Source organism: Caloenas nicobarica, chromosome 10 (assembly GCF_036013445.1).
Source record: "Caloenas nicobarica isolate bCalNic1 chromosome 10, bCalNic1.hap1, whole genome shotgun sequence".
Lineage (NCBI taxonomy): Eukaryota > Metazoa > Chordata > Aves > Columbiformes > Columbidae > Caloenas > Caloenas nicobarica.
The window spans coordinates 2,061,827-2,197,526 of NC_088254.1; the positions used below are offsets into that span (position 1 = coordinate 2,061,827).

The window sequence follows — 135,700 nt, forward strand, 5'->3', positions numbered from 1 at the left end:
CAACACCTCTCGGTGCAAACTCGCCGAAAGTGCCGCTGTTGCTGTTCTCCCAGTCCTCTCGCTTTCACACCTTTTGCAAAAATCTGAGCGTGCAGTAGTTGTGTTACTGTCGCTGAGTCGATTTAACAAAAAAAAGGCTAAAACACAAAGGATTTCTGATTGCAGGGGATGCAAGGATTAGCTCTTAAAGGGCACCTGCAGAAACCCCGGTTCTGAGAGAAAAGGAATGGTCGTTTTGAGATGTGGGGATTAATGTCCCCGTCCTGCTCGCGGCAGGAGGGTGTTGCTGAGTGTCACCGGTCCCTGCGCCGGGGGACGCGCTTCTGTCCCCGTGGGTGCAAACCCCGGCTCGGGTGCTTGCGGGGAGCTGTGCCCTTCCCAGCCTTGCTCTCGCACGATGCCATGTGGAATAATTGACCAGGAAGCGCTTAAAAACTGCAGCGAGGTCGGGCGAGGCCTGCAGCAGCCCCGCTGCGGTGGCCGCTCTCTTCTGGGTTTGCAGATGCTTTAAGGACAGAAACGTTTGCCCTAAATCAGGGGCTGTGGCGTGAGATTTGGGAAGTCGTCTCCGTGGCCCGTGTTCTGTTTATTTTCAGCTCAGTGCAGCTGAGAACGTGGTTCTGTGTTACCCGCAGTCGCGAAATGAGGTGTTGGCTCTAATTAGAGCGAGGATAAATCAGCAGCGATCTGCTCGCAGCTCCCGCAGCCCCGTCACCCCCATGTCCCCGTGACACCTTTTGCACCGGGAGGAGCTGGGGACGAGGCTGCACAGGCCAGGAACCAAGAACACGGGGACAGGATGACAAAGGGTTGTCGCTGGCTCTGTCCCCACCAGATTTATTCTGCTTTGCTGAGCAGAAAAGCCCCAGAGCGTGCAGGCTCTGGGTGCTAACGCTGAAGGGTTTGGCGAGCGCTGCTGTGCTCCCGCAAAGCCAGGGGTTTGCTGTTAGAACTTGATGTGTCTTCGTTTTTCATTTCAGTTTTCTCCCTGTTGAAGGTGAAGCTGTCTGGCCGGCTCCAGCAAAGCCTTTGAGACGTAAGGCTTAGTGAAGGTGGAGGTAGGAAAGATGGAGATCTTCGTGTCGCTGCGGGAATGGTATTTGTTTGTAAAGTGTGTGGGTGTTGAACGGTCTGGTTTATAGAGGCAAAAAAAGGAAAAAAATCTGCCAGGGCTAAGATTGCTGCTGCCTCTGTTGTGGTTACAGCCAAACGCAGCAGGTTTTCTGGGAGGCAATTTATTGTTTAATTACTGTTCAGTCACATCTGCAGCGCAGGGCACAGATTCCTCCATGGGCAGGACTGTTCTGCAGAGCGAAGCGACGCCGCGCTGCTCCTGATCCTTGCTGGAATTGTGTTGGGTGACTTTTATTCACATCAAGCTAACGCATAAGCTCAAGCACGCCGGACGGGAGGTGAGCTGTGAGGTGTAACGTGCTGAGAGCTGAAGCTCCTTCAGACCAAGGCAGTCTGTGTGTTTACGCCGCTTGAACGCGCGGTTGTCAGTTAAACAATAATACACATTACACTGCTTCACCCTGATCTATGGCTAGCAGGGGTTGCCAGGGCTTGGGTTTGTAAGATGATCGGTTGCCTGCTTTATTTCATGAGACGGAGTAATCTTACGGTGGTTTTCCTGCTCTTAAAATCAGAATAGTCAACCTTATTTTTTCCGAGGAGAACCTGCAGGATGAAGTCTTGTCCATGCGTGGTTCTAAGACCTCTTGCTGCTGGAGAAATGTGTGAAGGCAACACCAGCTCCTGGAATGGGCGGCGCGCGGTGGCCAAGAGAAGGAGGGGATGCTCGGACAGAGTGTAGAGTCTTGCATCTGGGCAGGAACAACCCCAGGTTCCAGTGTAAGTTGGGGAACGGCCTGTTGGAGAGCAGTGTAGGGGAAAGGGAGCTGGGGGTCCTGGGGACAGCAGGGTGACCATGAGCCAGCACTGGGCCCTTGTGGCCAGGAAGGCCAATGGGACCTGGGGGGGATTAGAAGGGGGTGGTCAGTAGGTCAGAGAGGTTCTCCTGCCCCTCTGCTCTGCCCTGGTGAGGCCGCATCTGGAATATTGTGTCCAGTTCTGGGCCCTCAGGTCCAGAAGGACAGGGAACTGCTGGAGAGAGTCCAGCGCAGCCACGAAGATGCTGAAGGGAGTGGAGCATCTCCCGTGTGAGGAAAGGCTGAGGAGCTGGGGCTCTGGAGCTGGAGAAGAGGAGACTGAGGGGTGACACATTCATGGGGATCAATATGGAAAGGGGGAGTGTCAGGAGGATGGAGCCAGGCTCTTCTGGGTGACAACCAGTGACAGGACAAGGGGCAATGGGTGCAAACTGGAACACAGGAGGTTCCACTAAATCTGAGAAGAAACTTCTTCATGGTGAGGGTGCCAGAGCCTGGCCCAGGCTGCCCAGGGAGGTTGTGGAGTCTCCTTCTCTGCAGACATTCCAACCCGCCTGGACACCTTCCTGTGTAACCTCATCTGGGTGTTCCTGCTCCGGCGGGGGGATTGCACTGGGTGAGCTTTCGAGGTCCCTTCCAACCCCTGACATTCTGGAATTCTGTGACTCGGTAGCTATAGGAATTTCACTGTTCAGAGATGACAAAATTTCTAATAAAGACATAGCCAGTGGTGTTTGAAACAAGTCGTTCCATGAGACACTTCACAAGCAGTGGAAGGAGGCGTATGCTGCTCACACAAGTATTATAGAGCGACTTACCTACAGGGGCTATTAAAAATCACCTGCTCCAGAGGAATATACATCTGAGGTGACCTTTGGCATGTTTGCTTTATATTTAAGAGACTCTTAAGAGATTTTAGTTATCAGGATAATTTCAGGTAACTGAGGAGATGTTTGTACCAGGATTCATGAAAGAAAATAGGTAACTATAAAGAAAAGTAATGAGAGGTTCTCTTGTCTGACAGAAATTTTAGGGAAAAAATGGAGGAGATGAAAAGGCATCCATCAGTAAAGGAAGCAGACATGAATAAAAGTCTTTCCTAATCCATTCGCACTTCCACATTGCGTTTTGAGCTGATTTAATCGCTTCCTGACACTTTTCCCCTCTCCCCGCCTTTGCAATATTGATACATCCAGCCCTTCGTCATCTGCACCCGCTGCTTCAGCTCATTCCCCTCGTGCGAAGGGACACGGTGGCTTTCCTGGTGGGATCTACTGAGCCACCATCGGGTGGATTCCCCGCTGGTTGGGGATCGGTGGCTTTTCTGCTGCTGCGTCTGTAGAAATCCACCAGCTCCTTCCCACACGCGCCAGGTCCTGCTCGTGGGGCAATCCCTACACAATTCTGGCAGGTCCTTTGAATGCTTGAGCTCCCCAAACCTGGGGGGAAATCATGGATCTCCGGAGACAAGAACAGACGAATGAGGGACGGACTAGAAATGCACCCTGTGCGATCCAGGATGGAGCGGACACGCTCCGTCTCTTGTTCTCGCTGCTCAGCTCCTCATCTTTTGAATTTTTTTTGCTCCTTCTGCTTAATAATATAAAAACACTTCCCAGAGCTCTCTCTGCGGAGCATCTTGGTTTCCCCTTTCCTTCCCAGTCTCTCTTCTTGTAGAAACCAACCTCGCAGGGTTTCAGTTTCCAGAGAGACAGAAGTAAAAATAATGTGGAGAAAACGAACTTCAATTTAATTTCTTTGAACCTCAATTCACTCAAAATGGGATGTCAGATTTCTGCCGCGTAATTCTGGTTGGGACGCTTCTGAGTTAGGCCTGGATTTGCCTGCAAGAAAACAAGATTTTGTTCACTAAGTCTTCTTGCAGAGCAGTTATTTGTACTATGGCCAGCGGGTGTGGAGTGAGTGGGAAACCTCAGGGAAAACCACAGCTCATTTACGGCTTAAATGGAAATTGAAAAAGAGTTGCAAACAAGATGTGCGAGATTTCAAATTTCATCTTTTATAAACAGCGGTTGTTGCCTGTGGACGAATGAATGTAACAGAGGGATTTAATCTTTGTAAACAAGAGACAAGAACATCAAAATAGACCTTCGGGCATATGGCAGGACTTTAAATTCGACCTGGCTTTGGTGAGTGGTGAAGAGCCTGCAACAGCTTAACCACTGCTAAGAGTTTTATTGGCACCAGGAGCTCTGCGGAAGAGACAAATAGGGGGATTTGAGGCCTTTGCTCTTTGTTTTTTATTAGAGCCATCGGTTTTGAGCGTGTGTGTGCCTGCCCGGGCGGATATTTGCGGGACCTGGGAGCCCGCGTTGTGTTTCGGGAGCTCCGCAGCTCCCAGTCTCTCCCAGTGCAGACTGGGCAGCGCTGGGAGGTGCGTCAGTCAACGCCAAGATATCAACACAAAATCCAGCAGAGAAGAAACAACACAGGCCTGGCTTTAAATACTACGAACCAGGGTATTTCCAGGTTGGTCTGTGATGTCCGTTCATTTTTAGCTCGGCGTTAGCAGGGCCGGCTCAGCTCTGCGGTTTGTAGATATGTTTATTTTGCGTCGTTACGGAAAGATCCCCTTTCTTCACCTGGTGAAATCTTGCTTCGTCTTTAGGTACCTTTGAAGGATTTGCTAACGGTGCCCGTTTCAGAGCTCTCTTACTACCCATATTAGCCAAGAGTTGCTTTTTGATAGCGACCGAGGTGCCCCGGGTGTGCTGTGCTGCCACCAGCTCCTGGACACCAGCCCCGGCAGAACCTGCAGAAGATCAGGGACCAAGAGAAGAACCCACCTGGCTTTTCCAAAGGTATTTGGGAAGGTCCCTCAGCAAAGGCTCCTAAAGAAAGGGAGATGATAAGAGGAGAAATCATTTGCTAAAAGGTAAGGAACAAAAGGTATGAGGCAACAACCCGTAGCAGAAAACAGCAGGGAGCTGAGCAGGGACCGCATTCGGTATATTCAAAAATGATCAGCAAAAGCCGGCAAATAGTGAAGTTCGCTGCTGATACACAGGGTTGTGCGGGTGAAGGCAAACTGTGGAAAGAGACTGGGCAATAAAAAAGATGGAATTCAAATGCACATAAATATAAAATGGTGCACAGGGGGAAAAAACAATTTAAACTCTATTTATAAAACAACGGGTTCTGAGTTAAGTGTTACCATCTGGAACGTCGGGGTTGTAACAGATTGTGCGATGAAAATGTCAGTTCAGTGGTCAGTACCCGTCAAGAAAATAAATGGCATGTGGGAATTACCAGGGGAAAACAGAGCAAAACAGACAATCGCTGTTTCCTCCCACTGGAGGCATCGGGAGGAACCGGCGGCGCGAGCTGGGGATCACGGGGCTCTGAGGCTGCTGGGGGTGACGAGGGGCTGTTCCTGGCGCCTGTGGGTCTGTGCGGAGGGGGCTGCAGGGGCTCCTGCCCAGCCCCGCAGGATCAGTCCCACCGGGCAAGAGGACGTTTTGTCTTGGTGCAGATGCAGATGTAACCGTCAGCGTTTGCTGAGTCACCTCCGTCCTTCCCTGGCTCCGTTGGGTGGCCCTGGCAGCAAGCTGGTGGCATCACCTGTGGAAGCCGGTGTGGTGGCCTCTGCCAGCAAAACTAATTTCTAAAATAGAATTTTCCCTGCTTTTTTTTATACATAAGCTGGCCCCACCTTGAATCCTCTGTTTGGTTTTGGGCCCCTCATCATCAGAAGGACATTGAGGTGCTGGAGCGAGTTGAGAGAAGGGAACGGAGCTGGGGAAGGGGCTGGAGCACAAGTGTGATGGGAGCGGCTGAGGGAGCTGGGGGTTCAGCTGGAGAACAGGAGCTGAGGGGAGACCTTCTGATCTCTGACCTGCCTGAAAGGAGCTTGGAGCCAGGGGGGGTCGGGCTCTGCTCCCCAGGAACAAGCGCCAGGACCAGAGGAAACGGCCTCAAGTTGCGCCAGGGCAGGTTGAGGTTGGATCTGGGGAACAATTTCTTCCCCAAAGGGCTGTGGAGCATTGGAACAGGCTGCCCAGGGCAGTGGGGGAGTCACCATCCCTGGAGGGGTTGGACAGATGGAGATGAGGTTCTCAGGACATGGGGCAGTGCCAGGGGTGGGTTATGGTTGGACTCGATGATCTTGAGGGTCTCTTCCAACCGAAATTATTCTGTGATTCTATAAGATTCCTTCGGTGGCTGGCAGCAGTTGGGAAAGCGAACCTCTGCTGAGCTGAAGAGAGCAAGCGGTGGAGGAGCACGGCAGGGACAATTCCTGCCCCGAGCGGTGGGGCGTCTGCAGGCTGCAGCCCAGAGCTGCCCCATCAGCTCAGCCTCCTCTGCCCCCGAGCATGGGCTCCTGCGCTGGGCAGGCGGCTGGGCAGGCGCTGGGGACCCAGCTCCGAGCGCCAGAGTTGGAGGAAGAAGCAGAGTCAGAAAATCCATCACAAACCCTGCCAGGCTGGTGACCTGGAGTTCAGGTTGTGCCGCTCCCAGGCGGGTCCCGGGTACCAGTTATTCTTCCCAAATTAGGAACAACATCACGTCTTTTTGCAAAAGATCCAGATGAGAAAATCCGGAGAAAACCTGGTCACTGTTTGTAAGCAAGGCCACTTTTGTTGCAGCCACCTCTCAGGCTGCATTTGTTCAGGCTCAGGGTGACAAAGGAGGTGGCAGCTCTCTTGCCTTCCTGGGAACGGAGGAATTTGGCCACAGCGTGATCAGCCCGCTCCGACTCAATACAACCTTATTTCCAGGTGACATAAAACACCCTCCAGATGGACCCAGCTTGTCAAGCATCAGACTCGCCGAGGGGCTGCTCAGCACCAGTGCAATGTTCATCGGAACACTGGCTTGGCTGTAATTGTGCTGCTGAAAGAGGGCGCGAGCTGTGCCGAGCCTCCCGCGCAGGATCTGTTGGCATCTGGGGCCGGTTTGTACCGAGGCTGCTGCGGAGGATGAGCTCAATTCTCAAACCCTGCCTGGGGTACAGCTCTGCAGTTCCCTTCAGCACCGACGCTGATGAGCTCAGGTCGCTCGCACGAGTTGTTTTTGGTAAAACCCCACTGGCTGCCCTGAGCTGTGCTCCCGCTTCAGCCTCCGCCGAGCCCCCCAGCAGCTCTTCCATCGCTCTTCCCAGGCTGGAAATCAACGGTCAGGGCTCGGAGCTCCCAAACATGCCCCGTCTGGCCTCAGTCCCCAGCGATAACCCCGTGTCCCCTCAGGTTCTGAGCATTTGTTGTGACAGTGCAACAGGGCAGGAACTCCCTGCTCTCCTTTTTCCAGCCTCTCCCACTCGTGCCTTGCCATCCCTCATCAGCACCTCTGGGATCAGAAATACCCATTCCTCCCAAGCCAGGTAACGCCTGCAGCCACCAGCTGAAAAAAAAGATGCGTGTGAGTTCTGTTTTGTATCTAGTTTAAAAGACATCAGCACAGAAGCCTTCACTATGTTTGAAATGCTGGTTCCTGCTGCTCATCCCCTGTCCCTCTCAGTTAATCTCCCAGGAGCTCCTGACAGAGCAGGACTTAACCCCCCGTCACACTTCGGTAGGTGCCGTAATTGCTCAGGGCTCTTTTCTCTGCTCTCTCTGCAACTGGTATCACTTTATCCCTGGCTTCATCCTCCCTAATCCTACAGGTAACCCCTTGCCTCGCTGTTCTCTGCCTCTGGCCGCGGGTGTGCGGGACACGGTGGCTGTAGCAGACCCGGTCCTGCTGGGCGACCGGGCAGAGTTGGGACCCTGACACAGGGAGAGGTTCCCCCCGGCCGGCACTGCAGCTCCCTGAGCGAAACCCTGGAATTTCTGGGGGAAAAGCAGGGAATAAATCACCTGCATGTGCAGTGGAGGAATGCAGCATCCCAGGTACCTGTCACACCCCAGCCGAGGTAACATCTGCAGCCTCCAGCTGAAACAGAGAAAAGCTCTCTGTGGGTTCTGGTTTTGTCCAAGATCAGATCAGGGTGGGATCACGGGCATCATCCCAACCAAACCCTCATGAAACCTGCCCACAAGGCTTGTGGGGACTGACGGGGGACATCAGAGCCCGAGTGGTGGTCACAGCCACCTGGCACCAGCAGGACAGAAGCCCCAGGGCTCCGCTCCCAGCCGCCTTGCTGGACGGGATGGAGCTGCCGCGACATGAGCACGAGGGTCAGGGCCGTGGTGCTGCAGATGCCCCATCCGTGGTGGGATCGTATCCACGCACCCTGCACGGCACGTGGGGAGCACCCAAAAGGGCCACCTCGTGCCCAGTGCTGAAGGAGGCATGTCCAGCGCAAGAGTGCTTTTTGATTTTTTTCCTCCCCGTAATATTAGACCTGTGTTTGCAGTTCAGACTCCAACCTTCTGCTGTTGAGGAGGAAATAACCTCTTCTGGGATAGCAGGACATTCTGGGAAGGGCATCACTAGGGTGTCACGAGGATGGAGCCAGGCTCTTCTCGGTGACAACCAACAGTAAGACAAGGGGTAATGGGTTCAAGCTGGAACACAAGAGGCTCCACTTAAATTTGAGAAGAAACTTCTTCTCAGTGAGGGTGACGGAACACTGGAACAGGCTGCCCAGGGGGGTTGTGGATTCTCCTTCTCTGGAGACATTCAAAACCCGCCTGGACACCTTCCTGTGTAACCTCACCTAGGTGTTCCTGCCCTGGCAGGGGGATTGGACTAGATGATCTTTCGAGGTCCCTTCCAATCCATGACATTCTGTGATTCTGTGATTCTGTAATAAATCTTCCCAGGAGAACTAGGTCATCTCAGGCACTTCCTCCCCCACCAGCCAGCACCTCCTTGCTACGTTATGGAGCTGCAAATTTGGCAGGAGCCATCAGGGCTCTGAGGACACTAATAGGCCTTAACTGGTCTCACCTGGGGCCTCATGGGCCCAGGAACCCATTTAAGCTCAGCCCTGGGCCTTTAGTCTCTCGTTGATCTGTGCTGTAGGAGCGCTGGTGTCCAGCTCTGCAGGGCCTGACTTGGCCTCAGACCTGCCTCGTCAATGTGGACCCGTCTGGATGTGTCTGACCCTGGTGACCCTCGCCAGACCTGCAGCTCACCCCGGGACCTGCCTCATCACCGTGAAGTGCTTGACGATCTGGGCTCTCTCCGAGCTTGGTGACTGTCTCTGAATCTGCTCCGCTCTCAGGTCCTGTGGCTGCTGAGAGCTGCATCGCTGCCCGCCTGGTCCTGGTCAGCCCCAAGCTCTTCAGACCTTCAGCTTCCTGAGAGTGGCCTGTGTATACGACACAAAATGGAGAGAATTTAAAGCCCAGCAGGAGATTTCTGGGCACTCTTGCTCATCTTTATTGTTTCAGACACACAAGTTTCTCCTGCAGTGGTCCAACCCTTGGAGCACCCCTTGTGTAAATGTGGAGCCTGAAAGCCCCTACAGGCTGAAGGAACAGAAGACGACAAGAAGAATCCATTTTTACATGGACTTCACTTGAGCCCTGGGCATAAACAGTTCGTGTCCCAGGCCCCCGCTATCGCTGGACCCAGCTCCATCCGTGCTGTTCCTGGGCACGTAGAACTCCACCCCATCAATGGAAAAGGAGGAACTGGTGGGGAATGGGATAACTGGTGGCGAGTTTGGGTGTAGTGATCAGGAAATGGTCTGCAAAACCCTCAAGGGAGTGGAAAAGGTGAGTGGTGATGCCCAGACTCTGCTCTCCACCCTCTGCAGGGAGCTGGTAAGTGGGATCCCATGGGATCTGCTGCTCTCCATGGGAAAGGAGCTCAGCAGAGCTGGCAGGTCTTCAAGGATGGGATCTTCCAAGTACATCCCAATAATGAGGTACACAGGAGGTGGGTTTGGCTGAACTGGGAATGAAACTCAGGACTCAGCTCCAGTGTGAAAAAGCAGCATGAAGGGTGCGGAAGCATGGAGACACCACGAAGGAGAAGTTTGGAAATGTTACCAGGGCATGTGGGAACGCTAGGAAAGCCAAAACTCAGCTTCAGACGTGAAAGCAATATCTCAACGAAGTTAAGGCTGAAGAAGGAAAGTGTTCACAAAGGCACCACCGCAAATGGTAGCGGACGCAGACAAGTGCCGCCTTTGCCTCATTGTTCACCGGCAAGGTCTCCCAGGCCACACACCTGGAGGCAGGGTTCAAAGAGAATAACAGCAGTGGACGAGGGTCAGGGTGGTTATTACTTGGAGAACTTGACCCATAAAAACCCGTGAGCCCAGAGAGGCCGTGTCCAAGGGTGCCGAGAGCCGGCCATGGGTGCTGGCTGGTGTCCTCACAAGGCCAGTTGTAACACCATGGAGTACATTCCTGGGCCGACGGAGAAGCAGAAGGTAACTGGGGAATGGGCAGCCTGGGCTGAGAAGGGGTAAACCCACCCTGATCACCTCCTGTGGTGGGACCGTGGGATTCGTGGGCGAGGGCAGAGCAGTGATGCCGTCCACCTCTGGGGCAGGTCTGGCACCATCTCCCACCGCTGCCACAGGGACAAGCTGAGGGGCGAGGAGAGAGTCCAGCGAGAGCTACGAAGATGCTGGAGCATCTTTCTGATGAGGAAAGGCTGAGAGAGCTGGGGCTGTTGAGCTGGAGAAGAGGAGCTGAGGGGGATCTGATCAATGGGATCGATATCTCAGGGTGGGTGTCAGAGGATGGAGCAGACTCTGTTCAGCGGTGCCCAATGGCAGCGTGAGGGGCAACGGGCACACACTGAAACACAGGAGGCTCCATCTGAAAACGAGGAGAAACTTCTTTGCTGGCAGGTGCCAGAGCCTGGACCAGGCTGCCCAGAGCCGGTGTGGAGTCTCCTTCTCTGGAGACATTCAAACCCCACCTGTGCGATCTGCTCTGGCGACCCTGCGTGGGCTGGGGGATCTACAGACGTCCTGCAACGCCAGCCAGCGAGAAGCTCCGAGGGTTGTGGTTAAAGCCTCACCCCCGCGCCCCGGGCTGCGGGCAGCATGCGGGGCTCGCCTCCCTGCCGGGGGGCCGAGGGGTCGGTCCGGGCTGCGGCGCCTCGGGAGGGCGGTTCCCCAGCGCTGCCGGGGGCGGTTCCGCCGCGGCCCCGCCCGCCCGCGCTCTATAAAGCGGCGGCGGCGGCGGCGGGCGCGCCGGGTCCCGGGCGGCGATGGCGGCGCTGCGCTGCCTGCTGCTGCTGCTGTGCGGGGCCGCGCTGGGACCCGCCGTGCACCTGGATTTCGCCGAGCACCGCAGCCAGGCGGCCAAGATCAAGGTCAACCCCCGCGGCAACCTGTGGGCCACAGGTACCGCGGGGCGGGGAGGGCACGGGCGCGTGTGCGACCCTGTGCCCCGCACCCCGTGGGAATGCGGGGATGCTCCTGCTGCCCTCAGCACCGCGCGGGGAGCCGCAGAAGAGCAGGGCAGGGATGGGGCAACCTCGTCCCACATCCCTTGGCGATGGGTCCAGCTAGCTCTTTAACCCGCCCGCCGGAGAGGGAAGTTTCCCGGAGTCCCGCGTAGAACGAGGACCTGGGATTTCTGGGTTTCTCCTCGCTTCGCCGCGCTCACTGATTTAGGCGGTCACGTTTGCTCGGTGCTTCTCGTTCGCTTGTGTCGGGTGAGGACACTGCTGAGCCGCAGCCGCTGGCGCAGACGCTCCGTGTGTTTTATTGCAGGTCACTTCATGGGGAAGAAGAGCGTCCAGGGCTCCCCGCGCCTGGAGCCGCCCGAGGAGCCCGCGGTGCCCGTGGCCTTCGGTCCCTCTCTCCGAGCCTTGCTGGAGGACATGGTGGAACTGCTTACCCGGGAGCTCCTCAAAATCCTCTTGCAGGAAAGACTTTTGGATGAGAACCAAGGGAAATATGACCTTGCTGACCAGGTGAATATCGACTAAGCTGGAGGGAGATGCTCGGAGCAGGGAGGTGGTGGTTGTGTTAAGCTACAACAGCCAGCTTTGCTGGAGATACCCCTCTAGCAGCCGTGCTGGTGCTGCTATTTCCCCCCCTTCTCCTGCTGTTAACCCTCCTTACACCAACAATTAAGGGGCTGAGAAGAAGGTTTGTGTCTAGCTGGGCGGTGGCTCTACTAGTCCCAAATGCTGGGGAAGAGTGTGAGGACGAGCAAGGGATGCTGTGATGGAGCTGTGGCAGTGATCTCCAGCCCAGGGCTTGTTAATCAGCATCTGGGTCTTCCTCAGCCAGACGCAGAAGGGGATGGCTGGGAACCGTGGCTGCCGTGAGGAAATGTCCCCTTTTCCAGCCACCGCAGGGCCAGGGAGATCCTTTTTAACCTTCTCTTTCTGTAGAGGGAGGCCAAGAGGGACACAGCTCCGTCTACAAAGAGGTCTTGGGCTTCTGTTGCCCCCGACCTGTGTCTGTGTCGCTGTGGTTGGGATCCCTCGGTACTTTGTTCGCTTGCCTGGCAGAGGGCGAGGTCTCGGGGGGCAGGGGGAGCTCCGGTGGTCCCGCTTGTGCTTCAGCAGACCCTCAGCCTCCTCCCTGTGGCTTTTTGTGTCCGAGTCACCTGGCTCCAAGCGGCAAACCTGCCCCTGGGAGCAAGGCCCACGTGTGGATCCTCACGCAGGACGTGGCGATGGAACTGCTCGGTCCGTGGGGCTCCCTCAGTCGCCTCATGGCGCGATTCCCAGGTGTTTTGCCCTTTCGAGTCTCTGCAGGAGGTAACAAAGAGCCTAAAAGGGATGAAATCTGCTTAGGTGGGTCCTGCTTGTGCTGTCACACTGAGCTGCTGGGCTTGCGGAGCTACCAGGGACCCCGCACGCAGGTAAAGCTGCTCCTGCTGTCCAGGTCCAGCAGCACTGGCTCCTGTCTCTGGCTTTTTTTGGGAAGGCGCAGATGCAGCAGAGTTGCAGGTATGTGAACCTGCGTGGCACTGGTTGTTCAGGCACCGTCTTGACTCTGTTTCGGCAGACTAAGGTAAACTGAGGCGTTCCTAGAAAGCTGGTCCTGTCGGGACAGAGGGGTTTCCACTGTGAAGATACAGCTGGGCACGGCTGAGCCCACCCTGCTCCCCTCAAAGTGCTGTGAGCGCTGCTGCGACTTTGGCTCCTGGGGTGCAGCTGAAAGGGGGGACAGGGCTGTGAAGGTCCTGGACCCTTTGGCATCCTCCCCTGGGAGCTTTTGAGGGAGAGGTTATTTGCTGCCTTAACCCCTGAGGCGATGGGAGAGCCGGTGGATGTGCTGCCCTGCCTCGTCCGCAAAGACGTGAGCTGGGTCGAAGTGATCCTCGTGTAGTGAAGTTGCACGGTTGCCGCTCGCCCCGTGTTGGCTCTGCTGGGAGCTGGGGTGTCCTGCACACACGTCCCGTCGCAGCTGAGCTGCCTGACGTGCGTCTGGCCGCTCGTGTCCTCCCGAAGCCTCTCACCTCCCCGTGGCCGGTGTCCCGCTGTGCCAGCTGTCCCCTCGGGGGCACTGGGGACCTTGCTGGGTGACAGGGCTGGTCCTGCCCTTCAGGCACCTCCGAGTACCTCGCTAAACTCAACTCCTGCTCTTTTCTCCGCTATCCTTCCCCCCGAGCTGCCGGTTGATACTACAGCACGGCTCCTCCCCGGTGCCTTTGAGCGCTGTCTGCGTTAGACTCTTCTGTGGGACCTTAAGTTTTTTTCTTCCTTTTGCGGGTGACACGGTGCCGATGTTCATCCCTGCGCCCTGTGTTCCCCCTCGCTGTGACTGTTGTTGGACACCTGGGCTCAGCTCCCAGCCCCTGCTTAGCTGATCTCTGCCGTGTTCAGCACCTGCCTAATAAGCTGTTCAATAGCTCTGCTCCATCAAACTCTCAGTCCACCCCTTGCTAAGAATCCATCGCTTCCATTTCAACTCGGTTTAGAAAAGCAAACAAGCTTTTTCCTTCCTTGGGGACCCCCGGTCAGCAAGTCAGGAGTTAACGCGCTCTCTAAGTGTTGCTCTGCTCCTCCGGCACACATGTGGCAAGATAAGTATCGAGGGAATTTGACTTGTGTTGAAAAACCTGGTGGGCTTTTTGTTTTTGGAGGGTGTTGCTGATCATTCACAAACGGGTTCTTCCTTTCTGCGGGTAAGCACTAAATAAATCCCAGGGCTTGTTCTTTTTGCTCGTTCTCCCTTCCTGTGGCTGCGTCCTGCCAGCTGCTGTCGGGTTTTGCCTCGATGTTTCCCAGCCTTTCGCACAGCCCGTGTGCTGCTCCGCGCCTGTGCCGTCGTGCGGAGCAGAAGGGGTTTGCGAACAGGGATTTCTGTGTTGGATTTTTAACCGCACGGAGCAGGCAGGGCTGGGGCTCACGGTGCTGCTGTGTGTGACCAGGGTTTGATTGGCAGAGGAGGATCGTCCCCGTCCCTTGTCATCTTGAGTCCGTGGCAGTATTTCTGCTGGAGACAGATGGGGTGATGCTGGGTTAGCGGTGACTCGCTGCCCTGCATTGCTCTGGCACCTCTGGCCAGTACATAATCCCACAAAATCCCTCTATTAACCCTTCCCTGCTGTGTTTTGTATCTTTTTCTTTTCTTATTTTTTTTTTTTCCTTCTCACATAACCGCTGAATCGGACCCCGAGGCTGCTCTTGCTCCTGAATCCCAACCCAGTGTGTTGGTGAGGTTTGGCTCTGCTGTCTGCCAGCTGTGGTCCAGCTGTTGGAGCAGCGAGTGGGAGAAAAGATCCAGGCTCCTGGTTCTTTCCCTCCTCGGTGCTGCCCCCTGGCCTCTGTTGTCCCAAACCACCCCTGAAAGTGCCATTGTGGTCCAGCTTTTGTCTGCTCTCCTGCCCCGTGGCACCCAGGCACGGATGTCGGCTGCGTACGGGACCCAGCGTCTCACCCTTGTACCTTTTCTTGTAGGAGACAGGGCTTTTAGCAAAGGTGCTGGAGAAGTATTTTTCAAACTGATGGAGCCCAGCGGTGGAGGATGAGCTCCGCAGGCTCGGCAAACGGAGGAGAGCATCGTCTTTGTGGGTTACTGTAGCAACGTCACTCTTATTTATTATTTATTTAATCTTGTCAATAGTGATTGCTTGTATGGAAAGCAGAGCCTCCCTCTATATTTCCTGTATGTTTTCTGCTTTCTCAGTGTCTGACGTGCCCCTGTGAATAAAGGCGGCTCTGCGCACACCAGCTCAGAGTTTTCTGTGGGCGTGAGCAGGCGGAACCCCAGGGCTGGTGCGGGAAGAGGGGAATGGGGGCAGCTTTGGGGGGAGGAAGCTCCTGGTTCTCCATAGGAGCTGGGAGGGGGTTGGATTCAGTCCCTGCTCACTGAGGGAGACCTGAACTGCTGCATGCTGAAATTACAAGCTTGGATGAGCTGATTACACCACTCACTACCAGAGCATCTTTATAACCCTCTTTGCTGGGGGCATCACTAGCAAACCCTCCTGAAAACAAAAAGCATCTTGCTCGGGGCGTTGCTGGGGGTTTGGGTTCAAACAAGGCTGCCCAAAATGGGTGATGCAGCACAGTCCTGTGAACAGGCTCTGGTTCTGCCCTTTCTCAAAGTGCTGCTCACAGATACACCCTGTGTCCCCCAGCCACCCCAGGCATGTCCCCAGGCAGAGCTAAACCTGGCAGCAGATCCCAGGGTGATGCCGTAAATGAAGCCATAAGCTTTTCCTCCACTTCTGACGCTAAATTCAACCTGAACCTTTGAGCTCCTGCAGGGAGGAGAGCCCTTCTAAAGGGTGATGGGAACCCAGGGCCACGTCACACGAAGCCAAGGCACAATCCAGCATCTGAACATGCTGGCGACCAGTAGAGAGGAGAAAGCCACGGTAGGAGATCTTCCCACCTTGCTCCCTATTGCTCCAAGAGTGGCTTGAAGCCCAGGTGGTATTTATCACAGAATGACAGAATCATTTTGGTTGGAAATGATCCTTAAGATCATTGAGTCCAACCATAACCTGATTCTGGCACTAAACCTTGTCCCTGAGAACCTCATCTCCGCGTCTGTTCAACCCTCCAGGGATGGTGACTCCACCACTGCCCTGGGCAGCCTGTTCCAAAGCCCGACAGCCCTTTCCGGGAACAAATTATCCCAAGATCCAACCTCGACTTCCCCTGGCGCAACTTGAGGCTGTTTCCTCTCATCCTAAATATATGTTTATGAACCTATTGCTCCTGCAGGAACTTACCGATGAGCGAGGGAAAGGCAGCATCGGCCCTAAACCCTTTCCTGGGGAGCTGGGGGAGAGCAGGGCTGCTCTGCACCCCAGGGCAGATGTGGGATGTGCAGATACAGATGTCCCGGTCCATTCGCATCGTGGCACAGCGCTGCCTCCTGCCCAGCCCCAGGCCTGAAGATGCTTCTCAGGAGATGACATTGTGCTGCAAAGCCACTGCCAGTGTCACAGGGTGTCCCAAGCCAGGTGAGAGCTGGAGGCACCAGTGCAGGGGACAGCTGGGGACATCACAGGGTTGTGCTTAGGGCTGGCTGGCAGCTCTGGAAGGGGAAAAAGAGACTCAGATGCTACAGAAATGTTGTGTGATAGGGTCAACACTCCTGTGGCCTTAACCTTGGGGTGCAGACCCTGTTGTGGGCACAACCAGCGCTCACACTGCTCGTTTGCAACAAAACGAGCCTTATTTGCAGAGTTGCCCGTCTGCCCCGTTGCTCACCTGTCCCCCTGTTGTCCCCTGTTGTCCCCTGTGCCACTCCGGGGTTTGCTGACAGCACCTGCCCGGGTGTTGCCGGCTGTGCTGCGCTAACAGAGACCCGGTGTCCCCCGTGCAGCAAACACAAACCCCACACGTTGGCCCCCAAAACCCGCAGATCTTAGACCAATAAGTGAGAATTTGTTTTCCACCTACAGCCTGGGCTGTGGAGCCTTCAGAGCCGGTAGTTTTTCACCTATTCAAAGGTTGGTTTTGGTGGGTAAACCCCAAATATCCTACAGCTAGTTTGCCCCAAATATTGCCTTCAGAACCTGGTGCTCCCCATTGAAAGTCCCACCGCCCTTTGTCCTTCAGGAGAGTGGGACCAAGCTGGGAGGGAGTTTTCCAGGAGGTACGTGATGATGGCTCAGGTCATGCCAAACTTCCCCTGCCTCGCTGGAGCAGTTTCACAGCCGTGATCCCTGGGGACAGTGTCACCTTGCTGCCAACTGGAGCCTTCCCAAGTTCTCCAACCTGTGCACCATAGAATCATTTTGGTTGGAAGAGACCCTCAAGATCATCAAGTCCAACCACAACCTAACTCTAGCGCTAAACCATGTCCGTAAGAGCCTCATCTATATGTCTTTTAAACTCCTCCAGGGATGGTGACTCCATAGCTCCTACCCACCAGCTTCTCTCCAGAGCTGTCCCACTGTCCTTCTGTGGTCACTCATGCCCAGGGATGCAGGAAATTTTTCTCCAACCTGTGTTTTTTCACCCGGGTTTTCTGCTGTGTGCTGGGACGTGGGTGACCCCCAGCTTGCCTTTCATTAGCTGTAGCAAAGCCTTGGCTTAAAACTAATTATAAGCAAGGAAAATAATGACAGAGCGTATCGTGTTTGACACTGGAGCAGACCAGATGCCTCTCATCCGGCAGTGGGATGGACTGGCAGCCCGATGGGATTCCTGACCTGATGTCACGTCATGGGACCACCAGCTCACGTCGTGCACAGGCAAGTTCCTGGGAGGGCGAGCAGGTTCCTGAACATCCCAGCAGAAACCTGCCACGAGACACTCGGGTGAGATCCTTCTTCTCACACCCACCCAGCAAGAACCTGTCCAAATGTCTGTCTGTCCGTCCTCCATCTTCCCCCATCGCTGTCTTATGGGTTGAGATAAAGATGTGGAGGTCAGTTGGTAATTACTGTCACCGGCAAAACAGACTCAGCTTGGGGAATTTAATTTACTGTCAGTAGAATATAAATATTTGACTACTGATTCAGGTTTTGCAAACAAACTAAAACCCCCGAGCATTTTCAACCTTGGGGAAAGCACCTCCCCTGCCCTTTGCCAGGCTTCCAGCACCTCTTCTCCTCCTTGTTACCACCGCAGGTGACATTCGGTCCCCTTGGTGAAGCAGCCGCTTCATTCTCCTCCTCTGAACTGCTCTGTAGGCTTCTGGAGCAATGGTGACCCCCTGAGCCGCATATTTTTGAGAGGCAACATGTCCAGCACCTGCCTTAGACACCATCCTAGAAGCGTAGGATAACTCAGGCTAGAGAAGACATCTACAGAGGACTCCATCAGGGCGATGGAGCCCAGGGAGGGGGGGTCTAACACAATTTCCCTTCCATTTTCTATTAGCTATGATGCATTTTTAACCACCATGTGGTGCTTGAGAACCAGCCAAGGACTATAAGAAGGATAAGGTATTAATGTATTAATAGGTTCTTTGGGTTTGCGGTGTATAAAATATAGTGAGTGGGCTAAACGTGACATAGCACAGGGAAATTGCTTTGCACTGGTAACAGCTCCTGGAGCTGCAGAGTGGAAGGTGCCATAGATCAGCTGCTACCAAGTCCACCTGCCAACCTTGGGACTCGTATGGTGCTGAGACTGTACCAGGAGCTGTGGTGCTGCATAATTGATGGATTTTATAAATTGATGGCTTTTATAAAATGCATGTAGATTTATAAAACCTACATGCAGTTTATAAAATGCGACACTGAGGCGTTTTCCCAGTGTGGGAAGTCAATCAAAGCTGTAATTCAGGCACGTCCCCTTCCTGGAGCAGTGGGCAGAGGTGGGCACAGGAAGGATCTAGAAAGAGTGAACGTAGGATGCTCCTTTCTTCCGATTTCCATCTCCTGGTGTGTCCATGGTCTTGGCATCCCGCATGCTCTGGTTGGAGGGCTTGTGGGAATTCAGATCTGGGCCTTGGGCCAAGGTTGACTCTGTTCCTCTTGCCTGAAAACATCCAGGTGGCCAAATCCTTTCTTCCCAGCTTCCTCACCTGCCATGTCCCCTTTCTCTGGAAGGATGCGAGACACATGCCCAGAAAGGTTTTGGGGAACCAGCTCTGCTGGGAGGTCTGTGAGACTATGGTGGGAGGAGCAGGACTACCAGATTCATACAAATGCTGGTGGGAGGACCTCCGAAGGTCTCTAGTTCAGCCTTTGACAGCAGGACTGTCAACAACCGCAAGACACTACCCCAAGGTGATGGGTGGTGGAACAGGACCACTGGGTGGGAAGAGCCACAAAAATGGTAGAGAACATGCACGGGAGACCTGCCCAACCTCAGGTCTTCTTCAGGTATCTTCCACCACAATGTTTGTCCTCCTGTTCCAACATCTGCAAGCTCAGCCCCAGCAGGAGGTGGTCCAAGTCCTCTGAGCTCCAGAGGCCAAAGCCACATGGAGGGACTCTGCTCAATCAGAGGTCCTTGGAGAGCTCTGGGACAGTGACAGGGTCTTGCAGGATCAAAACCAGTTGGCAGATGGTTCCACAAGCCCTACAAAAATCTGTGCTAGTTGAAGCCGGATTGCAGTATTTATTGCGCATAAGGCAATCCCATCTCTGCTTGCAGACTGCATTGACTCTACAGATTATTATTACTTTTTTTAATATTAAGCAAGCGGCTGATTTTAATTTGTCTTACGCTATTTCTGCCCACACACTGCGGAACAGTCTTTGGATCTTTCCACAGCTTTTCCAACAGACGCAGGATTTCTTATTACACCATGTGCTATTGGCGCTTTTGCCTGGCTGGAGGAAACAGGTATTTGAATAATCCTCTGCCCACGGCCGGGGCACGGGGTGCATAGCGTGTGTGTGCTCAGGCACAGACCTGCTCCGGACCGAGGTGGGGTAGCGTTGCTTTGTACATTAATCTCAAGGCTGGCGGGGAGACACCGGATGCAGGAGTTCTGTGGAAAAAAAACATGTTATCACTTTAATTACACCTCTAACAACAGGGATTACAAAATAAAGCTTCTCTCTATGGTACGGCCTGGGACAAAAGTGCTAATTACCACCGAGTGCATCATTAACAAGCCCCAGCAGATCCTGGAAAAGTTCAACTTGCTGATAGTTGTGTCAAACTGGCCGGAGTGGTTGTTATCTGTGGGGACAGGGTTCCCCGAGCTGGGATGGTGAAACCCCAGATGAGATGTGTCCCAAAGGCCGATGTCCTTCCTGACGCTCATACCAGGGCAGCAGAGATGTGCTGGATGATGGCTCCACAGGGATGAAGCGAGAGAGGAGATCTGGCACCCACCATGCTCTTGAGTGGAGCAGCAACATCTCTTTGTGATGATGGGGTCAAACGTGGGGTCTCTGGGTGGGATGGACATATTCAGGAGGTGACGGGGCAGCTGCGTTTCTGTCCCCTGGGTCTCTGAGAGCATGTGGAAACCTGCAACAGCACCTGGCAGGAGATCCTGGCTGCAGGTAACTAGATCCCCTCCTGCATGATGATGATGGCTCTTGGAAGGAGCAGAGGGTTGGACACCAAACACAATTTCTGGCCTCAAAATATGGTTGAAGCCCCTCCATCAGAGGATGGGTGGCTCCTGCTGAGCTCTTCTTCCATCTCCTGGGAGCCCTCCCAGTTGGCCCAGAGCTGTCTCCATTGTGAGATACAAACACCAGCTCGCTGGGCAGCATGGTAGACAGTGACGCCTTCTCTAAGTGTTTCAGTAACTTCCACGCAAACCTGGAAAAATCGATCCTTCTTGCAAATATTTCTAGAGCCAAACTGTGGCGAAGGCACTGTGAACCTCCCTGCTCAGCCAGGTGGACACTGGCCAGAGGAGGTCCCTCCATCCTTCTTTCTGTCCCTACTTCAGGCTGCTCCACCATGTGTCATTCAGCTGCTGCAAAGAATCCCGGGCAAGGAGCCACGTCCAAGCGTCAGGATAATAGAATCACAGGATGGTTTGGGTTGACGGGATCTTCACAGCTCATCCAGTCCAACCCTTGCCATGAGCAGGGACATCTTCACCCAGATCAGGTCGCTCAGAGCCCCGTCCAGGGATGGGACATTGCACGGGCTCCAGCGCGCACATGGGTGAAGCAGAAGCTGCCCCGTTAAACAGGGCTGCCCAAGCGGGAGCAGTGCCCTGAGCATGAGCCTGTGAGCTCCTGGTGAGCGAGAACAAGTCCCCAGACCAGTTCAATGAACTACACACCTTTACTACCTACAGAAATACCCAGAAAATTAAAAAACAGAGGGGAAAAAAAAATCTCAAAATCCAGTTATCATCATGGCCCCAGGCTTTCTGTAGGACATCTTTGTGCATGCAAAGCGCTGGATGAGATAAATCCAGCAGTTTTCCCATACTTGGCAGCCCACAAGCCCATCAGCCCCCCAGGAGCATCCTCCCGCCACCATCACACCCCGTTTCCATCACGGCTGGGGACAGACAAGGGAACCAGAGCAGCCCTGTGAGCTGCCCTGATGTCTCTGCACACAAACGCTGTGTTTCTGGGCACCTCCTTTAGAGAAGGAGCGAAACTGCCTCCCCCCAGCTTTCATTTTTGGCCACAGGGCATCTGTCCAGGGAGTGCAACCAGTGAGGGTCTAACCCCAGACCACTCATCTCAGTACCACCTCACACAGCTGCTTCTTCCCCACCTCAATTAATCCAATTAATGCCAATTACCAGGCACCTCCCCAGTTATCCCTCTCCCACACTGAAGGGAGAGGTATTTCCACATTTCCAAACGTTCCAAAGCCCCACGTGTGCCCTCACCCCGAGGATCTGTGCCATTTGCTGTGAAGTCCACATCTCCCTGTGCTTTGCAGATCCTGCCAGAGCTGGAGCTGACGCCACATCCCAGCACTGTCAGACACCTCTGAGCACAGCTCTGCGCACACATTTCCCAGCCACGTCACCCTTGCCACCCCATATTTAATTTAATTTCATTTAATCCCTCCCTTAGGAAGGGATTTAGTGTTCAGACTGCGTTGCACCAGGCTGGGACTTGAGGGGAAATAGCAAAGTCTTTGCCCAGAAATGCCTTTTTTTCCTGCTGGGCATGAATTAAAACTTGGTTTTACCTCCCTCTGCCCAGGGAGGGAGGCAGAGCTGCTCAAGGCACCCAGCCAGGCGATCACCCAGGATGCAGCAAGAAGTACCCAGGGAATGGCAGTAACTGTGCCAGCTTTGGAGGGAAGCCCCAAAACGTGGGTCAGGAGGGTGTTTCTGCCACACCAGGACCTCTCTGCATCCATGCAATCTGCTTCAACCAACCAAAATGCCCAAGAACGAGAGCAAACCCCAAAAGCTTGAATTTCTGTGATCTCCAGATTGTGGCCAGGTTAGTAACCTGAGCATCTTCTGAATAACAGGGCTGGGGGCCTCTCTAGACCTGTGCATCTCCTCTGGTCCCTGTCACCAGCCACTGTGTCACCTTGCTCAGTGACCCACAGGCCGGCTGGGACCTTCCCAGGGAACCTGCCCCAGGGATGGAGTCAGGAGCAGGGTCAGTGGGATGGTGCAGCCACAACCCGTGCTAGATGACCTTGGCTGGGATGCTGCACCGGGTGGTGCTGGTCGGGGCTCCTGAGGAGCCCCAGCGTCTCCATCCCATAAGGAACAGATGGACTTTTCACTGCTTTGCAGGAAAAGTCAAGGAGAAGGTGGCAAAGCCCCCCGGGATCACTCACCCTGCGATGCTGCACAGCACCGTGCTGGCTGTAGCTCCCTTACCCACCCTGGGGCTCAGCGGGGATGACGGCAGGGACCGACCTGCCATGGGGACCGTCCTGCCGTGGGCACGGCTGCACCATCCAGCCGCCTCTGGAGGCGGGAACCGTGGAAAATGCTGGGGGAAGCACAACCGTGACACGCCGGGCTGGCTCCTCGCCCGCAGCCTGTGCAGGCAGCGTGAACAGGCAGCATCCCGGAGCTCTGCGCGCATCCAGCCCTCGGGACCGGCCAGGCAGAGGTAGGCTCGTCCGGGGAAAGGGACACGGGTGTTTCTGCTGGGACAGTCCCCACTCGCAGGGATGCTGAGCAGCCCTTTCCCCTTTCTGAGCAGGGAGGTGCCTTGCCCAAAACTGCGGCAGCTTCCCCAGCAGCATCCCTGCACCGCGTTCCTCCAGTGGCTCCTGGGACAGAGGGTGGCGACTGGCAGCAGTGACGGGCAGTTCTGTCCCCTCTGGGTTACCCCTGTTTCTGTGGACAGTGAGAAGTGAGTTTTCTCCGTCCAGGCTCAGCGAGGAGCAGCCGGGCTGGGCGCAGCCGTGTTTGCGCAGTGATTCACCGGGTGCCCTGAGCACAACACCTGCAAGCCCTGAGCGGGGAGGGTGGGAGCACGGGCAGGAGACTGGGGTCAAGGACAGGCAGAGGAGGGGGGCAAGAGGCCCGGAGGTGTGTGCACATCTTGCTGTCCTATCTTGGGGACAAGGTGAGCATTGCACCAGGTGTCCCGGTGTCTCCAAACGTGCTTTGCTCTGGGCTGTGCCCTGGGGAGATGGAGGGCTCGGGTGGGAGACGCCTGGGCGTACACCCAGATGCAGGTCTGTGATGTCCATGGGCACTGGGATGCTCACACAACCACGCCTGGGACAAGGGACACGCTGGCAAGTGGGCAGGAGGTGGCTCTGTGCAGAAGCCTGGGTGGGATGGAAGTGTGGAGGTGATGTTCTCCATGGTGTCTCTCTGGGTACTGATTTCCAGCCCTCCCAGGCAGCAGGATGACGCTGTGGAACGGCTCCTTCCCCTTCTACCCCGGCGCCAACGCCTGCTTCCCCTTCGACCCCACCTGGGCCATCATTGTCTCCATCTTCCTCTCCATCTTGGCCACTTTCGTCATCATCTTGCCAGGGATCCGGGGCAGGGGGGTAAGTGGAGGGACAAGGGAGCTCAGGCTTCTGGTCCCTGCCCTATGCATCCCACATCTCCTCCTTCCCAGCCTCAAAAAGAGACTTGGGGAGCAAATGTGCCCACAGGGTTATGGCCAGGGCTCTGAGACATCTAGCAAGCCATGGGGATGAGCTCCAGCCCAACCCACCATGCACCCCCATGCTGGAGACACCAAACTCCCCCATCCCAAATTTAGGAGGTGCCCAGATCTGAGCGTGGCTGGATTTCACTGTGAGCAAGCCCCGGTGATTTCACAGGAGTGAAAAAACAGGGTGAGGCTCAAAGACTTCGCTCCACCTTCCCCGAAACTCCACTAAAAGACAAGGTGTGCGCTGTGCGTGCCCCAGCACCTGTCCCACGCTGAGCTCTGCAGCAGGGCTGGCCGAGAGCCGTTCCCCTCCAGGGGACACCCTGCCAACTCCTGGTCGCTGCTCCTGTCTCCAGCTGTGGCCAGCTGGCAGCACATCCAAACACATGAGGTTTGGCTGAGTGTGGAAATCCCAGCTCAGAACTGCTAAAGAGAGCGTCTCCATCCTCCTTCCCAGAGACAGGACCTTATGGTTTTCCCAAGCGGGCTGGTTGCCCCTTCTTGCTCTGCTGGCATCTCCCTGCTGCCTCCCCATCCCATGGCAGGGATGCTCCAGCCACATGTCCCCACCGTGCCACCCCTGTTTGCCCCTTCTTGCTCTGCTGGCATCTCCCCGCTGCCTCCCCCACCCCATGGCAGGGATGCTCCAGCCACATGTCCCCACTGTGCCACCCATGTTTGCCCCTTCTTGCTCTGCTGGCATCTCCTTGCTGCCTCCCCCACCCCATGGCAGGGATGCTCCAGCCACATGTCCCCGCCGTGCCACCCACCTGTAGAACCCATGTCCCAGGGAGGGACAGGCCTGTTTCTCACCAGCTGGTGATATGCTTGGTGCCGAGGTCCTCAGGGCAAACCCTGAGACCTGCTCCCCTCCTCTGCTTGCCCCTCACAGCGACTCTTCTGGTTCCTGCGGGTGGTGATGGGTCTCTTCGTGGGAGCAGTGGTCCTCAGTGAGTACCAGGGTCCTGGGGGGAAGCTCAAGGATGCCCAAGACATGGGAGACAGAGGAGCAAAGCAAGGGAGGGTGGATGAAGCAGCCAAGAGCCAAGTCCAGAATAAGTTTATGGGGAAGACCGACGCCTGTCTGTGCCTTGGACCTGGCTCCAGCAAGCGGTGGGAGATGCAAGCGGTCATCTGTCTCCTCTCCAAAGGCTGGTGGTTGTATGCACAGACACCTCCTGGGCAGTCAGCAAAAGCCCACCGCCAGCTGCCAGGGTGCTCAGACAAACTGGCAGAGGCTCAGATGAGGAGCAGTGCCTGGATGGTGCCCTCACAAAATCTCCATTGCCTCTAGGGCTGGGGACTGTGCTGACTCTGGGGAGAAACCAACCCAAGTGGGGCTCTCAGAGCCATGGATTGGGATTGGCCTTGGCCTTGGGGAGGATCATACAAGGCTTCTGCTCCTTGGGGCTCACAACCCAGGCCTTGCCGTTGGGATGGGGTGGATGACACTCAGGCCATGGTGACTATCATGGCAGGTGCTTCCAGCACTAGATGTCTCGCCGCCAGGCCATGACTAACCTTTGAAGTCTTCACAGGTGTACAGTTCAGCAGGGACTGGGAGACAGGCTGGGTGATGGCAAACACCTCCTACAAGTCCTTCAGCCGGGCCCTGGTGAAGGTGGACATTGGGCTGCACATCGGCCTGGCGGGGGTGAACGTCACGCTGGTGGGTGAGTGCACATCACAACAGGATGGGACTGGGTGCAATTTTGGCAGCCGTGCACCTGGATACTTGGGCTGTTGGCCCTTGAGCCCCCACACCAGGGCATCCTGGCGCTGCCTCTAAGGCTGAGAAAGTTCCTTAGTCTTCATCATCTGGCAGGAAACCCGGTGAATCAGGTCAACGAGACCATCAACTACAACGAGCACTTTGGCTGGAGCTTCGGTGCAGACTATGACCACAGCTATGGTGAAGGACTGGAGAAAGGGCTGCCCAACTCCATCCTTTATGTGGCGGAGAAGTTCACCACGCAAAGTCCTTGCGGCGTGCACAGGCAGTACCGCATCTCCGGCCACTACGCGTCCCTCACGCTGTGGTGAGTTAGAACAAGAGGTCAGCCCTGTCTCTGCTGTGAGGTGGGAAGAACCAGGGAGAGCAGAAGAAAATTGATGGAGCCACCCTCTTCCCTGTAAGGCCACACCAAAGCTTTGGCTGGTTGCTGGTACCAAGCCTTGTGCAGAACCAGGGATGCTGATGATTCCTGACCATTTCCCCTGAGCCCTCTTCTGTCTCCTCTCCCCTAATGTGCAATATTGCAGGTGGAGAAAAATTATTTTTCAGTTAAAAGAAAGCAGATACAGCTGTGTGGGGGTTTATGGTGCAAGGTCCTCTCCCAAGCAAGATGTGGAGCCCTGACAAGCCCAGTTGTGACGGGGTTCCTCTTGCATGCCCAAGAGGGCATGAGATCCACTGGTGAGGAGCAGGAGGGACCATCATGAGAGTGCTCAGAGGTTGTCTTGAGGTGTAAAGCTGAGGGCCATTGTGTGTGTTGTGATCACGGAGTCCCAGAGCATCCCCATGTGTCCCAGAGGTCATGGAAGAGGCACTGTAGGAAAGAGTCTTGCGATTCCTGCTCTAGACACAGGCTCCAGATCCCTGTCCACATCTCCTTTTTTATTTTCAGGAAAAATAACAAGCCCTGCTCAAACCTTCCTGCTCTTGAGGAGGAATATTTCAAGGCAGGGATGTTGATGCAAACTTATTTTTCGTCATTATTATTGGAATAAGAACAGTCTGCTGTGCTCAGCTCCCCAGTGAGCTGAGCCCAAAGCTGGGCAGGGCTGGCAGCTGGGTTCGCTCCAGGAGCTGAACCAGATGCAGGCATGGCTCCTTGTGCCGTTCTCCAAACAAAGGTCTCCCTTGTTGCCTTTGAACAGGTGGGAACCGCCTGGGTGCAGCCAGGTGTGGAGGACCATAAGAATCAGAGAAAGAGTTGATCTGAAGGGACCTCCAGAGGTTTCTACTCCAGTCCCCCTCCCAGAGCAGGGCTGGCATCAAAGCCATATCGGGGTGCTTGGGGCTTCGTGAAGTTCAACGCTGAATGTCCCCAAGTGTGGAGATTCCTCTCCACCACTGTGAGACCTGTCCCACAGCTCCACCATTCATGAAGTTATGGAATCATTTGGGTTGGAAGGGATGTCCTTATATCAGCCTGTCCAGCCTGCCTGCTCAAGTGAGGTCAGCTAGAACAGGTTGCCCAGGGCCGTATCCCTTCATTGGGATGTGACGAGAACACCCTGAGAAGAGGCTCCAAACCTGATTCTTTCTGCTCAGTTTTGTGGTCCTTTCGCAGGATGGCCTTTTGCACGTGGCTCATTTCCATCCTATTGTTCTCCATGCCTATCCTGCTCTACGGAGGCTACATGCTCCTGCTCACTGCTGTGCTGATGCTCTTCTCACTGCTTTTCTTCTTCACTGCGAGGAACACCCCGAAGTGCCCCATCCAGTTTGGTCTAGCTGCCTTGAAAACAAACTACGGTGGATCTTTTTGGCTGACATTAGCAACAGGTGAGTGCTCAGGTTACTCCTGGGGCTTTTGTTCTCCATCCCTGCAGGGTTGGGCTCTGCTCCCAAGGAACAAATGCCAGGACGAGAGGAAATGGCCTCAAGGGGAGACTGAGGTTGGATCTTGGGAACAATTTCTTCCCCAAAGGGCTGTGTGGCATTGGAACAGGCTGGTGGAGTCACCATCCCTGGAGGGGTTGGACAGACGGAGATGAGGTTCTCAGGGACATCGGGTAGTGCCAGGGGTGGGTTAACAGCTGGAATTATGACCTTGAGGGTCTGTTCCAACCAAAATTCTGTGATTCTATGATCTGCCCCAGTTCATTGACTTCTCTTTTGTTCTGGGCACCCCAAACTGGTGGCAGAGTCCAGATGTGAAGAGGGAAATACCACCTTCCCTTAACCTCCTGCGTGATGCCACGTGCTGTTGGCCTCCAACCCCAGATCTGCGTCTGGATGGGGCTGGGACACATGGGGAGGAGGTGCTGATGTGTCTCCCCATGCTGTGCATCGCAGGGCTGCTATGCCTGCTGCTGGGGCTGGGCGTCCTCATCCTCAACTCCCTGCAGCCGGAGAAGCTGAAGCTGGTCTTTAACCTGGACGAGGGCAAGGGAGAAGAAGAGGAGGTGTGGGACAAGTCCTGCCAGCCAGCCGAGCCCAGCTCCTCTGCACGGGACGTGCTGATGGTCCCCCTGGGCGAGCTCTGTGAGGTGACAGCCACCCGGCTGTAAGGCGCTGGCAAAGCCCAAGGACGCTCCCCCGAATTCACGCTCTGGTCCAATTCCCCCAGGAGCCCAGGTGGGATGTGTCACAGCAAGAGCTGGGTGACAAGTCTTGGAAAGGTGTCTCGAACGTGACAGTTTTCCCCCATTTTTCTTTGCAGTTGTTGTACTCACCAGCAGCTGGAAGAGCTTTTGCCTCATCCCTGGCTGCCCAATTGCAGGCACTGGGCTACTGCCCTTCCCCTTAGTCCATCCCCAACAAACCTCAAGAGTCCTCCTTAAGATGCAGAGAGTAAACCAGAACAAACTGGAGATAAATCAAATAAATGCAGAATAAATATGAACCAAAGGAGAAGTAGAGCCCTCCCAGCTTCAGCTCTACCCGAAAGACCTCTCAGGAGTCCCCTCTGCCCAGGGATGCTTGTCCCATCAGCAGTCAGGAAGAGCAAGCAGAACCGTGGTCACCAGGGTGCCCCGATCCTGAAGAGCAGATTGGCAAGGAGGTCCATGATTGCTGGAGATACCAGACCTTGAAGACATCCTGGATTTCAGACCCAACCTGGCACGGCACAGCCCAGCTTTGTTGCGAGTCTGAGATGCGCTGCGCTGTACATTGGGCTGGAAACATTACTGTCAGGAGCTGGTTGGTTGGCTCCTTCTTTTCACAGTGCTTACGAAGGCTCCAAACCACAGCCACCAGCCTGTGAGCTATCGGTCCTCTCACAGCCCTCTGAAAGGAAGACAGAACGTTTTGGTGGGAGGGAAGCAGAGCAGAAGTGGGGAATGGAGGTGCCACAGTGCCCTGGAGAGCAGCTGTAATCAGTTAGCAAGAGGTGAGCATCGCACCCGGTCTGGGAGGTTTGGCTTCGTCCTGCTCAGCTGTCGAGATACACGTGTCATGGGGCAGGTGACACCAAAGCCCTGCACACCCAAGGTGGGTGCAGCCAACCACCCAATCTAGCAGGTGCCTCGTTCATGCAGGGAGGGAGCACGTTTCAGGTTTTCACCCCTTTAACTCTGTGCAGGTTTTGCAACTTTTTTTTTGTGTGTGTTTTGTGCTCTCTTATCTCCCCCTCTATCTCAATAAAATAAGTTGGACCTGGTCTTTCTCTTGTCTGTCGATAGAGGCGTCCCTCAGGGCTGGCTGGCGGGGGATGCCCTGTCGCTGGGACACGTCGGCTGTAAAGGAGGGAAGAAGGCAAAGGCAGAGACGTTTTGTGGCCCCGTATGGGGCGTTTGACCACGGCTGGTGGGCACAGGGCAATGAAGTCAACATGCAGTAAATAGGGTGTTGGGGCATCCCCAGGCAAACGAGAAGGGGAGATATGGGGGGACTTCAGCTCCTGGAGTGACCCGGGGCCTGTGGAAGGTTTGACAGGAGCAGTTGCCAGCCCAGCAGAGAGGTTTGCAGAGGGACCACCATGGGGAGGGCGTGCTCAGACATGGCATCCCCATCCCACTCCAGATGGAAGAGCCTTCAGTGAGGACCTAGAGGACCCAACAGGCATTTAAAATTAGGTTGGAGCTGAACTCCTTGGGCTTGGGAGACCTCAGCCAGGATGTCCCCAGTGGCATCTACCAGAAGGTGCTTCACCTTACAGCTGGACTAGATCCAAAGTACAACAAACTCCTTGTATTTATTGGATTGAAATTCAGCCCTCATAAACCTCTGCCTTTCGCTGGCGTGTTCCTCTCTGCAGCCAAGTGTGGGGACAGGGGAGGGGGCAGCTCTGCTGCCTGTTTGATGGCATGGTGGCTGCATGTCTTCGTGCAAGGAGTTCCTCCAGGCATGGGGACCACAGTCCTTGAAGACCCCCCTTGCAGAGCTGTGCTCTCCAAGATACTTAGAGTGTTTGCTCCACTGCTGGCATTGTCTCTCTGGTTAGATGTTAGATCCCCTGGACAGCAAGGGGCAGAAGCAGCCTGGCCCCAGAGGTAAAGATTTAATGGCAATTATTTTACATCTTGTTGTCCCACAACGGCTCAGTCCAGCGAGGAAACTGAGCCAGGAGCTGTGGTGGACAGAGGAGGTAGGACCTGCAGCGACACAACCCAGGAGCTGTACAACCACGGTTCTCACAAACCACATGAAGAAGCTGCTATGACAATGTGTAGTGAGGAAAATAATCATCCCTGAGCGATGGCCCTCATGTGTGCATGTCCTTGTGGTGGCAAGGGAAGAAATCCTCCACTTGCAAACCTCCGTGTGGGTGGCCAACCCCTGTGACACAGCCAGCCCCTGGTGTGCTGACCGCCTGCTCTGCAGGAGACACGATGCACAAAGGGGTCCCTGCATCCCCCATCGTGTCATTGGCCCCATGCGAGCCCCGCTGTAGAAATCCCAGACATCTTGTGTTTGCTGGGAACCAAGCAAGACACAGAGATCTGGTGTCTTTGTGCTTCAAATGGATCAGATTTTGTTTATTTGGGTTCATGCCAGAGCTTTTCTTCTGGTGAGGATGCTATGGGGGAAAATCATGTCTAAAAGTAGGAGATGGGGCTGGAGAGGGGCAGATGCATTGGCAGAAAGGATGGGACACCCCGCAGCATCCTGTGCTTTCAGGACATGGGATCTGTCCCACACCAGCCCGATAACTTGTGGCTGATTGTAGCATCTTCCCATGATGCTTCCAGATCTGACATGTCTGGATGCAAGGAGGACTCGAGAAAGGCTCCTCCTTTTCCTGAGGGAGTTTTGTTGGTTTGATCTTATGGCTTTTGTCCCACCACTTGGCTAGTTAAAGTCCTTTTGGTGCTCTCCTACATCCCTGGAGTGTGCTGCTCCCCATGACAAGGGTTTTTCACCTTGACACATGTCAACGAGCCTCATCCTTCCTTGGGAACACCTCTGCCAGGGCAGCTGGGGGTTCACAAGAGCCCCTGCTTAAGAAACCAGCCCCTCAAAATGCCCAAAGCATTTCCAAGGAGCAGGGTTTTAATGAAATTTTATCAAAAATAATAATTCTTGCCCATAACAAATCACATTAGTGCAACACAAATACGATGTGAAAGAACTAAGTAACTTAACAGCAAGGGTCTTTTCTCAGACAGAAAAGAGCCCAAATACTGAAATTATGTCCTTTACAATTAATTGGGCTGAAGCTGTTCGGGTCTCCAGCATTCAGATATGGTGATGGAGACTCCTGAAGGCCGTGGTTTTGGTGCCAGAGTCCATCTTCTGTTTGTAATAATGCAGCTTGATGCGTGCAATTTCTCACCTTGGCTGGGTCTGGCCTCTGGTTTGCGTTTCGTGGTGAGCCCAACCAGCCCAAGTGTGCTCCAGCTGGATGGGGATAACTTCAGTCTTCTGTCTCCTTCCTTTCCTCTGGCATCTTTTCAGCCCACACTAGGCTACAAGTCTTACCTAACGAAGCCCAGGTTTGAAAGCGAAAAAAATCACATCACAACGTTCTCCCCCAGCAAACCGCATCGCAGGTTTGCTCAGTCTGTACTTCTGGAGCAGCTCGTGCAGCATCTAGCCTGGTGGGGTTTGGGTCTGTGCCTGGCTTTCCTAGGTACCTACATGGAAAGGTCTACACTTTATCAAGTGCTTGAGAAAGAAATGAGCAGGTTTAATCACTGGTTTTGGAGTCATGGGTCCTCCTCATGAGAACGTGAGCAGTGAGCTCAGTTTCTGGTGTGGGAACTGGCCATCGGAGAATCGCTGCACCACGTTGTGCCAAGGCACAGGGCAGGAGGGACATTTCTCCTGGAACAGAGATCCCCAGCGGAGGGTCCAGCTCAAGTCACCAGAGCTGGGAGCTGCTCCCTTTGCAGCCTGCCGGCTCTGCAAAGCCTGTCCTTTTCCAGAGGGCACATTCTGGGAGATACAGCCTGCAAAGGTACGTCCCATCATCCCAAGGTGGGCTCGTGCACTCTTCAAAGGCAGTTGAATGGGGAAATGGGTCTCTGGAGACATCAAGAAGGGTTTGTATTCTGCACTTTCAGACCCCCTTCAGGGAAGGAGCAGGAAAAACTTTCTTCTAGATGCTGTTGAGTTTGGAGGGCTGAGAAGGAGACAGTTCTTTTTTTGCAAAATGAGAGTTGACACACACTTGAGTCATCTCCTGGTACTCCTCTGCTTTGTCCTTGTGGAGATCAAAAAAAGTTTTCAGCAAGTCCAAGTTGAAGTAGTGCAGTGCGACAACAGCGATCCCGGCCACAAGACAGAGCAAGCCTGGAAGAAAATGTGCTCTCTGTGAGCATCCCTGTAACCATCAGCACACTGCCAACCCTCTTCTGGTGTCCCCCTGCCAGGGGAAAATGCCTTCTCTTATGGAAGATCATAGAATGGTTTGGGTTGGCAGGGACCTTCCCAGCTCCCCCAGTGCCCCCCCTGCCATGAGCAGGGACATCTGCACCAGCTCAGGTTGCTCAGAGCCCCGTCCAGCCTGGCCTGGGATGTCTCCAGGGATGGTTCATCCACCACCTCTCTGGCCAACCTGGGACAGGCTCTCACCATTCTTAGGGGCAACAATTTCTTCCCCACGTCCAGCCTGAATCTCCCTCCTTTAGTTTAAAACCATCACCCTTTGTCCTATCGCAACGGGCCCTGCTCAAAAGTCTGTCTCCATCTTTCTTACGGGCCCCTTTTAAGTCCAGAAAGGCCGCACTAAGGTTTTCCCGGAGCTTCTCTTCTCCAGCTGAACCCCCCAGCTCTCTCAGCCTGTCCTCCCAGCAGAGCTGTTCCAGCCTCGCATCATTTCTGGGGCTCCTCTGGTCCCTCTCCAGCAGCTCCATGTGTGTCCCGTCCAGTCTCTCACCCCCAACACCCCAAGTCCTTCTCCTTGGGGCTGCTCTCCATCCCTGCATCCCAGCCTGGACTGACACCGGGGGCTGGACTGACACCGGGGGCTGCCCCGACCCAGATGCCCCGACCCTGCACATGGCCCTGTTGAACCTCATGAGGCTTGCAAGGACCCACTTCTCGAGCTCAGTGTAGCTTAGTGTCCTTACCAATCGCTAGCGTGAGCCAGAAAGATCCCCCATAGCCTGTGTGCAGGACTGCGGTCCCAAAGTGGATCGGGCACATCAGGGAGTTCCTCACAGTGGAGAACGAGATCAACGAAAAGATCATGAAGGCCCCTGTGATCAGCAGCATGTAGCCTCCATAGACAAGGACGGGCATGGAGAAGAGCACATTGGAGATGAGCCAAGTGCAAAAGGCCACCCTGGAGATAAGAGAAAACAAATGAATGAGTTGTGCGAGTGCCAGGCACTAGGATGCTCTGTGAGGATTTCCAGGTAGGAGGAGGAATCTGGAGTCCAGGTTGCACTGCATGAGGCCAAGAAGCTCTGTGGGCAGGCTGGAGTGACCCCAGGCTGAGCAAGCAGATGTGCAGCGCTCATAGCGCTGCATCCCAAAGGCAGAAGCCCAGATTTCCTCCTCCCATTGCTCAGCCCACAGACCGTACCAGCCTCGAGCAGGTCACGGCAGGGTATGTGGACTATCTCAGCTCCCTGCCCTTCCACGCGTGGGGCAGTGCAGAGCCCAGAGAGCAGCACACAGCACTGGGATAACTGCAGAAGCAGCTGTAAGTCATTTGCAGCAGCTCTGAACTTGTCCCAGGAGCTGGGTGACAGGGGAAGCTTTCAGCTATCGACCAGGAGCTCTCACTCCATGGTACCACCAGGTCTCTCTCCTGCAACCCTGCTCTCAAATCCAGTGCGATGGTCCTCACCCTCCACAACCCATGGTAGAGAGGAGCATCTCCTGACAGTTGTGAACCAGCTCTCCCTTGGCCCAGATGAGCAGCAACACATCACTGCCCGGCAGAGCCAACCGAAGAGTTGAGGTCAACCCCATAATAACAGCACCACCAGTTTCTCCTCATCTGGTCTCACTCCCAAACATTAAACACCCTCAGAAATGGGGACGGAAGAATTCTACACATGCCCTTGGGCCTCTTGGGGCCACCGAGGGCAGCAGCTCCACGGGGATGGGCCCCTGCCATCACCACCACATCGCAGCACGGATCTGCACCACGTTCCTCTCTCCTGTGCCCAGCCCTGGTGAAGCTGATCAGCAGAGAACCAGGACCATTCCTCTCACCTGCTCACCCCAAGGTGCCTACAGGGCCACTGGTTTGACTGCAGACCTTGCAGAGGCCCCGTCACGCACATGGATTTCCTCCTGGGAAGGGCAGCAGAGCCTTTCCCACGTCTCTGCATCTCCCCTGCCTGGACCAGGAGAGAAAGGCTCACCAGAGAGTGGCCGACGCGTAGTGGCCGGAGATGCGGTACTGCCTGTGCAGGTTGCAGGGGCTTTGCGTGGTGAACTTCTCCGCCACGTAGAGGATGGGGTTGGGCAGCCCTTTCTCCAGTCCTTCACCGTAGCTGTGGTCGTAATCTGCGCTGAAGCTCCAGGCAAAGTGCTCGTTGTAGTCGATGGTCTCATTGACCTGACTCACTGGGTTTCCTGCCAGAGGGAGAAGATTGAGGTCCTGCTGTGTCCCTGTAGCTGGGGTGGGCAGCAGGGTCCCAGGAGCCTCCATGCAGACCAAGGCCCCGCAGAGCACTTGGAGACCTCCTGGGGCCATGGCCACTCTACAGCTGCAGACAAGGACATCAGACTCACCCACGAGCGTGACGTTCACCCCCGCCAAGCCGACATGCAGCCCGATGTCCACGTTGACCAGGGCCCGGCTGAAGGACTTGTAGGAGGTGTTTGCCGTCACCCAACCGGTCTCCCAGTCCCCCGTGAACTGGACAGCTGCCAGGAAGAGTAAAGCTGGGGTTAAAGAGGGGCCGGTCCTGGGCTTTGCTGTGCTCGAGGGGGACGACAGGCGAGCGGCAAGGGCGGTGTTGGCACCACGACGCTGCCAGGGAGGGGAAGGAGGGCAGGAGATCTGACTCAGGCCCAGGACATGCCTCAACCAGCCCCCACGCCCTGGCAGAGCTCGTGTCCGCCCGAGCTCAGCATCTCCTCCCTCCATCCCGGAGCTGGGGAGCTCAGATCCCCAGGGATGAACCCCACGACCTGATTCTGATTCCTCCTTGGACATCCTCTCCAGGACCTCCTTGCAAGCTGCCCAGCACATCAAGTACAGCAGCCCGCGGGGACAGGGCTGGGAAATGAGCCCGTTCCTCAGCCTCGGAAACACGGGTGAGTTTCACTGCCAAATATTAAGCTCCCTAGATCGCACTGTTAGTGAACAGTGAAGATCACTGTCAAACCAGGGTGGCAAATGCCGTCACAGCTCTGCCAGCCACTTCAGCTGGGGGAAGAGGTTGAAACATTTCTAGTATATGCTCTTTTTGGAACAGAACATCTTTTTCTGATATACTTTCACTTTGTGGTGGGCTTAATTTTCTGGCGCTGAGACAAGCTGAAAGTGAATCACGGATGGTCTGGGTTGGCAGGGACCTTCCCAGCTCCCCCAGCGCCCCCCCTGCCATGAGCAGGGACATCTGCACCAGCTCAGGTTGCTCAGAGCCCCGTCCAGCCTGGCCTGGGATGTCTCCAGGGATGGTTCAGCCACCACCTCTCTGGGCAACCCGGGCCAGGCTCTCACCACCCTCAGTGTAAACAATTTCTTCTGAAAGAAAAAGAAGGTGACGATTTAATCCCAGGCTGAACAAGACCTTTTAAACCTGCCTGAAAATAAGGTCAGCTGCTGAATCAACTTGTGAGGGCACTGATCCAGTAGCAGCTCTGCAGGAACGTTTCCCAGCTGCGGGGTTGAGTGTGCCCTGCTGCCGCCAGACAGAAACCCTGACCCTGGCTTTAAAACAATTAATTCCGCCTGGCTGCATCCTTGTAAAGAGAGAGGCACTGGATGGCTCTCCAGGGCTGAGCTGGTGGAGCAAGCCCTGACCTCCGCCCCTCTGCCATCTCCATCCTGACACCACGTTCCTGGGCAGCTCTGATGGCATCTCCCAGTACCTGGATGTCCCCAGGCGGAGGGTGACCACGCTGTGTCAGCTGGCAGAGCCCCACAGCTGGTCACAGCCTCAATATCTACTTCTATCACCTGGGTGAATTGGGGGTTGTGTCATTTAGGTTGTGCTTCACCATCCCTCTCCAGGCAGTCTTGTAACCAAAGTTTCTTTGATTTGGGGTCAGGGCTGGTTGCTCTCCCCATCTGGCATCTTCTGTCCCCTCAGTACATCTTTCGCTTACACGTTCTCTCGCCCTGTCCGAGTTGGAAATCCCACAGCCTGGTTTCTACTACCAGTTCCATTTATTACACAAGATTCTTCCTGGAGAGGGTTGTGAAGCAGTGGAACAGGCTGCCCAGGGCAGTGCTGGAGTCACCATCCCTGGAGGGTTGAACAGACGGAGATGAGGTTCTCAGGGACATGGGGCAGTGCCAGGGGTGGGTTATGGTTGGACTCGATGATCTTGAGGGTCTGTTCCAACCAAAATGATTCCGTGATTCTGTGATTTCCTGGTTTCTGCTAAACCAAATCCTTCATCTCCTTCTGCCTTGCTCCTTCGGAGGTCTCTACCCTCCCTCCCGCCCCACTTGTGCCCTGCCTGTGTTTTATTTTGACCCACAACCTTGGCCATGGGCAGCTCAGGAGAGCTTGCATGGCCCGAGGAACCACCCGTTCAACCTCTGCTGTGCAGTCACAGCCAGCAAAGCTCCTTCTCAACCCAGCAGTGACCACAGGCACCTCCAGATGCCAGGGAGGGGGAAGCCCTTTTGGGAAGCTGTGGGATTGCTTTGCAGAGCAGAGGTTGGGCGGACCATGCAGCCAAACTCGGCCAGGCCACGGCTGTGACCACCAGCTGGTGTTTCCCAACACAGACTCTGCCCCAGGGTTTAATCCTGCCCCCAGGCCCCCCGCTCCGAGGGCTGAGCAGCACTTACTGACAATCACCGCTCCCACGATGAGGCTGAGGAGAACCCGCAGCGTCCAGTACAGCCTCTGCGGGGACAGAGGTGGGACATCAGGTGCGACACCAGCCCCGGCTGTCCTCCCGCCTCACCCCGAACCAGCCAGGACTGTCCCAGCATCCCAAACGTGGGGAGCAGACAAGGGGAGAGGGGTCACGTACCGCCCGTCCGCGGATGCCCGGGGTGATGAGCAGGAAGCTGCAAGCAAACGTGAGGAAGACCACGATGACTATGATGGTGCTGACGTTGAACCCGGAGGGTTTCCTCGGCTGCGGGTAGAAGGGGTAGATGCCATCAAAAAGAGTCATCCTGCACCTCCAGGAGAGGGCCGGTCGCAGTGGTGGTGGTGGCCAGTCCCAGCTCAGCTCCGGAATAACCAGCTGCAGCAGGTCCACCTCAAAACTCCCCGGAGGGACAAGGAAATGTGATGCTGCAAGGAAACAAGCAGGTGAAATACTCCCCAGCAGAGAAACACACCGCCCAAAAGCTCTCGGTGGAGAGGAGGTGCCTGGGGCAGGGCTCCGCCAGCCTGGAGGGTTTGTGGCCGCCCAGGGAACCACCAGCTCCTGTCCTGCCGAAGCTTGAGGAGCAGCCCAAGCCCAGAAACCTGTTGAGCAGCTCCTCCCTAGACAGAGCCGGGTCCTTCCTTCCAGCTGCCACAGCCAGGGCTTTCCGCTTCGTGGAGCACCCTTAGAGGAAGCCCACGAGCCGGCAACCACCGGCAGGTGCAGCCTTCCTCCAAAACGACAAGAAACCACTGAGAACATCCATCTCCCAGCAGCAAAATTACCCCCAGCCAGGGGCCACCGCTTCCAAGCGTAACAAAGCCCACCAGCCCCATCTCCTTGATGAAGCTTTTCCCCCGAAAAAGTACAATCTGGGGAGAAAGGGCTGTTCCCGTGCTTGATCCAGAGGGACTAGAAGCAGCACCCAGAGCTGGGATGTGGGTCCAAGGAGCGCACGAGCATCAGGAGCTCATCTCAAGGCTAGAGGAACCTGACTTACACGAGACAACAAAGTGTGTGATTCCCACAGACGGCTTTGAACTCCTGCCGGCACTTTGGTTCTGGCAATTATAGAGCTTCCCCCGTTCTTGGACTAGAGCTTTTCTACCAAAACTGATTACACGCTTAGTCCTTTTATTTTACTTATTTAATAGCATCTCTGCAAGTAACTACCCCGAGAAGTCTTCTAAAGTCAGGGAATGCTGGAGATAATATGACTCACAACCAAATACAATTTCATTCTGTCCCTGCGTGGAGGAGTTGATTTTCTTCTCATTTTCTGAAAACAGTATTAATCATATTTTTAGGTAAGATCCAACCCAGAGCAATTCAGCCACAAAAAAAAAAAAAAAAGTGGCTCCCAAATCCCTGGAAGTGGGTAGGGATCACAATAAGTATCATAAAACAGTTTACCTGGGCAGCTGAAGTCACTTTTCAATGCATAAAGCAATATTTGGTTTCAGAATAATTTGCTGTCAGTAACCCAGATCGTTCCAGCAAACAGTTTAACAGAGACTGGGTTTTCACAGCTGGCTCACAACTGACCTGGACCTGACCTTATCTTGACTCTGTGCTCTGGACTAACAGAGTTACCACGTGGACTTAAAAGTGTCATTTTAGGCTATTTTGCTGTAACTCTTTTGGGCTGTTTCCCTGGAAAGCCAAGAGCATAGAAGGGCAGCCTTCATGCACCGTTCCTGCTACGATTACCTGGCAAGCAAGGACTGTGATTGATTCCCAGCACTACAAATTCAGAATGAAGTCCAGCCGTGGGGTCTTCCAGCCCAACAGATGTGCCCACAAAGCAGCTGTAAGAGAAGAAATAAATGAAGAGTTTAGCCTAGGACAAGTTAAATCTTGATTGCTTGAATTCCACCAGTTTCATTATATCTTTGTCCACATTTCATATGAGATGCAAAGAGGGAAGGAAAGATTCCAAGTCTGTACTCACTGAAACACAACTCTTCGCAGCTTAAAACAGATATGGAACAACTGAAACCCCAAAACATAACATGCAAAACTATATGAAGGGACATTTGCATTTCCTCTACGCTTAAGAACTTCTGGGAATAGTTTTATAGAGGATTTCCAGGGAAACAATTATTTCTGTTGCTGTCCGCCCAATCTTTCTCACTTGGTTACCCTGCACAGAAGACCAGCTCCTTGGCATTTTTGCAGCTTTGAAGTGGAAAACTGGTGCCTGCGGCTCAGGGCAGGAGAAACTGAAGCTGTTGCACCTTGGAAAGCATCCTCCATGCAGAAGCACGGCCCCAGCCCTGGAGCCTCTGTGCTTTCCTCTGTCAGTGTATGGACAGGGAAAAGCCTAGAGACATCTTCAAGGAAAGATCAGTAACTTGGCATAAATGGACAACTTTGCTATTTAAAGTATTCTGGACTGGCAGGGGAGAAAGGGAAAGGAGGCAGAAAGTTTGCCCAAACCCCAGGAGTTTCTCCCTACAGAAACCCAGTTTTCCTGCCCCACAATGAATCAAGGACCTTTCTAAAGTGCCCAGATAAAACACCCTCACAGCAGGGCCAACAGCAATCCTAGATGGGGTTGCTCGGGGCTGCAGATGGGTATTTTCCATTGAAACAAGGAAAATCTGTCCCCTAGAAACCGAAAGGCCAGAGCTGCAGTTCCGGGATGGGGGGGACTGCATTTACCTGTCCCTTCAAGGGGGTCGAAATGGGATAGCAAAAATTGCCGGGCTAGCTCAGGATGGGGATTCATCCTCCCCTCCCCACCCTCACCTAACCAGGGCCCCTCGAGCAGGGTAGGCAGCGTCCGGGGGCTGCTCCTCGGAGGGCGTGAAGGGCTCGGGCAGGAGCGGGGCGCCCCGCCGAGGGGCAGGGGTGGGCGGTCAGCGGGGCGCGGACGGGGCGGCGCGGGGGGCGGCGGTCCTTTTCCATATACCGACCTGCGGGCGGTGGCGGCAGCGGCGGGGCTCGGGCGGCACCGTCCCGCACCGGCTCTTATAGACGGCGGCGGGCGCGGAGCCCTATGTAAATGCCGGGGCGGGCCAGCCCGCAGCACTGCCCGCCGCACCGCCGCCGAGGTGAGCGCCGGGACTGGGGGCTGCGGACACGGGGCGGGGGGCAGAATTTGGGGGATCGGGTCCACGCGTGTCCCTCTTCCCCCCGCGTGGGGAACTGGGAGCCAGAGCCACGCACCTGCTGCCTGCGGGGGGGATTGTGCTGCTCTCGACTCCTCCTGCTTGGGGGACAAGTTGGGAAGGGGTCATGCATGGTGGGGGTGGAAAAGATGGGGCGTCGCGTTTCTTTCCTGGGTGATGGACAGGGTGGGATAAGACCGTGTGTTCCCCCACCTGCATGGGTGCCGGGCTACTGGGGACAGGACACAGAGTGACATGGGGGTCACGTCCCCATCTGCATGGGGGACCAAGGGGCCAGGGCCACTGTGTCCCCGCCTGACTGGGGGACACACCTGCGTGGGGCACTAGGAGGTTGGGGATACCTGTGTCCCTGCCTGCATGGACTTGGGGTTCTGGGTCATGTGTGGGGACAAATGGGATGGAGTCACCCGTGTCCTCACCTGCAGGGTGCGATGGAGCCACACGCACCCTGCCTGGGAGGGAGCAGGGTGGCAGGACAGAGCGGGTTGGGACTGTGCATGTCCCTGCTGTGTGGGCACAGGACACCGTGGGGACAGGCAGGGACCTTCTGTCCCACCAGTGGAGGCAGACCCTGCTATGCACTCTGGTGGCACTGGGGCATCTGGCCATAGGGGTGTCCCGAGGTGGACACCCCCCATTGGTCCTTGTGTGCGTGTGCACGGGTTTGGGATTTTCTGGAGGGCATCCAAGGCTGGGGAGATGCAGCTTGCTCCCAAACCCAGGAAGGTGACAGTCCCCTGGTATATCTGCTGAGGTCAGGTGGAGCAGGAGATCCTTGCTCTGGGGGAAGCCATGTGTTTGCGCTCTGTGCACCATAGTTTTTGGAGGAGTATGAAACTCCAGGGCACAGGGATCTTCTCTGATGGGAGAAAAAAAGATGAGGGAAGCAGGTGCTTGATTTCATTAGATGCAGAGGAAAGGAGTGACTTCCGAAAGGTGTCACAGGGAGTCTGTGGAACAGCAGAGCCTGAAGGGCTCGTCAGACTTTACAAGCTTCCCGAGACGCTTCACAAGTCTGCGGAGCTAATCCAAGCTTGCAAAGCTTTCCTGTACCATGGGCTTCTGAGGTCGATCTGGTTTTCTTATGTTAAGGAACCCCCTGGGTGGTTTGTGAGATTTGGGAGGCACGTATGAGGGCGGGGGCTCTTTCTGGAGAAGCTTGGCAACTGGTCCTCAACTTCGGGAGAGTACGTTGGGGAGTGCTGAAGCATGGGAAGGACTGTGGGACAGGTGAGTGCCACTGGCACGAGGTCCCCAGCCTAGATCTGCACGTCCCTCTTCTTAAGTGTTTCCTGTAAGGACTGCTGTGACCCAGCCCTGCCTGCAAGGAGGTTCCCAGCAATAGCTGGAGAAGGCTTGATGGTGTCAATGTCTCCTCACGCCTTTACAGACCAAGTTCTGCCAGGGAGAGCTGCTCCCAGGGAAGGGATTTAGTTCTTGAGGTTTGGTTGGGAGAGACAAATGTGACCAGTAACTTGTAGATAGACATAAAGGTAGCGTGGAGGCATGGGAGCGAAGTTCCATGTTGGTGGGAAAGGCCTCAGAAGTCTGTGGTCCAAACTACTGCTTGGAGCAAGACCACCACTGTCACTGTATCACACTGGCCATGATCAAGGTCCAGAGACCCCCCGCACGGTCTTGGATTGACTGGGCAATATGTGGGTTTTCAGTGCTGGGCCACTGGGGAGATGAAAAGTGCCTGAGAACCAGCATGTCATCTCACAGCTTGGGTCAAGAGTGATTCCGGGATCTGAGGACATGGAAGGTTTGCTCAGTGCCAGAAGGACTTTCAGCACACATTTTCTGCTGGAGCCCTTCGAGAAGACCCAAGGGGAAGAGGGAGACCTGCTGCACTGTGCCCGTGGTGATGTGCTTTGAGCTTCGGCTTTGCCTCGTGTTTCCTGAGCAACGTGGATAAACCTTCTGGTGACACCTTCAGGCCTCAGCTCTAGGTGGAGGTTGCAATTCTGTCCTTGGAGGTGAGGCCTGAACCGAAAACGCAGTCAGCGCAGAGGCATTTCAGCAGTGATTTAATGTTAAATCCACGTTATGGAAAGCTGATAGAGAGGTTCGTGTGTATAATATTTTGTGAGGCGTGGAGCGCAGGGGAGCTGTTGTGACGGAGGAGGAACACGGAGATGTCACTTCTTGAGAAACAGCTTGTTGCAAAAGGTCATAGTACAGAAATCTCTGTCGGAAGGGAGTTGACGCGATTTATATGCTGCGCTCACAACCTGGCAACGAGCGTTCAGTTTATGAACACAATTAATGCCACTGCAAATGGCAACATCTAAATCTTGAATCACTTCATTTGCCAAGCGGACGGTGTAGTTAGGGCTTGCATTTGGCAATTTGCGCCACTGGTAGTTATAGGTGAAAAATCCCAACTGCAGTTCCCACTAAATCAAAAGTAAAACCTACAGAGCTGCTGGCAACATGTAAGCCTTTCTGGAACCATTATTTCTTCGAGTTTTGATTGAAACAATGAAAACAAGAAACTAAAAGCATTGCCTTGGCTTGCAACAGGGTGCTGCAGGAAAAGCTGAAAGCTGCACATTGTGCATCTCTTGGCTCTGAAATGATGCTGCTCCTTGGGTACACACCCGCAGCACTGGAACAAGGGACAAAGAGACAGATTTAATGGAAAACCCTCTCTTGGAGTTAAATCCAAGCTTGGCGTTCCTGTGCGTGGAAAGCCAGCGGAAGCATTGTAGCATTTATGACCAAAAAATATACTTTTTGCTGTTCATGTCTGGGAATCCCTCTCCTCAGTCAGGTGTTGGCTGGGGTTTTAGAGGTTTGTGTTCCGCTGATGAAATTTGCTCTGGATCCAGGGCCTTTGTGGAAAGTGAGATGGTAAAATGTCATGAGAAAGGCTGGTCATGAGAGAACGCCATCGAGTTGGATGACAACGGCAGCGGGGTTTTACCGGGCAGAAAAACCACAAGAGGGAGCTGAGATGATGGTCTGAGCATCTTCCCAGCTCCAGCTCCCTCCTTCTCCTCTCCCTTCCCAGGTTCCTTCTTCCAAAGACCCAGCGGCCGCCGCAACCCACAGAGATGATGTTGAGTTTGATGGCGGCTCTGCTGCTGACGTGGACCTTGGGAAGTAAGCATGATTTCAAGGAAGAGGATCCAAGGGGATCCCCTCCGAGGAACTTCCTCAAACTCCTGGGGCATCATATCAGAGATGGGGATGATTCCGTTTGTGATAAGAAAAAAATGGAGCGAAACACTGAACTTGCAGACCCTGCAGGTGGAGACGCACCTACTGCTGTTTAAATATATATATGGCTTGTAACCAGGACCTGGAGCTTCTTGCTAGTATGACAATAAAAGCAATAAAAATTAACGCAAAGGAAGCAAAGTATATATTTATTGACAAAGGCTAATGCTGCTACACAATGCAGAGCAGAGTGTAAGTCCAGTGTCAAGGCCTTTTCTTGACTCACATGAGCATTGTGGGCGTCAGAAGTAAGGAGAGACTTCTTCTGATACAGTGAGAGAGAAGGAGAAAATGGAGATCCTTTGGAGTAGACTGGTGGGGGCCAGAAATTGCTTTGGGGACGTCAGGATCACAAGCATGAATTTGCAATTTTAGACATGGCTTATCCCTCAAAAAGAGTGCATAACTCGTCTAAAGAACTGTTTGTATAGATAGTTTAAGAAGGAATAGGGGAAAATATCACAATATAAATATAATTCTGTAATGGAGATGCTTGTTTCATGCATTTTTTTGCTGCTTACCAAGTGGGTCTGATCTCTTGCAGGAGCCCAGGAGAGCATCTCCTGGGAGATCCAGCGCTACGACGGCTGGTACAACAACCTGCTGCACCACAGCCGCGGCGCGGTGGGTGAGTGCTGGGGATGGGGACGGTGGGACGGGGCGAGCTGGCGCGTTGGCATCTGGCTCGCTTTGTGACTGAGACGGAAAGCCCTTCTGACCTGAGCACAGAGGTGACCAGGCAATGCCACCTCCCGTGGCCCTGAGAGGTGGCTGTTTGCGCTCAAGGGATGTCCCTGGTTGCACAGGTAGGAGGACCCAGCTCTTCCCAGCAGGTGTTTCAGTGACCGTCAGGGATCTCAGAGCTGGGAAAAAGGCATTTTTAGCCAAAAATCAGCATGCAGTTCCAGCAGCATTTAACACAGGGCCAGAGACAGAAGAGTTCCGGGCACACTGGACCTACCGCTTTTGTGCTCCACACAAAGCAGATATTGCGCTGTTGGGCTGATAGGCAACATGTACTGGTATGCACTGGGACGGGCATGTGGGATTTCCCTGTGCCACTGGTGAGCTGCTTTCTCATGCCTACAACCAGCCCATGGGCCCACCTCCAGGAGATGTCCCCGAGCCACCGACCAGGGCAGAGCAGGCAGGATCTTATATAAAATATTAAATATTATGAATCCTCCTGTTTCCTGCAGCCCAGATCAGTTGCCTTCATGGCGACACAAGGTGCAGTGGCAATTAGGCAGCTTCTTCTGAGTCCAGTTGGCTCTCCAACATGACATGCGTGTCATCAGCCCTTTGGTTACACCAAAGCCTGTCAGGGACATCCAGCGTGCCCCTGGCAGATGAATCTCCCTCTTTCAGAGAAGACAGATCAAGCCTTAACGTTTGGAAACAAACCTATGGAAACCAAGCCTGAAACTAAGCCAGCAATGTAGGATTTCCCCCAGCTCTGGGGAGCTCCAGCAAATGGAGCCCACCACAGTGAAGAGCCTTTCAAAATGAACTTGCTCATCAGTGAGAAATGACCTCTCGCCTCCTCGATGCTCAGTTCCAGGACAGGTGGTGGGTACAAAGTCAGGGTGTTTCTCTCTCATCTTCTCCTTTGTCTCTCGGCCTCTCTGGCTGTTCCCTCTCCTAGATGAGGTTCTTGGGGCCATGGGTTAGTGCTAGAGTTAGGTTATGGTTGGACTCGATGGTCTTAAGGGTCTCTTCCAACCAAAACGATTCTATGATTCCTGTTTCCTACGGTGTTGGCAATCACCGTGTTTATGCAGGATTACATAGTCAACATGGGCAGCTTAACATCACTCCAGTTACCCGCTGGACCAAGCCACCCCAGAGCCCCAGGAGGCAACGAGCATGCACATGGACCAGAGAAGGACAACTGGAAGGGGACATGCCCATGGAGGATCCCTCCTCACGTTAAGAGCACTGATCCCAGTCTTGCAAGAAGTTTTGGGTGTTGGTGCCAAAACTTGCGTGGTTTTGGCCACTGTAATTGTCTATGCCGACCTCATGGTCCCTTCTGGGACCCTCGCACATGCCGGTGTACCCCGCTGTTGCTGTGTCTCCCATCTGTTGGGTGCCACCAGCCCCACACCGTGTTGCTTGGGTGCCACAGGTTCCAGGCTGCTGCGTCTGCTGCCGGCCAACTACGCGGACGGTGTCTACCAGGCGCTGCAGGAGCCCCACGTGCCCAACGCTCGCCAGCTCAGCAACGCGGTGGCACGGGGACCCTCCGGGCTGCCCTCCTGCAGGAACACAACTGTGCTGGCCGTCTTCTTTGGTAAGAGCTGGGGCCTGGCACTGGGTAGAAGAAGGTTGGTTTGGGTGGAAAAATGTTGGTTTCTTGCACCCGAAGGCAATGTATCTGAGCGCTCCTCACCCACTGCTCAGAGCAGACCCACACCCAAAAGACAAAGCCTTGGGTATGGCCATACCAAGGTACTGTCCAGCCAAGAGAGTTCGCATGAATTTTCATTGACCTTTGGCAGTTGCCCTAAATGCTGGTATTTGTCATTTGAGAACTTCCTCATTTGTTTTAGTGGTAGAGTTACCTTGTTGCAAAACATCTGACAGATGCGATAAATTGCTGGGCAGAATTCCTGCAAGTTGGAGCAGTTTTTGCTGTTGCTCAGGAGCTCGATGGGGTCTTGGGTCTCCAAACCCAGTTGTGTCTGTCTCTGCGAAATACTCCCAGCTCATTGAGAAAACTGGCTGAGCTTGTCAAGGGGGAGACAATTATCTCCTCGTACAGCTTAAGGTTCATATACATCCCCTGACACCCAAGCCTGGAGAACAGGAGCTGAGGGGAGACCTTCTGATCTCTGAACTGCCTGAAAGGAGCTTGGAGCCAGGGGGGGTCGGGCTCTGCTCCCCAGGAACAAGCGCCAGGACCAGAGGAAACGGCCTCGAGTTGCGCCAGGGGAGGTTGAGGTTGGATCTGGGGAACAATTTGTTCCCCAAAGGGCTGTGGGGCATTGGAACAGGCTGCCCAGGGCAGTGGTGGAGTCACCATCCCTGGAGGGGTTGGACAGACGGAGATGAGGTTCTCAGGGACATGGGGCAGTGCCAGGGATGGGGTAACGGTTGAACTCGGTGATCTTGAGGGTCTCTTCCAACCGTAGATTCTAAGATGGGCCACAGGCAGGACAGACACTAGTGCAGTTCCATTTAGCTTCTCCCTGGAGGCACTTTTTCCCATCACGCTAAAGTGCCAATGGTCCAACAGCAGCCACCAAGCTCAGCGTCAGTAGCAACCCTTGGCCTTGAAGGCCACAGGCAAAGAAGAGCTCAGGGAAATAATGGCTAAATGCAGAGCCTTGATCCTGGTGAAGTGGTGGCCAGCAGAAGGTCCAGCTGCTGGTGGTCTCTGTACATCTGTTGGCCAAGTTTCTCCGTGTGGGTCCCTGAATGACCCTACCCTACTCATGAGGTCTGGCCAGGGGCTCCTAGAGCCCTGCTTGAGTTGACTGGAGCTCAACACTTCTGGGCTCCAGCCCAAAGAGACTTTTTCAAAGTCGTGGAGCAAACCAGCAGTGAAGGCAGGGAAAGAAACCACGCACGGCTCAACTGACCACCACCACGACCCGTTCCAGGTGCTAGTGGCTTTCCTCCCAGCTGCTCACCACACTTGGCTCTCTGGCAGGTTTCCATGTGCTCTCGGACATCCTGGGGACAGAGAAACCCGGCTGCCCTGCTGAGTTCCTGAACATTCACATCCCGCGTGGAGACCTTGTGTTTGACCCCGCGGGCACCGGACATGTGGTCCTGCCCTTCCAGCGCATCCACTGGGCGACGGAGACAGGGCAGAGCCCCAACAGCCCCCGGGAACAGGTAGGACATTGCGTTTCTTTTGCTCTTTGCCTTTTGGCTCAATTCCTCTTCACCCAACACCGGGGTCTGTAGCAGCCAAGAGAGCATTTGCAAATAAAAAAAAGGAGAACACCACCATTTCCTTAAAAATATGTCTTTCAAGTGTGTGAACCAATTTCAAATGAACCCAAAGTACAATCTCCAAGACTCTGGTTCACGCAGAGCAATATTTCTGGTTGCTCAAGGTCGGTGCTTTTCCTGGCCACAGAAAACGTCATTACTCTAGATCTGTGTCACGTATTTTAATGCAAGGTTGAGTGTCTTGCGTGGTTTATGAGGAGCAGAAGAGGAAACAGTAAAGCAGGAGCAATTCACAGCTTTCCTTGGCTGCCAAAGTTTTTATCACTTCAATTAAAATGAGCAAAGGTAAGGCTGTCTGTGGTGGAACAAGTGATAACTGGAGCATTTTGGTAAGTGCAATGAACTTCCATCACTAATTTATACATGTGTGCCGCTCTTGAAGGTCAGTAATAATGACATGCTTTATTTTAATCATCAACTCTTATCTTTAACAACGTATCACAAAACTGAGCCGATACTGTCATAAAGTTGTAAACTTGTAAAGCTTCACTTAATTTCAGTCATTTTAGGAAAAAAGTCCAGATTTTCCCCAGATTTTTCTCTCTGTTTTGCTGTGCTGAGGCTGGATATGTTCCCAAGCCCAGGTGCTTTTCCTTTCCTACCGGAAAGCTTCCTAGTCAAAACCACAGAAGCAAAATTCCCTCCTGAACCTTTCATGTGACAAACCACAATGAGACCAGATTAGCAAGTCGTGGTTTTAGCAGTATTTCAAACCTTGGGAAAACGGAAACTCCAGCATGTTTTCAGACTAAAAAGGATGTTTTCCTGAACACATTTGGCAGGGGAGATATTCAACATGCTGCCCAGACAGGGCTCCCCAGTTGTTTCCAGTTTCCCCAGAGACGGGTGTAGTCCCCTTCCAGCTTGGTCTTGCCTATGTGGGGTTCCATGAGCGTCTTCTTCTGGGTATAGCCGAAATTAACTGGGGGAAAAAAAATCCCAAAATGTACTTTTGAAGAAGCTGTACCTGGTCTTTTCTTGCACCTGGAACTCATTCCTGCAGTTGGTCTTTTCTTGCACCTGGAACTCATTCCTGCAGTTGGAATCATAGAATCATTTTGGTTGGAAGAGACCCTCAAGCTCATCGAGTCCAACCATAAATATAGTTTGCATCTATATATTTGAATATACCTCTTGTTAAAGCGGGATGGGGTGCCTGCCTCACAAGACCAAAAGGGCCAATTTGGGGCTTTTCAGATGTTTTGCACCTTCCTGTAAGACCCCTTTGCCTGCCCTAGACCAACGAGGTGACGGGCTGGCTGGACGGCAGCTCCATCTACGGCCCCTCGCACTCCTGGAGCGATGCCCTGAGGAGCTTCTCGGGGGGACAACTGGCCGCGGGGCCCGGCGGGCGCGTCCCCAGGGAGACGGACGGGAGGGTCCCCATGTGGAAGGCTCTGGACCCCTCCATGGGACTGGGTGGTCCCCAGGGGATCTACGGTAACGGTGGCATCTTCAATGGCTTTTCACGTGACCGCGAGCAGGGGGAGCAGGAGGAGCTGAGCCCAGAGGAGACCCCAGGAAGGGGCGGGGGGTGCGGTGACACGGGGGTCAGGAGTCCCGTGGGAGAGCAGGTGGTTTCCCAGCCTGAGGGGGAGGAAGATGTGTGCCCCAGCAAAGGCTTCCCAGCACAGACACGCTGTGAACTTCAGGTGTCACATCCCCAGGAGGCAGCGAGTCATTTCCCAACCAACACATAGATACCGTCGGGTGCTGCTCCCTCTGATCTCAGGCAATATCTCCTGTGGGGAAAGCGGCTGCTGCTGACAAAAACCTGCTCAGCTTGCTTGGAATCCTCACCTGTCAACCTTTTGTCCCTGCTGGGGTTCTGCTTCTCACTCACTTGGGCTGCTCATCTTCCCAGGGAGGAAGGAAGGGTGAAGGGATGCTGGGCTGCAGCCACAGGGCTTGGGATGCTCCTCCAGTGGTGACATCCCCACTGGTGATCCCGGTGGCTCTTGCAGACCTGGGCAGCGCCTGGGGGAATGAGAACCGCTTCCTGCAGGCCACGAGCATCGCCTGGTTTCGCTACCACAACCACCTGGCCGCGGCGCTGGCTGGCGCCCACCCCACCTGGTCGGACGAGGACCTCTTTCAGCATGCTCGCAAGCGGGTCATCGCCACCTTCCAGGTGAGGGGTGGGACCCTCTGGCTCTGCCAGGGCCCCCAGTAACCCCCCAGCTCTGTCCCTGACCCGATTGCCACGTCCTAGAACATCGTGCTGTACGAGTGGCTGCCGACCTTGCTGGGGAGAGCTGTCCCAGAGTACGAAGGTGAGGGGCACAGCGGAGCTGCGGGGGACAGGGTGGGGGGACCGGGGGAGATGGAGGATGGGGTGGGAGAGGGGGATCGGCCCCTTTCACCCCAGCCTGACTGCTGGACCACGGCTGCTGCCTCGCAGGGTACCAGCAGCACCTGGACCCCAGCATCTCACCGGAGTTCGTGGCAGCCGCGGGGCAGTTCCTGGCCACCATGGTGCCACCGGGCGTTTACAAGAGGTAGGATGGGCCTGGTGGGACTGCGGGAGAGCGGTGCCTGTGCCTCGGATGGGGATACCCGAGCTGGGGATGGTCCTTGTCCCCTCCCGGCCAGCGGCTGTGGGTCCAGCCCCTCTCTGCTGTTCCAGAAACGCCCAGTGCCAGTTTCAGCAAGTGCCCTGCCCCAGCGGCTCGTTCCCAGCGGTTCGGCTCTGCAACAGCTACTGGAGCAGAAAGGTACAGGGAAGGGAGCGCGGGGTCCTGAGGACATGGCAGGCTGGCTGGGGGGGCTTCATTCCTTAATTTATGTTCTGGAGGAGCTCACAGGGGTCTGAGAGGGAAATGGGGTGCAGAGCATGACAGCCAACCAAGGGGGGTGAAATCATCCTCAGACACCGCCTGCAGCTGCACCAGGGTCAGACCTCACGGTTGACCTGATGTGGAGAAAATGAACCTGGAAAAAGCCCCTGGTGTCCCTACGCCCAGGGTCTGCACCCTCATGGGCACCAGTTCAGGAGTGTGGGGCTGCCCCATGTCCTCAGTCCTATGAGCAATCACCTGCTGTTCCCATCTCCTCTCAGAGCACCGGGCAGGCAGATGCTGAGGACGTGGACAACCTCCTGCTGGGGATGAGCTCGCAGATTGCAGAGCGGGAGGACAACATTGTGGTGGAAGATCTCCAAGGTCTGCAGTCCCCTGCACCCTGGCTGGCACGTCGGTGGGGGACTGTCTCTCGTGGGGCTGTGCGGGGGCCAAGGTGGGGAGGCAGGTCCCAACCCACCACCATCAGCACCCAACCACACCCTCAGACCATAGAATCATAGAATAATTTCAGTTGGAAGAGATGCTCTAGGATCATCGAGTCCAACCATAACCCAACTCCGGCACTAACCCATGTCCCTGGGAACCTCGTCTAAACACCTTTTAAACCCCCCCAGGGATGGTGACTCCACCACTGCCCTGGGCAGCCTGTTCCAATGCCCAACAGCCCTTTCTGGGAAGAATTTTTTCCTAATATCCAATCTGAACCTCCCCTGGTGCAACTTGAGGCCATTTTCTCTTGTCCTCTCACTTGCTGCTTTGGAGAAGAGACCAACACCCTCCAGCTCAAAGCTCCTTTCAGGCAGTTGTAGACAGCGAGGTCTCCCCTCAGCCTCCTGTTCTCCAGGCTGAACCCCCAGGTCCCTCAGCCACTCCTCGTAAGACCAGCTTGAGCCTTGTTAATGGAGGTGCGGAGAAGCTACAGGGCATGTTAAGCATGTTACTGGGACCATCTTGGCAAGGCCATGGAGATGTCCTCCGTGTTCAGCATGGCCCATGGCAGAGGGACCAGGCCGGTCCAGCAGCTGTGGTCGCTCTTCCAGCTCTGCCTTGCCATCACAACAGCTTCAAACCATCCGCAGATTACTGGTACGGGCCCCTGAAGTACTCCCGCACTGACTACGTGGCCAGCTGGCTCCAGCGCGGGCGAGACCTGGGCCTGCCCACCTACAACCAAGCCCAGGAACGATTCGGGTTGGAGCCTCTTCAGAACTGGTCGGCCCTTGCCCCATACCTGGATCAACAGGTAACAGGGAACTGGTCTGGCCACAGAAAGTGTGTGGCTCAAAGGATGTTTGGGCTGTCCAGGCAGTTACTGGCTTCTCCAGCGAAGTAGGAGGAGGGACACCAGTGCGCACCCTGCCCTAGCACGTTTTCATGCCTGCGGGGCTGTTGCATTCGGGTAATTGTAATTAAATGGCATGAATAACTATATCCTGCCCCACAGAATCATAAAAATCATAGAACTGTTTTGGTTAGAAGAGATCCTGAGAATCATGGAGGCCAGCCATAACCTAACCTAACTCTGGCACTAAACCATGTCCCTAAGAACCTCGTCTAAACGCCCTTTAAACCCCTCCAGGGATGGCGACGCCAGCACTGCCCTGGGCAGCCTGTTCCAATGCCAAACAGCCCTCTCTGTGAAAAATGTTTTCCTAATATCCAATCTAAACCTCCCTTGGCACAACTTGAGGCCATTTCCTCTGCTCCGGCACTGCTGTGATCTGCGTGCTCTGGGAGTGATGCTGAGTCGCTCAAGTCCAAGCCATGACCTCAGGGCTGTGTGGGGGCTGAGCCTCCTCCCAGCCCATGGACGAGTGATGATGCCTGGGAAAGGCACGCTCCTCACTCCTCCTGCCAAGACTTTGATGCGCTGGCAGAATTCCCTCTCCTCACGCGTGCGCTGTGGGTTTCTGGCCAGGTCCTGGAGACGGTGGCTTTGCTGTACGCCAACGACACGGCCAGGCTGGAGCTGCTCCCCGGGGGCATGCTGGAGGCTGGCAGCTCCCTCTTCAGCGCCATCATCCTGGACCAGTTTGTGCGCCTGCGTGATGGTGACAGATTTTGGTTCGAAAACACCAAGAATGGGTAAATACCTCTTCCCCGTCTGGCCCACAGAGCAGCTGCCCACTGCTTTGCCAGCCCCAGTAAGACATAATAACTGTGGCTGGAGGAAAAAACCATCCTCCAGCTTCCTCAGTTCCTAAACCAGCGTGGGGAGCAAATCCCTCCTGCCACCAGTGACACCCAAGGCCACCGCTTGGCCCCACGTCTCTTCCCCAGGCTGTTCACAGCGGAGGAAGCCGAGAAGATCCGTAACACCACCTTCCGTGATGTCCTGACCGCCGTCACCTCCGCAAACGCCACAGACCTCCAGCCCCACGTGTTTGTCTGGAGCGAGGGTGAGTCCTTTGTGCAACAGCAGGGAGTTGGGGAGGGAAGCAAACCCATCTCGGTGACACAGTCGGTGACTCAGTGACACAGGGGAAGCATCAGGCGGGCAGTTTCTCCAGCCTGACACCTGCTGTGGCCCTAAGCCAGCAAAACATCTGCAAAATGCAAGGGTTGCTTGTCAGCAAGGCAAACAGCGCTGGTGTGGAAGGTGGGCTGAAGTCCAGGTGTGTGCATTGCATGAGTCTTGGAAAGATCTCCGGGCACAAAAATGCACCTGGTGCCCTGGAAGGTCGTGCTGGGGTCGGAACTCAGCCTCTGCCAACCCCACGCTGTGTCACGCTCCGCACTGACGTGTCCTCCAGCTCCTTTGATATAAACACACAGCTCTGCAGGTTAAATTGATGAGTGACCCGAGAAGTGATGAAGTTTGCATGATGATGAGTTAAGCTTTGCACATTAACTGTGTAACATTGCCTGCTTTTGCCTTTAATGGCATCAACCCCTGAATGTTTTGGTTCCCTTGGTGTTGCACCAGGAGAACTCCCTGGGTGTGCAGCACACAGATGAGCAGAGGCTTGGAGCTCAAATTTACCGTGGCCCAAGGTGCTTCTTGCTCAGCCCATCCCATCAGGAGAGATGATGGTGCCGAGTTCCAAGGTTGCTTGAGTCCAGTTCTGTGCTTGGTTTGCTGTGGCAGTCAAAGTTTCAACCCAAAAACTAATGTTGTCCCCTAACATCTGGAGTTTATCTCCAGCCTCCCAGTTTTGCAGAGCTCCCTGGGTCACTCGACAATGAAACCCATCGGCATCTGGATGCCGAGGTTCCTGGGGATGACGAGAGGAGTAGAAGGTCCGTGACACTCACAGCCTGTCTCCCCCATGCAGGGGACCCGTGTCCCCAGCCCCAGCAGCTGACGGCTCAGCACCTGGCCAACTGCACGCCCATGACTGTGCTGGACTACTTCGAAGGCAGCGGCGCAGGCTTCGGGATCATCATCGTTGTCCTCTGCTGTCTGCCTTTAGGTTTGCTGCTCCCTTTCTTTACCCGTCTCCTCTTCCACTGGAGAAAGGGACTGAGTGCCAGTGGATTGAGCACCTCCCAGCAGGAGCTGCTGAGTCTTGGCCACTCTTGAGGTGGCAGGGTCCTTGGGCAGCAGGTGGGAGCAGGGCTTTCATGTGGCAGCCCTGTGTTAAATAAAACCATAGACCGATGGGGAAGAAATAACCCCCTTGGCTGCCCCAGTCATACAGGTGATGCTGCCAAAGCAGGAGGAGCTTTGTGATACCTTATGCTTTCTGGGCTACAAAGACGACGAGGGGTCTGGAGCATCTTTCTTGTGAAGAAAGTTTGAGGGAGCTGGGGCTGTTCAGCCTTGAGAAGGCTGAGAGGGGACCTTATCAATGTGATAAATATCTCCAGGGTGGGTGTCAAGAGGATGGACCAGACTCTTTTCAGTGGTGCCCAACAATAGGATGAGGGGCAACAGGCACAGACTGAAACACAGGAGGGTCCATCTGAACGTGAGGAGAAACTTCTTTGCTGGGAGGTGCCAGAGCCTGGACCAGGCTGCCCAGAGCGGCTGTGGAGTCTCCTTCTCTGGAGACATTCAAACCCACCTGTGTGATCTGCTCTGGCGACCCTGCGTTAGCAGGGCTGGGGTTGGGGGATCTACAGAGGTCCCTTCCGACCTCAACCAGTCTGTGAGTCTGTGATTCTTCTCCCACGTCTCCCCAGTGACTCTGTTTGTTGCCTGGATCGTGGCCGTTCTCCGCAAGCGAGACTTCAAGAAGCTGCAGAAGAAGCAGGGCTCCAGCGTGCGATGGGAGGTGACCGGCGAGGCAATACGGGGTGAGTCGGCTCCGCTGGTCCCACCGTGGTGGCTGGTGACGCTGCTGGAGTCGGGGGACACACTGAGGCAAGGCTGGGCTTGGAGCTTGTGTCCAGACTGGATATGAGGAGAAACTCTTTCCCTATGGGGACAGACAAGCAGTGGAGCAGGTAGCCCAGAGAGGCTGAGAGGTTGTGTGGTCTCCATCCTATCCAAGACCTGACTGGATAAAGCCTTGAGCAGACTGGCCTGATGCTGTAGCTGGTCCTACTTTAGGCAGGAGGCTGGGCAAGACCCTTCCAATCCAAGTCATCTTATGACCCTTTAATTATAACCCTCTCCAGATCACACCTTATCTGAAGGAAACCTATGTAGAACAATTGCACCAGTAGTTCCAGGACAGGGAACGGCAGGAAGATGTGCCAGGGGAGGGTCAGTTGGACATGAGGAAAAGGTTCTTCACCCAGAGGGTGCTGGACACTGAACAGGCTCCCCAGGGAGGTGTCACGGCCCCAACCTGACAGTGTTCAAGAAGAGACTGGACAGACAGACGGTGTTAATTTAGGAGTTGTCATATGCAGGGACAGGAGTTGGACTTGATGATCCTTGTGGGTCCCTTCCAACTCAGGACGTTCTATGATTCTATTATCTCCTTGTCCTGGACAATGGAAAAATCTGACCTGCCTGCTCCATGGTCTGTACTCCTCCACTGACCATGCGCTTGTACTGTCTGGGTGGGAGATCATCCTTTTTCCTTTAACACGTATCTGCTCATGCAATCACTCCCAAGCTGCACATTGGTAAAGGAAGTGCTGGGATGAGTAGGGGGCCAGGTGCACCTTCCAGCTGAGCTGTGTCCTCTCTCCCACCAGCCATGGAGTGGCACGGTCCCAAGACAGACAGCTCTCCCGTCTACATTCAGCTCCAAGCTGACAAAGTCCTCAAAGTGCTGGATGGGAGAGGGTGTGCGCTGAGGAACATCAGCCTGAAAGCCCATCAAAGCGTGGAGGTGATCCTCTCTAGCAACAGAGGGAACAAAGCTCTGCTCCTGAAGAGCCCCAAGGAGTATGACCTGGTGAGTACCGTGATGCCTGGGGTACGATACCTTCCCCTGGACCCTCCACCATCCTCTGCCACTGGTCACATACACCCTGCACCACCCAGTCCTGGGCACTGGGACCAGCGTGGGTCCCCAAAGGGTGGCAGTGGCCTCCTGAGAACCACCGGGTCCAGCTCTGACCATGGGGCAACCACTGTGGTGAAGAGCAGCAGCACACACATCCCGACAGAGCGTCCGCTGCTCACAGCCATTCGGTGGGGTCTCCTGCAGGTGCTGCTCTTCAGCGAGGAGGCAGAGAGGAGCAACTTCATCGGGAAGCTGCGAAGCTACTTGGAGGAGAGTGGCCTCGACCTGCACATGTCTGAGATGAAGGAGCAGAACCTGATGAAACGGGCAGTCACCCAGGAGCAGAGAAAACAAATTCTGGAGACTTTCTTCAGGCACCTGTTTGCTCAGGTATGTAGAGGTGTGGTCAGCTCTGCATGGAGGAAGGTATTTCGGTATTGATTAAGCAACAAACATTGTTGCTGCTGCTCACCGTAAGAGCTGGTAAGCCATGCACAAGGAAGCTTCAGGACCAAGGGACATTTCTCCTTGCAGAAGACAAAAGGCTGTGGTGGTATAAGTGTCTGAAGTTGAAAAGAGACTTTTGGATGATGTAACCGAGGTCTCCGTAATGGTCAGTAGTGTTTAGTGCAAAAGTCACGTTGTGTAGGAGCGACACGGAACTTCCCCGTGGTACCTGCCATGGGGTTTGTGCCAGGGGACGCACAGGGAGGTCTGTGTGATAGGTTGGGCAAGTGGACACCAGCCTTCTGCTCTGCCAGCGCTCATGGGACTTCTTTTGTGGGACACAACCTGCAGGTGCTGGAAATCGATAGGTCCGATGCCGGGGAGCTCAACTTCGAATCTTCACAGAAGGCCAAGGAGTCCCTGACGTGTGAGCTGAGCAGGGCTGAGTTTGCTGAGGCCCTGGGCCTCAAAGCCCACTCCATGTTTGTGGACTCCATGTTCTCCCTGGCCGACAAAGACGGCAACGGCTACATCTCCTTCCGGGAGTTCCTGGACATCTTGGTGGTCTTCATGAAAGGTGAGAGCTGGAACTGGCCTTCATCTCTTGCCCCAAGTCCTGTTTCTAGGCTCTGGCAATGCCACCAGCAGAGTGAAGGACAAGATACATCCAACAGGTCAATCTGTAGACACTTCTACAGACTAAAATCTCCTTCACTTAGGACAGCTTCAAGTTGAATTATGGGGCAGTGACAATGTAATTATGTTTTCTGTAAGACTGTCCATCGGGGAGCCATCTCAGAGCAGTGATTTACTGATCTGTCACCGCCATGGACAAGTCTTCTGAATGGACCATGCATCCTGTCCTTGACAGACAAAACAGCCATATCAGACATCACATCTGATCCCCCCTAAATGACCACTGGGAAAGCAGGTTCATATATAGAAGTGGTGAATGCCAGATTTAATCAGAGGAGCTCTCAGAAAAATCGTCACTGTGCAAAACCCCATTTTGAGTGTGCAAAATAATGCACAAGAAAGCATCGGTATCTACCTGATTTTTCACCTTGCACTTGAGGAGGCCAAGCAGAGGCTGTTCCCACTGTCCACACTGCGCTCAGCCGTGTGATCTCAGTCTTCTCAGAGCTGGGTGAGACTTTGCTGCAGGCCCAGACTCTCAAAGACAATGTTTGAAAGCACTTTTGCCAATGAAAATAGGATCTTGTTCTTACTTTGCCTCTTTCCCTTCCCACCAGGGTCCCCAGAGGAGAAGTCCAAGGTGATGTTCAGGATGTATGACATTGATGAGAACGGGTTCCTCTCCAAGAAGGAGTTCCTGAGGATGCTTAGGTACTTCTCCTCATCTCTCGAGATATTTTCACAATGTCTGTAAACAGAGATGTCTCCAAAAGCAGCTCCAAATTCTGTGCTTAGCTCCCCAGGAGTGCTGTGGGAGAGCCCGTGGGCTCAACATGTGCAACCAAGAGACCATTTCTCCTACGAAATTGGTCTGGGGCTCTGCCCTGGGTTATTTTGCTTCTAAATATCTCAAGGGTGGGTGTCAAGAGGATGGACCAGACTCTCTTCAGTGGTGCCCCATGATAGAACGAGGGGCAACGGGCACAGACTGAAACACAGGAGGTTCCATCTGAACATGAGGAGAAACTTCTTTGCTGGGAGGTGCCAGAGCCTGGACCAGGCTGCCGAGAGCGGGTGTGGAGTCTCCTTCTCTGGAGACATTCAAACCCACCTGTGCGATCTGCTCTAGATGAACCTGCTTTAGCAGAGGGGTTGGACTGGATGATCTCCAGACCCCTCCAACCCCAACCAGTCTGGGATTCTGTGATTCTGTGATGTGAAGGACTCAAGCTGTGGTCCTCTGAAGTTCCCATCTCCCCTCCTTGCTCCAGGTCCTTCATCGAGATCTCCAACAACTGCCTGACAAGAGAGCAGGCAGAGCAGGTGACCGAGTCCATGTTTCGGGCCTCAGGCTTTGAGGACAGGGATGAGCTGACATGGGAGGATTTCCACTACATGCTGCGGGACCACGACAGGGAGCTTCGTCTCACCCATCTCTGCATCAAAGGTCAGGAGCACAGGGTCATCCCGGGCGCTGCGGGGCTGGAGGTGATGGGCAGCACCCAACTCAGAGCTCCCAAATCGTGTCCCATCAATCCCTCCAGCCCGATCGCAGTCATGGGCCATCAGCTGTCGCTCCATGTACAACATGTTTGGGTCCTCTCAGAGCCTCTCCCCACCCCACTCCTGCCCAGTGAGATGCTTAAACATTGTCCACCGCATCCCACAGACTCTAAATAAAACAGCTCTTTGTCCTTTTGGCTCCTGAAAGGTGTCCCCGAGGAGCTCAAGCAAAACCTGCACAACCGTGTCTCCTTCATAAAAAAGAAAGAGTAAGCTCTCCTCTTGCCGCTGCTGCTATATATGGGGAAATGTGGACAATTCTGCCAAAGCCCTTCCTGCAGGTACAGCTTTGGGCTAGATGTAGCTCTGTTCCCAACAGGACCATCTCAGAGGAGAAAGACCCAAACCTGGACAATGTGAGCCACTACGTGGAGCGAGAAGGGCAAGAGCTGAGGAGGAGACCAGGCAGAAAGTGAGTAATGTCCTCTCCTCGCCGGGCACGCTGCTCGGGTTCGGTCCAGCCTGGTTGCTGTTCCTCATATCTCTGTGTCATCTCAGCGGGGATGCTGCTGTAGGGTGATGGGTCTGGGTGATGTGCAGGAAGGAAGCAGGGAAGTGGTTGTTACTCATGGCCAGAACATCCTGATTTGCCTTAATAGCTCCAAGGACCTTTCCCCACCCCCCGATCAGTTCAATATCACTATGAAAATTATCTTTTATAGTTCTTATCTACTGTTTCATTTATGTGTCACTATCTGCACGTTTGTTATTGGCTTTCAAAAGTGTCCAGACTGCAGGATGACCTGAGATCGCCCGCTGACACCGTGCTCTGCAGGTCACCGTTGTCACCAGTCTGCAGAGGTGGCCACCAGGATGAAGACCCAAACCTGGGCAGCGTGGCCTGGGCCATAACTTTGAGATTACACCAGCCCTCCTCTTTTTCCCAGGGCAAACCAGTACCAGCTGCACTTATACACCGAAGCGCAGCGGAAGAAGTACGAGCGGAACAAAATCCAGCAGAAGATCCAGGAGTTCAAGCGCTTCATTGAGAATTATCGGCGCCATATCGTCTGCGTGGTTCTCTTCTCGGCCATCACCGCTGGCGTGTTCGTGGAGAGAGCCTACTGTGAGTGCCCAGCCCTGGCTCCTCAAAGCTGCTGGTTGCGTAGGGCATGCTGGGCTGTGAAAGGTCCCGGCTCAGCTTTGGGCAACAGTGTTGGTCCTCCCTGGAATAACCAAAGGGTTGCTGAGGTTGGAAGGGATCTCTGGAAGGCTGTGGTCCAATGCAAGGCCAATTTCACAGCTCAGTCAGGCTGCCGAAGGCTGTATTTAGAGAAGGTTTGAAGAGCTCTGAGGTTGGAGATCCCACCTGTGCTAGTTTTTGACCATCCTCTCTGTGAAGAGCATTTATTTTACATCAAACCTGAATTTCCTTCAGTGAAACTCATGCTGTTGCCTCTCATCCTTTCACTGTGCATCTCTGAGGAAGAGTTTGGCTCTCTCCTCTCTGGAACACCTATTAAGTTGTTGCAGACAGCGACAGGGTCTTCCCTGAGCCATCTCCTCCAGCCTGAACAAGCCCATTTCCTTCAGCCTTTCCCTTATGTGACATCCTCCAGCTCCCACCCATCCTGGTGGCCTCCACTGGACTTGTTCCCGTTTGACATGTCTCATACTGGGATGCCCAACACTGTACCAAGGTGCAGTTTCACAGAGGAGGACAATCACCTCCCTTGACCTCCAAGGAGACCCTGTCACCAGCAGCTCTGGGGTGTCTGACACGGAGAATCGTGCCCCTGTCCCTACACAGCCCTATCCCTGGTGACCTTTTCTTGGTGGAGCCGCACAGGTGGCTGTCCCCTTGTTGCAGGAAGGGTCATGGCCTTCAACGCCGACCACGTTGACGTCTTCTCCGCTCTCTTTCCCCAGACTACGCCTTCGCGTCCCCCAGTACTGGAATCGCACAGACCACCTTTGTGGGGATCATCATCTCCCGGGGATCAGCCGCCTGCATCTCCTTCATGTACTCCTACATCCTGCTCACCATGTGCCGCAACCTCATCACCGTCCTGCGGGAGACCTTCCTCAACCACTACATCCCCTTCGACGCCGCCGTGGACTTCCACCGCTGGATTGCCATGGCCGCCCTGATCTTCTCAGGTAGGTGGGCTGCTGGGGGATGCATGGCCCGTGAAGCACAGCTGAAGCAGGAGGACCAGCCCATCGTGGCACAGCAGGACCAGGCAGACTCTTGAAGACCCATATGGAGTGCGGAGAGGCACAGATGTTTTGCACCAGAGAGGAGGAGGAATTGCCAGGTCCTTGGCACATAGAACCATAGAATCGTTTTGGTTGGAAAAGACCCTCAAGATCATTGAGTCCAACCACAGCCTAACTCTAGGACTACCCCATGTCCCTGAGAACCTCATCTCCGTCTGCCCAACCCCTCCAGGGATGGTGACTCCACCACTGCCCTGGGCAGCCTGTTCCAATGCCCCACAGCCCTTTGGGGAAGAAATTGTTCTCCAGATCCAACCTCAACCTCCCCTGGCGCAACTTGAGGCCTTTCCTCTGGTCTTGGCGCTTGTTCCTGGGGAGCGGAGCCCGACCCCCTCCACGCACCAGCAGGATCTGCCACATCTCCACTCGCAGCAACAGTGATGCTTTTCTCTCCTGCTTTTCTCTTCCAGTGCTCCACACTGCAGGTCACGTAGTGAACGTCTACATCTTCTCAGTCACACCCCTCAGCGTGTTGTCCTGCCTCTTTTCCAGTGTCTTTACAGACGACGGGTAGGTGACTTTTAAAACACCGTCCAGAGTGTCCTGAGCATGGGTGGGAATGGAAGTGGAAACCCGGAGTTTTCTCTGGCCACTCCATGCTGCAGCCTCTTGTCCTTCTCCAGGTCACAGCTCCCACAGAAGTATTACTGGTGGTTCTTCCAAACTATTCCAGGTGATACCACCTGCCCTGCCTATGTCCAGATGGAGCCCATGTGGGGCTGCCCTGATCTCTGCTGAGACCTCCCAACCTCTTCCCTTGCAGGCATGACCGGAGTGCTGCTGCTGGTCATCCTGGCCGTGATGTACGTGTTCGCCACCCACCACTTCCGACGCGTCAGCTTCCAGGGCTTCTGGATCACCCACCATCTCTACGTGCTGCTCTACGTCCTGGTAAAGCCTTTGGGCTGGGAGGGTGGGGTGGTGGCCGATGCATCGCAAGCCCTTGGGGCAGCCTGGTCACCAAGGGAGGTCCCAAGGGAGCTGGTGGCCGCAGTCCTGGCTGCTGTTGAGCTGCCACCAAGTCAGACGCGGAGCGATGGCTTGTTGGGCTGAGTGTGCTGCTGACGGGTGCTGCTCCCCACCCAGGTCATCATCCACGGCAGCTACGCACTGATCCAGCAGCCCCGCTTCTACGTCTACTTCATCATCCCGGCACTCATCTACAGCGCGGACAAGCTGCTCAGCCTGAGCAGGAAGAAGGTGGAGATCAGCGTGGTGAAAGCCGAGCTCCTGCCCTCAGGTACCGCGTCCTCCGCGTGGGGCCGCAGCGGTAGTGGGAACGCAGCGGCCGGCCCCGCCAGCACTGGGGTGGCAGCAGATCCCAACCCGGGTGGCAAGCGGGTGACTCTGGCACCAGGAAATGTCCCGTTGGCTGTCACGCAGGCTGGCATCTCCAGGAGTTAGCTGTATGTTTCCCCAATGCCTTTGCAGCACCTCTGCATGACAAGAGTCTTCTGTGCCACCCTGTCCCCCCCAAACAGGGAAACTGAGGCACAGAGCTTGGGCCAGCACCCATGGGGATTGGTTAGCTGCCCCAGAAGACCTGGTTGCCCCAGGGCTGTGCCCCGTCACGGCCTCTCCAGCACCCTGAGCCCTGTGCCTGGCTCCATGCCTTGTCCCCAAGCCCGCTCCCACCCACCCTGTGCACAGCTCCATCTTTCCTTGCACCCACTCATCTCCCCAGCTTTTCCTCTCCAACGCTCTGTGTCTCCACCTTAACAACGTTCCCATCCCTGTCCCCCCAGGCGTCACCCACCTGCAGTTCCAGCGGCCACAGGACTTTGAGTACAAGTCGGGGCAGTGGGTGCGCATCGCCTGCGTGGCCCTGGGCACCACCGAGTACCACCCCTTCACCCTGACCTCGGCGCCGCACGAGGACACGCTGAGCCTGCACATCCGAGCCGCGGGGCCCTGGACCACCCGCCTGCGGGAGCTCTACTCCCCGGAGAGCCTGGCGCTCATCGGCAAGATGCCCAAGGTGAGCCCCACGCTGCTCCTCCGGGGACATCTGTTTTGGGTGAACCTGCTTTAGCAGGAGGGTGGGACTGGATGATCTCCAGAGGTCCCTTCCAACCCCAACCAGTCTGTGATTCTGTGATCCAAGCCCAAGAGCAATGGGTTGTGCCCAGCCCGAGGCACTTCTCCAGCCTTGAAAGTGGCCAAGATGTGGGCAAGTGGAGGAGGGAGATGCTCTGCTGACAGCTGTCCTCCTTCCAGCTCTATCTGGATGGGCCCTTTGGTGAGGGCCACCAGGAGTGGAACAAGTTCGAGGTGTCGGTGCTGGTGGGAGGAGGCATCGGAGTGACACCCTTTGCGTCCATCCTCAAGGACTTGGTCTTCAAGTCATCCATCAGCTCCAAGCTGCTGTGTAAGAAGGTAAGAGGAAGCATCTGGAGGACAAGAGCCCTCCCCAGTTGCCTCCTGCTGCTGCAGCTGCGTCAGAGGCAAAATCCCCCATGACGCAGCTGGGAAGGAGCCCCATGGATGTGCCAGCCCCATGCCGAGCCTCATCCCTGTGTGCCGCAGATCTACTTCATCTGGGTGACGCGCACGCAGCGGCAGTTCGAGTGGCTGGCAGACATCATCCGCGAGGTGGAGGAGGCGGACGGGCACGACCTGGTCTCCGTGCACATCTACATCACGCAGCTGGCCGAGAAGTTTGACCTGCGCACCACCATGCTGGTGAGCCTGGCCGCCCGCTGGGGAGGCTGCCACGGCGTGCTGGGCCATGCTGGGCTGTACTGGGCCATGCTGGGCCACCTGACACGCACTGGTCTCTTGCAGTACATCTGCGAGCGGCACTTCCAGAAGGTGCTGAACAAGAGCCTGTTCACGGGGCTGCACTCCATCACCCATTTCGGGCGCCCTCCCTTCGTCCCCTTCTTCGACTCGCTGCAGGAGGTGCACCCCGAGGTCAGTGCCTGGCTGGGGATGGCGGGGACACTCACCCACCAGCCTGGAGGACTGGTCCCAACCTGTCCTCCTGGCCTGGGAGACCTTGGTGGCATCTGCACCAAGGGCAGGTCAGGAGAGGCATGAACTTTGCCTCCAGAGCTGGGATGAGCTGCAAGAGTCAGCGATGCCCTGTACCAGTGAGACCCCAGGGCTGGCAGGGACCCTGGGTGGTCCCATCCTTCCTCCATGGCCCCAGCAGATCCATGGGGAGGTGACAAACCTCCCCAAAAGCCTCCTCAGACCAGGCCAGAGCAATCATCTGTGCCCAAAGCTGCCGGAGGGCACAGGGCCAAGGGGAGCTGGGCTGGGTGGGGAGCTGGTGCTGCGGCATTTGAGCCCTTTGGTCCCTTCTTCCCCAGGTGAAGAAGATCGGGGTGTTCAGCTGCGGCCCGCCCGGGATGACCAAGAGCGTGGAGAAGGCTTGTCGGCAGTTGAACAAGAAGGACCAGACCTACTTTGCGCATCACTATGAGAATTTCTGACCCTGCCCCGTGCTGTTTCACCCCCGGGGCTGGAGTTGTCATTGGAAACGTGTGTTCAACCACAGCGCCTGTGTAACAATTCTCCAGGTCCTGGGCTCCCACCCACCGCCACCCCCGGGAGAAACTCACCCATGGCTGAGAGCTTGGATGCTGAGACCAGCACGGGGTGCACCAGCACAGCGCTGCCATCCCAGCATCGCCCCGCACGGCCTGGTGTGACCCCGAGCCCACAGCATCCTGCTGACCCCACGCACCCCTGCAGCCCCACGCCAGGGTCGGGCTGGCGTGTCCCAGTCCGGAAAAGCCGGTATTTGAGTCAAGCCTGGCTCTGGCACATTAATCCCCTGAGGCAGAGCCTGGGTTACATGCGCAACGGCTCGGTGCTTGCACCCCCCAATTCACAGCACTTTGCCCCAAGACCTGAGGGACGTGCACTTGGGGTGAGGAGCCAGAGAGCTCTCCACCCGCCCTTGTCTTGAAACTCAGCTTTCCTAACGCACTCGCTGGTGCCTGCTCCTTAGCGCTCCAAGCCTTCCCTGGCTTTGCACAGGTCCTCGTTGGCTTCTTTCAGCAGCATCACCCTTTGATCAGGGATCAGGTGCTTGTTTAACCAAGGCCTGGCTTTGCATCCCCGGGCTGCTGCTCTCGCAGGATGTGATTGAGCTTGAATAAAGCTGATTGAAGTTTTAAAACATCTTCTTGCTTCTGGCATTTGTGTTTTGGTGACCTGGAGCATTGCAAGCCTTGTGGCACAGTGCTGGCCTTGCTCCAAGTTGGTTTTACCTGCTCGGGCTGACACGTTCACAACCGTGTTTACTCCGAGCAGCACTTTGCTGCTCCTGGCTACGGGAAGTTCCCCTGGGTTACATCTGAGCACAGACTCGCAGGGTTCTACCTCTGCCAAGATGAACTTCGTCACATCTGCAATAAACACAGACTTTGATTTACAAGCAGTTGGGTCACTTAAGGATTCACGGTCCTGCCAGCATTGAGCTCATCTGCAACTCTCAGCCCAGGGGTCCGCGGGGTCCCCGAAGTCAGAGACCCCTTCAAACCACCCACCCAACACTTGAACGGACACAAACACAGCAGGTAGGCAGCATTTATTGAGGAAAGTTCAGTACCGGCCCAAGAAAGGGACTGATCTCCCGGTGTTAAAATTAACATAACCATAATCAAATATTAGATTTTGTCATCTGCAACCTGCTACTTCACTAGTACCTGGTTCTTGGCTCACAAACTCAGCAGCAAGGCCCGATATCCCCCCAAAGTTACAATTTGTTTGCAGTGGTAAAACCTTTGAGTGATGCTGTCCCTTAACTTCTCACCTGCGCTTCCCCACACGCTAAAAAGCGAGCTGTGCCCCCAGCTGCAGCCCCTCCTTGGGAGCCACACAGGACAGGGCTCTCTGCCTCAGTTTACCCGCGCACACATCCCAGTGAAGCTTTGCAGATCCTTGCTGCCCCGCATGGAGCAGATATGGTCCCAGCTGGCCTCCAGAACGTCTTCTCCAAAAAAGCTCTGGGCTCACAGTCTGCTGTTTGCAAAGAGCACGGAGAGAACGATCTGAACGTGCAGGGCTTTGTTCCACAGGCTGTGCAGTCCCTGAGCATCCCTGAGGGATGGGGCGACTGGAAAGTGGAGGATTCACACTGGGCTCTCCAGAGCTGGGTGGGAAGGCGGAGTGCCAGCATCTCCGTCCTCCCGTCACCCCCACGCCCGGTGACGCCTCCCGCAGCGCGTCCGCACAGACAGACCCTGCGGACACACAGGCGGCTCTGCTCGATGCACGCAGAGAGAACCAGGCTCTTCCAGGTCTGCTGCAGGAGAGCCAACGATGCGAACCATCGTCTAAACAAATAGCAGCATTTTGATTCAAACCCTACTGGTTTGTAGTTACCTGTTAATACCCTAACGATGTATCTACCCCTCAGTGCCATTCACCCTCATTATCGTTTGATTTTCTAGCTCTATTACAAAGCAGCGCCTGCATAAGGTGACGGTGCAAACACGCAACAGCCGGACATCGACCTCCAGCGGCCTCATGCTTGGCATCCCGCGCAGGCGGTGTGGTGGGGACAGGGCCGGGATGGCAGTGGCTCAGGGGCTGTGGTCGGTGGGGTCACACTTCAGCATGACTTTCACCCCCTCGCCCCTCCTGGTGGTCTCGAAGGCCTCCAGAGCCTTTTCCAGGGGGAAGCGGTGGGTTACCAAGGGCTTGACGTTGATCCGCTTGGACGCCAGCAGAGCGATGGCCACCGGCCACCTGCCAGGGGAACGGAGCACGAGGTGAGAGAAGTTGCCAGTTTGGCACCCCAAGGAAAGAGCACAGAGGAGTCTGGCTTTGTTACAGTAATTTCCGCAGCGAGGGAAGCCAAGGGGAGTTTTGCCCACGAGCTTTTAGAGGGGAAACCTCATGCGTCAGGTGTGGGAGGTGGGACAAGCCAACTGCTTTGTGCTGCTGAGCACCAAGAAGGGAGGCACTGCCACACACAGAGATCTGGCGCCGCTTCACCCTCGAGAGGCCAAATGAGTGAAAATCACAGGAAACAACCGAAGCATCGAATGAAAAACAAAACTGCTGTGCTGCTCTTGCCCTGCCCCCTTCTTTGCAGACTGATCGCTGTGGAGTCCAAACTCACCAGCTCGGTGCAGGGAGAAGAAAGGAAAAGCCTCGATCAGCTTCCAGCCTCGGCTTGGGCTGAGACCCACGTGATTTGGTCGCCTCGTCCCTCCATTTGAATGGGCCAAATTAGAGTGATGGGGATACAAAGGGATGCAGCAGCTCACCTAATTCCCAAACCACCTACTTAAAGACATTTGTCATTTTAGAGTAGAATTGAATAAAATTATTTTGGTTGGAAACGACTCTCAAGATCGAGTCCAAACATAACCCACCCCTGGCACTGCCCCGTGTCCCTGAGAACCTCATCTCTGTCTGTCCAACCCCTCCAGGGATGGTGACTCCATCACTTCCTTAAGAAGGAGCTTGACTGCACTCCACAAATCCTTCCTGGAAAACAATCTCTGTGCACTAAGCAGAGATTCCTGCTCTGCAAGGGAGAAACTACAGCTCTGAAGACAGCAGAAACCAGGCTGCAAGGGTGCAACGCTGGGTCCGCCCACGGAAAACAAGACCAAGGAGAGAACAGCTGAGCTTTTCCTGCCTTCAGGCAAGGCCAGCTCTCAGTACGCTAAAATATCTACCTGTGCACGAGCCATGCGGCTCGGTTCTCCACAGAGAGCACACACCTTCACACTGGCTCTGGATATATCCAGAATATATATCCAGAAATGTCTCCTCCAAAACACACCAGCACCTGGCCTGCCCTTTCTACGGGACATGAGTTGAAAGCACAAATACTAATTATATATTTTTAAATCATTTTGGCCTGCTTGCTTACAGCAGAGTAAGGGTTTGTCGGGCCTTTTCCTTTGTTTGCACCAAATGCTGCGTGAAATAGGACAGCAGGACAACCCAACTGGACAGCTTTGCGGTGGCCAAGGCTCTTCCAGGAAAAAAACGCAAGACACATCCATCACGCTGCCTGCACCGCAGCGCTAGGTTCACAGGGTGACAAGGGGTTCAACCAACTGTAAGGAAAAACAGCCTTTTCCGTGTCCTCTCTCCTTGCGGAGAGCAAGAATATCCCAAGGCCAGAGCTGGAGACACATGGGGCCACCCTGCAGGAGACTCACGTGTTGCAGTAGCGGAAGATCCCCCGGATGTCGACCTCCCGCACGGCCGCGTTCACCATGGGCACCGTCACCATCTCAGGCCCCAGCCCCACCAGCACCAAGGTCCCACCGGAACGAGTGGCCTGGAGAACAAACACACAAATATATTCTATTTTGCAAAAAAACCCAGTCATCAGAGCCTATGTAAATGTCTGTAAAAAAATCAAGCCGCACTTTGGGGCTGTAATGGGCTGTGCAGGGCACAGCGGAGAAGGTGCGGAGAGGCAGGATGTTGTCAGGAGCCCCTAAGCCTGAAACATGCAATAAATAAGGCTTAAAAAGCAATTTTTCAAAAGTCTCTGAAGGATTTTGGTATCTAAATCTCATTCTGAAAAATGACTCGCACTCACGAGAACAAAAAGTACTTCCAGATTTCAGTGGGAGAGATTTAAAACTAAGAGCCCGATGCTGCACTGGAATTTCTCTTTTTGCAGCTTGTCCCATTTGTCTCCTGTCCTTTCACTGTGAAATTCTGCGCTACCTTCTCCATGTCCTCCATGACAGCAAAACAACCCCTCCTTAACTGCTTGCATCACCTGCTGGCATTAATTTTCTTAATTATTCTCTTTATTTGGACATAACTTCAATGTAATGGAAACTGCTGCCCTACTTGTTCCAGCTGCCTGATACAGCTGCACAGCCGTGCTTGGGTTTCAGGGTTTTACTGTGGTCTCTGCTAAGTGGTAAAGCACTTGAGCATCAAATCAGACAACTATGTCCATGCTGTCTGCAAAGGCGTTAACTCTTTAATTCCCTCTGTACGTCTGTCAACTGACGAGCACCTTCTCGCCCCCCCCACCAAGCTCAGTGAAACGAAACACTAGGGGAGCGAAATAACTTGCTATTCGCTGCAGAAGGAGGACGGGCATCGCTGCTGCGCCCCGGGGACGAGCGGTACTCACGTAGATGCCAGCCTGGATGCAGGCCTGCACCCCGGTGCACTCCACCGTTATCTCGGGCATGCAGCCCAGCAGAGCTTCCACCTTGGAGGCCACCTCCTGCGGGGTCTCGTTCGTCACCTGGATGGTGAAATCCGCCCCCACCTCCTTGGCTTTTTGCAGGCGAGAGGTGGATAAATCTGGGGAAAAACAAAACAAGGCAAGAGCTGGAGCACTACACGAAGCAGAATAGGTGCAAGAACTTGAGCCTGCAATCTGCTTCCCACCCTTATCTCAACAGAGCCACCTGCTTTGGTGACCAGCTGTCAGCTATCTCAGGAGAGAAGAGAGGATTTGTTACATGGTAGGAGAAGATGGAAAGCTCCGGTCCACTAGTACATTCTCAAAAATTTATCTAGTCCACCCAGACCAAAGTAAGCAGGCCACCATCGAGGAGCCCTGATGGAAGCACATTGATCTGGGGTCTGAACACATGTTCACAGGGCAGCTACAACCAGGAGAGGAAAGAAAGGGTCTACACTCCCTCCCTCAAACTCACGCAAGGCCGGGAGGACACCTGCCTGCTTTTCTGGACAGGCAGAAAAGGACAAGTGATGGGGACAACTCAAAGACTTGGGAGATGTCGAAGCTTGAGGGTGTGATTCAAAGAGCTTAAGCTCACAGACAAAACCCACACCACACAAAGCAATGGCCAGCGGAAGGAACAACCGTCACCGCCAGACCCAAGGGGTGTCTTCTATGAGAACATCGGGTCATACATCTCCCTAGGTTATGGTTGGACTCGATGATCTTAAGGGTCTCTTCCAACTGAAATGATTTTATGATCCAAAGGGCACCACGCAGGGACAAGGTTGCTTTGATTTTATGCCCTGATGCTCAGAAATCACCTGGCTACAGACAACACAAGACCAAGGAGCCTTTCAGACTGGAGACGTCAGGCTCAGAGGATCGTTAGCGCGGCCATTTCGCTTCTAATGGTACCAGATGAGAGCAGATCATGAGCTCTCTGCTCTACAGTGTGTTGGCACTCGAAAAGATGTTCAGATCAAAGGAGGATGTATAATAACAGCCAAGATTTCCTAGAACCAAGACTGAGGGGTGGACAATGTCTCCTAGGCTTGAAGACTTGGAAAATCATGCTTTGCCAAGGCCATACTTGTCTCCAGGATGCACAGCATACTCACCACAAAGAAAATACTGCTCCCACGAGGACACTGTCTTCAGAGAAGTTAAAGGTGGGCGTAGGGGGAAATATTAAGGGAAAAGAGGAGGAGGGCAATGCCGCTGCTCCAACATGAGCCGCTCTGACTCAGCGCGAGGAGGAAGCCAGGCCAGAGGACCTGCCCTGCCCATCGTGCCGAGAATGTGACGTTCCTCACCACCGGGACAGGCGATGGACGTGCCCCCGCCAGCAGCAGGAGCGTTTGGGATGCCGGGTGAGGGGACACCCACCAAGATGAGCACCCAGGAGGTCTGTGGAGGGAGTTTCAAGAAGTGAGAACAAAGAGTCATAAAATGCAGGCGAAGAAGAAAAAGCCAAGGCTGAAAAGTTGAGGGCAGCATCACCCAGGAAGCCTCGAGGTGGGTTCTGGTTCCTGTGGCTGCAGGAGATGTGAGTCACTTCTGTCCCTCCAGAGCTCTGAGCCTCAGGTTGTTTGCAAGGTCTTTGCTGGCAGATTTGCACCCAGAGACCTCCGAAGGCACAAGAGCTGCTACTTCTGGAGCACCTGAAGAACTCAGAAGCACTTGTGCCTGGTGGCTGCTGTCTCCCAAATCTCTGTGTACAGCGAGGAGGCCACAGCGCTCCCAGCCACGGACCCAACTCCCCGCGATGTTCCCTGCTCACAACACCCGTGCGCAGCAGATACCGCTGGATTCAGCCGTCTGTACTATCTGTCCACTCACTAATATATTTTATACTGTCTCTTTGGCAGAAATACATCCAGTGACAAGTGTCTTGGAGCAACAGGAGCGACAGGCTGTCCTGCCAGGCCACAAAAGCTGCTCTCAGGCAGCAGAACTCCACATCTCAACTACAGCTGGCCTCTAGTTTGCTGACCTGCTCAGGAAGGATGTCCTGGGGTTAGAGAGGTGCACAGGACGCGGCAGCAACACGGTCAGACCCCACTGTGATACCACCTTGGTACACCTGGCCTAATGAATGACTTAATGAAGCGGACAGATGTGCACGTTATCAAATGAGAAGGTCACCATGCTGTTTAGAGCTCCAGACATTTGTGAGTCTCAAGAAGGACCAAGTTGTTCGGATGTGAATCCTCACATAGCTCTTGGGAAACTGGTCTGTTATACAATTAAAGGTTGCATCTCACCTCTAGGCAGAAATTTGTTTTCACTTCCTGGCTGCTTGGAGCTAATTAAAGTTTTGGCTGCCAGTTCTTGTATCTCTGCTCCCACGGAAGTTATTAAATCACACTTAAGCTTCTTGTGATGGTTTATAAGCCAAATTAAGAGGCAAATATTCTGGAAGCTCTCACACTTTCTATGTTGATCTTTTTTCACAAAGGAGCTGAACTCTGTCCAGCTATTCATCTTCCCTGACCTTGACTTCCAGGGTTTCTGGAGACACCGGCACCCAAGACTTCACACTGAGACAACGCAAGGGGAATAGTTTCCCTTAAGTAGGAATTACTAAGCGTACCTTTAGTGACAGAGTGAGGCAAGACAGCCCAACACTGCCATACGAATGCCCAAACTGTCCCTCCACTTGCTGGGGATTAAGGATGCTCTTTTGTGTGCCCGTAAGGAGAAAAGCAGCTTTTCAGCAATGTCCACAGCAAGGCAGAAGGACAGGAGAAAGCTGCCCATAAAAATCAACCAGGAGGAGTGGAGGAGGAGCAAAGAAAGCCACAGGCCTTAGGGAAGAGAAGATGAGGACCCATGGAACAAATTGATCTTCTGCCACCCAACTGCAGGCCGTTAAATACAACACACACCCCCCGAAAAGGGAGAACACCAGCCTCCCAGGAATAAAGCACTTCAGGGAGAAGAGCAAAGGTTATCAGAAGCGCTAACAGCTTTTATCACCAAGCTCTGGCACAGACCAGCCTTTGGAAGGGTAGGGCTGAGAAATCAGTGTCTAATTATGGTGCCAGCTGCTCTCTGGAGGTCCCAGAGAAGGGACCCGACCCCTCGGCACAGACGTAACTTTCCTAAACTCCTCGACTCCAGGTATGCCAAAGACAATTGCCGCAGAAGCTGCAGGAGGTGAGTTCTGCCCTGGTCAGGAAAAAGCTCTTCTAGGTATTTCTGTATTTGTGTGCGGCTTGTCAAAACAAACTCAAACGTTTAAAGCCATAAGTGCTGCCCAGACAAAACTCTTCACAGACAAACACATCATAAAAACCCAAAGAATCTGGTAGCAAAGCACAAGAGGGGCCTTTGTGGGCAGACAGTCACCTCGCAGGTGTTGGCTCCTAAAGCCAAGGCAAAAAGCAGTTCCTTGAGAAGGGTAGCAAAATCCCCCGCAGCAACGAGCCAAACTAAACCCTTTCCTTGGCTCGTGTCACATACAAATATTTGACCAGGGCCAGCACCTCCCCGGGTGTCTCTGAGCATCTCTGCCAAACACCTCTCAGGTGGGAGATGCCTACAAGTCAGGATTGTTACCTAGGCCAAGGCATAAAGATCAGAAGGGGTTAATTTCGTGTCGCTGAGCTTGCTGACCCTATAAACCAGGTACCAAGAGCTTCCTACGGTCACCTGGAGCCCTGAACCAGCTGCCTCAGCCCCACCAAGCCCTGCCAGCTCACCCAGCCCTTCCCCACCCACTGATGGGCTCACACCAGCCCCTGCACCAGCTCAGCTCGTGTGTGATTCAAGAGGCAGAGCTGCTCCTCCTGCTATAGCAACCATCATCCCCAAATGACGACGCTTCCCGAAATCCGAGGCCCGGACTGATCACGTTCACCAAGGACACGCCTGCAGGGTGGGGTCAGCGGAGTGAAAAGTGCCCTGGACTCAGCAGCAAGAGGATTTAGGGAGGAGAAGGCAACCACCTGCCCTGGTTCTGACATGAGCTGCTCCTGAAGAATGCTTCCGCAAAGGCAAGAGGGTGCGACCTGAATTTGGTCTCTCAACCTGAAAATGGCAAGAGAGGTCAAAAATACACCTGGCCTGAAGCGTGGGAGGTGGAGTGACAGCCTTCTGAAAGGTCCACATTGGGTCTTCGGCCCAAAAAAGATACAGCAACCTGTGTTTGTTGTCTAGTCATACCTGTAAGCAACCCCCTGGTCACCACTGCTCAGAAGGATCAGAGCGGTGGAAATGCCACTTCCAGGCCCTGCCCAAGCCTCGGGTGGAAATTTCAACCTGGGAACCTCCTCAGGTTACTCCAGCTCTCAGTTCTTCTGGGCAAGGTACACCAAGAAGAGCCTGACCTTTGAGGAGAGGTGGAGGGAGCTGGGCTGGCTTAGGCAGGCAAAGAGAAGGGGAATTGAACCCCTAGCAGGACAGCGGGAAGAAGGGCAGAAGAATTAGAGAGGGACAATGTGGCGAGACACAGGAAAGATTGTGAAAACACATGTCCAGGCCATCACCTTGGACTACCAGAGGAAGGAAAAAAACTGCTCAGAGCAAATCTCTCAAGAACATCTCCAAACAGGGTATAAAATATGCTGTGTTGCCTGGTCTGCGTGCCCAGGTGAAGACCAGAAGCAAATACAATCAAGGTCTATAAGCACTACAGGGAAGATGAAACTTGATCCTTAAGGCTTATGAGCCAAAGGCAAAACACAAAGCTGCGGTTAGAAGAGCTCAAAATGGAAAAAACCAAACCAAACCAAACCAAATCCCAAACAAACAAAGAAAAGAGTCAGTGATCAGAGGCACCAGGAGCAAACAGAGCTTCTGTAACTCGGAGCTTCGTCACACAGACATGTCACCTCTTCCCAAAAGACCTGCTCAGAGTCTGAAAAAGGTCTCTAGGCTTGACCCAAGGGCCACTCCTGAGCCTCTGGTTTATTGTCCTTGAAGCACGGTGGCTACTCCACCCACACAACTTGTCTGCGTCAGGAAGCAGAAGTTATTACCCTGGTCCGCTAACCTCACAGAGAAGCACCAGCTGTGACCTGCACCTTCTCACACATCCCAATTAGTGGCGATTAAAGTCTTGTCCTGGGGAACAAAGTGTTAATTAGGATTCCCTCCAGACAGGCACACTACTATTCCATTCATGAACAGACTTTCCACAGTGCTTGGGCTGCCTTCCCCAGCAGTTACCTTGAAGGAATAACGTGGAACTACTCAAAGTGTTGTACTTTGGGAAACAGGCACACTCTTATAGGTTAAAAGGACTTACCTGTAATTACCACAGCCGCTGCACCCATCATCTTAGCAACAAGCACATTAACGAGGCCAATTGGTCCTGGGTACAAAGGGAGAACATATGGAAGTGCCAGAGAGCAGCAGGCGCGGGCTCTGGTCGTGTGCGGAGCTCAGCGTGTTCCCAGGCTGCATGAGGCTCTGGCTGCGTCTCCAGGTCTCTGGGATCGCAGCAGCACCATGAGCCCAGGGCAGCGAGACCACAGGAGCTGCTGCTGCACGAGAGACTCCGCAAGGAAACCACCACGCACTGCTCTGCCCCCTCAGCATGCCCAGACCCCGCACATTGCGTTTGGGCTGCGCAAAATGCAGCGCTGGAGCGCAGCACCCTGTCCATCGCCCAGGGACTGAAAATGTTCACCATACCAGAGCCAGACACGAAGACTTTGCTTCCCAGAGTGACTCCCGCCCTTTTGCAGGCGTGGATTCCCACCGAAAGCGGCTCGATAAGGGCTCCTTCTTCAAAGGTGACGTTATCTGGAAGCCTGAAAGAACCAGACACAAGCAACAGTCATCGAAGAGGTTTATGGGGAGTGATGAGGAAAGCCATGACATTTGAAACACTGAAAACCCAAACGCGGGTTTAAACCACAGTGGCAAAATACACTCTCATTGTATGGTCTGAGAAATGCAGGGCTGGAAGGTGTTTCAAGTGGTTATATTGGCTCCTTCTCTCTGAAGCAGCAGCCGGGACACCTAAACCATTTACCAGTGAGGTTTGCCCGAGCACCAAACACAAACTTCCCCACCCCATCTCTCCAGTACTTGGTGAGCCAACCCTAAAACTCCTTTGCCACCCTTGGATTAAGCCCCACAGTTGTGTATGTACCACCTGGAAGGCTGCCCTACAGCTGGGACCCACCACTGAGCTCCCAGATCCCTCATCTGGGTTGAATCGTGCAGCTCCATGCTTTTCGAAAACATCTTGCTGGCAATGGTGATGCTACAGAAAGCAAAGGTGTCCCCATCACCCCCTGGATGTCCCCCCTTGATGCACCAAGTGCTTCGACCAGTCGACTGGTCCCATCACAAAGCCTCCCAGCAGTCAGGAAAATGTGTACAGTGGGTCTCTAACACCTTCTGGACACAAACAGCACCGTAACGCAGTGGTGGAAAAAAGCAGAGTGGGGCAAAAGCCATCTGAACTGCTGCCAGAAATAAATCCCAGCGCTCCAGAAAGCCACCAGCATGGGCTCTCAGGCAGTGCCGGGAGCTGTGTCTGCGAGGAAAGTCTTTGTGACAGCCCTGGGAAGCCTGAGGTCAGATCTCAGCCAGGCCAACACAAAATAAGGAAAATGACAGTTGTGGGAAGGCAGCTGTAAGATGTCTGTATGTCCCTTATCTCCAGGAGGCACCGAAGGGCTGACTCCAAACATTTAGTTGCCTGAGAGTTTGGCGTCACACTTGGCATCACATTTGCTCCTACTGGATCTGGGGACTGTCCCATCAACGGGGAGAGCAACGGGCACAATCCCACCTCCATCACTCTGCTCAGAGTGCCCAGCACAGTCTGTCCACCTGCTGAAGGACAGACAACACCTGCCCAGATGTGTGAGAACCCACAGAGCTCAGACATCATCTTTTCTCGGCAAATCTGTGCTGGCAGCGACCTCGTGCCAGCGAATGAGCTCTGCATCAGATGGGCACGGCACTGCGGATTTGAACCCAGGAGCACCAAATTCAGGCCTTGCATTTCACAGCTTAAGAAAAACAATATAGCCCAAGTACTATTTACTGAAATTGAAGAAAAAAGCAGATCTCTCCCTGGAAGAAAACAGCTACAAACCAGCTGCTCCCTCCCAAGCAAAAACTTGTGATGTTATTTTAACAGCACACAGGACATCAGTGACAGCGGGTCTGGACAAGGAGTTTGTCCCATCCAGACCAGCATCTCATCTCGACACCGGCTGCTTGCGGTCCACTTTGAAAGGAGCCTCCTGCTCGAGAACTCTCACGAGGAGAGCACTCAGGTGTCTCCTCCCAGCCCTCTGCAGACACCAAAGATCAACCCTGAGGATGGAAGCACCAGCTCCACACAGACTGAGAAAGAAGCAGCTCCACAGGTACATCAGTCTCAGGAGGCCACGACCTGAGACTATTTTTAACTCCTTGTGTAAATGCATTTATGTGAGTATAACGTTGCAGAGGTTTGTTTAGGTTTCTAGTGTATTTGCCAAAGTACTTAAGCATAGACTTGCTTTTAAGCAAATGCATCAGTCCTGCCACAATTAAGAAGAGATTCCAGTTTGCTGAGCTGGATATGAAAACAGATGCGTAACGCCAGCAGCTTAGCGGGGCCGCTCAGTGCCACACAAAAAAGCAGCATAGCAGGGACGCTGCCTTCTGTTCCTGTTCTGCTCTGAGCAGGATGACTTTGTTGTAAATGACACAGCGAGGTGTCAGCAGTCAGTGAGGTGCTTCCCAAAAAGCCGCAGTAAAGCTTGCTCAGCTCAGAGAATCAAAAACCTCCGGGCACCATCCTAAGAAGGCAAAGATATAAAGAGACGGCAGAAAAGAAATCAAGAGGAGGGAGCAAATAGGAAAAGGAAAATAATCATAGGGTACAGCAGTTGTGACATCCCAGTAAACACAAGAGAAATGTTTATTTACGTCTGGCAGCAGAGGGGATAAACTAGACCTGCCTGACAAGACTCTTTGCAAAGTAGCTGCCATCCAAGCCTTGTACATGTTATTTATGGATCAGAAAGCAATAAAACCCATTGTGTTCAGGTAAAGAGAGCTCCCTGCAACACTCAAAAGGGCCAAGAGGCAATTGTTTCAGCTAATCCCTCCCAGGGAGCCTATATTTCTCCGCAGAGGGGGCACCAACTAACTTGTAGCAGTAGCTGGCATTGTGCTTGTAGTAGCGGCACAAGTTCCCGTCGTCAGGAGGCGTCGCGCAGAAGAAGATCGTTGGAGACAGGTTGTAGCGGCCAGTTTTGCAGAACTCGTCCATTTCTCTCGGGACACCAGGCTCGATGGCCACTCGGTCACCTGCCAGGGCGAAAGCAGATGGTGTTACTCGGGAAGAAGGTGGGCACGCAGGTACGAGTCGCATCAAACTGGGGAAGATGACGTGAAACCCTGGCACGAGAGAAGCACGAGGGACATCTGCTGAGAAAGGTGACGCTGCCACACCAGCCAAGCTCCTGACGCTCCCTTCACAGTGGCCTCATCACCGAGATCTTCACTGTTAATTGAAAAGAGCTGCTGTTTGAGGCACAGACACAGGTGGAAACTCAGTCACACACAAACCTCTCCAGCTGCCTTGTGCTCAGCGAAAACGTGGCCCTCATCTCAGGTGATCAGTTTTTTCCCAAATCTGTAGTAACTGGAACAGTAAATAATTAGCCTTCTTCCCCCAAAATAAGCCCTAGCATGATTTTTCAGGATTTCTGAGGATGCTCAAAATATAAGTCCTACTCCAAATATAAGCCCTAGTTACAGTTCATTATAAAGTCAATTTAAATAGTGTCCAGGCAGCTATACATGTAAAAAAGTAAAATTAATTGGCAATAGAATGCAGCAGGAACAGATAGACCCTTCGCCAAGAAAAGCAGACACCCCCAAAAGAAATGTACAATGGAATTCAGGGCTTGGGGAGTTATGATGATGTTCCAGAAGATAATAACATGACTGTGTTTGGATAAATGTTGATTTTTGTTCATGAATATTGGTAAATGTAGATTGTTGTACATGGAGAAAGGAAATAGAGTCACAAGAAATTGACGACGGAATTCACTGTTTGGAGACTTATGATGATGTTCCAGAATGTGATAACTATATTTGAATAAATGTTGATTTTTTTGTTCAAGAATCATTTTGGTTGGAAGAGACCCTCGAGATCATCGAGTCCAACCATAACCCACGCCTGGCGCTGCCCCATGTCCTGAGAACCTCATCTCCGGCTGTCCAACCCCTCCAGGGATGGTGACCCCAGCACTGCCCTGGGCAGCCTGTTCCAATGCCCGACAGCGCTTTGGGGAAGAAATTGTTCCTAAAAAAATTTCCTATAATGGAGCAGCCCAGACTGTTGGAAGGACACATGCTGCAGGACAAAAATTACTTACTTATTTGCAATCATGAGGCAGGATGGACTAAAGAAATGAATGTACGACCACATCAAACTTGCAAGTACAGAAGGGACACAAGACGGCCCTTTTTATTCAGCAGAGGAAGCCAACAAAGCCAAATCTCTCCACCAACAGACTTTCAGTCATCAGGAGGATGGATTGGAGCAAAAAGCCACCTAGTCCACTGCTCCTCAAGTTCCCAGCTTAGTCATTCGTCACAGAGACGGTGCTACACTTCTCCTCACTCCTTGTTCTCCTCGGAAACTTCGCTTTTTTAATCTCTCTTTGGAAAGGAGGAGAGCAGACCTGCCCGCAGCCGTGCGGTGACGGCCGCTGATCGAGCCTCTGTCCCTGCCCTAACACTGATTTGCATCTTTCACCAGTGTTCCCATGGCTGTGTCAGAGCCGAAGGTCTCACTCCTCAGCAGTGATGCTCAGCCCATCATTTTAGATATGAAGCTGGTTTTGTTTCTTCTGCAGTGAAAACCACTTTATTTGCATTGACTTTCATCTGCATCTTATTGCCCAGGCACCCGTAAGGTCTTTCTGCAATTCTTGCCAGCCCTCCCACATCCTCTCCACCCTGCCTGAGTCGCTAGCATCAGTAAACTTTGCAAAATTCACCGCTCAGCCCATTTTCCAGAACATTCACGAGCACAGTGAACTGCAGAGGTCTCACCGTGGCACTCGGTGCAATCGCTCTATTGACCTCTCTCCACTGCAGGAGGCCATTTGCTTCTTCAAGAACACACACGGTGAAGAAACATTAACAGCAGGTTGTTGGCAAAAGCAACGTACGTGTTTTCTGACCCTTTATCTAGCTTCTTTAAAAGGCACCTCGTAGCAGCAGACATTCTGCTCTGCATTAAAATAAAGTCAGAGCAGCTCAAGATATCGCAGGATCAAGCCTACTGAAGAAATACCATAACCTATAAGGGCCAGCATGGTGACAGCCTTTGAAAAGAGAAGGTCACGCTGTGGAATTCACAGCTCAGAACATCAGATAAATTTACCTAACAAAAAAGCACAGCCTGTTATCAACGCATTCTCATGAACCGACCAGCAGGAAAACAAATAAAAAGACAGTTTTGGTTCCAGGTACCTGGTTTCAGATGAGTCACTCCCGACCCTACTTTGATGACAGTCCCGGAAGCTTCGTGCCCCAGCACCATGGGGTTCTTCACCACAAAATCCCCGATCCGGCCGTGCTGCCAGTAGTGAACGTCGGACCCGCAGATCCCGACGGAGTGCATCCGCAGCAGGACCTCTGCCGCAAAAGGAAAAAACATTTCTTGTAAAAAACCTACCTTCTCAGGAGAGCAACACATGTGCTGTCCCCGTGCCCCAGCGCAAAGGCCAAGGCGGCACTGAAACGTTTGAATTTATTAGCATTAAATAAATGTACCAGAAAGGCACGTGCACGCGTGAGGTTGGGTGGCATATTCATGAGACATCTGCTGAAATACAAAGGATTGACAAACCAGGAAAGTTTAAAATATGGTAAGACCCCCATCAACAAAGCTTATACAATCTCAGAGGGGCGTGACTACCGCTGGAGCAAGAATAAAAGAGCAACTCCATTTAATTTGTTCCTTTTCCTAAGCTGAGATTCAGCCCTGGAGAGTTAGTGAATCAAATTCCTACCCTGTTTTCCCGAAAATAAGACCTACCCCCAAAATCAGCCCTAGCATGCTCGAAATGTAAGCCCTACTCCAGAAAATAAGCCCTAGTTACAGTTCATTTAGAAAGCCAATTGAAATAGCTATACATGTAAAAAAAGTAAAATTAATTGGCAATAGAATACAGCAGGACAGATAGACTCTTTGCCAAGAAAAGCAGACAACTGACACACAGCTGACATTTGTGCATTATGAGCAGGCGACATGGACAAGAGGAAAGCGCTATTGCTGGACATGAGAAATTGGGGCCAATGGTTCTAAAGGAAATAGAGTCACGAGAAATTCATGATGGAATTAAAGGTTTGGAGAGTTATGATGACGTTCCAGAATGTGACATGACTACATTTAAATAAATGTTGATTTTTTTGTTCAAGAATAAATGTAGATTGTTGTTCATGGAAAAATAAGACATCCTCTGAAAATAAGCCCTAACGCATCTTTTGGAGCAAAAATTAATATAAGACTCTGTCTTATTTTGAGGGAAACAGGGTATCAGCCCATACGCCCAGCCTATGAATATTTAGTCCTGCAGTGAGATCATCTGACATGTCCCAAGAGCCATTTAACGTGAAATACATGAACTGATGAGATGGGAAGCGGAAAAAGGCAGATTAAGGGGTGTATCTGCCACTGCTCCAGCTCTTCTTTTCAACTGGAAATGCAGCATTACCTGTTTCAACCATACATTCTTTTTTCGGATTATTTTATACTTTCTCAGGAATACTGTATCTCTTTACAACATCAAGGACCGACATAAGAGAATGAGAAAAGAAAGGGGTTGTTAAAAAAAGCAGACAGAAGCAGTCATCTCCAGACCTACCATTGGGACCCGGTTCTGGGATCGGACGGTTTTCCTATGGACAAAAAGAAAATAAAAAAGCATTCAGTTGTTTGTGCGTGGCCATGGGAATACCTGGTGCGAAGTCAGCCCAGGGTAGCTCAGGTAAATCCTTAATCACGTTCTGTAACCAGGAAGATTCTGAACCACCCGTTTCTATAAAACGTTAATATTGAAGTGTTATGTTATTATTATAAATAATAGGAAATATTTTACTATGTAATAACTCAAGGTATAAATCAATCGTAAACACTACTGTAAATCACATTTAAAGGCACATCCTCTTGCAATTGGCACGACACCTCTTTGTGGGATGAAGGATAAAACCAGAATTATCAAAGTAGTCACTTGGCCGCGAGTCACCCTGCACTGAACTCCCGCAGCTGCCTTGAAAGATAAAGAAATAATTTTGTCGGGTTTTACAACCTCAGGACAGTACAACACCCACCCAGCACCCACCTCTAGGGTCAAGTTCCCACCACAGTTAATTAGTGCTACCAAGGAACTCTTCATAACCATCTGCCGCTCCAATTTTCATGCATCTTAGAGCCCAAAACCAAGCGCAAGACCTTTGAGCGCACCTCCTATTCACACAGTTCCTTTAAAAAAAATTTCTTACACACACATTAACGAGTCCACGGTCGGTTATTTCTCCTCGCCAGAGCATCTTCAGTATCTACTTAGCAAGAAAATTGATCTCTGGATTTGAGAGATGCACGATTGCTTTCAGCCCTCCATGTATTCGCTGCCCCAGGTAAAAGCTGCTACACAATGTGGAACACAAGATTTCCCTCCAGCAGTGAGAGCAGGGTACCCCCTCCTACTTTTGGGGAGCGCTGGTTTGAGTTTTAGCTAATTAAATCCACTCTCAATCCCAGCAGTACTCCTCAACTCACACTTTGGACTTCAGCAATCTAAACAGCACAAAAAGAGAAATTCGGGAAACTCCTTCTCTGTTAGAATACCTGCTGTACAATCAGTGGGCAGAACAGCCCGAGTTGTGTCAGCTGGAGCACAAATCAAAATACAACCCAACCTACTGAATGCTCAGTGCTCAGAACTGCACCTGCATTTTGTCTACACGGGGTGTTTGTTTTGTCCCACCACAGACACGGACCAGAGCATCATTTTTTAAAAGTCGTCGACCTAGATGTAACCTCATATATACAAAATATCCGATGCGCATGCAATATGCTTTTTTGTTTTTAAATAACAGCTACGCTGAAAAACAGACATTTTGGTGGAAAGTGAATCCCCACACTGATTTGCAGAAAACAGGGGGTGACCAGACTGGAAGACCCCAAAGCATTTCAGGATGCGTGTTGTGCTCACTGAGAAACTCAGAGACGGCATCCGGTGGAATGGAAGATGTGAAGGAAACGCAGCAAATGTTTTCTGTGGAAGGAGATATTTAAATGAGAGCATACGGTACACACGAGAAACAATAAATCCTCAAGTGGCAGCAAATGTGAGCCCAGGGCAACCGCCTCAGATCACGAGGAGAGTCAACAACAACGAAGCCAACGCAGTTTCCCGTTAACGTGGGTCAGCTACTGAAGTCACGGTGACTCTCCCCGCGGGCAACACGTCCATAGGAATGGAGAAAGGCATGGGAATTATGGGGAAGATGATCTCACCTATCTTTAGGTATCAATAACTCAAATAACAGGTGCAGAGTTCACTGTTCAAGCTCCTTACGTGCTCAGCAGGGCAATGCAACAAGCGCCATTCACAGTGAAGCTGGGGATGATCGCACCCCGAGAGGCCACCCGTAATACCAGGGGAGCACCGATGGCACCTCCGAAGTCTCCAGCAGTACAAATATCCCAAGGAAAACTTAAACATCTGGGCATAAGTCAGTTTAGAGACCAGCAGCGTAGATGGGATGGAGCCAGAATCCACCCTCACATCTCATACACCTTTGTAAATCACAGGGGTCTGGAAATGTGTTCTTGAACTAGAGGGACCATCTCCATTCTCACCCATTGTGGCGATGCTTTTTATTTCTAGTAGAAGTAAGGCTGCACGTGCTCCTAGTGAAACTGCAGTTATATCAAAGGTGGCTGGAGCCACACGGGAATTACCGCATGAACACCGCTCAGCCTTTGGCATGTGTCGCTTGATCTGTGCAGGAATGGTAAAAAAAAAAAAAAAAAAAAAATCAACAGTTTCCCTGATAATCATCCCCCAAACAAGCCGCTGGAGGTATCCAAAGTCTGCACGTTCCCCAGAGCCCTCCTGCCCGCACTGTTTGCACAGAAAACTGCCCGTCAATGTTTGCCTATGTAAATCATCCTTCTCCCATCCAGCACTTGCCAAACCAGCAAACGCCAGTCTGCAGCAGTGATTCAGCACCCAGGGACATCGGAGCGCTCCCAGTCAGAGAAGCAGAATCGGTTTGAAGCACCGACTGAAAAACCAAGGCCCTCCTCAGCGAGGGCGCTGGGGCACAGGCTGCTCCCTCCCAATCCTTCCTGCTTCTCGCTTGGCCCCTCGTCAGCCCGGCGAAGCAACACGTCACCCTCCGCTCCTGCTTTCTGAGAACGCCTTTTCCAGGGCGCTGTGCACCCAACAGCACCCGCTCCCCGTCCCTCTGCTCCCCGTCCCCTCCTTCCCCTGCGTGACCCAAAGCAGGGCTCGGGTGGCCCTTGGCCACAGGTCAACACTTTGGGCTCCATTTCACCCACGGGTCACCCCCGAGCACGGGCACGGCCGCGGCCCTTCTCCACCCCGCGCTCACTGCCCCGGGGGGACGGACGCGCCCCGCTCGCCCTTCCCCGGGGCTCATCCCCGGAGCGCTCCCGGCCCGCGGTGCGCTCCCCGCCGGCTCCCCCCACCCCGCCCGGGCCGCGCTGCGGGGCCGCCCCCGTTACCACCCGGCCCGGCCGCCCCGGGCCCGCCCCGCAGCCTCCGCCCCGAGCCCAGCCGAGCCGCGGGCCGGCCCGCTCCCCCCGGCCCGTACCAGGCGCAAGTCCCCGGCTCGGTGCACCACCACGGCCAGGTTCTGCCCCGGCGCCGCCATGGCTCGGCTGGGCTCGGCTGGGCTCGGCGCGGCGCCCAGGTCCAAGGGCCGGCGGCGGGGCCTCCCGCGGTGGGGCCGTCCCTCTGCCCCCGGCCGCCCCCGCGCCAGGCCCGGCGCCGCCCCCGCCGCACGGAGCGGGCACGCCCGGCCCCAGACCCCGGCCCCGGGTCCAGGCTCCTACCCCAGCCGCAGGCCGCAGGCACCAGGCCCCCACTCCAGGCCCGAGGCTCTGGCCCCAGACCCGAGGCCTCGGCCCCTGCCCCAGGCTCCTACTCCAGGCCCCAGCCCACACTCCAGGCCCAGGCCCTGCACCCAGGCCCAGGCCCAGGCCCCTGCACCCAGGCCCAGGCCCAGGCCCAGGCCCCTGCACCCAGGCCCAGGCCCAGGCCCCTGCACCCAGACCCAGACCCAGGCCCAGGCCCAGGCCCAGGCCCAGGCCCCTGCACCCAGACCCAGGCCCAGGCCCAGGCCCAGGCCCCTGCACCCAGACCCAGGCCCAGGCCCAGGCCCAGGCCCAGGCCCAGGCCCCTGCACCCAGGCCCAGGCCTGGCTGGGCCTCCCCCCAGGGCACCCAGTGAAAAGGAGCTTCCAAATTAATGTATACTGTGGTTAAGTTATAAAAGACGTACCCATCAATTAACCAATTGACGTGAAATAAATGCTTTCTGACCACCTGCAAAATGAGGGGATATTTTTCAAGGTTTATATCCTTCTGCATGACAAAAGGGAGGCAGAAGATTTAAGTAATACATTGTTTAGAAGCAGAGTGCTTAGTTTATATTTAACTAATAATTAATAGATGTAAGTAAGAAATTAATTATAACATCATCAATTATTTCTTAGTATAGATGTATGTAAAAATTTTCAAAAATTGTAATGCATATGTAAAAATTATGTGAAAATTATGTGAATATAAGCAATGAAAGAGCATCCGGTCTTTGGAACACTTATGGAGAATGATTCCCAGAGCTCCCCAGCGCTGATAAAATAAAGAATGCCGCTTAACAGTATAATTGACTCTGCTGTTAAGTTTATTTCTTTGTTTCTCTGTTTCTGTGCTAAATGGAGTGGCTTGGGTCATCCCGCCGCTGGTGTGAAGCCGGAGTTGATGTGTCACTGTGCACTTTGGCTAAAATTCAAGAAAGCCTATGGGCTTGCCTGGACCCAGCCGCAGCATTGCTGGAATGTGGATATCTCAGCTGGGAGAATGGCTTATCAGGAAAAAAACTTGAGATTAATGAGGATTCTGGGTTTCAGGGATAAGAGGTTTTCTGCCCAGGATCCTTGGCAAATGGAGCTGGCAGAGATCTCAAGAGGTTATCCTCTCCAGTGCTCCCTAAGAGCCGTCCGAAGCCAAAAGCTTTCCGAACTTGACTTCCTTGGAAAAACAGAAAAACTACAGGGTATGTCATGCAAAGTTCCCAGAACCAGCTAAAAATAGCCTGCATTTCTAATATTATTGCTTCCTCTGGCATACATGAATGGGGATATTTGCTTTCCTTGTAAAAATGTTTCACCTGCCAGGCAGCCAAGGGCTGATGCATTTCTTTGCTCCCTGTCAGTGTCATTCCCTGTTTATCTGAGTTGAGCCAGTGTCAAATTAGTCGCCATGAGCCGCCCCCATGGTTACTCTGAGGGCAGGAGTGTGTGTGCGAGGGAAGCCGTGATGAAACGCCTTACTCAGGGTTTACACAGCAGTGCAATGCTGGCCGCAGCCACTGCCTCCTCAGTGGATGAAGCAGGAATGTTTTACCTTTCTGCAAATTACGGAGAGACGGGGAACGGCCATCCTTTCCTGGGCACGCTCATTTTTTCAAAGCACCTCTTTGCACCTCTCCTTTTGGGGGCTTATTTGAAGCTAGCCCCTAAGCTTGACTTGCTGTGCAAACGGTCTGCATTGTCTTGTCTGCATCCCAGCTTAGAAGTTGCTGTGAAACTCCACAGCTCTGCAGCAATGTGCAGCCTGGCCCTTTGGCTCCTGAAATCAGAAGAAATGCTGGAGGCACCTACGTGGGGCTCAGCTGAGAACTTGGGGCTCTTGCTACAGTTCCTTTGGGTCACAGGAATCGTCTTCAGCTCCCACAGCACTAAATCTCACTCTCCTGATGGACTCTCTTCCCCAATATTGCTGATCTTCAGGCAAAGCTCTGCAGTTGCCCAGATATCCTCTGTGTGCATCAAACGTGCCGGGCCAATGGCAGATGTGTTGGGCAAGCCAAAAAAGTGTGTTTCAATTACCACGGGCTTTGTCTTGCTGTGAAAGTGGCTTCTGTGCTGCTTTGATCTGCTTTTGCGTAGCAGAGGATGCACTGAACATCCCAACCCCAGGCCGCTGCTGTGCCCTGACCGAGAACGGTGGCAGATATAAAGTGCTTCGGTTCTGTTCTCTTCTCTCCCAGGAGGACCTGATGGAACTGGTTTTTCTTCCCAAGGCGTGGTTGTGCCTTCAGCCAACACGGCCCTGTCACCAGACAGCCTCTACTCCTGCCCCGCAGCAAGACGGGGAGGAAGGTGGTTCCTTGCCAGCATTTGGGCGGACAAGTGGCTTTTTGTTGGGGCAGAACAGGTTCCTTCAGCTCTCCTGTTCCTCCCTGCCATGACTATCGGTGCTTTGTCGCCATGTCTTCAGTTTTCTCCCCTTCTCTTTCCCGCTTTCCTTCTGGATCAGATTCGCTCCACGGCCATCTGTGTTTTCTCTCCAGCACGCAGACTGGCTCTGCTCTTGCTTCAAGACCACGAGAACCTTCTCCAGCTGCTCTAAGTCCTCAGAGATCCTCATTTAAAACAAGTTTTGAAGCTCTTCCCGTGGTCCATTTCTCTTTGTTTTTCTTCAGGACTGTCTGGCAAGCTCTTTTGCCTGCCAACCAGAGAAATCTCTAAACAAAACATACTTAGGACTTGGCTGCACATTCATTTCTTTTTCAGTTATGCTTACGGGCATCCAGGTTTTGCTGACCACAAGTATCATTCACATTCCTTCAAGCATGCACAGTGGTGCTGTGGTGATCATGCAAGATCAACCATAAGTTGACCTTGCAGAAAAATCCTTATCACCAGAACAGTTTCACTTTGCATTACCTCCACAAAAACATGTTTCCCTTTTTAGTCAGTGATTGTGATCGTTGTTGCCTTGCTGGGTAAGAAGCTGTTGCTTTGTTGACGTGACTATAACTCAGTTCACTTGTAGCAGTCAAACTCGACATGTATTTTCCTTGTTTGCAAGTTATGAAACACCTTTATTTACCCTAAAAAGGATTTCCTGAAGTCCCTCCAAAGCTTCTTGCCCATCCCAGCTTAACAATTCTATTTCTGAGCAACTAGATCAAATGTTTTCTCCCAGATTTATGCAGAAAAATATTAAGGTGCCTGCCTGTTCAGACCCACCAGCACCTGTCACAACGGTTAGAAAAAGAAATCAGTTTTGTCCCCCCAAAATAAAGAGTCTCTGTTGCTGAACATACCAACAGGGCTGGAGCTCGAAATATCTATCAACAATCCATATTTTTAGATATTTACTCATACCCCACCAAAGCAGTTCCTTTGCTGTTTTGAGGGTTTGAGTGACCACCACAGAGATGCCCCTGCTCCTTGTCCTCTGAGCACTTCACAAGATGCTCTGCTGGGAAGACAGACCAAGGAATATATCGGGATCCAACATTTCCAACACCCAGCCAGCTAGGTGAGGGCAGGAGAAGATCCCGTGAGTTTTTGTGGCTGCTGGTTATAAGTTTTTGCAACATCGTGCTGTTGTGGGTCAAGAACTTCAGCCATCCCTACACGTACATGCCACCACTCACACAGCCTTTTCTATGGAATGATTTGGTCAGTCAGATATTTCCTAAACACGTAGTTATGTGAACAGCTCAGATTTATAATTTAATCAGAAGCTATCCTCAGCCACTGACTTCCTTGTCTACACCTGCTTGTACCCTCACATGCTGATAAGACATCACACTTCAGATCATCCCATCAATTAATATTTAACTTAATTTCCCCCAGGAGAGTGCAGCTCAGGGAATAATTTGAAATGCCTTTGTGAGACACTGAGAGATGGGGTGTCAGTTTTTTAAGCGCGTGAAGGCACGCACATTCCCATCTCCCATCCCGGGAGAAGCGGCTGTACCCTCAGTGTCAACCACCCGGGCCTGTCCTGTCCCCAAACCTGAGGCAGGACCACAAGCCCACACGGTGTGTTTATTCTCAGAACTACAGAGTTATACCAACCACCTGTTTTGCAAACGAGCTTTGTCTGCATGGCAGCAGTGGGTCTGGGACGCGCGTTGCTTGGCTGGGACATGTGTCCAACTGTTTCTTTTGTGTGTCCTTCCCTGGAATATCCCGAGCCCACACACACAGCGGTGTGAGCCACCCTTGCAGGCTGTGCAAGGTGCAAACTGTCACGTAGTCACCCAAGACAATTTGGTGGAGTCTTAGGGCTTTTAAGCCAAAGACACATCCTGGAGAAACTTTGCTTCGCTCCATGACTAACTCTCGCTTCACACACCCAGAACACCCCGTGTCAGCCAGCTTTGCTAAACCACCGGGCAGTGGCAGAGCTCTAAACCTTCACGTAAGCATCCAGGAGTTAAAGCACTGGCTCAAGTTCACTAACAGAGGGGACTGAATCCAGGGCTGGTGGGAGCAGAGAGCCCTCGGCTCTGGTCCTGCTCCCCAGAGCTTACCAGGAACAAAACGTTCTCCCAGACGTATACAGTTATAAAACAGATTTAGGAGCAGCAAGACCTTCTTGCTGATGTATTTTGAAGTCTCCTGTACTGCTTCTTTCCTGGCTCTGACATTGCCACCCCACGAGCAGGTCAATCCCAGCCAACCATGTCCATGCAACAGCGTTGTCAAGTGTTGCCCTGCCTGCTCTGATCCCCCTTGGTTTGAAGTACAGTTTTATGGCCACTTTTCACTCAAGACACTACCAAATCTTTGGCAACTCCCTACCCAGCCTTACTACCATTCCTGAGAGCCAGCCACTAGTATCAGTTCCCCAGACTAGTTAGTCTGCCTGCGTGGACTATAACCAGACCTGCTTCTTAGTCCAACCCAGCACAACATGGCACTTGGGCAGCAGGTGTTTAGTTCAGGAGACTTGCGTGGATTAATCATTCATGTTTAATCCAGAACCCTCTGTGTGCCTAAGCCATGCAATATCCTACTGCAATTCCTGCCTGAATTAAAATCTGGTATTCACCCTGCACGGGCGAGCAAAAGACACCAGCAGTCACACTTTAGATGGCCCTCAGAGTCCAATGTCCTCCCATGGCTAATCTGCAATGCATCAAGCAGCAAAATAAAACCCAACTGTCTGACCCTAGGAGCCTTACTCATGGAATTAAGATAAGTGGGAGAAAGAAACGTGGTCACCAGGAGCTATCACCGTATAATCACAGCGAGATTTAGGCTACATGGACCTACTGGGGGTCTCTCATCCATCTCCTGGCCAAAGCAGGGTTAACTTCAAAGCCACGTTGAGGTTGTTCAGGGCCTTGTCCAGACTGGTGGTGATGTTTTCATGGCTGGCGATCCCTTTCCAAGTCTTTGGGCTTGTACCACAGCTGCACCATGAGCAATTTTTTCCTTTCCTGGAATGTCCCTACTGCAATTTGATCTGTTTCCTCTTGTCCTTTAGGCATCTCAGAAAAGGCTGGGTCTGTCTTCTCTTTATCGTCCCTCTGTGTAACTGAAGGCAGCAATTATATTCCCTGGAAACATTCTCATCTCCTGTGGGACAAGTCCAGCTCCTTCAGTATCTCCTCAGATGCCATGTAGTCCAGTCTCAACCATCTTAGTGATGCTCCGCAGGACTTTGCAGTTGACCAAGGCTTCCAACACCCCTCTGGAAGGATATAGACAAAGTCCCGCTTCCACAAACACAGGTGAAATCAAGCAGTCAGTGATGTTACTTCCCCTCCATTACAACATCCCTTTCTCCATGTACCACCCACAAGCTGACTATCTGCATAAACATGATTATTTTGTTTGTGTCTTTGGCTTTCTTTTTTTTCCCTTTTTTTTCCCCTGCTACTTGTCACACACCATGGTACTCGCATTCAGCCCCAGAGACTGTTGGTCCGGTGCAGTCAACAGTCTATGTCTCGGGCTTCTAGTATTTTTATTTTTCCATGAGAAAGGGCCATGACTTTTGATGAAGGAAGGACAGAGAAGCTGCCCGAATGCTTTTCAGAGCTTTTCCCAAGTTCATAGAATCATAGAATCGCCTTGGTTGGAAGACACCCTCAAGATCATCAAGCCCAAGCACAACCTGAATCTAGCACTAAACCATGTCTGCAAGAGCCTCGTCTATATGTCTTTTAAGCCCTCTCTGAAATCATCATTAAGATGGCAGCTTGAGCCCTGATAGATCCATGCAGGAGAGATGAGGCCAGTTTTGGGGGAGCTGTTTCATACCTGGGGGACGGGCTGAAAGAGCAGCAAGTTTCTTGTGAGCGAAGCGGAGAAATGGGATAACAGAGCACAAAACAAGTGGGGCTTGGAGGGAGATATGGATCCACAGAGAGGGGACTCCGGACCATGGTAGGATGGAGACAGCAGCAGACCTTGGACAATGCACGAGGAAGCTACGACGTTCTCAGGCTATGCGGAAGGTCCAGCTACTTCTCAGCGGGGATCAATACTCCAAGCTCTGGTTGACGGGAGATTTTTGCACTTTGTCACTCTCTTGTGCTGGTTTATTCCCCAGGGTGTGTTTCCTGGAAGCGCCTGGGCTTTTTTAGCACCGGGCTGCAGTCATTTGTTTGCTTTGCTTTGCGGCCGTATCTAATCCATTCCCGCGCCATCCACCACTAAATTCAACACCAGCAGTATGAAGGAATACTATAAAAAAAACCCCATACATCTTCACATCTCAAATAACTAAGCACTCTGGAATGAAGCATAAACCACACTTCTTCTGAAGATGAGGAAACACGGGGAAACAAAAACATCAAGTGCAGCAAGGAAGCTGGGTAATAGTTTGTTGCCCTACCCCTCAAGGTTTGTTTGGCAAGTTAATAAAAGTGTGTTGACATTATTTCTTGTTAAACAAGGTGCTCTATTTACAATAAATTCAAGCACTCAGGGCTAGAAATGAATGCTACATATGACGGGGGAATGAGTAACTTCCTCTTCTTGGGGGGTGAAGCTCTGGTTTCTGATGTGATGTGGACCCCATTTCTGAGACGGGAGGGCAAGTATTGGCCCCAGTGGAATCTCAGCCCTTGGATAGCGTCAATAGCCCATATGGGCAAAAAAGGTTGAGACTTTAACAAAAACAATTTAGGGCATCAGGGTAAAGGCCCAGGGGGAAGATGCTGAGAGAAGAAACAAGCTCTGTGCAAATGAGATGGATGGTGGTGGTCCATGCTGTGAACAACCCCAGCAGCAGGGACTTGGGTACATCAGGAGCAGGGACAGACCCCTGAATGTTTCCTGGATCCAGTGGAGACTGGACATCAGCAGGGTAGGATACCACTGACGTAAAAATCTACCCATCAGGAGCCCTGCTTGGAGACTAAAACACAAAGACAGACAGAAGACATGTTGTGAGTCAAGTGACAACCCGGGGAGCCGCAGCATCCAGGTTTTTCCTTCCTCTGGCAGCACCAGACACCTGGAGATCTTGCTCAATGCCACCAAGAAGGTCTTGGACAGCACAGCAGTTCCCTGATCAGTGACCTTGCCAGAAACGTGGACAGCCTGGCAGTGAAGCCTCCCAGGAGGGTTTTCTTCCTTGTTTAATCTCATCCTGAGCACACAGAGGTGTGACACTCTTGTCCTTCTGTGCTCTCCTCAAACGAGGGAAAAGATTAACTAGACATCATCTACGGTAACCATCGGGGTGGATTGTGGCAACGCTAATCTGTGCTCCGAGCCAGAGGGATGTCAGGAGTAAAGAGCAACTCATGACACACATTTTGGCAGAAAGTAACCAGAGATTGCTCTGAAATTAAACAAACATGGACGAACCCTGGTGCCATCTTATGTCTGGCTGATTGCTGTACAAACCCCCAGTTGCCAAAGCACCAGAATGATTCGGAGAAGCCTCTCTTACTGATGAGAACAGCAGGATTTGAGGCTGAATAAACTCCTTTCCAAAGGCTGTGGATCTAACAGTAGATGTTTGTGTGGTTTTTGCTTGCTGGCCAAACTGCCAACAACTTGAGGAGCAGCTCTGCCAAGGGAAGGGAGCAACCCAAGGAGATCACAACATCACTGTCCACCCTGAAATCTTCAGCCACAGAGGAAACATGGTTCCCATTCATAGAATCGTAGAATGTCCTGAGTTGGAACGGACCAACAAGAATCATCATGTCCTTCTCTTGTCTACTGCTAAATGACCATTCCCATTTATAAGCCTGGGATGATATCCTCGAGGCAGGAATAGCCTGTCCTATATATCTTCCATAAAAGTAATGCATAGTTTCTGTCACCTTCTAATGCAAAAACCCTAGAAAAAAAAGTGGGGTTTAGGTGGAACAAATACGTAACAAAGAAAATATGTGAGAGTTCAGCAGCTTCTTACCTCAGGATGTGTCTGGAGAAGAACATGGGAACACTAGGAACATCTCGCCCTTCCAGATCTCACCATTGGAGAAGATCTCACCCTTTCCAGTCAACCTCAAATGTTCTTTGCAATGTCCCCTTCTCATTCAAGGCCTCCTCCTATCTCTCCTCTCAACTCTTTTGCCTGCTTAGGGTCTTCTACAGAGTCGCAGGCAGTTCCTTGCCCTCAAGGCTAACACCCACCCAGTAAACATCTCTCCTTGCAGTCACCCGCTCTCTCATTCCCCACTCCTGCCAGATTTCTTCTCCCTTGGGTTGCCCCTTTGGTTCCTCCTGGTCTTGTTATCTACAGCATTGGGCTTCCTGGCTCCTCTGCAAGAGCTGGGGAGTCCCCAGGCCTCAGTGGTTCTTTTATGTTACTCAGTGTGGCTGAGGGCTACAAGAAAAACCTCAGCTGTTTCACTCTTCGGTGGTTCGTTACCAGTCTGTAGGGACCATTGATTAAATTTTCTCCATCCAAGTGTTGTTCAACAGTCTTGGAGCATCTTCAGTTCCTGGAAACCACTATGACAAGGTGTTCTGATGTTCCTAGTGTTCCCACATTCTCTGGACACCTCTGGAAGTGAGAAGCTGCTGAATTCTCACATATTGGCTTCATTATGTGTTTGTTCCATCTGACGCTGACATTTTTCTTAAGGTGTTTGTATTAGGAGGCAGAGACTATGCATTACTTTTATGAAAGGTATGTAGGAGTTGCATACTCACCCTCACACTGTCAGCAGCAGGAATGATCTGGAGCATCCTTTTGGGGCCAAATAACTAAGAGCTGGGTGTGGTTAGAATGGCGCGCTGGGCTTGGCATGACCAGCCCTCTGTCCACGTACAAATGACATTCCTTCAGAAATACGATGGAAAAGCAACCGCTGAAGGAGGAGGCTGAGTGTGGAAATCTGGCTTGAGTTGAGCTGGGGAGAAAGCCACGCCAGGATGTTGGAGCAAGAGCTCTCCCAAGGCTGGGAGTGTGCTGGAGCCCATTGAGCCACAAGCTGGAGGTGTTGGGCTGCCAGCTGGAATATGAGGTAGATCTTCTGCACCCACCTGAAGACCAATGGGACTGCAACTGATGAACGCTTAGATTATTTCACCATGTGGGCTACAAATGTTCTCCCAGTGGCAGAAGACACCCCTGGGCTGTCACTTCTCTGCTGCTGCATGGCTGAAGTGACCCGCACGTGCGTGGTGATACATCCTACTCTGAAACTTGCAATGAAGACCAATCTAATGGATCATCTCCAAGGTTTGCCCCAGATAACTCTCAGCCCTCTGTGATTTGCTTGTCCTAATTTTGCACACGGTAAAATCATAGAAGCATAGAATGGTTTGGGTTGGAAGGGACCTTCACGGCTCATCCAGTCCCACCCCTGCCATGAGCAGGGACATCTGCACCAGCTCAGGTTGCTCAGAGCCCCGTCCAGCCTGGCCTGGGATGTCTCCAAGGATGGTTCATCCACCACCTCTCTGTGCAACCTGTTTTACCATGCTCATTGTTCCTTTTGGAAAGCAGTGAGTGGTCGGCTCCTTCCCTGGGGAGCAGCTGAGCCCAGCTGGGGAGAAAGCCCGGGACTAAGAGCCGCAACAAGGAGTTGGGAAGCTGCATCTCCAGAAGAAGCTGTGAGAAGGAGCATGGAGTAGGTGTTGGGGTGATGGAGAAGGACCAATGGCCTCACACAGAGTTGAACTCAAAGCCACAGAGCTGACCAAACCCAACTCTGGAAGGAACGACAGCCTCAAGGCCACAACACTGGGGGAAAATTTGTATAAACTTCTTGGTTTTCTATTCCAGCCTTGCTACTTTGAGTCCCTTTTAGATGAAAAGCGATCTGTTCTAGTTTATACTGGGTTTGCTATGCTAGCAGTCTTTGTGGAGGGTTGGGAAGTCTGAGACCCACACCAAGGGTTTGGCTGACTGAGGATGGGAACATGCCCTGGCAAGAAGTGAAAACCTGGTGCCGAGAAAGAAATAGGATGATGCCTTCAGAAATCCCGTAAAGGCTCCGTCAGGCTCATTTGGTGGATTGGTGACACAGGACAGCGACCGCTCTTTTAGCCCTTGGCAAGTGGCCATCCTGTACGTCCCTGGGCTAAGATGAACAGAGGCCAGCAAGGTGCCAAGTCTGGCCCTGACTCGCAGGCTGCACATAATTAATTGGTCTGTAGGATGCTGAGTACGACCTGTTCGTTCCCTTCTTCTTTCTGACATACCAGTTGGCTTACATGTGAGATTTCACAGTTGAGTCACTCCTGCGTTTTCTTCTCTTCCAAAGCAGTGACTGAGCTGGAAGTTGCTGATCCTATTAGAGAAGCTGGTTTTTAAATGAGTACTAAGCCCGTCTCTTGCGAGATTGTGGCTCCCGCGGCTGAGTCCATCACTCCTGCTTATCACCATCACATCTGCATGGCCCAGCAAAATAACCAGCAGTCATTGCCCATTTCTCACGTGCATTAAAAGGCTAATCGTTGCTCCCACGCTGGCAGCGAGGTCTGAGCCGCCGGGTGCCTTTGTTTACCCGCTCACCACTTACTTCACAAAACCAACTCGACAGAGCACTTCGGCTCTTGCGTGGAGCTCGCTTTGCCAACTCATCTTGGCAGAGCTGCACCACTCCTTCCCATGACCTGCTCATTTCTGCACACAGGTATTCTCACCGTGTTAGCCATGACCACCTCTGCCAACAACTCAGGGGGAGAAAATTTGTTTTTCTGACATTTTTGTCAATATGGTTGTCAGATTTTTCAAAAGACTGGTTAAAAGTGCACTTTTGGTTCCTTTGAACTGGTTATTTACAGGTGGCTTTGTGCAGATAATGATGTGCTAAGTAACCTCAGAGGCAGGGAAAACCACTGCGTTAAAAACTTTTAAATGAATTAGCTCGGCTCATAAATGGAGCAGCAAGTATGACAACACTAATTTTCTTCAGGTGCAAACTTCTCTCTCAAGTATGCGTGGTTGGTGATTTAGAACTGCACAAAAGCCATAATGTATTAGTGATTGAGAAAACGTAGCTTTAGCCTTGAGTACAACAGGATTCAAATCTCAGTCAAAGTGAGCACATGGCCACGTTCAGCTGTCCTCCAAAGCCTTCATGATCTTGGCAATGGCTCCTTCCATGCAGCACAGCTTTAAAAGCCCACTGTGAGCCTCTGAAGGTTTTATAACTTGAATTTTTCTAACAGCGTTCCCCCAGCCCTGCTAGGAACCCGTTTGCTAAGGGTTCCAACACACTCATGAGCAGCTGAGGGGTGGGAGAAGATTTCAACAGGACAATAAAGATGATTTCACAGATGTTTGTCACCACGGGACCTGGCATTCAATAGAACAATCCTCTGGTTTTTGTCCATGACTTTATCAGAGTTTTTCATACGCAGATGCTTCTTGCCTGAGCCTTGGGGCAATTCTCTAGATAACAAATGGAGTTTGCTGTACCAGCTTCTCCAGTGAGAAGTCCTGCAGACCCCGGGTCCAGCTGCAGCATGGAAACACCTCAGACCCCCATGATGGCTCCTGTCCCATCAGCGCAGCTGCAGCTCTGCCAAAGGTGAAGTCCACCCTGACCTGGATGTGACCAGGATTGTGTTTCTTAGCTGGGAAACAGCCGATGGGGAAAGGGAACCATGTGGTTTTGGAGGAGCAAGGCCTGGGAGAAGCCAGATGCAAAAGAATTGGTAGTTGAAAGGAAATGGTTTCTCGGAGCTGTGAATCAGTCCTGGGGCCCTCCCACATTGCTGGAAAACTCCAAAAAAACCTCAGCCGAAGATGAGAGGATCCCAGTCTTGCCGCAGGCAACGATGACTCAGAGGGAAAGGCACTGTGTGGCTCCATGGGTGGAGGAGGTTGTCCCCTCCAAGAAGCCAGCACAGGTATTTTTTATTGCTCCTGTAAGCTGGGCCAAGTTGCCGGTTGTTTTTGTTGGACTGAAGGTTGATTTGAGACACCTGACAGGCGCGATGGTGGATGGGAGGCAGCACCAACCTAATGAGTATCTGCTGCTCCACGTCACCGTCCGGGTGCTCAGCCTCCCTCAGGTCCCACCGCCTCGAGTCCCTACGGCTCTTCCAAAACCTCCCGCTCCTGCAGGTTGCCACTGTTGGCACTACGATGAGCATCTTGTAGTAAATGTCAGAGTGACCTAGTGATTCCTGTTGCTAGTCAAATGAGATGGCAGATGGCTCATGTTATTGATAAGGATGTTCTGAGTCTCTTTGAGGAAACCAGATGTGCCGAAACACAGGAACAGGAACAGATAAATTGTGGACTGAAGGACAAGAAGATGACCAAATGGGGGAGATAATAGAAACGTCAGCCAAAGCCAGAAGGACAGTGATTTTTTCTACAAGGACCCCCAAGTTCAGATAAAGGACAAACTGAGGAAGAGGAGAGCCTTCATCCTGACGACCACCAGATGGGGAGAGAAGACCCTAACACCAAGACAGAGCATGCGTATCTATTAGTATGAATATGTATTAGTAGGTGGGATAATTCCCAAAAATAGAGAATTGTAATCACAAAGTGGGGGTATATAATGACCACTATAAGCTTTGTCAGGTGTGCGTGTAGGTGGAAGCAGATTCCCCCACGTACCCAGCGCTGCTTTGCTTATCTCTACTACAATAAACTTTTCTTGAGCATGGACTCTGTCTGTGTCGAGTAAGTTTATCTATCACAATCTCCAGGGCAAATCTTTCACTGTGGTCCTTGAGGCTGACCCACAAGGGTTGGGTCTGGTCTGCTGGGGCAAGCAAGGAGGAATGAGAGCAAGGCCGGGGACAACATGAGTCACAGAGACACGCTGAATTCCCCGCGGAGCTTTGAAAGTGCTCATCTGTGGCAAATGAAACCCAGTCCTTTAGTTTTGTATTTTTTTCGTGCTGGAAAATATCTCCAGTGGCCACTGATGTGTGAGTGGAGCATGACCTGGGTCCTGTGCAATGCGCCTGACTCACCAGCCCAGCTTCTGCTCTCCACTGGAGATCTTTGTGCAGTTATTAAGAGAAATTTGATTTCAACACATCGTGGCACAGAGAGGGGGTTTTGTTCTAAAATGAGGAAAACACGTATTTGATTTTCCTTTTCTATATTCATCTCCTTATAAGATTATTTTCAATGACCTTATTTAGAACTGAATTGTCCCTGTAGCATTTCCCTGCCAAAATACATGATTTCCTGCACGCTTTGTTGTTTGTTAGCCTGAGCTTTGCTCCTAATGGTCTCAGTCACACAAGCATCAGTGCTGGTATAATGTCTATATTTGCTCTTCCCTAAAAGAACATTTTCAAAATCATTTAAAGCAGCTCACCATTTTTCTCCACAAAGAGTTAATACGCATTTTAATAGTGACCAGAGATATCCACAGTAGCAGGAGATCCTAGAAAAAGAACAAGGGTGGGATGCATGTGATGGAGAGAAGGGATATGGAGATCTGTCCAAAATCCATGGAAGGGAGAGGTACATGACAGCACTTTCGGGTACTGGAGATGAGTGTGCACATTTCTCTAGCCCCATAACCTCCACAGAGCAGGTTGGTTTTGCCCATGTTTACTCTAAGGCTCTGCTTTAAGCAGCAGTGGGATTTCCGTGGGCAAGTCAGGACACCTCAGGGTACATCTCTGCAGGTGGAAACAAAGATGGGCAAATGCTTTCTTGATACCAGTTTTGCATTTCTGAGAAGTGTCTGCCCTTGAGGTCTGTTGCCAGGTGAGAATTGGGCCACACACGGCTTGTTGGGTTGACATGGAGCTGGTTTCCCCCAGTCGGTTCCTCTGTTTGATCTGGGATGGTTTCGTGGATCATCTTGTCCAAGGAAGGTCACGCATCGCTGCTCCGTTATCTCAGGAAGGGAAACGTCTTCTCTCCAGAATCTCTCCTTCATCACAGGCTCTGGAGATGATGTTCCTCATAGTCCTCAACAGTGCTCTATCACTTGGGTTTTCTCCTGTGACTGTCCCAAAATGCTTTCTTGCATCCTGCCTTGTCCATACAAGAAGGTTATACTGGGAGAAAAAAACATGAATTTAAATGGAAGGAGTTATAACAATATTATTTTCCACAGCTCACTGCAAAAAGCATTAGATATGGTGGCTCAACTCTCCCCTTTCTCATCTTGACTTTGGCTTTGGCCAGTTCCTCTCTGTCTTTTGGATCTGCAGATACTCCAGATCTGACACAGACTTTGCCCAGAAACGGAGGGTCCATAGCTCTGACTGCCCCCACTCAGAAAAACATGAGAAAACCCATTTTGGTTTTTTTCCAGAGCTCACCCAACACCGTTCTCTGTGAGTCTCACTAGTGTTTGCTTCCACTTTCCAGCTCAGGAACCTCCCGCGTGTTGCAGCTGAAACAATATGCAAACACACACCTCTGGGAGATCGCCTTTCTCTTAACCGCAACGTGTTTTCTTTAGACACCCAAGGTTTACTTAATGGCTTTTCATTTGTGTTTGTGTTTGTAATAATCTTTTTTTAAGATTGTAAACAGTTTTAAAAGCTGTTAGCTTCCAGTTTTCTTTTATATAGCGCTTTTTTTAAGGGCAGGTGCGATGAGAAGTGAACACCAAGATGTGCTTTAACACTAAGAAATGCTTAAACTCTCTGGAAAACGTCAGTTGCATTCAGTGAATATAATAAATTTAATCCCGAAAACAATATGTATTTTTTGTTCTGAGCTAGAAAATTACTTTTTAAAGGAAAAAAATGTGTTTATCCCCATGTATTAAGTGATAAATTACTTCCTACTGGCTGTGGCCAGAGACCTGCTTAGCCAGAGTTATCCTGTCTCCCCTGCGATGTCCCATAAATTGCAAGAATCAGAGGAAGTTTGAGGGAACCCTGGAGGTCTCGGCCCACCAGGGGTGTGTGAAGGTCTCCAAGGATGGAGATCCCAGTTCTCTGTCCCCTCTCCAGCAGCTCCGCCGCTCTCAATGTGAATTTTTTCCCTTGTATCTGACTGGAATTTCAACCCCTTTCCCGAGGGGGTTGTTGGTTATTCCCCAGCCACAGGACCTCTCCATCAGAAATAAAAAAATAGTCATTTTAAACTGTTAAGTGTTAATAACGGATTTTTAGCCTTAGTTAAATACTAAAATAGTTTTTAACATTCCACCACTAAGATTTTTTTACATATCTAACATCTAAGTTTTCCAGTGTCTGTATAATAAAGCCAAATCTTTAACATGAACTCAGCACGTCCTCCCAAGAGATGCCCTTGTAACCTTTTAATCTGTAACAAGGGCAAATTTTTCAGATTTTTTTTTTTTTTTTTGAGAAAAGAAATCAAGGCAACAGGCCAAATGGTCCCTGGAATTTGGAGGTAAGCCTTTTTTGTATATATTAAGAAAAGAGGTCCATATCCAAGTGCTCAGTGAAAGGGTCATTTTAAGACGCGCCTGTTGAAATTGAGTTACTGCATTTCAAAATAATACTGGCACAGCCAGGTTGATCCACAGAAGAGAAATATTTCTCTCCAGTTCCCCCAAACCACCAAAAGAGGCAATGTACCTACAGGTGGCAACTTCCATGGAAAAGCAGTATTTCCTTACTGAGTCACAGCCCATGTCTAAGTGCCTACACCAGAGGGATAACCCAAAAATGGGGGTATTTAATTAAACTTTAATAAAATTTTACCCTATTTGGTCCTTGTCAGCATTTTGATGTGCTCAGGGCACAAATGCGAGGGTTGGTTCAGGAGCAGGGTGGTCCTGACTTGTGGTCAGTGATTTGTTCTGGAGTTGTTTTCTTACGGAAATGAGCCATTAGGCGATTAGGCCGCGTAGCGATTCCCATTCCTAAAGGCCTCAGCTGCTGCATCTGTGAAGCCCTCATCACAACTGGTCTTAGAATCATAGAATCATAGAATCATTTGGGTGGGAAAAGGCCCTCAAGATCATCAAGTCCAACTTGGCACTGCCCCATGTCCCTGAGAACCTCATGTCCGTCTGTCCAACCCCTCCAGGAATGGTGACTCCACCACTGCCCTGGGCAGCCTGTTCCAATGCCCCACAGCCCTTTGGGGAAGAAATTATTCATGATATCCAATCTAAACCTCCTGTGGTGCAACTTGAGGCCATTTCCTCTCATCTTTCATTCATCCAAGAGCGAGGATAAAAACCAAGAGGTTTCTTTTGAGCGTTGTAGCCTCACAGACAAAGCAGTGAACTTCTGCAGTGGTGATGGGTTCCCACCAGCTGGTCAGGGACCCAGAATGCGTTTCTCCAGGGGGAGGTGATACTGGGGGTGACAGCTGCTTCCCAAAGCCACAGACATCTCCTGAACATCACAAGGGCCACATGCTCACACCCTTGTGCTGCAACATCTTGGGAAGGAAAACCGATCCCAGGGATGTGCTTCCACCCAGGTCCCACTGCCTGCTCTTCACTCCTGTTTTTTGGAAGTGGTCCTCTGGCACAGAAACCACATTTCCTCATGGTCTGGGTTTGGAAAGCAAAAGCACTGGCTGCAGGTGACTGTCAGGAAGGCAGGTGAAGGCATGAAGCTTCCTGCAATGCGGGGATGTCTCATCAGGCTGTCCATCAACCCATCCAGCGCCCCACCGAGCCAAGCACGTGGAAGCAGCGCTCAATGTGTTGACTTTGGCCAAGGATGGCACCCACGGCTCAGCTGGTCTTCATTAGCAGGACCTGTTCCCAAGGTCAGGCGCTGGGATGAACCGGTTGGCATCCAGCTGCACCAACAAGCACCTTGTAAAATGCCACACATGGCCACCCCCCAGCACAGGGACCTCCTGGGAGCATTGGCAGAGATGAACCAACCCCTGGTCCCTGGCAGGGAGGAGGTGGCAGCTACTTGGTCTTCCTGGAGCTGGGTAGCCGTGATGCTTCTTGCTTGGGGGAGCAGGACATGACCCAGCTCAGGCTGAAACAGAGGCCGTTGTGGAGAGAGCAGAGCTGACAGCTCTCCCAGCCATCTGCAACATTCAGGTTCTTCTGTCAAAGCCCTTCTAAGCTCGCTTGTTCCCTGCAATTTTCTCTCCCAGAAGGCCATACGCAAGTCATGACCACTGCTGCTGGTGCTGAGAGCTCACACTAACCTGAAGGTCAACGACAACAAGATGTAAGTTCTTTCTCCATGCAGGGCAGCTCTGTCCCACCTCCAGAGAGGCAGCACGAAGCACCATGGTCCAGACCTCTGTGCTGGTTTCCCCTGCTGCCTTGGGGAAACGTCCAGAAAAGCTGGTTGCAGGAAGATTTCCAGCACTTGCTACCAGTATCTGTGATTTCCAAGATGAGAACACCCAACAGGCAGTAGCGTGAGCTGAGGCCTTGTCACGAACCCAAGGCACCAGTCCCTGGGGCCAGCAGGTCACAGAACCAAGGAATCACAGACGGGTTGGGTTGCAGGACCTCTGTAGATCCCCCAGCCCCAGCCCCGCTAACGCAGGGTCACCAGAGCAGATCACACAGGTCAGTCCTGGTGGGTTTGAATGTCTCAGAGAAGGAGACTCCACACCCGCTCTGGGCAGCCTGGTCCAGACTCTGGCACCTCCCAGCAAAGAAGTTTCTCCTCATGTTCAGATGGACCCTCCTGTGTTTCAGTCTGTGCCTGTTGCCCCTCACCCTGGCGTTGGGGTCTCCCATGAGACTCTCTCGGATCAGACCCTGTTTGCCTTCTGGTGGGGCTGGCAGATCTCCTGAGAAACCCCGGCACAACCCATGTGAGCTCAACCCACCACTGGTGGTGGACAGAAGACTGTCTTTGCTTGCTTTGCCAGCAGAGAAGGGAAAGCCCCTGCAGAGGACAGCAGGTACCCACCTCACCAAGAGAGCAGGAGAGGGACCACGCTGTCACCCATAGACCCTTGAGCAACCACCGCAGTCCTCAGCAGGATGCCAAGGACAGCCAAAGGAGAAAGGGCACATGTTGGCACAAGCCACCATCCTCCTTTTGCCCATGGAAACTCCTGGGTGAGCAGCATGGAGATTGGGTCCCCAAGAGACCTTCAGGAGTTCCCACTCGGTACTATGGTTCTGAGGAGGGTGGATGGAGTGTGTCAACCAACATGAAGCCCAGGAGATGAAGCCCACCAGATAAGGTGTGCTTGGGCTGCCGTGCTTCAAGTGTGGGAAGGGGACAGCTGTGGATTCCTGCAGCAGGGCAAACACCCCGGAGACTCCAACCCATCTGCATCAGAGAGGAAAAGCTGGGATTTCTCCTGTGAGAGTGCCTCAGACCAAGGGAGCAGAGCATTTTGGGTTATTTGGAGACACTTCTCTTTTTTGGGGGGGCGTGGGTGTTCTCCTGCTTTCCCTGTCCCAGGGGCCTGGGTTGCTGCAGCTGTTTCTTTCTTCTTGGTCATAGAATCATAAAAGGTCCTGAGTAGGAAGGGACCCACAAGGATCGTGGAGTACAAGTGGTCTCCTGCCCAGTCTGCTCAGCTGCTCTACAGTCCATGCCGGGCTGAGATCACCAACTCCAGCGGTGGCCTCTGCTCCCTCCAGGTATCCTGACGTGCCCCATCCCTCCTGAGCTGGTGTCCCAGTGCCATCTGCTGTCTGCCCCAACACCGTCGTAGGTTGTGGTGATGCTCCCACCCATCACGGTCCTCAGCCTCACTTGCGAAAAAGAGCTGGACCAGGTAGTCCACTGTCAAGCCTGGGTGGACCTCCCTGCCCTGGTGAAGAGCTGGATGTGTCATCGCTATGTCATCAGCTAAGACTGTGATAAATTTTCTTCTTTTTTAGTTAAATGAGTCATACCAGGAGCTATGCCTTGGCAGAGGCACCCAGAAGAGGGACTTCTCCAGCCTCAGGGGTTTCCCAGGCTCAGCTGGACCAAGCCACGACTGGCCAGAGTCAGTGCTGGTGATGGTCCCACCACAGTCAGGCTGAGTTGTGGACACCCTCCTCGTCAGCAAGCCTGCTTATGTTTAGTGTATTTTTGGTAAAAATGCTGTAGCTGACCAAAAAAATCAGAAATATTTTCCTCTTATTAACTTAATGCAGAGATTCTTGGACTAAAGCACCTCAGCCCAAGGAGGAGACGAAGGTGCAGGACAACATCTGTGCATGTTTTCGCCGCTGTCTCAAGCTGCAACCTCCCGTTCATCTTCTGCTTGGGAAAGTGTCCTGGTTTCGTGTGCTCAGGTCTCGGATGCCACCTCCTGGCTTTCCCACTGAACTGTGCATCTCCACAATGTGCCGTGACTCAACGCAGAGCTGGAGCACCTTCCCCATCACACTACAGAAAAATAACAAAGCCGTGTAAAGCCTTTATGGGTTCAGAGCAGCTTTTGTTCTTTGAGGATCTGACCCCATCCCACATATTTTTGGATCAGAACGGAGGTAACTCCTGTAACTAATAACCCTCCCGTCACCCGCTCGCTGTTACGACGTTAAAGGCTTTTGTGCATGATCCATCACAGCAGCACCTGGACTCCTGGAGTCCCCCTGGGCTGTGATCCATTGCTTTGGTCCAGGTCCGGGTACCTCTCCCTTTTCACCAGCAGATATTGTGCAGGTTGTATGAATATTTTTTTCCCTACAAACTTATATGACCCCCTGTGCTGTTGTATTAATATCACCTTGTCTCTCTGTGCTTGCTGTTTGGGGTTTTGGAATGCTCTTTCCAAGTCCCTACAGACTTCTTGCTGGGTTGGGGAATAATTGAAGTGGGTGGCTGGCAGGGGGATGGCAAAGGTATTTTTGGAGCCGTCAGACAGTGTGGCAATACCCAAGCCTGGCAGGTGAGCAAAACTCCTACGAGGGGGCACTGTGCAGTAAGGAAATACATGATAACGTACTGGCAGCATGCTCTCCTCCCTGCTTCTCCATTATTTCCCAGCTCTTTCTGCCCTCCCAGTGATGTTCCTGGGCTGGTTAAGCCAGAACCCGCCAGCCAAACCGTCCTGTTCCAGAGCTGTGCTACCAAGTCCATCCATGGCCAAGCAGCTTGGCCACTCATTTTATTTGGCCACAAGCCACAGCTGGGCTGGGGCTCCACAAAGCTGGGACGTGCGATGCTCCCCAGAGCAGCAGACTTGCTCGTCAACCCCACGGGGCTGGTCCACGCACATTTGCCAGGGAAATCCCAGCAACATGACGTGAGCTGCAGCTTCTTGGAAGTCAGCTGGGAGCAGCAGCTGCTTAAGCCAGAAATTTCGGTAGTTTCTGGGGTCGTCTGAGACATGGTTGTGGCTGTTAATGTCTGCCAAAGGTGCGAATAACTGGGAGGACATCGGTGGTTAGACAAGCTGGGTGGAGTTTAATTGGAGGAAGGAGGCCACCAACAGGCCTAGAAATAAAGATGGACCAGCAGGACTGAAGGCAGAGCTCGGGTGTGGAGTTTCTGTCCTTGGAGACTGATGAGAATTGTCCTCCAGCCAGAGGACAAAATGGTCCTCAACCATGAAAGCCTCGCCCGAGCGAGGAGGGATGCCTTGAGCAAGGAGCCGGTGACAGCGGCTGCGCCGCCCGTGCAGACCAGCAGATGGAAGTTGCTGGGCTTTGCAGGAGCCGTTTTGATCCTTTGCAGAAGCCGGTTGAACCCTCATCGGCGTTTACCGCAGAAACGGGCTGAAGGATCACGCAACCCGCATGACCGAGCTGTGTCTGGGTACCCTTAACCATCTGCAAGGGTGTGCGGGACCACGAGGAGAGCGTCGGCTCTCCTGAGCTCGGGGACAGGAGCTCCGCGGTCCCTTGTGACCAGCGGGTCCCTGGATTGGTGACCACAGGTGTTAGACGACCTGTCCCCCTCCACGGCAGTTTGTCCAGCACAGTCATACCAAGAGGCCTTTTTGCCTCAGATTCGCTGTTTCCAAAGTGCTCGTTCCTGCAGCACCTGGACCACACGGTGCGACGGAGCACGGCATTTTCAGGAGAAAATGGCCCGGAAGATCCCAGATTGATTTATTTATTGCCCCACCTTCAAAAAGAGGAAAAGAAGAAAGGGAGCGCTCGCTCTGGCTGGGGGGGGCACGCCTGGGGACCCTCGGAGCAGACGTGACCTACTTTAGCTCTGAGGCGAGCCGTGTTGCGCGGGTCCCAGTGTAAAAGCTTAATAGAGCTGGGCATAAATTATTCATTGCCTGGCCATGTTAATGCATGTGCTAAAGGCTTTTTTTTTTTTTTTAATATAAAAAAAATCTCCTCTATAATTTAAAGCCTTGCGCGCTCCCATCGCCAGGTCCTGGCTGCTCTCCGGGGTGTTTGCACTTCAGTGAGCAGAGCTGTGAGATGCGGATGGAGCTGGCAGGTGCTGGGATGCGGGATGGAGATGGGGTGCGGGATGGAGATAGGATGCAGGCAGGAGACGCGATGCAGGATGCAGATGGGATGTGGGGTAGAGCTGGGATACAGGATGGAGATGGGATGCAGGATGCAGACAGGATGCGGGATGGAGTTGGGATGCAGGGTGGTGATGAGATGCAGGCAGGAGCTGGGATGTGGGATGGAGCTGGGATGCGGAATAGAGCTGGGATGCAGGATGGTGATGGGATGCAGGCAGGAGCTGGGATGCAGGATGGTGATGGGATGCAAGCAGGAGCTGGGATGTGGGATGGAGCTGGGACGCGGGATGGAGCTGGGATGCAGGATGGTGATGGGATGCAGGCAGGAGCTGGGATGCAGGATGGTGATGGGATGCAAGCAGGAGCTGGGATGCAGGATGGTGATGGGATGCGGGATGGAGCTGGGATGCAGGATGGTGATGGAATGCAAGCAGGAGCTGGGATGCGGGATGGAGCTGGGATGCAGGATGGTGATGGGATGCAGGCAGGAGCTGGGATGCAGGATGGTGATGGGATGCAAGCAGGAGCTGGGATGCAGGATGGTGATGGGATGCGGGATGGAGCTGGGATGCAGGATGGTGATGGGATGCAGGCAGGAGCTGGGATGCAGGATGGTGATGGGATGCGGGATGGAGCTGGGATGCAGGATGGTGATGGGATGCGGGATGCAGATGGGATGCGGGATGCAGATGGGATGCAGGCAGGAGTTTTGCAGCCTGTGGGTGGGGGGTCCCATGGGGCAGGGGCTGGCAATGCTGCTCCGACTGGGACAGCCCGTGGCCCCCCAGCGAGTCACTTCCCGGAGCAGCAGAGCTCAGCTGAGCCCGTTCCCAGGCACAGTGGCCAGCAGGGCTATTTTTAGATCTGCCTTTCGCTTTTTTTAATTTTTTTTTTTTTTTCCTGGTCTTCGCCTTTGCTCAGTGCTGCCCTCAAAACCCCGGGGGAAAGAGAAAAACACTGAGCCCCGGGTGGGTGGGAAGCTGCGTTGGAGGGTTTTCGGAGCACCCCGTCACAAGGACATGCTGAGTCCAGCCACAGTGCATGGCCAGGATACCCCCCAGGCCACCCCACTGGGATTTAAGCCGCCTTCAGTGCATCCGCAAGCAGCTCCTGCCGTAACATCCAGCCCTGTTTTCATCCCACCAGTTCAGCCACCCCCCGCCCCAGGGCTGCAGTTCCCACGGCTGCTTTACCAGGTACTGATAAAGCCCAAAAAAGCTCGGGCAGGCACAGCCAGGGCACCCAGCGCCGGAGGAGGAGCGGGGCGATGCTGCCGAGGACGTTTTGCCTTCTATGGCCATCTCGCTGCAGCGCTGGCACAGAGGAGAAGCCCTGAGCCTGCGCAGGCACTGGAGAAGGGGAAACAAAAACAGACAGAAAAAGCTCCTTTTCGCCCTCTCGGGGCCTCCAGACAAGCTCAGCATCAACAGGCCCTTGTACAAGAAGCTGCCACAACCCCACAGCATCATCCCCGAAATCCCTGCATCCCTCCCAGCAGCACTGGGGCCCGGGACAAGGGGCACAGGTACCACCAGACCCAAAACATCCCACCCCAGCCTCAGAAGAAAACACAACACACCACAGAAAAAGAGTCACAGCAGCCTCTGGGTATATTTTTTTTCTTTTTTTGTTGCATTTCATATATTATCCAGTTTCACATTCTCATAGGATCAGCAATTATATAGCAACTTATTCTCAAATCTTTTAATACAAGCGAGACAGCCATGGTCATATAATACTTAAAGCACTTCAATACCAAGCAATAAGATGCTAAAACAAAAATTGCACAATTTCTCATTTACTATGCCTGACTGAATCATTGTTACAGAAGACAACCCTTCTCTTTCAAGCTTTTAACTAAACATTAACTTATCTTACAGGATTACAATTTCTCTTTAATAATAATAATAATTAATTGCACACAAACACACAAATTCTTTATGATGCATAAATATTTCCTTATTACACATGGTACAAAAATACTCATACTTTTTTTTTTTGTTCGGTATTCCCATAAGGATGGCTGATTATTTGGCAGGACTGGATGCTCTCCAATCAGAAGGATGTGGAAATTAAAAAAAAGTTAGGTATTTTACAACTGTTCTATATATAGAAGTCTGAAGAAGAAGAAAAGAATTAATATATAGTAACCCTGACTTTAAAACTGGAGAAGAATGGATGAGAACAGAAACCCAGTGCATCATACTTAAAAAAAAAAAAAAAGAAACATTTTTCAAATTCTTCTGGTTGTACTGGGAAGGGGAGGGTGGAGGTGGGAGAAGGGGTGAGACAAGGACAGTTAGTATTTCTCAAAGCCAAGTCTTCACCGAAGCAAGATGAAAACCTTGATGGATCAATCCGTTGGGCCAAGACCTGTTGCTAACGGTTACACAAACGCTAGAACAAACAAACTTACACTCACACAGACACAAGTTAAGTGTTTTAATTCATGCCAGAAAACATGCAAAACCCATTTGCCTTTCGTTGCCTTCAGCCGAGCCGCTGGGGCAGGGCGAGCCTGGGGAAGCCCAGGACCGAGCGCCCCCGGCCGGGTTTCGGCACAGCCGGATGGCGAAGCTCGGTCAGGGAGGAGGTCCTGGGGATGGAGGGATGCAGGGATGGAGGTGGGGTGAAGGGATGGAGGCGGCACATGGCCCATGGCGTTGGGCCGCGGCAGCTTCACAGTCCAGGGAGGGGGACGCCGGCAGCCCCGGGGGGAGTGCGGCGGGGCCGGGCGCCTTGTCCGCTGGCCACAAACCAAAGCGAGAGGACTTGGAGCCACCATCCCTGGCACATCCCTCGGCCGAGGGGCAGGGAGGAGGAGCACAAGCCGAGGAGAGACGCTGCGGGAGAGGAGCGGCGGTGAGAAGGGCTGGCCCAATCTGCTCCCCCAGCAGCACCCGCAGCCCCTTCCCCACCCCGTGGCTTGGGGGGCTCCCTGCTCCCACCAGGGTGGATTTAGTCCCATCACTCACCAGTGTCACCCAACCACATCCTTGGGCGCTGAGCCCCAGCTCCCATCCCTCCTTCCACAAGAGGTCAAGGAACCCAGGGACAAGCAAGACAAGGACCCAGCTCCAAGAAAAATTAATTACTTACTAACAAACTAACAAAACTGACGAGACTTCCATCCTTGCTGGGTAGCTTCGGAGGGAGGATACCAGCGCATCTGGAAGAGAAAGCCACGCCAGAGGTCCGTGATCCGGGTTTATCTCAAGCAGAGCCCAAACCTTCAGGTCCTTCAGGCCAAAATCTGAGGTACATGGAGTAGAGACGTCTCCAGCGTTGGGGGGCTCCATGGTGAGCCCCAAACACTACTCAAGTAGCACTCCAACCTGGGGTTGCACCATGGCCGGCACTGGTGGCTCCTGCAAGGACAGGCTCAGGCTCACCAGGCACCGGGACATCCTGCCCTATGGAGCATGTCAGGATCCCACACGTCCAAGGAGGGAGCTAACACCCATCTCAGGGCTTGCCAACATCTCCAGTACTTTCTGCCTGTTGGTGTAACCAGATGACAGCCCCCAAATTCACAGCCATGCCTGGCCCCAGCTCACTACACGCAGAACACCACCAGTCAAAGCCAGGAAAGCTCCTCACCACCAAGCTCGATAACATTTATCGCTGCCAAAGTGCACGCAAGGAGGGGCTGTTATCCCCCAGCACGCTCCCACACCCCAAATTTACATCTTCCCCCTGTGCAGGCTCAGGCAGGGCAGAGGAGGGTCCCTTCGGGCATGTAGCACCCCAAGGTGGTGGCCACCTCCTCCTGCTGGCTGAGGACAGAGCATCTCAAGACTGCGCATTTAACCCAGACAACCTCTCCGTGACACACGCGGGGTAAGAACTGGCGCTCCCGCGGCAGAAGAGACCCATGGAGTTTTCTGAGCCACAATCCAGCCATCAGAAGAGGCTCGAGGCAGATCACATCATGGGAAGAACTCGGTAGAGCTGCAAACCAGCAAGACTGGGAGGCTTCCCCAGCAGGTCGCTGCTGCCACATCTACTGCTCAGACCTGCTCCTTGTCAAGGAAGGACTGCGAGATGGAGATGCAAGGAGCAGACGAGGGAACAGAAACTTCCCAGCCCGTCAGTAGATGCAGCGAGCTGGCAGCATCCAGCAGAATAGCATCAGACGTGCAGATGCTCCTGTTTGGTCTTCAAGACCGGCAGACGTCAGGCTGGGCTGAGTTAGCAGCTTCATGCCTGAGAGGATGGGAAATGAGGTGGTGTCGCTTGGCTGAGCGCAGATCCAGCAGCAGGAGCAGCCAGAGCTGCTCAAACACTGCGGCCACCCCCCGCCCTCCCTCCCAGCCGGTGGGAGGAGAGCAGCAGGTACGTTCAGGGCTCTGCGTACCCACAGAGCGATGGACTTCACTATAAGATGGATAGAAAAGAGGCAGAAAACCCCTTAGAGCCTGACATGAACTGTCTGCCTTGCCAGGCCATCCTGGCAAGGTTGTCCCCTTGCCTGAACAACTCTGGCCAGGTGTTCCCCTCCTAATACATGCACCGGTCTAGGGTCAGAGGGAAAAACCAGTATTCCCGGAGCAGCTCCAGCCCCCATGCACAGCACTCTCCCACCAAGAGGGACCCTTCATCATCATGATGGGTTTGGGTTGGAAGGGAACTTCAAAGCTCACCCAGTCCAACCCATGCCATGAACAGGGACATCTTGATGCCAATCAGGGTGCTCAGAGCCCTGTCCAGCCTGGGATGAGGATGGGCAGAGTTTCTTGAAGCAAGATCCCAGGTCAGTTGGGCAGAGGGAGAGCTGGAGCCACAGCCAAAGCATCCAGTTTGGCAGAGGCTTTGCAGCTCATTTCGCTCTATGTGGCTGTGCCAGCAAGGGTGATTCTGCCAGACTCTTCCTAACAGGGCTCTTGCCAGAGCCAGGTCTCCCCCGCAGACTGTAAGTGTGCAAGGACATCAGGAAAGCCACTCCAGGTGGAGATGACAGCTGGCAATGAGGGGGAGAGGCGCTGGCTATTTTCCAACCTCAACCCCAGGAGACCTCCAGAAGATGCACACGGGTCTTCAGAAGACACAGAGCTGAAGACCAGCACATCTAGAAACTCAGCGAGAGCCCCTGGGTTACTCTCCAAGCTGGGCACATCCTCAGCAGGTCCCATCAAGCCCTACTCTACCAGTGCAAGAAGCAGAAGCCCGACACCTAACAGAGAGGCAAAGTCAGAGGCTTTACATTCGCTCCTTCACACAGAGACATGCAGCAAACTGCCAAGACCTTGACACTGCAGCCTCCTCACGGGAGCTGGAGGGGACAACAAGCCCCCACCCACCTGCAATGGCCAAGTCCTCCCTCCACCAGAACAAGGGCTGTGGCGCCAGTAACTGAACAGCCCCAAGCACGAGCTCAGGGACCTCGAGTCCCTCTTCTTGTGATGGCTCCTCCAGGGACGAACCCTACAAGTCCACAGAAGCTCTGTCCTAGCAGGAGCCCCTAGGCAGGGCAGATCTGCCAAATGTCCTCAGTAGGAAGGAACCCACAAGGCTCATGGAGTCCAGCTCCTGTCCCTGCACAGGACACCCCACAGGTCACACCGTGTGTCTGAGGACGTTGCCCAGTCTCTTCTTGAACACTGTCAGGTTGGGGCCGTGACACCTCCCTGGGGAGCCTGTCCCAGTGTCCAGCACCTCTGGGTGAAGAACCTTTTCCTCATGTCCAACTGACCCTCCCCTGGCACATCTTCCTGCCGTTCCCTGGGTTCTGTCACTGTCACAGAGAGAAGAGCTCAGCCCTGCCCCTCCTGCTCCCCTGCTGAAGCTGCAGCCCCATGAGCTCTGCCCTCGGCCTCCTCTGCTCCAGCTGAACCAACCCAGGGACTTCAGCCGCTCCTCCTACAGCTTCCCACCAAAGCGCCACCTTGGTGCCACGCACACCATGTCTTCACTTCTCCCTTGGCCTGTGAGAGGACCCAGTTCAGCTCCCCAGCCTGGGGCCACCACGCTGTCCCAGGGCACGGTGACCTCCTTGCACCGACACCCCCAGGAAACAGCCCCGTGCGGGCACCGGCGTCACCAACACCTCATGGGGTCACCACAGCAGCTGCCAGGGCATGGATGGGCGGGACCGAGTCCCCCCCCAGCCCTGTCACCAGGAGGTGCTTGCTCAGCAGAGCCACATCTCAGCAGCCGGCTGTCCTCCCTGGCCGGCTCCCCGCTCCAGCAGCCCTCCCTCCGCAGCTGGAAGCACTTTCCTCCTGCCCAGCGGCAGCAGGAACCCCCCTCTGCGGCCACAGGGCCACGAGCTTAACCCCAGAGCCGCCTCCATCCCATGCCGTCCGCAGGCCAGACGGCCATCCCCACCCGCTGCCCGCGCCTGGTGGGCCTCCATCCCCTCCTCAGGGCACCCGACCCAGCTCCTGCCCCACGTGCACACCCCACGCCTGGCCAGAACCTCCAGTTTCAACAGAAATCCTGCTTTTCTCCCCAAACATGCACCGTTTGCAGCTCTGGCACTAATAAACCTCCGCTTCCGATGGGCCACCTCGCCTTGCCTTCCTCCTGGAGGTCTCCAGTGCTCGTATGCACAAACCCAACCAGCCCGACTCGCGATGTCCGCTCCGGCTGGTGGCAGCCAGAGGGGCTCAGCCCAGAGCAGGGACCAGGGGACAGGCCCAGGCTCTGCCGTGCTGACCTGCCAGGGCTTCCAGCCCACAGAAAGATTAAGGACACGTTGGGACAGAGCAGGAATGACCCCTCACTAGGAGGGATGTTTCCAAAACCACTGGAAGAACCAGACTGGAGGCAGCAGCCAGCCAAGAGGACACGTTCTTTAAAACGGCGGCACCTGCCGGGACGCTTTTCTCTTTGCATCCTTCAAAGAGTCTCAGACATCCTGATTTTGCCCCAGGCTCTGCAAACAGAGCAGCTCCCAGAGCCACCTGGAAGAGGAGACCAGCACCACGAGAGACTGCGTAGGGTTGTCCCAAGAGCGACCGCAACCCAGCAGGGCGAGCCAGAGCTCCTGTAGGGAGCAAGTTTCTCAGAGGGCTTTTGGAAGATCCGTTATCTCTCAAAATACCACATCTGTCAAAGAGGGAGCTGAGAAAGAGTGAATGGAGGCATCCAACACTGGGTGAGGAAAGTGGAGAAAGGGAGGCCTTTACTGGAAGAGACATGGTTGCAAAGGGGTCTGGCTGCACCGCTGCCAACATCTCCTGCTCGCCCACCCATAGAGATGAGACAGGCACCACCAGCCTCGCGCTGCCACACTCAACATCTGGCCCAGAAAACAGCTGGAAATTAGAAATTCGTGCCTCTGCCTGTCACCTTCCAGGGGCCAGGTGAAACATCTGGAAGCGAAGAGCCTCTCCCTTGCTGCAGTGCTACCCAAAAATCACACAGGAATGATAAATTGGACGAATAAATGGCACTTCACTCTCCTTGTCACCTCCTCCGTTGTCCCAGTTACCTGCAGAATTTAAATGTCCCACCTTGCCCACCATCCTTATGGAGAGCGATTCCATTGGCAGGAAAAAAAGAGGAGGGAAGGACCAGGCACACAGACCCATCCTCAAGCCACCTGTAGCTTGGATGACCTGCCTCTCCGCCTTAGTCACTTCTAGGTCTGCTTATCTTTGCTCTCCAGCACCTGGTGGCACTCAGAGCCCTCCCTACAACTGGGATGGACCCAACCACCTCCCCAAGTACCAGAAAGCCATGAGCCCTTCATGGTCACCACATCTCCCAGGCCATGGGTCACTGGGTGCAAGCCCCGGGCAGGCTGCGGTGGTGGCCACCAAGAGCTGCTCTGCTCCAGCTGCAGACACAGCTGGTGGGAACACAACCCAGGACAGGCAAGGACAGCTTGCAAAGGCACCAATGTCACCCATTAGCGCTCTCTGGACACACATTTCAAGCTACCCACCTCCAGGGTCCTTCAAGAGGTCTGGGTTGAGATGAGCATCCAAACACTTGCATCTGTGCAAGGACCAAGCAGCTCAGCCCACCACCAAGAAACCTCGCTGCATTCGGAGCAGACACCTCTCCTCAGGCAGCTACAGCGAGGGAGAGCTGGAGGATCAGCACATCATCTCACACCGTGTTGAAGGACACTCAGAAGATGATGGGCACTGATCCATCCTGTTGCTTAGAAGGAGCATTTCAACCAGGCGTCCACCCTTCGCCTTGTGCCCCTCGGGCCTTGAGGTGTCTCGTGGAGACATACCCATCTCACAGACCTCAACAAACAAGTGTTTCTCCTTTTCCCAGAGTGGAAGTGGCTTATGTTGCTTTTATTTGGGTTGAGCCAGCCAGGGAGGGCCAGTGCTGGCCACTTCTGACACCATCTCAGTCTGATTCACTCCTTGGGTGCGATTTAGTGAGAATCACTGCTCAGCAGGTACCTGGAAGACCTAAGGCCTCCTGCCTTTCTCTGGCCAGAGGGACACAGCGGACTTGGGGACAGCATGCTCCGGGCTGCTTGGCCAGCCTGTGCCAGCACCAGGTCACCAGAGTTTAGGAGAACATCATAGCCACACAGATCTCAATGAGTACGTGACATCTCTAAGAAGCCTAGGATTGCCCAGAAAAAATAATCCTGGCAAGTCCTACATGACAGCCCCAGACAGGCAACAAGACACTGGGTACAGAAAAATCTGTTGTCTCCAGCCTCCCACCCCAAGGAGGGTCTATCAGCACAGCCTGCCCCAGCAGATCTTCCCACATCCCCAGTTCCCCAGGCTCAGCACCAGACCACAGCCACTGGGATCTGCCTCATGTCCATCCACAACCGCAGCCACCACCCAGGAGATCCAGCTTGCTCTGAGCCAGCCCAGGCATGAAAGAAGAGGGAAAGGGGTTTTTTTTGAGCACTGACCTCCCCTTCCATCGATGGGCTCTGCTGGGAAGCCTCAGGGTCCTGCTGGGCTCTTGCACCACCACCACCACATAGCCGTGGATCCAGAATTGCTCCTTCTACCCACAACTCGCTTGGACAGGTCCCAGCTTCAGAGGTCCACCTCCACCACCTCCTCAAAGCCTCCAGACAAGGCTGCTGCCAACAGCAGCAATGTGGATACTCTGAGGGCACCTTGGGGATCCCACCTCCAAAAAGATGGGCAGCTGCCAGCTTTCAGTCCCTCACCTGCTCCCTGCCTGGGAAGCATCTACCACAGATGGTCTCCTGGGCTCTACGTACCCATCATGTCAGCCTGGTCTCCTACAAGCACCACGCGGTAACCACCACCAGCCTCACCCATATTCTTACAAAACAATCCTGCATCTAGTCCCTGCTTTCCAGGGCAAGTCCTGCCCTCAGGGGTGCTGCCACAGCTGGAAGCATCTCATTGCAGAAGAGCTCCAGGAGCATCAGTAGTCCCTGGTGTCTTCTCCTGCACTCCAGAACAAGAGGTTTCACAGAGACACAATGCAGCCCAACTCCATCACACAGGCAACATATGAAACTGTTCACCAAGTCCAAAGAGAACAAGACAAGCCATATCATTGTCTATCCTTGCATCAAGCGCTCCCCGTCTTCCTGGGAGACCAGTTCTGCACATCTTTGCACCCCACAGTCTTCCAAGGGCACAGGCAGACCTGGGCCCCCACCTTTGGTGGCTTCTTTCCCCAACACCACTACCACACAGAGGAGAATTGCCTACTCAGAACCACCGCAAGAAGCAAACCAGGACTCGGTTCCTTTGGAGCTGAACACAGCCACAATCCTCCCACCAACCAGTCCTAAGCCAGACCATCTTCCCTCTCTCCAAGCTCCCAGTTTCCTACACCGCTCACATTCCTCCCAGGCTGCTGATTCCCTTCGTTACGGTTCACGAGACCTCTGTCCTGCCTGCCACTTCAGGCTGCAAAGAGAGAAGCCAAGCTCCAGGTAGGAACTTGCTCTGTTTCCAGTAACTGGAGAGGAAAGAGGTGAGATTAGACCCATGACTGAGGGCAGGGTCTGTCCCGGTATGCAATTCTGGAACAAAGTGACCGGCAAGTGCTGTTGTCTAACGTGCCCGCTAGAATTTAGTCGTGTGCTGTCGCTACCACGTCACTCACCTCCCCCACCGTGTGCCAGGAGTGAGGTCAAGGTGTATTTCTGGTTGCCCTCGAAGGGTCGTGGCTGGGGAGAAACCGGGTTTCTTTCACGCCGAGCGGCAGGGTTGTCTCTGCCCCGGCTCAACCGGGCTGCTCCCCTCCCACCGGCGGGGCCTGGCTGAGCCTGGCTCAGCTGGGAGGAGTTGATGTAAGATGGTGCCATGCTGTGTGCGCCATGTCATGTGCTGCCAAGTTGGAGACGTGGGTTAGAAAGAAGGCCTGGTATCTCATTCCCCAGGCTCTGGTGGGTGGGTAGCGTGAGGCCCATGCACTGGGTTGCCAAGGAGATACGGGCTACAGAGATGGGCAGAAGCTTGCAAATCCCATGGTGCACCTTGGAGGAGAGATGGTTACCTTACCAGTCTTTCCAGACGTGGCTGCCATCATGCTTAACACTTCTAGGAATGGAGCTGTGGGACAGCCACTCCACTAGCTGCAATAAGGCATCACTAGGGTGTCCCATCTCCGGGGACAGCTCTGAGCTTCAGGGCTAGCCTGCGCTGGCATCATGGCTGGAGTTCACTAGGGACATCAAAGGAGGGATTTGAGAGAGGGTTGGAGGGACGGAAGTCTTAAAGTCAGTGGAGTCCCCACAGGTAGAGGCTCCCAGCCGTGCAGGGTCAGGCCACGGTCACATCTACAGCAGCCTGGTGCCTGCAGGGACCACCACCATGGCTTGGTGGTACCACCAGTCTCATTGGCGAGCAGCTCACCGACAGCTCCTTGCACACGAGCTGAGGCCTCGCACCATCTCCTGCCCCTCCGGGCAGCTCTTCGGGAGGTTGCACAGCTCCATCACAGAGGGCGGCCGCCTCCTCTCCCACTTGAACGCAGAACCACGAGGGGATGAGCACTTCGGTTTTAAATCTTTTTCGACAAGCTCTTGGCTTAGCTACCACCTCCAACTTCACACCCGCCCCAGGACTGAAGGATACGGAGCTGCTAAGGCTCTGGCCATCCCTGTGAACATCCTCCAGCTGACACCAGTCTCAGGAGGAAGACCTGTTGCTGTCCTGGAGAACAACCCATGTGCCCACCACCCCACCAGCAAGGCGAACCAGCCCCTACCAGTGAGAGCAGAAGGCTCAGCACACCAAGACCAAGGTTACAGCTTTTAGCCCAGTTTGCGAGCAAAAGTCAACTCACTGACTCACTCCACCCTGCCTGGGCTCCGTGAGGGACAGGGCTCCAGCCCAGAGATCAGGCAGCTTGGAGCTGCCAGCCTGAGTAATGTTTAACCCCATAAAAGTTTATTGGTAACGTATACTGCACCAGAAGTTCCGCTGCGAGGTCACTGCTGGCTCAAGCACAAGGCAGCAAGGAGCAGCTCTAACTGCTTGGCCAGCCCAAGTGCTCTTCTCCAGAGGAGAGCTGAATCCAGCCGTGGCCACGGCCTGAGGGGCTACACTGGCTTAGGGACATGTCACCACTTACAGACCTCCCTGGGCAGGGATTCCTACCCATGCAGTGAGCTCCCTGGAGCCTCAGGGTCTTTCTTTAGACCAGAAGACCTCTTGGAAAGCTAAGCTGTCTGTCTAGAACAAGTTGCTTGCCACCTGGAGGGCAGGAACTAAGACCCTAGAGGGAAAATATCTGGCTGAAGCCATCGTTGATACTGTCTGCTTTAGGAGAGCAGTTTTCTCCCTTACCACGCAAAGTTTTGGTGTCTAACCCTTACACTCAGGGTCCCCATGTCACTGGTGATCCATCCTTGAAGGACCTGCAGTTATGGTTTCACCTCCCTCAACCACCTCAGCCAGACTGAAGAGGATTTTTTCCTGGTGCTCCCTGCCAGGGGCAATTCAACCAGCAGCAGCCGTTGGCTCCACCACCCTACACACAAGCGACAGGGAAGGGAAGAACCTGCTCTCCGGGGCTGCCCAGGAGAAGGGCACACTCAGGTGTGGACATCATCAATAACTTTTGGAGAACAGCAGCAAGCACAACCCTCCCAGTGAAGGCCCAGCCCACTTGGAAAAGCAGCCTGGCTCTGGATGCCCCTGGAAGAACAAGCCGGTGCCTGGAACTGCCCTGGGCCCCACGTACATCTTGCTTACTCCGCAAGAGATTCAGCCCAACGCGAGCTCACCAGGAGAGGGGCAAAAGCAGCAGAGGCCTTTGAGCATGTGAGGGGCAGGACAAACAAGCCTACATAGGCCAGGAGCTCACATCCTTATTGCTTTTGGGAAACAAGCTGGGGTCAAAGCTGGACAGTTACAGTCAAGACGCCTGCAAAAAGCAAGAAGACGCCAAAGGACCAACTGAGCTGACCACCGGGCAGGTGGACAACGTGAAGGGACATAGCTCTTCTTCCTTTCCATTTAAGCAGGAAAGAGCGGAGCTGAGCACCCTGCCTAACAGGGTAGAGAGTAGAGGTTACGCCCTGATGCTCTGGGGTCTAAGTGCAGAGCCCCAGTGCCCTCATCTCCCTGGCACTACTGCAGGAGCAGAGACCGAGGCAGGCAAAGCACAGCTGGCTGGGAACACCTGGCAGGGTAGGGACAGGGCCTCCAGGTTCTCCTGTACCAGAGCTCCAAACCAAGCACCTTAACCCAGAATTAGGACACCTCTCTGTTTTGGCTTGCTTTCTGCACTTCCACAGTTTCATGGACTTCATGCTCAGCGGGGGTGCTGGTCTCAGGACATTCCAGTTCAGACCAGTACAGGCATCTCTACACCTCCAGCTGTCAGCGAGCACACCCTGGGACACCAGGCAGCTGGTTGCACCCCCACCAGCATTTCCATAGGCTCGTACAAATAGTGACCTCTAGCCTGCATCCAGTGGCTAACGCCACCATCCCATCATGGTCCCTCGCTGTGGCAAGGCTCTGGTCACTCATCTCCTGCAGGACATCCCCCTCCAGCTTCAAAAGTGTTGGAGTTGCTTGGCCCAAGTGGGTTCCAGCTGACCCCAACAGTTCCAGCAACAAGCTAAGCCTATTCTGGCTTCAAGGAGAGATGTTTTGCAGCTATTTTACTTGCTGGCATGTTGGGTTTCCTCCCAGCAGTCCCAAAACATGGCTCTCCAGCCATGGGGACCAGCAAAGTCAGCCAGAAATGGAGCCCTGCCTGTCCCCCCCTGCCTGCCCCTCGCAGGGAAGCAGGCTGGACCCGCAGGGTCAGAAATCATCGTCCAGCTCCAGCTGCTCTCCGCCACTTCGATTTCTCCCCTGCAGTTTGTTCAGGGCTGGGGAGGCCCCCCCCATGCACTTCAGCCAGGAGGAGGCTTTGCCCGGGAGCCAAGGATCGAACCAGCCAAGCAGAGACGGGCAGGAGCGAGCAGCAGGGGCAGGGGAGAGGGGACAGCCCGGTTCCTGGCACGGGACGCGGGGAGCGACTCACCTGAGCGTGAAGAGCAGCAGCCGCGGCGGCGGCCGCCGGGTAGGTGAAGGCGGCATGGGGGATGGCGGGGGTCAGCTCCGTGGTGTAGAGCGGGTAGGGAGCCCACGCTTCTGGGGAGGCTGGGATAAGAGCCGCTCCAGTCAGGTCATCTAGACGGGACGAGACAAGGTGACAGCAGCTCAGCTTGCTTCAGGGACAGGCTCTGCGTTTCCAACCCCAGCTAAAGCTCTGCAGTGCCATGCCAGTGAGGTGTAAAATATAACACCCTGCCAAGAGAGGCCAGGAACACGCTCCATCACTGCTCAGCACCCCACACGGGCTTTGGGCAGGGTGGTTGACACACGGAGCACGAAGCTGGTGCCACCAGGGCACGCTCGCCCCACCAGGCTGTGCTGAGGGTGCACAGCGTCGGACTCATCCTTTCTACTTCACACCTACAGATGAGTTAAAAGACTTGTATTGCTTGAGCTACCAAACCAAACCCCACTCTCCCAACACTTCCAATGTTGGCCAGAAGTTTTACCAGATGCCAAATATTCTCCTGCAACCCTAATATGCTTGTCCTCCCACACCGGGCAGGTTCCAGCCAGAGCACTCAGTTTCCTTCCCATCCTGGCATCTCCCAGGCTGGACAGTCACGACCTCAACCTGCCTCCAGCGTACTCACAGGGGTCCCGTGCAATGAAGTGTGCGCCCAAGGCAGGGTGGATGTTGGTGGGGTTTGGCGTTGCCATCAGCTTACTCTTGGCCATCTTTGTGTTGGCTTTAGCAAACTCTAACCGCAAGGTCTGGGGGTTCTCTGGGTCGAAGCGGATGCCCTGTCACAGAAGAAAGCACAGGTATCTCTCAGAGGTGAGGTTTCCAGTCCAAGCACAAGATGGTGTCTACTTATGGAGAAAAGCCCAACCAGGGAACCAAGGCCATCATGCTGCCTTGTCACACGCTCAAATTTTTGTCCCCTCACTGCAACACTCGAGCTCCCACAGGCTTGTATTTCTATTTTTAGCTAGCCTAGTGTCACTGCTTCCAACATGAGGGACACAGTTTTGCTCTTTATGTGCAGTTCACCAACCAGCACAGCTACCAACCCCGGTCAGGAAAGATCTGTCTGCTGGGGTCCCATCTATACTGGAGCTCTTCTGTGGTGCTGCAACATCTATTGCCAGCTGGGCAGAGCCACCAGCATGTGCCCCAGTGCCCAAGGCAAGGTCCACAGCAGAGCAGAACCAGCTCAGCATGTCTTGCTGACTAGATCCCACTGACTTCTGCAGGGCCACATGGGATGGACATCGTTTTGAGTGTGCCCATCATGCTGACCATCCTCAAGTCTTCTTGAGTCACAGCAGTTTGGAAATGTTGTGAATGTGCTAAAGAGCCTGTACCAGACAGTTTTGTCCCTGCCTCGTGCCCTGCCATGGAAACAGCAGCGTGGGAAGGCTGGTTTGCTTTCTGAAGCAAGTACCTTCTGGCTGCAAAGGTCATGGCAGGCCAGAGTCCAGGACAAGGACCTGCTCTGCTCAACTGCCACACATCAGGGCATTTGGTAAGCAAAGCTTTAACAAGGCCACTAGCACTAAGCAAGTCCTACGGCCGCATGACAGACCAGCTTTGCTATGAGCTTGTTTCACTACCCTTGTACCCTGGTGAGCTTGACCTAGAGCTTCAAAAAGCTGATGGCAAACACAAGTTGAGCTCCACATGCCTCATTAAAGCATTACAGGGCATCAGCTGGGTTTCACCCTACACCTGGAAACCACCTCTGCCCCCAACACCTCTTCCCATCTGTTTGCCAAGGGTTGGTTCCCCAGAGAAGACCTGCCTGCTTCAGGTGCTCCAAGCTCAAGTCAAGCTGGGATGAGCCCCCACCACGGTGCTCAGTCCCAACAACAGGAGAAAAAGCTCCCTGAAGAACAGGTCTGGCACACACAGGGAATCCACGCTCATTTGAACAAGGGGATCGCTCAACCCACAACTCTTCCCTGTACATGGGGGAGTACTTGATGGGTAAGGAACAGGATTCCCAGCCTGGGTCCTGTTATCAAGGGCCAGCTGCTGAGTAAGGAGGTGCACAGCACCTCAATAAAATAAGTAGTTGTTCTTTCCCTACACCCTCAGAGGCCCTGAAGAGTCTTCCAGCGGTCAGAAACTTCACCTGCACTGAGCACGGGACAGTTCACATCTACCCGCTCAGGCTGATGTCAACCTTAAACAGGTCTCCTGCTTCCCCAATGGGATCTTGCAGGACCATTTTGGTTCCATACTCAAGGGCACAGTGGAAACACCCTGACCCTTCCCACTCTATGGACAAGCCAAGCATCACTCTAGCTCACAGCAAGACGTATGACCCCCAGCCCTCCCGGCACATCGGGTACTCACATTCAAGGCGTTCTTTGCTGCTTCAGCACCAGCACGGCTGTCAAAGGTCACAAAACCAACTGGCTAAAAACAAAACAAAAAAACCCAACACACACCAAAAAAAAGCCAATTTCAGTCTGGAAGCCTCTTCCAGCTCCTCAGACTCCCCTGCCACCCCCATCTGTCCCCAGCAAGCAGAAGAGACACCTAAAGCTGCAGAGGGCTTTCAAGCAGAGCTTGAAGGTTCTTGGGTCATCAGCCCAAGATCCCTGCTCCATATCTGCTCCCACCACACTAAAGCCACAAATACCCAAGCTGGAAGAAGGAGGTACCTGCTTTGAAGTGAGCTTGATCAGTGACCCTTCATAACCCTGCAGAAGGGAAAAAAGGCAAGTCAGCATCAGGCATCAGGTTCCTGAAGGAGCTGAGCTACAACTGAGATGTGATGTGACATCTCCAGGAGCTCCTGCAGCACCAAACCCTTGGCAAGGCAAGGTTTGCAGCAAGAGTAGGTACATTAACACATCTCTTCTTTCCCATCAGAAGACTAAGATTAGCATCTAAGGGCAGAGGAGGTATCTCAGCTAGTCCTTTGGGAAGAAATCCCATTTTCTAGCTCTTCACCAGGCTTGGAGACAGCATGATTTCAACAGGCTCCAGGTGAAGTTAGCCAGCTGAGCATAAAACCACACTGGTTTCAGACCAGGTTCCCCAAGCTCTCACAGAAGGCCCACCTTCCCACTTCATCCGTGCTTCCCTCTGACCGAGATCTTGGCTGCAAAATTGGCCACAAGGCAGCACCTTTCCCACCAAAGACCAAGTCTGAAGACCTTCTTACCTTGAATGGTCGGAAGAGTAGGTAGAGCTCTCTGGGCTTGATATCCACAGGAAGTCCACTGACAAACAGCGTCCGTACCTAGGAGAGAGGTCAATGAGGTCTACTGTAAGGCCCAAAGAGGGCAGTTGAGAAGCCAGGTGCCATAAGAGTACGTCACCTTGCAGGCACTAACCCTTCCCTATGCTAGAATCATAGAATCATTTGGGTTGGAAGAGACCCTCAATGGCATCGAGTCCAATGATAACCTAAGTCTAGCACTAAACCACGTCCCTAGCGACCTCATCTATACATCTAGAAGCATTGTCCAGGATAAAACACACCCAGTCCTTTCCTCCCTGCCACAAAGCATTTAGACCTTTACAAAAATTGATTAGGTTGGGTTGATTAGGACATGGACACCAGCCCCACAGTCTGACAGGACTTTGACTCAAACTTGAAAAGACTGCCATGAGCACTAGCATAGAGTTTGACACATATAAAAGGTCCAGAAGAGACCAGTACAAACTCCAGTTGTCTCTCTAACTCTTTCTACAGATCATGCACTAAATCTCCTTTCCCAGGCCATCCTGGCACTTTCAGCCATCCATTCAAAGACAGCCCTCAGCTTTTAAAGATACCTCACATCTTTTGACTTCTGCAAAAAGCCCCAAGATATGGTTGGGAGGCTCCTTCACCACCACACACCAGACCCTTCAGAAGCTGCTCCCAAACCAGCTCTTGCAGTTTGTTCCATGGTGGCCAGCCCAAAGCCAGCTGTGCTACACCAAGTCCATGTAGTGCTGCTGCTCCTTCCAAGCTGCAGAAGTCACCTACCAAGTCCAAATGCACACAGCACAATAAGCAAAAATACAGCATTGGAGGAAGATTTCAATAGATGGTCTGTAGAAATTCTCTGTAATAGTTCACACAAGGAGCCAGGAAGAAGAAACAGTGCTGAAGGCTCATGGGCTGAGACAACTCTGTTCAACAGTGAGAAGTGGTCACCTTCTCCCAGCACTGGGAGATATTGGCCAACAGCCTATTTCCATAGCAAGCAGCATGATGAAGCTGCCAAGACTTCTTGTAGATCAACACAGAGCTGGAAAGGGAAGTTATGCACAACAGACGTCACTAAGACACTAGTCATCGTTAACAAGGACCAGGAGATGGCAACCACAGCTCGGCCAGTACTGACAGGTGAGAGAAGACAGAAGACTATGAGATGGAGCTTTATGTTTCTCACTCTTCATTGCACAGGGATGCCACCCGCTGAGCCAGCCCCAAAGAAGCCACAAGAAGGTCATGGGACAGCACTGATGCCCCAGTGCTCAGAACAGCACCAAACAGTGCCAGATGCTTCCAAGCTGCAGAACATGCAGCAGGACCAGGAGCCATAGGCCAAGCACATCTCCTGGCCTGTTCCCACTCTGGAGTGACCCCATCACATTTGCTGGGCAGAAGCGCTCTGTTCCCACATTTTAGTTTTTGCTCGGCTCTTTCCCCTTCCCCAGACAAAGTGGGTTGTATCCAACACCACAAAGCCAGCAGCACATGCTTGCCCTGCTCCTGGGCTGGAGACAGGGGCCACCTGCAAACGCAGAGGCATGCAGCAGGGCCTCTGCATCCTGTAGCTCTTTGGGGGCAGCCAGATTTAGACTCCTCCAAGTAGGGAGGTTCCTCCTCTTCACAGGAGAAAACAAACCTCCTTGTGCTCCTGTGCCCACCATAGTCCTGCCGAGCACAGACACCCTCCACATCAACTCAAGGGGCAGCTTAAAGTCCTCCAGGACGGACAGTCATCATGGAAATCTTGGGGTCCTCTTACTCTCCGTGCATGTTGAGACATGGTGGACACCCCAATGGGCTGCTACCACCCCCTGTTAGCATGCAGAGCCCTTCTCCAGCCTGGCATATCTCAAGACTGCTGCACAACGCAACTACTGAGCATCCTTCCCGTCCCATTCCCTCATCCCTCAGTACGGTTGGCCCTACCACACACCCCGGCTTTTGCTTTGCCCCATCCAGGGCAGCAGGATGCTCTCTGGAGCACTCCAGAAACATCTCCCAGGCTCAGCACTACAGCCTCCCTGCCCAGCCCAGCCCCTCGTTTGGGGCATCACTCCAGGGCCACCTCACACCCGGACCGAGCACGCGACGGCTCCAGCTCTCGGCTTGCTGGCTGCCTTGACGGCCTCAGCGTTTGCGCTTCAGCAGGAGATACAGGGAGCAGCGGTGCCTGCAGCGCGTTCCCAGAAGACGCGCGGCCACGTCTTGCAGGGGGGGACTGCGCAGAGCGCGGCGGCACGCACGTGCCTCAGCCACGTGAAAGCACCAGCCCTTTTCAATATTTCAGGATCCGAGTGTGCTCAGCCCCCCAGAATGGATGTTTCTTCCAAGCAGATAGAAATCCGCATCCCTGTTGGGTCCCTAAATGGTCCCGTGATGTGTCGCTCGATAAGTCCTTGCGACAGGCGTGACAGAATGGAAGATGCACAGTTGCTCGGGGAAGGGGCAGTCGGCTACTCGGAGCACTTACAACCGCCTGAGCGGAACAACGCAGGTGCCCAAGAAAGCCCTTTGTCAGAGGTACCAAGCTCCTAACGCCGGCCCCACAAGTTGCTGCCAAGGACAGGAGCAAGGGACCCTCTGTCGCAGACCAAAAGCCTCCCTTGGCCTCCAGGCCCAGCCTGTCACCACACACGGCATCAGAGAGGGGATCCCAGCCAAGCCACAGCACCTGCCAAGGGCTGGCATTGCCCCAGAGCAAGCCTGGGCAGTCCTACGTGCCGCCAGCTAACATCTTCAAATGAGGTTTCCCCAAGGGTCTCAAGACAGGCCAAGGAAGGTCACCGCTCAGAAGAGCTTGTTAGAAACAATGAGACCAAAGGGTTGGTTTTCTGAGATCTCTGTAATTCAGCACATCCATAAGTGACCTAGAAAAGGGGAAAGCGAGACCAGGTTATTCAGGGAAGTGAGGGTGAGGCTGGTGAGAGCCCTGAGCAATACATTTGAGGGACAGAGTGGGGTAAACCAGAAGGAGAATGCTTCTGAGACCAGGTGTAACCAGCAGCAGCCAGAAAGCAAAGGAAATCTGGCTTATCCCATGGCAGAAAAGTAGGAGGCAACTTGCTGCTCTGAGCACCTCATGCCCTGCGGGACACCCTGGTCCAGCCTCCTCCCTCTGCTCCCAAAATTAGGAAACTAGATGAGGACAAGAGGGTCTGGACAAGCACCTTCCAGTGGATTAACTCAATGGGGACTCTCCAGTCACCCCTTTGCAGGACAAGCCCTGCCAGCTTTGGGAGGCCACGGGGACCAGCCAGGGCTGATGAATCCAGGTTCCCAGCCTCTGCACCCAACATGCCAAGACAGGGTAGGTTTCTGTTTAAATATATTTTCCCTGCCACCAAACACATAGATATTCAGCCTCCCCACAGAGCAGCTGGAAAAGCCACAGGACAAAAGAAATAAAAAATATATATATTAAAAAAAAATAATGTATCCAGGGTTAGATCAGGAACTGCCTGGGCCAAACTGCGTGTACAGCAGGAGCTTGGAGAAGATACTGCAGAAGCAGATCTCCAGGAATATCTTGTTCTTATGGTCACATTTAGACTCTGCCACCAGCCACTTGAGGCGAGACACCAGGTGAGAACAAGTCCATCTCACCCAGGACAACAGATCTTCACTGGACACACATGGGGAGAAGCAGGACACGGAGCAGCTCCGGGCTGCAACCGCCCAGCCGGGTGATGCTGCCAGAGGCCCTGCAGAAAACACTTTCCCTTCCCCATCCCTGCCCCCTCTGGGGATGTCCCCGCTGCAAACACCCAGCGGAGATGGAGGAGAGCCATGGAAAACAAGATTTGTGCCAGGAGGGACACGACCATCCAGGCCATCTCATAGGGAGGGAGGATCCCAGCACAGCTTCCCACGCAGGAGCGGCGAGGGACAAGGACAAACTCGTTCAGTGCTCAAGTCCTCGGTGGTTATCAAGCAGTCCTTACGCAGCCGTGTCTCCCAGAAGAGACACATCTCTAGTGCGAGCACAGCTGGGTACTTAGCACCGAGGCTTTAAAGAAGCCAAGCAGCAGCACCTGCCACTTCCTACCACAGCTCCAGCACTGCCAGGAGGTCAGCAATGGGTGTTACAACACCTACAGCTCCTGGCCATGTCTGCTTTTAAATAAGAGCTCTGGAAATGGAGTCTCAAGTGCAGCCAGACACTGCCCTGCAAGCCCAGCAAGGCTCAGGTTATGTCAGAAATGTTAAACACGAAGGCATGAGCGCCCACCTGGCACAAGGCTGCTCTGGTGGGTCTCCAGCACCGGGCTTTTGTTAAAACACAATCCACAGCTTCGGATCCTCCCCTTCTGCAAGATCAGCCCTTCGGCTGCATCACCCACAGCCCCGCTTGTGTGCACAGCTGGGGCCACTCCAGCCCCCCCCAAAACCAGCCGTGTCCCGGGGCCACGCTCCCAGCACCAGGAGCACACCAGCCTTCACCACCACTGCTGCTTAGGGGACATCTGGGGACAGCTACAGCAGGAACGTGCTCTGGTGCCTCCTCCACGTCGTGCCACCGGCCATCCCTCCTCTTGGAGAAGCCACCCCCTGCTACGTGCCATTTATTCCTGGGGACAAGCCGTCTCCCACCGAGCCTTCTTCCTGTGCCACCAGCAGCAGGGACCCCGCGCCATCCTGCCGAGGACAGGGACAAGCTCTGCCGCAGCATCCCAAAGGCAGCCACCCCGAGGGCCCAGCAGCTCTGGCACGGGACAGCATCCCAGTGGGGTGTCCCTCCAGCACCCGGGGCCACCGGCAGAGCCACGGCGGGGGGTACGGGGCCCCAGCCCTGGCCACCACGATGCCGCTCAGGCCACTTGACGCGAGGCCGCTGGAATGCGGCGAGGCTGCCGATGGCCCCAGCAGCCAGGACTTATAAGGCACGGCAGCGAAAAAGCGGCGAGACGAGCTTGCAAAACAGAGCTGCGGGGAGGGAAATGTTCTGGGGCCCGGTGGCGTGTCTTAAAAACGGGACAGTGCCCTCATGGCACCAACCCAGCAGGGTTCCTGCCATGGGGCTGGGTGCACCCAGACCTGGGCAGTTTTGCTCCTCTGCACATCAAACCCCCAGAAAACACAGAGAAAGGGGAAAACTGGGGGAGGGAGATGGTTGACCTGCGCTGGGGACAGGTCAGCAGGAGAGCAGGGCAGCCTCAACGTGCCTCCCAAAGGGAATGGGCTTGCTAACGGGCTCCTTCACCGCTCTGTACCTCAGTTTCCCCTCCACCAGCAGAGATGCTGCAAGAGCTGGCTGCAGCTTGCAAGTCCAGCACTGGCAGAGCTCTGATGTCCTCAGGCAGCTCAGCACTGATCCCCCACGCAGGCATTTCACTCAAAAAAAAAAAAAAAAAAAAAAAAAAAAAAAAATCAGCCTTTTGCACGAAAGGCACCCAAGGACCAACATCCTGCTCGCCCGGAGCAGAGGAAGGCAGGCTGACCACCAGCCAGCCCCAAGCGCACACACATTTCGTCTCCAAGGCTGGGGTGTTTCACACATGACACCACTTATATCAGGGTCAGCCCCTTGCCAGCATCGCTGGGACCCCGTGTCGGGCAGGGGGATGCCAGGGGGGCTCAGCTGCCCCTGCGGTCGGGGCAGGAAGAGGCACTGGGAAGCACATGGGCACTGATAAGTCCGGGCACAATGGGGCAGCACCCAAAAATAGTCCACGGTCCCGGCAGAGGAAGCTCTGCACCGAAGACTCCCCGCTATCGAGTCCTGTCCCCTGTGTCTCTGCGGGATCTCGTGGACAGGACAGCACATAGGGGGCTTGGGCCACAGCAAGGGTTCAGAGCTGTTGAGACACGTGGGGAGGCCACCCCCGCGACTCCCCAGACATCGCTGTCCCAACAGAGCGGGTCCCCAGCGCAGGGAGATGCCACCACAGCTTCCCCCCGTCGCTAGGAGGTCTGTGAAGCTGGAGGAGACACGCAGGAGCATCCCAGCCAACGTGCTGAAGGACACTCACATCCACGTGTGTGCCGCCCAGCCCGCTGCACTGAGCCACCGGCTCCGGGGACCCCGGGATGCTGGGGACGTGCACCTTGCACCAGCAGCTCTGGAACTCACCCACAGGGAATCCTGCCCCAGCACAGCTCCTCCTGCCCACACCCGGACATTTCTGCTCCTGGCAGGAGACACAGAGGCGAGATGAATTCCTGGCAGCCTCTGTCCTGAGCAGAGGACATCGGTCTGGGTGCAGAACCCTCACAAGGTCCGTTCCCACCTCAGGTCCTTCAGCAAGTACATCTGTCTCCGCTTTGCCCTGCTAGCAAGGCAATTCCTGGGCACTTTTCGGTCCTTTGCCTGCTCTGCCCACAACACCAGGACACATGAATCTCTCCTCAAGCCAACCCAATCGGGGGCAGCACACTGCTGGCCATGCCACAGCCCCAAGGAGCACATTGGGCATCTCCAGAGCCCAAGAGCAAGCAAGGCTGCCACGAAACCCAAGTGATGGCAAGCTGAAAGTTTGCAGCAGCTCTCTGCTGTTGACAGTGGTTATTGTGGTGTCACCTCCGTCACAGGGAGACCTTTGGGGACAGCAGGAGGACGCCAGGACAGGGAAGCCCCAGGAGGTGAAGCTTCCTTCCTTCCCTCCTCCAGTACCTTCCAGAGGAGCTGGCTGCTCTCTCCAGGCCTGTAGATCACTGCTCTAGGTGACCCAGGGGAGTCCCATTTTCAAACAAACACTGGCCTCCTGCCGCTGAAAGCAGATGTGAGGGACACGTATCCCCAGGACAACAGCTTCTGACACACAGCCACATACCAAGACCCGAACCCACACCAATGCAAGAACTCATCACCACGTCCTTTGCAGCGCAGGAGGGACTGCACCACCCCAAACAAGGAGGTGCAACATTTCCACCGGCTCTTCTGGGCAACACAGTAGGGCTGGAGATCCTCCACATGGGTCAGACTGCCCTACGGGGTCCTTGGGTTTCCAGCAACCACAGTCTGCAGCCAGGTGAGCTGGGGCTCAATGGCCAAGGAGAGCGATGTGCAAGGCCAGCATGTGAGGTCCCACACAACTGTCCTCTAGAGAAACATACCCCCGCAGCCACTGGACACACCAGGGCAAGGCTGGAGGCAGGATCTCAGATCTACACCTTTCCACCCTGCCCTACCACAGGATAACAAGTGGCGAGTTGGGCTTGAGACTGTTCCTTCCCATAGGGCACAAAGGAGAGGTCAACACCTTGTCCCCATCCACAGGACTGGGTGCAGAAGATGATGTTCACTAGACAGATGGACAGAGGAAGCCTCGGCACCATCCCTGCTCCCATCTCCAAGCAAGAGGGTGAGCCCTGGGGCCACAGAAAGCCTCACCAGCCCAGAGACACCAAGAGCTTGTGTAAACCTCTAGCTCCACACTCACCTGCCATCCAGCCATCATCCAAAGCATCAAGATGCTCCTCTCTGGTGGGGCTGAACCCAGGAGGACAGCAGGTCCTGGGACAGGCAACATCCCAACCATGCCATCACCCTGCAGTGGTCAAAGTGTCCTTTTCAAGTCTGCAGCATCCACTTCTGCCACACCAAGGGCAGGGTCACCTGCCACGCATCTCCTTACGGTGCTGGTGCCACTGTCTGCCCCATGGCACCTCCTCATCAGATGGTCCTCACGGAATGGTGGCTGTTGCTGCAGAAGGTGCTTTTCTGCTCCAGGGGTGGCCTGTGATGTACAGGTACCCTTGGGAACATGGTTTTGAGATTGCTCACCTTCAAAACAGAGAAGACTACTGGATCCCACCCTGGTACTCCTGAAGAGAAGGTGCTGAGCACTGTCAGTGATGTCCTGACCACACTCATGCCCTGGTGAGACTTCAAGACGAAGCCTTTACTACAGGCACTCAGATGTCCAGGACAGTCTCCACGATCTGAGTGGCAAAGTCGTCATGACTTGGCATGGCCAAGGATCTTCTAGCTCCACAAGCTTTCCTTACCAGCTCCAGCAAGAGCCGTACTTGACTTCCTACAGCACCAGTTCCTCCAGCAGAGGCACAAGGAAGGACAGCAAAGCCTGAACCACTCTTAGCTGCCTTCCAGACACCTCCAAGGGCATCCTGTTTTGGCGAGGAGAAAGCAGAGTCCCTTGCTAGCAAAGGAGCCTTTGGGTTTGGCCCTTCATAACTTGTGCAAACACCACCAGAAAGCCCTTCATTTTGAGGGCAAGTAGGGAAAGCTCTGCTCGGCAACTCCTCAGATTAGCCAAGGAGGAAGAATCATTTCTGAAGCTGGGTCTCATTTACTAGAACAGCTACAGGAGGAAGAACAGTTACCCCATCATGGGTTTTGGTGCTCAAAGCAACTGAAACTTATGTCTAAGAAATTTAGATTCAAAAGAGCAAGAAAGATGAAGGAAGCTCCTTTGCAGGGTATTTACGGAGGCTCCAGGACAAAAGGAAATTCCCACAGCCCTCCCCTAGTAAGAGGAACTCATTGATAGACCAAGAGGAGGTCTGGGAACACACCAGTTCCCAGAACCTCTGTGCACGGTGACTTCAGGGTATTTGCTCAGCCAACAAGCTGTCACTAGCAGAAAGCTGCATCTAACATTGAGGGGACTTTCATGATGCATGAAAACAGCTCTGAAGCACCATCCTAGTTCAACCAGACCAAATACAAGCAGATTAGCAAGTGGTGACCATAACTACTACACCCCCAAGTTCTTTGTAGCAAAGAGCGGCATCACAGAGCCATTTGACTTCAGAAATTACATTAACCTTATTTGTTTCAAGTCAGAGAGCCAGAATCCACGCATGCAAAAGGTATCTAGGTCCACTCGAGCAGAGATTACAGAAATCAAGAGATGCCTGGCGCCCGTCCGTGACGTGCTACAGACATCCAGCACGTAACACGGGCTGCTCGCCACTGGCATTCCTGGGCAGTCCTGGCAGCTGAGAAAGGCCAGGGACGAGGTACTTGCTACCGAGGAGGCTGTCTGGGAGTTGAGAGCTTCTGCCTCCCCTCACAGGGCATTTTCTAACTGTAATGGGCAACGCTGCAGCCTTGCCATGGGCCAACGGGGAAGATGGTCCTCTCTGAGCAGAGCTTAGCCCCGTGGCTTCTCCTGGTCCTCACCCGGGCTCTGCCCGCCAAGCACAACCTCATGTTTGACACTTTCCACATCCAGCCGTCCAGAATGTCCAAGCTCTACCATGACAGCAGCCGCCACCACCCGTGGAGCTGCAAACGTGCCCTTGAGACTGGCCTGGAGGGAAGGGGCCAAGGGGACACATGGGATAACCGCAGACTTCACCGCAGCCAGCTCCGGATTTCCCCCGCTCCCCATGGACCTTCAACTTCCCAGTGACCTCCTGGGAGAACAAGGATGAACTTCCAGAGCAGAAGCAACACTTCTGCGTCAGACACCCAAGACAGAAGGGCAAATGCACGGCATCCTCATTGCAATAAGGACACAAGGACAACACGCAGTGTCCATGGTAAACGAGGAAGCTCCTCCGGCTGCTGGAAGAAGCTCTGCCTGCAACAGGGGGTGCGCAGCGCCTTCGGCAGCACCCCTCGGGAGCACCGGGACGTTTGCTGTCACGCAGATCGGCGGCTGCCTGGAAAACTAAACAGAAGATAGCAGCGAGCGGGGAGGGATCGAGTTTGGGGAGGTGTCTGGTGAGGAACAGCAGGGACTGACATTAGGCCCTGTTTGTTTAACATTCCCGTTAACGACCTCAAGAGGAGCGAGAGGCATTCCTGTCCTCCGCATGTCACCGAGCAGGAAGGGGCTGCGAGATCCAGGGGCTTGCAGATAAGATAAAGGGAAAGGCTGGATTTAGGAGCTTCGCCTCACGGTATCTGGGGCACACGGTGCCCTTCTGCAAACAGTCGAGGAGGCGAAGGAGCCTTGCGGGAGGGAATGGAGGAGTGTCCGCAGCACCAGGATCTGGCGGCGTCATCCACGCAGTGTGGGAAGACGTTCCAGCGCAGCCTCCTGCGTGTGTTGGGACAGAAGGATTCAACTTTGCACTAAACGTATTTATCGCTGTGTATTGAGGGGAGCTCTAGGCCAGAATTTGGGTGGGATGTGGCGTTAAGATCCCCAGATCATGCTGGGACCCTGAACACAAGGTCACTCTTTGTGCCACCATTCGCTTCTTCTGCGGTGAGGAACGGCCCCCAGTCACCTGGGAGGACGCGCAGGAAAAACAAGCGTCCCGAGAGTTCCCGGGGGCTCAGAGCGGTCACCGCGGAGCCCAACCAACAGCTCAGCACCCACAGCGTTATTTGTGATGAATCCTGGCACAGAAAGGCTTTTCAACAGCAACCCCACCAGGGATGGGGACACTCCCCCAGTCCCAGCCCAGATGGAGAGCAGGGGCTGCTTCTGTTCAACCCCTGCCCCATTCCCCAGGGAATCTTTAATTCGGTTTTCCGGCCACCAAGCATCGCTCCAGGGAGTATGAGCTTCCCCGAAGGGCTGGCATTTCCAGGCTGCCAAAACGCAACAACTTCCAACACCCACTTCACCAAACCAGCACCCGGCAGCTCTGCCCCCAGCCACCACCCCGCCAAAGCAACATCGCCGGGATGCGGCAAGCGGCACCAACCTCGGGGAGCTTTGCAGGCCAGTGAATAATTGGATCGAGGAACCGCATTGAGTCTTCTGCGCACGCGTGCGCAGCCTGTGAAACCCCTTGGTACCGAGCCTCCCCGCACCGGGGAAGTGGTGCAGGGACCCAGGTGCTCCCTCTCCACCCACCCACACCAGTGCCACCCAGTGAGGCTGGGAGGTGCCACCAGCAGCATCACATCCACGTCCCATCGCATCGCCAAAGCCCTGATCTGCACAGGGGAGAGAAACGCCACGGCCACCGCCTGCCAATCCATTCCACCCCATTAGCCGGGTCCCCCCACGCCAGGGTCGGAGACCAGTGGCCACGGTGGCCCCAAGACAGCTGGTGCACAGGGACCGTCCAGCCCCGGTGGGTGTCGGAACGAGCCAGGCGCCATGTTGCGGCGGCGCGAGCGCACGGCGCGCTGGAGGAGAGCGAGGGGAGGGGGCAGAGCACCTCCCCGGTCCCGAGGGCCGGGTGCGGAGGACTGCAGCAAAATGCTACCAAGGCCGGGCGTTTTCCAGCGCCGGCTCCAAGATGGAGGGCAGCTGGTGACCCACTGCTCGAGGGGCGCGATGAGAGAGGCGCTGTGCCGGCAGCGATGCCAGCGCCTCTGAGGGCAAATCCGCAGCACTGTGAGCTCGGCTTCGGCACGTGGTTGTGGACAAGTGGCCCTTGCAAGCCCACCCAGCACAGGGTCCGTGCTCTGGCTCGCAACAGCCATCCAGGGGAAGGGGACTTTGGGCACGCTAGCTCACAGTCCTCCATGCCCAATGAGGCTGCTGGCACATGGGGAGCAGAGCAAGGTCTCCCACGCCATGGTCCAAGCATGTCCCCAGCAGAGTGGTGCCTGGATGCGGGAGCCTGGTGCCTTCCAGCCACAAGGACCTGGGGACAGGACACTGTCCCCTCCACCAAACTGGAGGAAGCAGGAATCCCCCAGTCCCCTGTCCCACAAGGCTAGAGGGACATCGGGCTGAACCAGGGGGCTCCCAGCCGGGGCTCGCCCTGCCCACCCCAGCCCTGACCCACCCCGTCCGGGTGGCTCCAGCCCCGACGTCCCGGCTTCCCGACGGCTCCGCACCCCGACTCCCACGACCCAGCCCCGGCATCCCATCTCCGGTCCCCCGACGCCACAGCCCCGACGCCGCGTCCTCGTTTCCCCGAGCACAGCGCTGCGCTCCGTCCCCGGTGCCGCGTCCCCGCCGTCCCATCCCCAGTTCCCCGCCGTGCCGCGCTCCATCCCCGGTCCCGGTCCCCACCTCCTCCTCGACGTTGCCGCTGCCGTTGGTGTGCTCGGTGTCCTTGTTGAGGTTGCTCATGGTGGGGGTGCCGGGGTCGGTTGGGGGGGGGGTGGTGCCGGCTGCTCCGGAGCTCCGCGGGGCCGGGCCGGGGGTGCCGGTGCGGTGCCGGTGCGCGGGGGCGGTGCGGGGCGGTGCGGGGCGGCGCTGCCCTCCCGGCTCACATGCGGCGTCCCGGGACCGCGCCGCTCTTAAGGGCCGGGCCGGGCGGAGCGGGGCCGAGCGGAGCGCAACGAGCCGCAGCTGCGGGGCCGACGCGCCCCAGCCGCCGCCGCCGCTCCCGGTGCCGCCGCCGCCGCGCACCGAGCAGCGGGGCCGGGACCCGCCCGCCCCCGCCCCGCCTGCCCGGGGCCGCCCCCGGGCCGCCCGCCGCCAATCCCGGCCCGGCCCGCCCCCCCCGGGGGGTGCGGGGCTTTTTTTTTTTTTTTGCTGTTGGGCTCGAGTTATTTTAATTTTTTTTTTTTTTTTTTTTTCTTCCCTCCCCTCCTTTCCACGAAAAACTTTCTCAACTTTGATGAACTTTCGGGCTTCGACTTTCTTAAAGGGGCCGCCGGCCTCTCCACCCGCAGAGGGGTCGGGCTGCTCCTTCCCGGGCATCCCTGGGGCGGGGGGACCGTGGCTGAACCCCGCGGGGTTCCGAGCGCCCCGAGACTGCAGCCTCACAGCCCTGGGACGGCACATCTGTAACCCCCGATGAAATCCCTGAACCCCAGGAACAGCAGCCCCAGGAGCTCAGGACTTGGGTCATGTAACCCTGGGACAGTGGCCCCACATCCCCAAGGACAACAGCCCCATGTACCCCAGGATAGTGGCCCTGAGCCCCCAGGACTGTGGCCCCACATCCCCCAGGACAACAGCCCCATGTACCCCAGGACAGTGGTCCTGAGCCCCCAAGGAGCACAGCCCCAAGTCCCCAGGCACAGCAGCCCAGGGTTCCCTGGGGACAGCAGCCTAGTGTCCCTGCAGCCGGCCGGTGGGTGCCAGGAGCCATGTCCATCTTCTTGCCCTTCTCCCTGCCCAGACCGGCGCCCAACCAGCCTCATCCTAACCAAGCTGGCAGGGAAGTTGGCACAGGTCAGGGTCCCCAGATCCCCCCCAGATGCCCAGGGAGCAGCCCAACCCATCTTCACTATGGCAGCTGGAGAGGATGAAGAGGGTCCTGTCTTCTTCCAAGCCTTCCTGCAGCCCGCAGTTGGGGATGTGTAACAGGAACAGAAACGGGGTACGTGGCTCGTCCCTGCACGATGCCTCCCCCAGCTCGCTCCTTGTGCGAGGCAAAGGTGTAAAAGCTCAAGGGTTTGGGGTCAACCCACCAACCGGGAGATGTTCCGGGGATCTGAGCCACATCAGCTCCACCGGTGTGGCTTGTACCCAGTGCTCACCGCTTCCCCAGCTCCACGGCTGGGTGAAAGGGCGGGGAAACATCAGCCCCAGTGGTTCCATAGCCCCCCCGAGCTGCAAAAGCAACGTGTCCTCCTGGCTGGAGATGCTCTAACGCACCCATGGCCTGTGCTGTCCCAGCTGCATCAAATGTCACTTCAAAATCAACCTGAGCCCACGACTGGCTCTGAGCAACCATTTGCCTCCAGCTGAGGGATAACGTTTTGTTCATGTGCATGTTGTGAAGAGGTGTGAGCCTGCCTGGGGGCGACCACAGCTGATTTCTCCACCAACACCTGGGTTTACCACCCTGGTCAAGCCCCAGCCTCTGATTTCCTTTGCCACCTGCTTGTGCAGAGACTCCCCATGAAAATTTAACCCTCAACTCAGCCGTCCCCATGCACAAGCATCATCCAGCACAAGCCAAGGAGCTGCAGGTCCAGCACTGGAGAGGACACGGAGGCAGCACCATCACAGAGGTGGTTCCCGTGGCCAAGCAAGCGCCTGCGGGGCCGCGGGGTTTCATGGCAGGAGGTGTTTTGGGAGGAGGAAACATCCTCCCGGGAGCGTTGGCTTTGTGTTTCCTTGCTTTCTACATTCAGTAGCAGCAGCAGCAGCCGTTTGCGTGCGGCACGGTGGATTTGTGTGTCGAGTTCACATACACACAGCGGCAAAGTGACTATTTCTTTTTATAAGGCTGTGTAACGAGCCACTAAGCCAGAAAGCCCAATCCCTGCCAGGTCCTGCAAGAGTGGAGGAAAAAAAAAAAACCCTTTTTAACTAAAAAAGCAATTTACTTATTGACAATGTTGTCCTACAGGGTGTTTTGGGGGGAAAATTTTCCCACAAAGAACCCACCCAGCCCCGCTGAACCACAGCGAGACCCCCCAATCCACCCGCAGTGCTCAGCAGAGCAAGGGCTTTCTCCGCTCTTTGGTGATG

The 135,700-nt window shown here is 53.9% G+C and overlaps 6 protein-coding genes across 7 annotated transcripts; 3 read left to right on the top strand and 3 right to left on the bottom strand.

Moving 5' to 3' along the window:
• The first annotated feature begins 10,970 nt into the window (after positions 1-10,970).
• Positions 10,971-14,701, top strand: NMB (neuromedin B). The gene is made up of 3 exons (XM_065642114.1): positions 10,971-11,106; positions 11,479-11,681; positions 14,628-14,701. The coding sequence occupies exons 1-3, from the start codon at positions 10,971-10,973 to the stop codon at positions 14,673-14,675; spliced, it is 387 nt and encodes a 128-aa protein (XP_065498186.1). The 3' UTR covers positions 14,676-14,701.
• Positions 14,702-22,784: 8,083 nt separating this feature from the next.
• Positions 22,785-28,517, top strand: DUOXA1 (dual oxidase maturation factor 1). Its single transcript, XM_065641887.1, has 8 exons — positions 22,785-22,849; positions 23,338-23,501; positions 24,504-24,561; positions 25,150-25,284; positions 25,437-25,650; positions 26,908-27,122; positions 27,636-27,917; positions 28,003-28,517. The coding sequence occupies exons 2-7, from the start codon at positions 23,355-23,357 to the stop codon at positions 27,848-27,850; spliced, it is 984 nt and encodes a 327-aa protein (XP_065497959.1). The 5' UTR covers positions 22,785-22,849; positions 23,338-23,354; the 3' UTR covers positions 27,851-27,917; positions 28,003-28,517.
• Positions 28,518-31,824: 3,307 nt separating this feature from the next.
• Positions 31,825-36,992, bottom strand: DUOXA2 (dual oxidase maturation factor 2). Its single transcript, XM_065641477.1, has 6 exons — positions 36,846-36,992; positions 36,658-36,715; positions 34,419-34,553; positions 34,046-34,259; positions 32,798-33,012; positions 31,825-32,018 (listed from the first exon to the last, which is right to left on the bottom strand). The coding sequence occupies exons 1-6, from the start codon at positions 36,990-36,992 to the stop codon at positions 31,825-31,827; spliced, it is 963 nt and encodes a 320-aa protein (XP_065497549.1).
• Positions 34,913-63,460, top strand: LOC135992370 (dual oxidase 2-like). Its single transcript, XM_065641474.1, has 34 exons — positions 34,913-34,946; positions 42,840-42,931; positions 43,593-43,676; positions 45,177-45,341; positions 46,704-46,891; positions 48,250-48,451; positions 48,976-49,142; positions 49,224-49,284; positions 49,413-49,509; positions 49,638-49,725; positions 50,070-50,172; positions 50,892-51,055; positions 51,731-51,897; positions 52,093-52,211; positions 53,088-53,225; positions 53,938-54,051; positions 54,904-55,106; positions 55,362-55,547; positions 55,956-56,181; positions 56,858-56,951; positions 57,512-57,687; positions 57,952-58,012; positions 58,123-58,215; positions 58,691-58,869; positions 59,673-59,903; positions 60,434-60,533; positions 60,647-60,696; positions 60,787-60,914; positions 61,110-61,263; positions 61,769-62,001; positions 62,241-62,399; positions 62,550-62,705; positions 62,808-62,936; positions 63,338-63,460. The coding sequence occupies exons 2-34, from the start codon at positions 42,883-42,885 to the stop codon at positions 63,458-63,460; spliced, it is 4,587 nt and encodes a 1,528-aa protein (XP_065497546.1). The 5' UTR covers positions 34,913-34,946; positions 42,840-42,882.
• Positions 63,461-64,562: 1,102 nt separating this feature from the next.
• SORD (sorbitol dehydrogenase) lies at positions 64,563-83,178 on the bottom strand. Its single transcript, XM_065641475.1, has 9 exons — positions 82,990-83,178; positions 80,010-80,043; positions 78,613-78,777; positions 76,272-76,431; positions 73,804-73,922; positions 73,415-73,480; positions 68,101-68,276; positions 67,160-67,281; positions 64,563-65,726 (listed from the first exon to the last, which is right to left on the bottom strand). Exons 1-9 carry the CDS (start codon positions 83,047-83,049, stop codon positions 65,561-65,563), a joined length of 1,068 nt encoding a protein of 355 aa, XP_065497547.1. The 5' UTR covers positions 83,050-83,178; the 3' UTR covers positions 64,563-65,560.
• Positions 83,179-106,512: 23,334 nt separating this feature from the next.
• RBPMS2 (RNA binding protein, mRNA processing factor 2) lies at positions 106,513-133,416 on the bottom strand. 2 transcript variants are annotated; one of them, XM_065641895.1, is made up of 8 exons: positions 133,340-133,416; positions 121,461-121,538; positions 120,955-120,993; positions 120,644-120,706; positions 118,935-119,085; positions 118,268-118,416; positions 107,960-108,029; positions 106,513-107,703 (listed from the first exon to the last, which is right to left on the bottom strand). In XM_065641895.1, exons 1-7 carry the CDS (start codon positions 133,397-133,399, stop codon positions 107,967-107,969), a joined length of 603 nt encoding a protein of 200 aa, XP_065497967.1. In that variant the 5' UTR covers positions 133,400-133,416; the 3' UTR covers positions 106,513-107,703; positions 107,960-107,966. The 2 variants fall into 2 exon arrangements, with proteins under 2 accessions (XP_065497967.1, XP_065497968.1); XM_065641896.1 differs by lacking the exons at positions 106,513-107,703; positions 107,960-108,029 and adding an exon at positions 115,343-115,447.
• Between the last annotated feature and the right edge of the window lie 2,284 nt (positions 133,417-135,700).

Bases quoted from the DNA above. Each gene is read 5' to 3' on its own strand.
- RBPMS2 (XM_065641895.1), bottom strand. From the start codon at position 133,399: ATGAGCAACCTCAACAAGGACACCGAGCACACCAACGGCAGCGGCAAC. The intron at 120,994-121,460 runs GTAAGAAGGTCT...TCCCTTCTGCAG, and splicing joins TACTCTTCCGACCATTCAAG to GGTTATGAAGGGTCACTGAT. The intron at 119,086-120,643 runs GTGAGTACCCGA...CTTCTGTGACAG, and splicing joins CAGCAAAGAACGCCTTGAAT to GGCATCCGCTTCGACCCAGA.
- LOC135992370 (XM_065641474.1), top strand. From the start codon at position 42,883: ATGATGTTGAGTTTGATGGCGGCTCTGCTGCTGACGTGGACCTTGGGA. The intron at 49,726-50,069 runs GTACAGGGAAGG...ATCTCCTCTCAG, and splicing joins ACAGCTACTGGAGCAGAAAG to AGCACCGGGCAGGCAGATGC. The intron at 62,400-62,549 runs GTAAGAGGAAGC...TGTGTGCCGCAG, and splicing joins CCAAGCTGCTGTGTAAGAAG to ATCTACTTCATCTGGGTGAC.
- DUOXA2 (XM_065641477.1), bottom strand. From the start codon at position 36,992: ATGACTCTTTTTGATGGCATCTACCCCTTCTACCCGCAGCCGAGGAAA. The intron at 36,716-36,845 runs GTACGTGACCCC...CTGTCCCCGCAG, and splicing joins CGGGCATCCGCGGACGGGCG to AGGCTGTACTGGACGCTGCG. The intron at 34,554-36,657 runs GTAAGTGCTGCT...TCTTCCTGGCAG, and splicing joins CGTGGGAGCGGTGATTGTCA to CTGTCCAGTTCACGGGGGAC.
- NMB (XM_065642114.1), top strand. From the start codon at position 10,971: ATGGCGGCGCTGCGCTGCCTGCTGCTGCTGCTGTGCGGGGCCGCGCTG. The intron at 11,107-11,478 runs GTACCGCGGGGC...GTTTTATTGCAG, and splicing joins CGGCAACCTGTGGGCCACAG to GTCACTTCATGGGGAAGAAG. The intron at 11,682-14,627 runs GTGAATATCGAC...CTTTTCTTGTAG, and splicing joins AATATGACCTTGCTGACCAG to GAGACAGGGCTTTTAGCAAA.
- DUOXA1 (XM_065641887.1), top strand. From the start codon at position 23,355: ATGACGCTGTGGAACGGCTCCTTCCCCTTCTACCCCGGCGCCAACGCC. The intron at 24,562-25,149 runs GTGAGTACCAGG...AAGTCTTCACAG, and splicing joins CGTGGGAGCAGTGGTCCTCA to GTGTACAGTTCAGCAGGGAC. The intron at 27,123-27,635 runs GTGAGTGCTCAG...TGTGCATCGCAG, and splicing joins TTGGCTGACATTAGCAACAG to GGCTGCTATGCCTGCTGCTG.
- SORD (XM_065641475.1), bottom strand. From the start codon at position 83,049: ATGGCGGCGCCGGGGCAGAACCTGGCCGTGGTGGTGCACCGAGCCGGG. The intron at 73,923-76,271 runs GTTAGTTGGTGC...TGGTTCTTTCAG, and splicing joins AATGCCAGCTACTGCTACAA to GCTTCCAGATAACGTCACCT. The intron at 67,282-68,100 runs GTGAGTACCGCT...TTTGTTCTCCAG, and splicing joins GCATCCAGGCTGGCATCTAC to GCCACTCGTTCCGGTGGGAC.